This window comes from Aptenodytes patagonicus, chromosome 6 (assembly GCF_965638725.1).
Source record: "Aptenodytes patagonicus chromosome 6, bAptPat1.pri.cur, whole genome shotgun sequence".
Lineage (NCBI taxonomy): Eukaryota > Metazoa > Chordata > Aves > Sphenisciformes > Spheniscidae > Aptenodytes > Aptenodytes patagonicus.
In genome coordinates this window covers 41642208-41786386 of record NC_134954.1, presented here as the reverse complement: position 1 = coordinate 41786386, position 144179 = coordinate 41642208, and positions in this window count along the sequence as shown.

Below are 144179 nucleotides of genomic sequence, written 5' to 3'. Positions count from 1 at the left end.
CAGCCACGTTTGGTTACTACTTCGGATTTTATACTCTGGTCGTCTTAGTACTTTCTTTTCCCATATATCGGTTCAGTGCTGCCTTGGGTTTAGCAGTTAATAATAGTCTCCTGGACTTCCTGGCTTATTTACTATTTTGTTTTGGATGGTGGTGTTGTGCTAGAGCAAGAAATGCTGGATGACAAGTAAAAGGCAGCTGTTAACACCAGTTTCAAGAAGATTTAATGGATATGATGGAGGCAAAGATGCTAGGCTGATTTTTGTCTTGTCTCCAGTTGTAAATCAAGTAGAGAAAGGCAGATGTATGTACAAAGCCAGAGTGAGAAGTCAAAAATATTTTATACTTAATTAAGCATTTAATCAGTTATTATTTCTGTGTCTATGAATGACAGCATTGTTGGCAACAACTTATATATGTGGTATTGAAATTTGCCTTTCATTTATCACATTAATTTTTCATAAGACTATATCCTTCTGTTTTCAAAGTTGTTTATGGATATATTAAATATTTTTAAATGTAATGGAAAAATATTGACTATATTCCCTTTTACCACGGTTTCTTATATTGTTTTGGTCCATAACCTTCCATAATCACTTTAATTCTAAAATGTCTCAATTTCATATGTTACTCCCTCACCTTCTATGTCATGTTTGATGGTTTGGGGTTTGTTTGTTTTTTTTTTAAATTCATCCCCAACCACAGCCTAAACAGCTTCTGGCTTACTTTAAGGAATTGAGGAGAGAGAAGAACTGGAAAGAAGAAGGGAACTGATGGGAAATTAACTGAGCCTGAGAAATGCTTCAAAGTAGGAATTAGCAAGTAATTTATCCATCAGGGGCCACTGCAGAGCACCGTTCAACCAGAAACCTCTAGTCTTCCAAGAGAAATATCTGATTCTGAACATCTCAGGTAAGAAATGTATAAAACTAAGGTACTTTCCAAGTCACTTTTAAATAAAATGAGGTAGAAACCACATTTGAGTGTGATAAGGAGAATGCAGCAATGAACAGAATACTGTAATAAAACAGCTTTTCAAAAAGGAAGCAGAATGTAAACTTAACCTCTAAGTAAAAAAAATACCTAACAAAAGAGTTAACAAAGATTTCTACCTAAATTGAGGCAACAGTGTAGGGAAAATGAATTCACTTTATGATTTCATTTTGGTCTACCTACTGTTATTTTCCCTAAGTGAATACATGAAACAAGGAGGTAAATGGGAGCTGAGGGAATGGTAGGTGAGGAACCCTTAATTTGTGAAATTTTCTTGTAAGAGTTTTGTCATTAGTTATATTGGGAGAATACAAAGGCTTTAAAATCATGCTTTCTGGATGATGAATTTCTTTGTTTATTTTATTGGAACAATACTTGTGCTTTCCACATATTGTAAAACTTAAATGATTGTGTATATTGGTGTGAAATAATATAGTTACTCAGCTTCATTCTCCATGTTTGTAAAGCAGAAATCTCAAAACCTTTTGCTTTCTCTTTAATTTAAACAGCATGTTTCTAAGTATTCATTCTATTTCAGCTTTATCAAATGCATTTTTCTAGATCTTATTTATTCTCTCAATTCTCAGTAGCACAATTATAAAGGACACCATAACTTAAAAAATAAAAATAAGATAAAACAGATGTGCATGATTTTTTTTAAACGCCTATTAATTTACATTTTTGCAGAGGTAAATGAAACCTAAAACTATTTTTAGGGCAAAAGGACATAGATGATGACAACTTCAGAAAGAAATAAAGAAATGTGCTTCATGCCACAATGATCACATAAAAGTAATCTTAATACTAGAAGTTGAGTGGAGAGGTTAGGACTCTTCCGTCCAGCTTCTACTCTTGGCACTGCAGAATTGTTTTCTGAAACCCATAGTTTATTTTTCCAAACCCTAAGGGACAGACTTCCCCCTTTGTTTTGGAGAAACTCATTCCACAGTTCAATATGTGCTGTGAGGTATTCAGACCTCTAACTAACTATGATCCACTTTACATAGCTTTCCTTTTTGGTTTAAACTTTCTGTTGAGTATAATTACACTTCTCTGAGTTTCAGCTGCCTGGAAGACTTTTTACATTAAAAATAGAAGGGGAAAATAAAAGCCACACTTTCTTTTTAGATCTGTTCCCTAAAACAGAATCGCAGATACAGTTTCTATTCCCTGATATTAGTCTTTTCTCTGGGAGTATGTTGATAGTGTAGGAGACCAAAGCCCAAGAGAGTCCCTTGAGTGTAGAATTATTAAAAGGAAAGAAAAAAAAGAAAAGTAAGGAAGCTGTCACATCACAGCTTGAAGCCTGGGCCTGCTCGCAGTTCTCCATGGTAGTAGAGAATTTTACCAGCTGTTTTCACAAATACCTGCACAATTGAACCAGTGCTCTGTTCTGCTCTGTTTAGCTCACAGAGACACTGTCGTTGAAGTAGTAACCCAAGAACAGAGCATACTGCTGCTGCTCCATTGCCGTCGAACAATGTTAAATCACCTTGAGCCTCTCTGCAGAGATGTCCTTCTGCATGTCATAAATTTCTTTCTGTATCATGTAATGTTCAGAAATTATCCCTATGTTATTGAACGGTTTCTCCTGGTATTTCTGCCAGAAAGTGTTCAACGCATTATTAGTATAATTTCCTAACTAAATTTATTTCTGCATAATTGCAAGTTATAATATCCTCATTTATTTGTCAACTGTACAAACTATTACTAAATTTCCTAAAAAAATTAGACTTAAATGACATGACCAAGAAGAGGCCTTTGCCAGCAGAGGCTAAATCCCTCTGTCGTAATCCATCACTTACACTATTGGCAAAGGCAATATTCGCATTAGAGGGTGAACAGTGCCAATATGCTTGTCCAAAGAGTATATGCTTGCTGGTACTATAATTTAATAGGAAGAGTAAGAAGGCTCTTTCAGCCTTTTCCCACCACTTCCCATACAAAAACACAGAATTGGAGAGTACTAATATGATAACCACCCATTTTTTTCTGCAGCCATAATACGATGGTGCAACTTACGGAAATTTTTGGACCCTTTCTAGTCTCTTTAGTGTCTTCAGTCAGACCAGTAAGAAAAAGAGGTATTTAGAAGCGGCTGAAACTTTCTCATAATGACCATTTGAGAGCCCATGAAATAAAAATTTCCTACAAAACTACCAAGAGTTGAAACAAGCATTCTAATAGAATAGTTTTAAGAAATTCAGACATTTTTATTTACTAGCATCTCCAGAGCTAGAAAGGCAGGGGTGCAGTATGTTGAGTATATAGCTTTCTGCTGCTTTTTTGTCTTTTCAAATGTGGTAAGTTGATGTTGTCTTTTTTTTAAACTAAACAAGATTTTCAAAAGGCCTGGTTCAATTTACAGTGATATGAAATGGAAGTTAGACCAGGTCTTAATGAACTTGAGGCAGTATGAACAGCTCCTGCTTGAAAGGACTGAGCGTTGATGCAGTAAAAGCATCGCTTCCTTCCAAAGCAAAAGTGTTTTATAAGCGAGCTATTTAATAGAGTTTGGAAGCCTGATGACTTTTTAGGTTGCTGACCATGTAGTATTACAAAGAACAGAAAAAGCTAGATAAAACAAAAACTTGATAGATAAAACAATAAAGGCAAAGCAGTCAACAGATGGAGAAGGAAAGAGTTATATTATTTAGTATGGAATAAAAAAATCCCAAGGCTATTGCTGACCTAGCCTGGAAAGCTTGTGGTGCAGCTGCACTTAAACACAGCTATGTTGTCTGTGATCCTGTGGAAATTTGCAAAGAATAAGTGGTGGTTGCTTGCTATGAGGTACATGAACCAGGAGCTTCAATGAGCTGATGGAAAATGAGATTGTGTTTCTTGGAATTCATGGATAACTGATAGGAAATACCAGTTACCAAGTAAGAGCAATGAATTTCAAGGAGAATTCTCCAAAAATTCTTAAATAAGACAGTGATTTATCGCATGTGGGTTTTGTGTCCAGGGGATGACATGCCTAGACAACTCTCCCAACACCAATCAAATTAGTGTGCACTTTTAAGAAGTTCAGATTCACTTATTTTACGTATACGAACAAATTTTGTCACATACAAACTGTTAAAGAAACTTTGCTGTCTGCCAGGGTAGGAAAAAGAGATTGATGGCTAACATTCTGAAAGTACAATTCAAGTCCTCATTCATCAATAGCCACACATTAGCTTTCTTAATTATGGGCAAAGAGAATAGCTTGACTTATGTTGACCCATTACAGCAATGTGAGACTAACCCTGTCTTTGGGGGAGTCTCTTAGAGGTTTTCAGAAGCACCTTTTCCTCTGCCCTTTTCTTTATGATCCAGCAAAATTAGACCCTTTCTGATCTCATTCTCTCGTAATTATATCGCACACTTTCATGTTGCTGAACATGAAAAATATTGCCTCTTTTTTCTGGTTGCCTATATGTATATTTCTAGCCTTTTGGGGAGCTCAGCCAGTTTTCCCAGTTAAATGCTAAGAAATGTTTAAAATCTGGAGTATTTCCTTCATTTTTAAAGTAGGAAATTTATGGGGGAAAAAGGAAGACGTTTTCCCTATTTCTTTATCTCTGGAATTAGCTGTCTGTGGTTAATACAAGCTGGGTTTGTTCACATATATGCTTTTCTTCTCCTGTTACGCAAGAGTACTACCTCATATATTGACAAAAATACTATTAACTATATTTAGATGTATTTAAATGAAAAAACATCTGGAAAACCTTAAGACATCTATAATACTGAATTGTAGAAGCTTGCTTTTAAAAGTAAGATTATAGCATATAGGTATCACATGCAATCTCAAAAGTTTATAATTTCTCTTTAACCTGTTAAACCTTACGTAGATTTTCTGCTAATTGTCTTCTGGGTATTCCAAATATAGATACTTTCTATTTTATGACAACATTAACAGAATTTGGAAAGATGTCTTAAAGTAATTAGAGGTACATCTGGCCTTTACTTGATCACATTTAAAACTATTATTTCAAACTCCCAAATACAGTAAGGATTCTTCCAGCAGACTCATAATAGATTAATACTCATCTTCCTCCCCCCAACCCCCCAGTGCACAAGTAGCATCAAATTCCAAAGAAAGTTAATGTGCAAAATTTCTTGCTCAGGTCGATGTCTATAAATCCCTAAGCATTGGTTTTAAAATTATTGTATGAATCTCTCAGCTTGTAATTATGAACACTGGGCTAGTATATTTTTTAACTTTTTAAAATGAGATAAACTTATTTTCCTTTGCTTCCCCTTCCCATATCTGAAGTAAAAACATGCTGTAGGCAAATTTGTGGTCAGAAGTTAGAAGGTGAAAAAAAGGTGGTCGGAGTAGCCATATAGGTATGGTCCCTCTGATAAGCTCAATTTTGTCAGTGTCAAACCTCAAGAACCCTGGTTCTTTCATGTCCTCTATACGAAAGTGATTTACTTTGTGAATTGAGACTTGTAAGTTTCCACAGCCCTAAAATAGTTTTTACCTTATAGATCATTGTTTTTCAGTAGTATCTGAAAAAAAACCCACTAGATCACTAACGCTTTACAAGGTTGTAAGAATATGAACCTTCCCACACCCCCCCAACTCTCCCTCTGTAAAGACTTGTGATATTCTTAGAGTGTGACAGGAATTTGAAATGTTCATTTGAGATGTCAGCCCGATCCGTACATCTGAATTGGATTTCACCCTTGATTCAACTCCCAAAGTTTAATGATATTTTAAGGCCATCTTAGTTTGGATGATTTATAATTGTTTGTCTGTTTATTTGTATACTTATAGGTGTGTGGCATGATTTCAGTTACTAAAATGCTCTAAACAGCTTCCCACAGCTGAAATTTTTCAGATGAGTTTTATGCTGCAGATGAATCTGTGGTAAGAGTTTTCTTGCAGTGGCTGACCTAGGGAATACTGCAGGAGTTTCCCCCAGCGCCGCCCTAGCTACCTTCTCGTTTTCACATTTTGAACCGTTTTGTATTTGATTCTTTCCTATGATTTATTAGATTTCCTTTAACACTAAAATAGATTTTGTGGCTAATAAAATGATGTTATGCTGATTGAGGAAAATTTTCACTCGTGTCTGCAAAATATCAACCATATGCATAGCTCCTGAATACCAGCTCTACCATTTGCTATTGAATTACAAGTTTACCATAGGAGAAGCATTAGTATTCTTTGAAAATAATCTGAATCTTATTCTTTATTGTGATAGGAACTGTGTGTGTCGGGAAGTGAATTGGTAACCATTATTTCTGGAGAAAAATAGTATCACTTACATGTTCAGGTACTCTGAATACTCTAGTTCCTCTTTATGAAAGGATTTACAGAGATGAGAGATATCAGGGCACCTGTGTTTTGGGGGGGAAGCAGCACCCTGTGGATTACTTTATATTATAGTTTGACAACATATTGAGGTGGAGTCTGCCTTTCTAACTTATGTCCTGCGTATCCCAGATCATGTCAGTTCATTGATTTATTCTTTGTGCAACATCATCAATCAAAAAAAAAAAAAGTGTTAAGTATTGGCTCTTTTTAAAAACATCAAATCACCCTTCTGAGTTATTTCATTTTTGACATTCAAAAACTCAATAACTGACTTTTGCTATTAAAAATTTTTTTATTGTGAAATTAAGTTATTTAAACTAGTGCAAGAAAAACACATACCTTATGAACCAACAAAAATCCACAATGATAGAAGTTTGCTGAATTAGTATTTCTGCTCATTTTCTGAATGAGATGTCAAAATAGAAATAAATATATGTAGATTGTTAAACATAAATTGCATTTATGTTTTTGCTTTATCTAGTTACACTAAGAATGTCAGAGAATTTAAAATTTTCTAAGCTTTGATATTGTTCCACAAAATGCAGCAAGCTGATAACTAATCTATGTCATTGTTCATTCTGGGTTAATCAAAAATGTAATTATGACTTTTAATTAGAGCAGAAAAAATGTCTGCTACTAGCTCACGAAAAATTGCTTTTTTCTGCCTTGTCACCACAGGTTATGAAAGACAAAGAAAGCTTTTAAAATAATAACAAGGAGACAATCTAGCCTCAAATTACTCATAATTGAACTTAATATTTGAAACTACATCTAAGTATATTGGAAGCTGAAAGCTGTGAATTTATATTCTAATTTAATTTTAAAGCATGAAATTTAGTGGTACCTAGAAAAACACATTTTTTCCCATAATCTTTTCAAGCTGTTTCATAGTTCTGGTTCTAAATTCCATGCTACTTTTAAAAAACTTGTTGAAGACAAGTCAAGAAGGCTTATGCCTATCTAACAAACCAAGTTTAGCAGTAGGGAACTCTATAAGCTTAAGAAAAATACAAACATTATTTTATAATACCCAGGGTTTGGGTAGATGGGTATGATAAATATATACCTACACACACACACACGCGCATGCACATAAAATAAATATAGAGAACGTGTTGTTAATTTTAAGAAACAAAATTCCTATTTAAATTTGTTTATTATATCTATTTTAAAATAGCACATAAGGTAAAAAGAGGGAATGTAAGCCAGAAGTGGGTGATTATAATAAATTGACAGGGGAAACCAAATGGTACAGAGAGAAATCTATGGCTGTCATAGTGTAATAAGAGCCTGAGATTTATTTTGAAAAAAATTCTGACAGTGTATTTTATCCATTCTGAGAACAACAATTGCCAGTTCTCTATAATTATTTCTATTCTGTATCTTGGAAGTATTTCTATGAATATAACATACTTTTCATTCCTGTAGTGCTTCAAGAAGATGCTAAAGAAACCCGCATATTAGGAGTGTTAAGAACAGTAGTTTTGATTGCGATATATTGAAGTTTTGGAAGAGCTGAATTAGGATCTCTCCAGGCAACTAGTGATGATTTTTAGTAAATCTGGAGGCATCAGCAATGTCAGGTTTTTGGTATTGTGTAAGCAGAATGACCCAGGTAATTTTAAGGTTGTCGGCCTTGCATTGCTCATTGAGGGAAAGGGTGAAATTGCAAATATGGAACTAGAAACATATGAATATAAGATTTTGTTGTTGTTGTTGTATGTTCAAACAAACAAATACGTTCTCATTCTTTCTCCCGCAATAATATACTTTGAGTCAAATTAATAATTAAATATGGTGCATTGAGTTGAAATGGTATATTTCTAAAATGCCACTGAGCTTTGGTTTGAGTATTATTAAACTTGAAAAAGTCAGAATATGCAAAATGACCATCCAATCACTAAAAGAAATAAAGCCTGATTAATTCATTAGTGTTCATTAGATAAGAGAGATGTTTCCAGTAAGGTCCCTATAATGTGATTTCAAGAATGAATTTTTATAATTTTGCTCAGTGACCTGGAAATATCAAAGAATTATTACTGTAATTGTGCAGCTGACTTGAGTGAAAAATAATGAAGGGAACACTTTTGATTTAGAGCTCTTGATAATCTGGGCATAAGCAAACAATATGTAGTTCAGCATGGTCAGGCCGTAACACAAAGTGGTGGGAGAGGGATACCAGAAAGAGGCGACCCCCAACTTTTTAAACTAAAAGATGCTGTCACTCTGAAAAATCCTCTCATAAATCTTGTAGTCTCCTTAATTTCATATATTGAGGCTTTTAATTTTCAAAGTAATGTGATTCCATCATTTGGAAAGCACTGTCCAAAAGCAGTTTATTTGTAATATCTTTCTGCTGTTATGTTTGATTACTTTCCCTTTTGGTATATCAGGGAACTTCTATAGGTAAGCTTTTGTATACTTGGTTGAGATACAGTATCTTGTGGATTTAAAATGTACCAGTATGGCATTACTTCGAAACTAGAGTAACTGCCCCACTTTCACAGATGACTCAAAACTAACTTCCAAAAAAGCAAAGCCATTGATAGCGGTCATTCCAAGGACACGTCAACCATTTCAGTTGTTATTAAGTGGTGTTGATTCAGATTTTATCCTCAATGTATAAGTCATGTCCATGCTTGCTGTATCTTGATACCTGGTCTAATTATTTCTGTAAGTGTTTAAAAAAATCCATTATAACACTAATTAGCACGTTAGTCCTTAATTAGCCTTTAGATAGTCAAATATTTGTCTCTGTCTCAAACTATAGAGATTCCACTGGGAACTAGCCAAATTTCATACTTTATGAATAGACTTCTATCTTGTCCTCTGAGGAGATGACTGTAAAACTGTCAGGGATTTTGGGGAGCATTCCAATAATGTCCAGGTGCAGCACAGCTTCTGAGGACTTATATTCCCAATTCATAGAAAAGGAAGCAAACTACATGAGTCCTCTGGAAAAAAAAAATGTGGTTTTCAAGGCCTTGGAACATACAGGCCACTGCTGTTTTGGTGCTTGAATAGAGTGAGTTTCTACATCTGAAGTTTCACATGTGATGTGAGTTTCACATCTACCTATGTGAAGTGCCTAGCATTTAATTTTAGTTGTATTTACTATATTTGATAATGATGAGAGTTACAGTATGGAGACTTTATATCTCTTTGAGAAGCTGCTTTTTATTTATGCTGGTGTTTACCTGAAGGAGAGGCATGCCCAGTAAATCAGTAACATAGCTGTGATGATTACCTAGAATATCAGTGACTTTAAGAGTATGAGTGGTGGCAGTTCTTGTTGTTATTTTATCAATCCTGGTCTATTTAGAAAGCCACTATGTTAAAAGTGAAATACCCCAAAAGAGCTGGCAGGAGCTGTGCTCAGCTATCAGAGAGGTGCCTTAGCCATACCCTGCCTAGGGGGTGGATGGCCAAACTCTCCCGCAGTTAAGCTACCAGCCAGATGAAGACACAGATGAAAGGTATAGTCATTCATGACTGTAAACTAGCTGCAACTGTAAATGTTTTAGTTGCTTTTTGTGTCAGTTCCACTGGGAGATACCATTTAAAAATTCCCAGGTTGTGGACTGAGTGCCCCTCTGCTGTATAACTTTAAACTTTGGTGTGGGAGAAAGATAAGCCCCCAATCTCATTCATGCGTTGTCTCAAAGGGAGCTCTTACAGCCAGGTGAAACAAATTTGCTTGCAGTGTTTAGTGTCAAGTTTCCCAGATGAAGAGGAGATCAAAGCTGAGAGATTAGGACATGCTGGTTAGAGGGGAAAATTGCAGTTTAGCTGTGCTGCTATTTTTAAAACTTGTCATATTTCCCTTCTGTCAGGTGAGCTGAACTCTGATTTGTTGTGAAACCTGGATGCGTTAGAGGGATCGGGCAGCATAATGCAACAAAAGGAACTTGCAAAAAGGTTGTTAAAGAAATGCTTTAGCCTCATTTCCTACTGGGTCCTGATTAAAAATCTAAGATTTTTTTGCAAATGTATCCATGATACATTCCATGGGAGAAATGCCACAGACGGAAAGTGGTGTTGTCTTTATCTTTCTTTAAATTATTATTATTATTATTATTATTATTATCATCATTATCATTATTATTATTATTTTGACTGCACACACTTGTAGTTCTGTCATAAATACCACTAAGGTCATTTTGACTTTTCAGAAACACCCTTACGTACAAAATTTTTTTTTCTTCCCTGCCTTCCTATACATTCTTTCCTTCTGTCAGTGAGTTTCCACTCCATGCGTGCCTTCACCAACTTGTTCTTCAAGCAGTAGACCTGTCCCATAGCATCTCTAACCCTCAGTCTGTATTTTACCTCTGTACCTGCTCTCCTTTCTTTCCAAAATGCTTCTAAAATTTGTCTTCAAACCTTCCTCTCATCACTGTAAAAGCTGAATTTTCTTTGCTTCTTCAAAAGCAATTAGGAAGTTGCTTTAAAAAAAAAAATTGTCCATAGATATCGTAAATATTTTAGAAATTTAAATGTTGATTAATTTATTTAACACTTTTATTTGTATACCCTGTAGTTAAGGTTTTCTTGTTTGGCTGTGATTAGAAATTGGTCTGTCAAAAGCAATAAAACCTAAAGGTGTCTCTTAGTTGTCAAAATCCCATTGCACAAGTAATTTTGCGAAACAAAGAGGCAGTCCTGTCCTGAAGAATTTACAAAATAAAGTATAATTTTTATATACAGGATCTGATTGTATGTATAAATTTATTTAGATTGAATTTCAAGACTATTTCTTCATGTATGACCGGAATATTAATTTTCCACTATATGTTATGTATTCACTCTCTCCAAACATTCACTTAAATGTGTAAATAGAAATAGAAAAAAAAAGAGATACAAACATTAAAACATATCTGTCATTCCCTTGCTTTTATTTTTACATATGTCTGCATGTGCTTTTCTTTATTGATTTAAAGAAAATATCTATTCCATAAAACGGTAAGAACAGTGGATTTGTTTGATCAGATTTTTGTGTTTTCCCTTAAAACCTTGGGGGAAGAAAAGGGAGGTTGTATTTCCGAAAATGGGAATAAGCTTCGTTTGAGATGGATCAAACTTTACATGACTAACTTTGGTTTCATTAGAGTTGAATCTGCTATAAACTTTGAGGTAAGAATCATAATGTCTGTAAAGATAGCTAATAAGCGCGCACATATTATGTATACTGTAGAACCAGATCTATGGCTCTCTTTCCTTTTCACATTTTTGTCTACCTGTAGCAAAGGCTGGCATGTGGTTCACAAAAAGTTCTCATATTTAAAGCCAGAAGTATTGCTGCTTAGGAAACTAACATATACTTCCCTGATGTAAAATATGAGCCCTATTCTTTAAATATCACCATGTAGACCTGAAATTGCTAGCAGAAAACTGTACTTGGTATTGATGTATTATTCTTACTCAGTCCCAAATAACAAAAATGACCCGTGAAAAAGGAAACTCTTGAGAAATTATTTCATTCTGTAAATTAGCTTAAATTAGCATGGTTCTGATTAAAGTCAGAAACTCCTAACGTTAAAGGCTCAGACGAAGAATATATCTCGCAATGTAACCAATAAACCTTTGGTTTTGGAGTTCAAGTGCCTGAAAGCTTAGGTTCAAAATGGAAAAACAATAGAAGTTATGAATATATACTCTTGAGGTCTAATTAGGCTTAGTATTTCACATGCACGTGTATATTATCAAGCCGGATATTGTAATGTTTATGGAAATTGACACTTAACTTTGAATTGCTTCTATTTGCATATGCAGATTAGCAAAGCAATTCAATGCGAATGGATTTTAGAGACCTGCCAACAGTTGTTTATGGAGAAAGGCAAGGAAACCTGGAAACCAATCTTTGAGAATTAATGGCTTTGTTTGTCTAAGAACATTTTAAATGTTCATGACCTGGGAACGTGAAATGTTCCCACCATGTAACAGCTGTAAATGCAGGCCAAGACCAAGATTTAATTGTGCCCTGTGAACTGCTTTACGGACAACAGGCATCTGGAAAATCAAGCTGGTTTGTAGCGGCCACGCGTCCTTCCTAAAACTAGCCACCAACCCTGTGCTGGCAGTATTGTTGGTGCCATACACAAAGCACACAAGCACAGAACAGAGGTGTCCCTGCAACAAATTAGTGCCGAAGAGGAAAAGGGGGAGGCAGGGTTTAGAGGGGCACAATGTGTGGTAATGAGACATTAAATGTTTTTAGGGTCCTAGTACAAGATGGAGAACGAGTGGCTTTCATCCAGCCAATTGATTTGTGTTTACTTTTGTGCAAGCAATCTCACATTCACGTTTTTCATGAACTGCGATCCCGCAACATAAATCAATGTTCGACAGAGCTGTTGTGGATACTGTTCAGTCTCTGTTCTCTTTGTTAGAGAAGTCAATGAGAATAAGCTGTTCTAATTTGTGTCAGTATATTCCACTGTTATTGTTCTCTTCATAACAAAAGAAGAACAAAAGGCATAGAAGTCAGGAATGATAAAGTGCATAAATTTGAGGGATGCTACAAAGAGATCATTCCATAACAGAACCATCAAAATCTTCTAATTGAGATTGTTATATCAAGATCAGATGCTGAAGACAAAATAGTGCGTATTTTCTTGTCAGTATCTCAGTGTGTGCAAAACATACAATTTCAGGAGTAAGAGCAGAGATATATTAACACTGAGAACTTTCAGTTACCTTCAGAGATGCTAGAGTGGATTCTGAAATCTGCTTTGGGGAGGCAGGACTCTCCATGCACTGAGAAACCTGGCTATCGCATCTTTGTATGCAGAAAACCCTGCATTTGTATGTCATGGTCCTGTTACTCCTTCCTGCAAGAATGCTGTCTAAAATATCTTTCTGTATCAGTTAACAGTTAGTGGGTCAGTTTTCAAGGTTACAAGGAATGGGTCCACGGTTCTGTGGGACCCCCACAGGTTTGTTGTTATGCATTATAAAGTGTGTCTGGTGCATGCCTCTTAGCGCTTGACACTATTTTTTAGGACACAGATCTCTAGCACGAGCCCTTTTGTGACCTGTGGAAAATCAACTGGGGAAAAATGGGAATTTACACCCCATTTTTCATGTGTCTGGCACATCCACGTGAGGGTCAGAAAGTATTTGGCACTTTATATTTGAAACAAATGACTTTGTGATTCCCCCACCCCTCCCCACCCCAGGTTTCAGTTTGTCATGGTACAAGGTCAACTGTACTAATATTTTCTCTGGCCAATGCTACTTAGAGTGTAAATAGGACAATACCAATTGGAAAACTAAAGCCTCACACTAATAGCCAGAAGTGCTGCTCCATTGAATAGCCTTGCTTTTTGAAATTTGAAAACCATACGGTTGCATGTTTTATGCTGCTGCAAACTGTGGTGATTAGTGTTACAGAGAACTCAGTAAAAAGACAGAAGATGCACGACTACCTAATGCTTTCTATCTGGGATTCAGGCTAGTTTTATATAGCATGTGGTAAGTTACTTTTATTTATAATGAGGACTGCTGAAGTTAAACGAAACAGTAAGCAACTGTTCTGTCTAAATTAATCTAAACCAGATTCCTGAGAGCTCAGTATACCTTAATCATTAATTCTGTTATCCACTGCTCTGGAATACTTAAAGAGGTGTTTTATTTAATTTTTTAAAGGAATTTGGCTTTTGCTGTTTTGTGTTTGTTGCCAGAGTAGACACACACATATCTGAATGAGTAAGCATGCCAGATATACGCACACAGAACCACAGATATGTACATGTTTATAGATATGTGTATGCTTCTGTACATGTGCAGCATCACTTGAATACACGAATATTCAGGATAATGTGTATTAACATCCAGATCAACACTCAAGATTTAGTCAGACTGTTAGTGGACAGTTGCGAGAGAAGCCACTTACCTCAGTTTAACATTAGTGATCAGTTTTAAGACCACCTCTCTTGCTTTTAAGTATTTGCCAAAAGAAAATTTTGACTTCAGTAAATATATCTGCATTTATGAAAATATGCTGGGTGGTTTTGGGAAATGGGTACTGATCAGAGATCAAAGTGCATCATTGATAGTAGAGCAGTTATCTGATTAGGAGATACAAGTGACTGCACAACTGCTAGCAAGCTTGGTCTGCAAACAAGATTAGCGGCATATCCAATACTTTAGGACCTTATCTCTGAATGAACAAGTAATGATAGTACTGACAGTAAGGAAAATTAACAACTTCATTTTTTGTGTCAAAAATAATTTCTGCCATATTTATGGAGGCTTAGTATTTTGCACAAAAGGTACTACGAAGCTGTTCAGATCTCGAAAATGTCTGTGTGAAGGCAGGATGGGCAATAATCTCAGCTAAATCTTCTTTGAGATCTTATATCCGTTAAAGCGGAGTGCAGCCTTTCCCCATCCTATCAAATTCAGTGGTAAGCATATTATTGCCATGACAGTTTCTAGATTATGTTTGCACAATATTTTTTTCTAACATCAGTTTTGTCCAAATTTATCTCCTCCCCCCCCCCCCCCCCCCCCCGAAGTGAGGAGAAGGGTGGATAGGAAGCAATAAAAGAGGTTGTCTTAGATGTGCTGGACTTACTGTAGATAACTGCTCAGAAAAGAAAGAAGAACATATATCCTCCTTATTTTCTCCTTGCAACCTGAGAATTGACATGAGTTCATTATGAGTCCTGCCCTTTTCTCTGCACCTGCTCCTTCCCCATAGGCACCTGGAACATGATGGGGATCTTTTTAGAGCTCCATGGGCTTTCCTTCAGCCCACTCTCCCACCGCTGCATCTGTTAAATGGGTTGGGGTTTGTTGCTAAATGCGAGATAACCTAAAAATTGAATGTTCTGCTGTGTATGAAACTCTTCTTTTTTTTCTTTTTTCTTTTTTTTTTTTTTTTTTTTTTTTTTTTCAGGACTTGACAGTGGTCATCAGGGTTCAGAAGGGTAACTCGTATCTTATTTGCCTGGTCTTGATATTAGCCTCATGAGTCAACTTGCCATATCTAAACTAGGACCTTTTTACAGTGTGTAGGTGAAGATATCACTTCTCATGTGGAAAGCAGTTGCAAGGCTAAATTCATTCAGCTGAACATAGGCAGCATTGAAGAGGTATGTCTGGGGTTTTAAGGTGTGAGTTTGAGTTGGCAGCTTTTTTATTCCTCCAGATGCTCTTTCCCTTCTCCAGGAGGTGCTGTGTAATTTGAAATAGGTCTCTTGCCTTAAAAGCAGCACAGAGTGAAGTGAAGAAAAAAAAAAAATCATTAGTGCTATGTAGGAGGAGGGGCAATCTAGTAGTTCTTTCATTTTGATTTTTTTTCTTCCCTGAATAAAGAAGAACTGTTATGTTGATCTGCATGAAAAGAAATGTAAATGGGGTCCAGATGTGTTTTCTTCTCTAATAGTTTCATTCACTATGCTTTAGATATGAGAAAATGAAATTTATTCCATAATAGGTTGGAGGAGAATAGACCAAAATTATAATTTTATAATATTCCCTAGGAATTCATAGAGGCCTAACAAATTAACTAGGAAACTCTGATGTCTAATGAACTCTGCACAGGGAAATATTTAATTTTGTACTGACTGCCATAAGGCAACTGCATGGTGGGTTATTTAATCATCAGCTGTAGATATAAAACAGCAGTAGAAAATGGACCTGTCCCCAGCATTGCAGAGAAAGGTTTAACTGAGCTCCCCCTTCAGTCTTTGTTGGAGAGGTTGTAAGGTCGTCTTCTAGAGAGGCACAAAACAGTTGGCAAACACCTAATTGGACACTCTTAACAGAAGAGCATACCTTCAGGTAACCCGGGGGGGGAGGGGAGGGGGGGAAGCGAAACATCTAATGATGCAGCCTTACTGTCTTTTGAAGTCATTGACTGTAGCTCTTAAGTTACTTTTGCATAACATAGTGATGCAACTAATTGTGTTAAAAGAGCACTGTGAAATTTTTGTTTGCGTGTTCTATTTACTTGTTGTAACTATAATTTGCAGTCAATGTAAACCAAGGTCATGGCCTGTCTTGCAGCTGTAGTGAAATATATAAATGTACTGTGCACTTTGTTTCTTATATGCAAACAGTGTTAAATGTTTCTTCTGTTCAGGATGGGACTCTTACTCTCTTCAACTTGCTCTTATCCCTTTACACTGCTCCTCAAATGATCTGTACTGTAAAGGAGAGTGCACTCTGAAGTGAACCAGTCTGACCTAGTCCCCATTGTACGGCAGAGACTTACTATATTAGTCTATGGCATCAACCTTCCTCTCATTAAGACCATATTTATGCCTTTAGTTGCATGCATTCCTGAATGGTGTTCCCTAATAGTAGAACATTTTCTAGGCTTCTTTAAAGCAAATTTTGTTAGGAGATAAAATGAATGGTCAAAGGTTGTGACTTAGAAGGCAAAATCCAAGTGGCAATGCAGTGCTTATGCGTGAAGGCTTGGAGAAATGCAGGATTTCGTTGTGACAATCACATAAGCAAATGGCTTAATACACCATAATGCCTCTTTCATTTATGGCAATTTTCTCATAACTGTCAATCTCCTCGAGAGCACTGTAACAGATATCCTCTCCTGCCCAGGCACTGCCCTGCCGCGGCAGCCCTGGAGCAGCTAGTGTCTTCTTACAGGCAGAAGATTACCCTTTCATAAGTGCAAATGTCTTCTGGACACTGTATGATAGAAGAGGATGTCAAAATATAACCTGTGATCCCTCTTTCTTCTCCCAGGCTTCATCAGCCAAAATGTGGGGTTTCAGCTCCCAATACTTCTCTTTGTTCCAGCACTTTTCTTTATATGTTCGTTTAGTTTGTACTGCACAAGTTTGTTTCATTAGTAGTGAAACTAGAAACCAGATTTAAACCCTATTATTTACTAGACCTAGAGCCAGTCTTGCAAAATTTCTGTTCTGCTTAATAAAATTGATTAAATAGTGATTGGGCCAAGAAAAGGTTGATTCTGTAGCTCCAAACTCTGAAGCCTACTGCAAGATAGATATATGAAACCAGGTTCAGTCTCTTGCTTTATGCAGGGCGAGTTTATGATTGTGTCTCCTACCTTGCAGGTGAGCACACAAGTCACTGGTGTCACTATACAAAAAGAGGGGTTTGGGTTTTTTTTAAACTCTTCTTCCCCAAGCTCCATCTTTCCTGAGATAAATACAATGAAAAAAAGTCTGAAAAAATCTCTTCATTATTGCAGAGTAGGAGGGGAAAATGCTGAAACATCAACATATTTTGAAAAATAGGATTCTTACTTTTCAGGTACTCTGTCCATTAAAATATCATGTCTAGTAGTAAATGCTGTACAACATAGAGTTATACTTTCATTTGGAGCAGTCTTCCAGTACATTGGATTTTTGGTAATGTGTTTATTCACTCTATCCTCATTATAGAAATAATCAACAAAATAGATCTGTGCTTTTTCAAATCCCTCCAGAAGTCAGTCATCTCTCCAAACATATGGTCTGTTTACCTTCCCAAAAGCAAAATGTCTTCATAATATCAAAAACCAAAGACCCCTCTCTGTTCCAGTGCAACAGACCTGGAAATTCATTGAGCTTTTGCTGCGCATTTTGATCCCCAACTGGCATTTGAGAGCAGAAGGCCAGAGCACTAACCAGGATACATTAGGCTGTCCAGCCACCATGCTACAGTGGTTCTGACATTGTTTTTTAATGAGAGAAAAAATAACTGACCTTGTAGGGACTTGCACCCAGAAACCTCTGGCTACTGTCCAGCCAGAAGAGCACTTTAGGAGCAAGTGCCATGTTTAGGACTAGTGAACAAGACTGATTTTTCTTCGCCACTGTGACTACTTGTTCCCCAGAGATTTCTGTTTTCACTGTGTGAAGTTCTGTCCTTGGTTGAAACATTCTGTGCCTATGGTAGGAGAACTGATGCTGAAGTACTTGAAAACAATCCCTCTTCTCCCCCAGAAAACATATTTTATAAATGTTATTAATCACAGAAGGGTGTGTTGCTGTCAGCATACTTTCTGATGTTGCAGATGCAGCACTAGCAGTCTTGCACAACATGAAGGAAAGGGGTAATATGTCATAACTTTGCTCAGCAAATCCCCCGTTGTAGTTAGAACTATAATAAGGGGAGTGAAACAACAACATCTATTAAAAAAAAAAATACTGGGGAGGTTATAATAAGGGAAATGCATTTAGATTGCACACAAAAATCTGTTTTTCGATGCAGACTTTTACCACAGCTTACTTAAAAACCTGTAAGAAAGTACGCTTCTCCATACAAATGAATCTCTGCAATATTATCAGAACCCTGATAAAATTCTGTTTTATTAGGTGTGTGATAATTAAAGCGATGTTCTTTCTTTCCTTCCTCTTTTTATATTCCTCACTACCGTAGTTGCAGAAATAGCTCTATCTGATGTGGCTGATTCTTTCTTTACCTGAGAGGGCGGGCAGCAGTCATAGAAAATCCATAGTGCACATGGTTAACTGTAAGAAGGTGTTCATCTCTCAAGCAGCTATTTGTTTTTTGTTTACCACGTTCTTTCAATCTAAATAGTGTGGGCTGCAGGTAAAATTGCACATATTCCCAGTGCCCAAATAATCAAGCACGTAGAGATTCTGACACTGGAAAGTCACAAAATGAGGTTGTTATGCTTCCATATTTTGTGTAAGGCAATGACAAATGAAAGCAATGAGCACTGCTGCTATTTGAAAATAAATTCAGTACTTTATAAACTCTGCAAGATTTTAATAAGTTATTGTGTTACTAACCTTTCAATACAGTTTGCTTTTCTAAAAATACCCCTCTTTCCTGCTTGAAGGCCTATTCTCTTTTTCTTTCTTTGGCTAAATTATCCTCAAAATGTAATTCAGTTCCTAATAAACTTCTTAAAAGTGTAATTTCTCCCAGTTTGCATACACTTTTTTTTCCGTAATACAACTAAAAAGAACTAACATTGTCAAGTATTTATTTTAATTTTTTTTGCATCCCACATGCACATATACCCCATGAAACTCTACCCACAGTAGTGACAATCAACTTGACAACATAATCAGTCAAATTTTACCCAGTGACTGTTTCTTAGGTAACCACAGTCACAGAAATGAATTGCACAATACAGAAATAAACCCCAAACTGATGTGTGGCACTTCCATTATTTTTCAGTAAAGTCTGAAAATGTTATGAAGGCTCAGTGCAAAGGTAAAGCATGTCTGGTGCACAGATTGTGAATGTACTGCTTCTGGTGGGAGTGAAATTCAACCTAGTACCAACAGAAGGTCTGATGCGAGTCCCTAAAATAGGACTCCATCATTTGAGATGTAAGTAATGCATAAGCCCTGTGTCAAAGCTTTGTAGTACAACCGATTTGACTGTTGAGGAGGTAAGGCCAGAAGGAACACATCCCTTCTGAAGCTTTGCTTTTTTTCTTGTTGGTTTTATTACTCCTTCCTACTCACATTCTAAAATGTTTTCCTAAGTAATAAATCTGCCTGAAGTAAATTTTTAGGAGACAAGGAAAAATAAGTGAGGCATTGCTTGAGACAGTAAACAGACTCTCTTTAAAGGGTCTAGTCAGAAAAACCTCTAGACCAAATGGCATCTTTGATTTCTCTGTTCTTTTTTTTTTCCTTGTAAGATGTTGTTGCTGATATAATAAACTTTCCTCAGGGGAAGACCTTCCTCTGCTAGAACTCTACACACTCATGGTCACCACTGAAAGCAGGGGTAGAAGATAAATTGTTATATTCATGCTAAAGTCAGCATGAGTGAGAATATGTCATCAGTGCTGTGTTTTATTGCCGTAGTTAGTTAAAGTGTACCTAATTCTTTTGTAACTGTCTTAATAGAGTAGACGACTTCCTTTATAATTTGAGGTTTTAACTTGATAACACTGCTTCAGGGTTAATATACTGCCTACAAACAAAATACAGACTGTGTTTGTCGGGATACTGTTCTGGGGGTCAACCAGCATAAGCTAGCTTTTGCTGCTGGCCACAAATGCAACTGCCTTTTTGCTAAATTACAGACAAGCAAATAAATCAATGTTTTAAACCAATTAGTTATTTGCCTAAGGGAATATGCAAATTAATGACTGGTGAAGGACAGTGGTAACTGTTCTAATGGACAGGAGCATTTTTGGCAGTAGATACCTACTAGAAAGGTGAACTGGGTGGCCACTTATGGAGAGTCAATAAAATTGGGTGGATGGAGCTGTAGGAGTGTGAGAAGGTGTGTTTGGACAGCAAGCGATAAAATTGACAGCATCTGAGAGTGTCAGGGTGTCCAAGATGTTATTAAGTGTCTATGGATATTGAAGAACAGGGTAATTCAGATGGATGTAGGTGGTGGGAAGTGGGCAGGGAGGGTAACTGGGTTAAAGGCTTGGATGCGGCAGCTTGGATTACCCTCCTTTTTCTGCCTGGCTTGGTATATACTCTAGCTGCTGCACTGACTTGGGCCCTGCTGACTGCAGAAGAAAGGTGACTTGGAGGAGGTGCGACACACACCTCCTTTCTCCTCAGCAATCCAGAAAAATATAGTAGCCCCCGTCAAAAAGTTTGGCCAATGCTGTGTTGCCATATGAAAAAAAATAAATATGTGTATGCAGACACCTGCACATGAGAAATCATTCTGGAAAGAGAATGTTACCAACTGGAATGAAATACCCAGCTATTGCTGAGATTTTATAGCTTCATTTCTTTCTGTTTATTTTCATGGTGAGAGACTCTCACTTTTCTTTCTCTCATCTCAGCTCAATGTCCGTAGCTGACCACAAGGAATTCTGATTGCTGCTTTTTATTCAGTCAAAACTGATTTTTTTTTTTTTATGTTTGGGGTGTTATTCTTCCCCAGCTGGCCTTTCTGACCTATCTTTTTATTTTCCTTTTTGATGATTATATTTGTAAATAAGTTCAGTTTGTCCTGAAATGTGCTGTGAACGTTCAGCTTGACTGATACCAAAATTGGAGCACTCACAGCAAAAATATAAAGGTGCTATAAACATTTTAAATTGCTTTTGACTATGAAAAGTATTTTGAAATTATTCCACTGCCTCAAACTTTTGTACTTTTTTTCTGAACCTTCTTAGAGAGGGCATTGGACTGTAACGTACATATTTCCATAAGGCTTCTTCTGTGACACTGTAAACTCTTTAGGTAGTTTTAGCTTCCAAATAGTAATGAAAATCATATAGAAAGTTAATATATAAAAAATAGCTCAAAGAGTTTCAGAGCAAGGAAAAAGGGTAGCTTCTATGATATTATCAATGTAATATCCTGACAGGAGATCAACATCTTGGTCCAGAAGCACTGCAAAATCATTCCTTGAAAGAAATCCAGTGATATTAGTGAAAGAACACACCATTCTGTTCCTGAACCCCAGAGGACTCAGCATTGACACTTACTTTTCTTCTCCAAGAAGATTTTTTTGTGTTAATAGAGTGCCAAAAATTATGTGAAGGCACAAACAATGTTGCTGCTGGTTTGATTTTAATTAATTAATTATCAGTCAGGCATAAATCTTTTAAATACGTTTGTCCATAACTTCCTGAGGTCTATAGCATTGCTCTGTTACCTGAAAAAGCTCTTGTGGACCAGGTGGCCAAAAAAATTCTAACTGTGAAGCATAAATACTCTTGTAGGACAACCAATGGATCCAAAGGCTGTAATGAGGAATAAATAAAGAAAAGGAGAACAAAGAAATGTGTGCATGTAATTCTTCATCACAGACAACTTTCAATAAATCTTCAGTTTACCATTGCTTCTGCTGTGAATAAGATTGACAGCAGAAGAGCTTTGTGCAAGTGAGAGACTCAACCTGAAGTGAGTGCAAGAGAGAGGCAAATCTGAATTTAAACTGAAACACATTTGGGACATTTTTGACAGATGATTTACTTCTCTAACTGGTAAGGAAATAAGCAGGATAAATACCATGTAGAGGCTAATTAAGCTGTGTTCTCCCTGGGAAAACAATTTCATACCACATACCAGGTGGTTAGGACAGTTATAAACTTAAAAGATCAAAACAACAAAGTGTAATGTTAGGAAGAAAAGACAGTGGAAAATGTGTTGCATTTTTATACAGTAAGTCCAGGGATCTGTACAAGAATGTGCTGTGCCATTTTAGAATGATTTGGTCCTTGCATGTTTTGTTGCTATGGTGTACCTTGGCTGCTAGCTTAACTTAAATAGACTCTCTACTACATCTCTCATGTGAAAAGAACGTGTGCTCTTCATTCTGGACCTTATTTCCTAACCTTATTTAGTTTTCTCCTCTATTTTATGAGTGCTAAGGTAGAGACTTGGGGTAGGAAGGAGAAGAAGTGATGAGAGCACTGGAAAAAAGCCCATTGTTGCAGTGTGAGGAGTAGGAGCCTGCCAAAAGTATGTGGCTACAACAAAAATACAACACGTTAACTCATCAGATGTGCTATGTATTTTGGATATGTACATGTTTTGTCAGTGCCCTGAGAAATACTTCATTGTAGGAGTCCATCCCCAAGGAATCTTGGAGAGAGGTCTGGGTTTATTCTTAACTAGTCCTGAAGAACTATAAAGAAAAATCCGTTTTCCTGACAGAGATGACAACAGCGTGAGATAGGAAAACATGTGAGTATATGTCTGAAATAATGTTTTTTTACAACTTAGAACAAAGGAACAAGTATTGCACCAAACATATTGCCATCTCAGAAATGCACAAAGCAGATCCTGAGTGAAAATGCATGGTTCTGTGGTGCTGTGTTCACCTTTACAAGGGGGTGAAAAAAAGCCTTGATCTGCTGAGTGAGTGAATATATTTATTATTCAAACCAGAAGCTGCATGCAGATTTGGAGATCTGCTGCTATTTCTGCCATTATAAAGCAAGGATCTACCTGCTGTAAGCACACAAGTAAATAGCACTTTACTGTAAAAGCAGATGTTTGCCTCAAAGTTATAGACAAGATTTCCCTTTTTGTGGTACTTTATAAAATCTAATAAGATAATTAATGGTCTAACTCAAGTTCATAAAAAGCTTGAATTCAAAGTGCTTGGAATTGCAGTGGGAACAAACCTACCACATTCTGGTTGCGGTCTTCTGGTATAGCATATGTAGGTTAAAATGCTGTCTTTGCTCAAAAACTCTGTGCTATCCTAGCATGAGGTTCCAAGTAAATCAGGGCAGATTTCCCATAGCTCCCATTTAAAACAAAAATAAAATATGTTGTGCAATTCTTTGACATAAAAATAAAATGTAACACTTTGGAAAAATTATAAGGCAAAAATGTGCTATGTCAGAATGAAGCAGTTAATTTGGGCAGAAACAGCACTTAAAAAATATAGCCTTCCTTTTTGTTGTCCTAATTGGATGGTTTTATAATGACAGATTAAAACCACTGCAAAAGTAAAACACAAATGATGTTTTATAACCTGCTTAGTATTTCAGCAAAAGATTTTCTCTGTGCCAACCAATGAATCATAGACTGCTGCACATAGAAAGTAGCAATAACTTTTTTTTAAGATGCACTGACATTCTCATTGTTATTACTTTTGAATTAATATGGGGTACTGGAAGACATTTCAGGTGTTACTGAACATTACTGCTTGGGCTAATTGTTTATGTTCTCTTTATGAATTGAACAAGGGGTTGTAAGAAAGAAATGTGTGAGAAATGAATGGCAAATGAATGTACAACACAGCAGTGCGTCTGCAGAAAACCAGGTCAGAATAATTAGAGATATGTGGAAAAAGTCTGTAATTTGTATTGGTGTTTGAATACTTAAAAATAGTTAATATGAAAAAGTGGCCTGATCCGGAATAAAATGTTCGTTGCTTAGATCTTTTTTCTAAAATTCATGTAGCTAAATGTAGTCTCAAAACACTGTGTCAAAACAAGAAAACAGAAATTCTCCATTTTAAAAAAAGTTAAATATTTTGAGTTCCCTTATCCTGTTTTTTTCTTCCCCAGTAAAAAATCTGGCAAATTTAAGCTGCCTTCACAGAGTGTTAGACATCCTTTATTTTTTCAGCAAATGAATTATTCATCTTAAAGGTTTTCATCCAGCTAATAATACAAATGTTAATGCATTAGAGCTTGTAGCTATAGGAGTTATATTTCTGATTATGCTTCTAACTATAGAGCAAGGAGCTTCGGACCTTGGATTTTGTGAAATTCTACCCCCACATATCCTATCCCATCCCTTGAATTCGGAGGAATGAGGAATTGATTCTTTTTGTGACAGACTACAAATTTTTGTTGTAGTTTCAGATTTCTCCAAAGCTTACCTGAATTCAGATTGTAGTGGGTTACTGTGAGATATCACACACAAGTCCCTCTCTAGCTATGTACCTCTGTATTAGTGACCTTGGCTTTGCCTCATTTCTCTCAGGACAAGCAACTGTGGAAAAATTTCAAAGTCCCACATTGTATCATTGCGATGTAAAATATTACACTCTTGTCTGGTTAGCAAGTGGAAGGGTGAGGGTTTCTCTGGATTGTATTTGTTACCAATGTGCTGCTCTGAAGCTAAGGATGGGACAAGCAGACATCACTTAAACCTGTATCTTTCACACGTATTCCTTTCAACTGTTTTAGAGGTTTTATTCTAGCCATATAAGAGAAAAATCCTGCATTGATCCTGTCAGGCATCACCAGTTTCAGGCCTGCTTTCCACCAGTCTAGCATGAGAAAGTGGCTGGAAGACATCCAAAGATCTGAACGTTTGTTTCCATGGAAGGCTTGTAATATCCAGCTGCTTTTGATGCTGAATTTAATGGCATATTTGTATTTGAAAAAAATCAATAAAGTTTGTGAACTGAAAAGAGAGATCCAGTTCTGTCACTTTTAAGGACACCTGATGCAATTCTTCGTGACACAGAAATCAGACTATAGAAACCATCCTACGCATTCCTGCAAAACAAGATTTAGCATTGTAAACCTCACCAGAGCAGCTCAAGGAGAGGTACAATGATAGAGAACAAAGGCGAGCTGTGAGAAACAACCTACCGCTAATCAGCCTAGAAGGCCAATAAGATCTGATAGGTTTCTGCAGTAAAACTACCCTAAACCTCCCAGTGGATTTTCATACAATAGAAATCAAAAGGGCACATTAGTCATACAGCAAGAGAGACACCAAGGGAAAACGTCCTGCTCTCATACTTCAAAAAGCTTTCTTCTTCAGATAAAATAGCCATCATGCAAGGTTCATAAAGAATAAAACTTTTCACTCTTCATTGAGGGCCAGTCCAAGGTCTATGCAGCATTGAAGTCATACTATTATGAGGCCATAAACAGGGCACTAGTTGTAAATTATTTCTTATTACTATTATTACCTTTGAGACACCATAATACATAATGATCTATCCTCCACATTCGTAAAATGCTTCTACTGGAATAGGCAGACCTTAGTTCCTTTTCGGAATAGTCTTGCTGACTTCAGTCATGTCTATAGTTATATCAAAGATTCAATTTGCTTTTCACTCCACGTTTCTGCACTTTGTTAGATTATCTGGAACTTCTGATCATAGAGGGGGAAAGATACAGTGGGAAGCAGAAGGAATCATTCCCTTTTTCCCCACGGCTATTTGCGTTGTGTTCTAAAAAGTGTACATTGGTTAAGGCAGTGTCACCGGCAGAGTCCTCCCAGTGTAGTGCCTTTATGCTGGAGCATGCAGTCACTTGAGGATGTTCATTAGAAATCTTTATGAAACTCAGGCTGCGCAGCCACTTAGGCTCAACATGAGCTGATGGATTATTCCATTCCAAAAAGCAAAGCTGGTAACTCCTCTTCCACGTGAGCATCTCCCCCTCGTGCCTCTGTAAAGGCTCTTCTCCTGAATACAGTGGGCTACAGGTGACCTGTCGTTAAGGCTCTTCCTATCCTGCTTCCTGGGAAGTGGCAGGGCAGGATTCTGCAGAGATGCACGTTCCTAGTTCTTTGGCCTGAGACTGATGCTTTTCCTTTGAATTAGTTTGTTGCTTGTCTCTCCAACTGTTCCTATACTGCAATATTGTGTATAACTAGTTGTATATAATGTAATAATATAACCATATACAAAATACAATGGTGTAGCTGTATGAAATTATATCAAGGGTACTTAAGCTTTTGTTAGGTGCATGTAGAATATTATTTGTTCCTCAAAGAAAGACTTTCATATTGTGTTAATCATTCTGAGCAAGTCCTGTGATTACTTGAATCCTGTTTTAATCTGAAATTCAAAACTTCTCAAATATATGCTAGGATTATTAACATGAAACTGCCCAAAATATTTTCTTTCGTTTCATATGAGAAGCATCAAAACTTTTGTAAGGACTGTTCTTCTGTTGAGCAAAATTTTAATTTTGTAGAACTAAGTACAATGTGACACATTTAAGATTGTAATTACTGTCCTCAAAATTTCCAAAAAAGAACAGTCTATTTTTACATTTAGTTCCATTAAAAAAAAAAAAAAATCTATATCCTGCTGAAATTAGCGATTTTTTTTCAGTGCCTTTTATGAAGCTAAAACATATAGATTATCTGTTTGGTTCAGATGATAATAAACTGGCACTAAATCTCTGAAAAAATTGGATTGTATCTCTATGTCCATTAATGGTAAATTATAGTTAATATTTTTTAATTGGATATGGGACTGTAAATACTAAAGATAGTGCTGAATTACAGTACTTATTTAGAAATGTTGCCTTTTTTTCCTAAATAAAAGCAATTAAAGTCTCTGCCTCCACCAAGTAACCTTGACTTCCGAGACAATGTAGGCATACTTTCTGTATATATGTTTAATCGCATATTTCTATATTCTATTTAAGGAGTGTCATGACATTTATAAAGAAGAATTTCTAGCAACTGCTAAACATAACTCAGCAGCCAATTAATGATTAACAATGAGTGGCCCTTACCTAGTAACTTCCCAACAACAAAAATTTCATTTACCATCTGCAACATTACCAAATCTATGCCTCACGATAACAGTTTCTTCAGTGAGCAGTGAAGAGTGGACAGCAAAAACGTCTCCAGACTCTTTGCAGCTGTTTTCTCTACTGGAGTCTGGGATGCCTGGAAAAAAGTGGTTGAGCTTTCAGGTGCACCAGACTCATCTGAAACAGGAGCAGAAAACTTCAAAGCTAAATAGAAGTTGAGAACAAATTGCATGTTTAAGTGGATGTTAGTCAGTCAGAGCTTCTGAGAGAAAAAAGGTGCTGCTAACTGAATAATTAAGTAAAGGGGAGGAGGGTGAGGTTAGGGGGAAAGCAATTATTTGTACACGAGAGGGAAACAGGTAAATTATCTCCTATGGAACATTGAAGGGATTGTGGGGAAAGGACCAAGATAGGGGAGATTAAAAATTTCCATAAGAACAGTATCTCTCCTGAGTCCGTGATTTTGGTATCCAACAGAAGCTGAAAAATTCTTGTGTATCTGATAGCTTGTCTATTCTTCAGTTGCATTAGTTGATCTAAGAAAAGATATTCCCTCCCCTGCAAGCTTTGACTCAATCCTGTCCTGAGGCTGTGGTGGCTGCAAGAGCATTACCAATAAGAACAGACATATCATTCTGCCCAGCTAGAAAGCTGGCACGTTCTTCTTGTGCCTCTCCCACGACACTGACCGTGCAGCACAAACTCGTGCTGTATTAGCCTTAATGCTTTACATTTTCCCATTGGAGCCAGCTGGACTGATGAGCAGTCAGAGGATTGCACATCCCAAGGAGGGTGTGCGTGCCCCATCAGACCGCAGTGTCCAGTGTCAGTGTAATGCTGAGGGTGTGTGTGTTCCCCAGGACTGGGCACAGAGAGACAGACAGACCTACAGACAGGGTCTCCTGCAGGCCTGTTTACAAGCTATTAGCCATTTAAAAAAAAAAAAACAACAAAAAAACGACCACAAAAAAAACCCAACACATTGACTGTGATACATATTTTCCTCCTAGGGAAGAACTTAGACTGTTTTATAAATACTTTTCCATCTTATTCCATATTGCATATAAAATTGGAAACGTATATTTTTCAGTCAGTCCTTCACAACATGTCATTAATTGTTTGAAGTAAAGTAGCATTTTCTTTTGTAGTGTGAAGATGGCAAATGTCACTTAGCCCCAGGATGCTTGTGCTAAGTGCAAGATGTAGAGCAAAAACATGATCACTGCTGCCAGGAGCTCACAGCGAAGTGTTACATTTTCAGAAATTGTATCTTGCTGGTGTAGACATTATGTGAATATCATTGCATATGTGTGAGACTAGATAGAATAAGAGATAAGGCTGTCCTAGCTGTACCCATGTCTTAGCTTAAAAATAAAATTATTGTATTGATCTGCTCCCACAGGAAAAATGTATATCATTTTTGAAGTGTTCCTAGTGAATACTCTATAAATCTCGTTCTTTTGTTCTTTCTGTCTGCCCTTAGGCAGACACAGAAATCAATGGTTTTCATCATTCCAATGTTGTATAATTTCATAATTCATGATGTATGATTTATTCAAATACACATGTAACTTTTGTTTATCAACTGGAATGCAAACAAAAATAATCACTTCTGTCACTTTTATCTTCATTGTAAACTGGTCGAGCCGTACATAGAAAGCCATTTAGAAATACTGCAGGTGTTCTTAGTTTGTTGAATTCTATGTTAGATGTACCAAGTTATAAATATATAAACTGTCCTGTGCTGTACAGGCCTGTTCTGCCAATCCCTCTTGACCAAAAATCCCAGTACATACTGAGCGTTCCCTTCGGTTCACTAACGAGTTTTGACTAAGTGAAGGTAACATATACTTGTTTGAGCAAAACCTTTTATTACTCTATGGCAACATGCTAAATAGCCTTGTGTTTCAATGCTATTTAGTGCTCTGCAGCCTACCACATGATTTATAACTAATATTTTAAATGTAATTAATCTTACCTAACACTTATTTGCATGTTCTGGGCAATATCCAGCTAGTATGTAATTAATTCTTGGTGTGTAACTAATTGTCGCTACCTCTGTAGGAATTATTTGGGGACAACTGAGGTAAAAGGCAGGGAGGACCCACACAAGAAGGTGTCACCAAAAGAACCTTAGGATTCAGCGGCGGGTCTCTGGGATCTTGGTGTGCATGTGCTACATGTGGAGTTAGGTCAGCAAAAGGGGAAGGAAGGCTTTTTGGTTTTGGGGGGTTTGGGGTGTTTTTTTTTAGGACACAGTTTCTGGTTGGATGAGTTCAGGGCATTTTTGCACCTCAGAATAACTAAGGCACTTGAACCCTGAACATTTTAAAACTGGTCTCTCCATGGATCTCTCAACTGGTGTATGTGTATTTGGTCCCATGCAACAACCTCAGTGTGGGTAATACAGTACTGTAGCCAGCAAGTTTGGGTTTGGGCGTTTGTTCACCCTGCCTCTGAAATGTGGAGGACTCTACCGTCTAGCCAAATCATCCTGGGTCATTATTTTATTTGTCTATTTTTTAGTTGGAAAGTTGAAAGGTCTCATTTTCATTTGTAAGTGGAACAAAAGCAAATTTTGATGTGCCTAGTCTTCACTCTCTCAGACCCTCCTTTGTAGAACCTGTTTTCCTTCCAGCATTAACAATATCTTACTATATACCATGTACACATGCTTCAAATTCTGTGACTATAATTGATAAAGCAACTTTTACCTAATAATCAGAATATCCATTACTGGTTTACTGTGGTATATTTACTTTAAATATCTGTCGTAGACACAGGTAAGCAACTATCTTTGTTAAGATAATCACAGTTCTTAAGTATTTTTTTATAAGGTATTTTACTTAGTCTGTTAATTGCCCGTAGTTCTTGTCCAATTTTTTATTTTGTTTGCATCCAAAGTTGTTTTAGGTAATTGTCATCAAAATGTTAATAAAAAAGGCTTAGATGACTGTTTAATACTGCCAAAGTTGAGGCAACTTGTATTCCTCAAATAAGAAATAAGATCAGTGCTATTCATTTATATATAACATTATTAATGCAAAAAAAAGTCATTCATATATCTACATCCCACTTGTATTTTATTTGCCGTGTTCCACTGTCGCTTCTACTGCCACTGAATTCTGCTCCCGAGGATGGTTATGGTAAATGATACAGGATTACAAGAGAGAGTACCCTGTAACACCCCAAAACTGTCAGAAGTGCAGTGAATGGAAGATGTTTAGGATGTCCCAGAGCCGGTCAGCATACGGTTCAGTTATTGCACAGCCCCGGACTTGTGTAATAACGGCGCTGTGACCTGACTGCCTCAGGAGGCCCATCGCATGCCAAAGGCACGGAGCTGGGCATCAAGTACCTCCCTGGGAGCCTCTCTTCTCACGGGCTGCACCCGCAAACCCCGGGCATAGGGGAGGGCAAGGGATGGGGAGGGGAGGAGGAGAAACCAGAGTCTTTATTTGTCAGCCCTCTCTCTCCCCAGCTTCCTGCTCAGATTTGCCCATCACAGCACATCTGCAATTCTGCCGGATGCTTCAGTTCCTGTCACAGCATCATTTTCTTGAAATGCGATAGTGTTTCAGGTCATTGAATGAACTGCAACAAAAAAACGTTGCCTTGTATAATACAGTTTTTGACTGGCGACAGTTTCCTCCAGGCTTAAAATTTAACTAAACACTTGGTAAAATTAAATCAATTTATTAGAGAAAATAACATTATATCTAATGCAAACATTGTACCATTTTTTTCCACAAACAGAATAGAAATATTTTATTACTGTGGCTAGAGAAAATATCATATTTGCTCCATTTGCTTTTGAATCCTTGGCAAAATGGAAACAGGAACAGGAGATAAAACTGGGAATGAACTGGTGCTGTATGCTCCCCTTAATCAGCTTAAAATCAATTTCATGATGTCTTTCAGTTTGTAACAACCACTGCTGCTATTGAAATGAATGAGAGTCACATTTGTGTCCGTGGTACCAAGGCCATGACAAGAACAGTAGACGAAGGCTGATTTTGAGACTTGACTGTAATACCCAAATGATAATACTCTGACCATGTAGATGTAATAATAGTTTTAGTTTTAAAGATATTTCAGATTAGGGGCAAAATTTGTAGCCAGTGGGATCCCATCAAATACTTTTACAGGTCTTTGTGTCTGAGCTTGGCTACACAGCACGTGGAGCAGTGGAATAGTAGATGTACTAATAAGTAGTACCATGCTGCTTTTGTTCATTGCAACTTTCTTTTCATCTCTCCTTTCATACTTATTTGTAGCTGTCGTGGTTTAACCCCAGCCAGCAACTAAGCACCACACAGCCGCTCGCTCAATCCCCCCCTGGGTGGGATGGGGGAGAGAATCAGAACAGTAAAAAACTGGGTTGAGATAAAGACAGTTTAATAGGGAAAGCAAAAGCTGCGCACGCAGGCAAAGCAAAACAAGGAATTCATTCACTGCTTCCCCTCGGCAGGCAGGTGTTCAGCCATCTCCAGGAAAGCAGGGCTCCATCACGCGTAACGGTTACTTGGGAAGACAAACGCCATCACTCCAAACGTCCCCCCCTTCCTTCTGCTTCCCCCAGCTTTATATGCTGAGCATGACGCCATATGGTATGGAATATCCCTTTGGCCAGTTTGGGTCAGCTGTCCCGGCCGTGTCCCCTCCCAACTTCTTGTGCACCCCCAGCCTACTTGCTGGTGGGGTGGGGTGAGAAGCAGAAAAGGCCTTGACTCTGTGTCAGCACTGCTCAGTAGTAGCTAAAACACCTCTGTGTTATCAACAGTGTTTCTAGCACAAATCCAAAACATAGCCCCATACTAGCTACTATGAAGAAAATTAACTCTATCCCAGCCAAAACCAGCACAGTAGCAAAGGTGGTCTGCAGGGCTTCCTTCTGTGTGTTGCTGAATATTGAGTAATCAAATGTGCGATCATTGTGCATGTGTTGACTGTGGTAGTTTCACCTGTTCATAGATTGACAGGAAACTTTCTCTGTGCTGTGCAGCTATTCATTTTCTAACACTCTGGGGAGGACTTCACCTTGAACCAGACTCTAAGTTTTGGTAAACAAATATAACTACCTGACTCCTGTAATATGACATTGAAGTTTAGAGAGAAACTGCTTATTTTCATACTCTTTGTTTAAAATCAGTGTGCTTTTTAAAATTTTGCATCGTTCTAGTTATAAACTTCAAAAAGTAAGTAGTTTTATAGTAATAGATTTTTCTTTATCTATTTTCAGTTTCAGGATATAGAAAGGTATACTAAGAAACATTTGAAGCCCTTGAACAAGCTGAAAGGAAAATTTGAGTTTCCTGTTTGAAAATGTTGTGGCATAGTAGAATATTTGAGATTTTTTTTTTAATAGCACAGGCTAAAATTAATATTTATATAGCCTTTCATTTCTGCTGTACCAAATATATTGCTTGTTATATACGCTGTAGGTTTTGTGTGTGTGTGGTTTGTGTGTGTGTATGTTTATATAAATGTGCATATATCACATAGTTAACAGCATTTCTAGAGAGATTTAGGAAGATATTTGGAAGGAATAAAATCATATCCTCAACATTTTTCTGGAGAAGGCAGAAGTGGTTTGAGTGGGCTGTCACTGGGTAGAAGGTTAGGAGAGAGAATAAACTACTAATTTGGTATTGTGGTAATAAAGTTGTTGTATGGGTGGCTCAGGATAAGGGAGAGGTAGCGAATGGAGCAGTAGGCAACACAATTGAGGTGGGAATGAGGAGCACTTTGTTGTTCGCAGTGTGGGTGTGCCCAGGCCTGGGAGCACCCTCCTGCGTCCTTTCTTCACCCTGAGCAACCCTGCCACGTGCCCCAGCTTCTCCCAGGGCCACCTCACCACTGGGGTTTATCACGTTCTGTGGGTACAGGAGAGACCTGTCCATTCCTAACTACTGCCCCTATACTATTAAGTCAGTCTGAGTTTTGTTATTCGATTAAGTGGAAGAAGAATCATGGCTGTTCAGAAGATGGGTTAATGCACAGGAACTGAAACCAGAGCTTTTGAATTACCGTAAGACGTAAGTCTGGGCTTCAGAAGATTTGGTTTCAGCACATGTATCTTCACGTGTTGCCTTAGGCAATTTATTTCAGCGCTCAGCATCCTGTCTCCCACTTTTGTCAAATGGAAATAACACATCTTTTCATGTTTGCGTCTCATCCTTTGCTTTGTCATAATAGTCTTGGGGACTTTCTCATCCTATGTTAAAGAATAATCTCTACAGCATAATGTGATTGTCATCTTTGTGTTCGGACTGTGATAATTGTTGCGGTACTTTGGTAATAATTTCTGTCTCTGCAATTTTGGTATTTGCGTATGACTCCTGTAACTTAACCTTCCTTATAAAACTTCAAAAATAAATTTTATAACAGGATTAACTTTGAAAGGCAAATGCGTAATGGATTTTTGGAAGTCTAAACAAATTAAATGTTGTGACTCTGAATTGTAACACTAACAACTTCTTTTTTTTTTGCCTATTTCATTTTATTTTTCTTCTGTTGACTAGTTCAGTGGACATTTGTTCTTTAGTACTGTTTTCCAAAGTTAAAACGTAGTGGTTTCTAATGCTACCTTCAAATTGTTTAGTAAGAGTGCGACACATACCTCCCCTTGGAAAACAGCTCAATTATCATTTTGCTTGCTAGTGTTCTTGGGGGTATATAGCAAAGATTTAACTGTTTTAATCAAATGCTGCATTTATCCAATCCATAATACAAGCTCTATTTTTTTAAAATGCATTATACCATGACTTCACTATAAATATTGTAAATATAAGTATAAATTTGAAACAGTACGTTATAAATATAAGTACAGTAGATCTATAAAAGTAAAAATAAAAAATTCACTGTAGCATTTTTTTAGCACGTAGGACATGACTACCATTGGGAGTGCTGTGTCCTGTTTTGGGCTGCCCAGTACAAGGAGGACTTTGATATAACTGAGTGAGTCCAGCGGTGGGTAACCAAGGTAGTCAGGGATCTGAAGGATGTGATGATCAAGGAGAACCTTGTTCAGCCTTAAGAACATAAGTTAAGGGAGGATATGTTGCTGTCTTCAACTACCTAACAGGACACTGTAGAGACGACAGAGCCAGGCTCTTCCCAGAAATGCTCAATGGTAGGGAAAAAGGCAATGGACATGAGAAATTCTGATTAGATATAAGGAAAAGTATTTTTAGTATGAGGGTGACCATGTACTGGAAGAGGTTTCCTAGAGAGGTGGTGGTATTTCCATCCTTCAGGGGTTTCAAGACTTGAATGCCTGGACGCATCCCTGAGCAACCTGATCTAAGTGGCCCTGCTTTGAGCATGGATTAGATGACCTCTGGAGGCCCTTCCAGATTCTGTGATACATATATAAAATGGAAAATATACAATGAAATTATTTGAGTTCAGTGATGTAATAAAACAATAATTTTATAAAACTTGACTGAAACCAGAATAAAAGGAATAAAACCAACAGGGAAGGTGTTTGTTATATACGTTGTTTTAAGTAGGTCATAGAATCAGAGTTAATTGTAAATCAAACGAGAGTTTATCCATGGATGCCAACATTTACTGACAAGAGTAGCAGAAACATCTGGAATTCTCCCTGGGACTCCAAACATCTTATCTTACCCATCATGTGCAGAACGACTGGTTAATAAAGAATGATGTCAATCTGGGCACTTAAAACCTGTATTTAAGCATACAGTTTTGAAAACCTTGGTCAAAGATTGCTGTTCATTTTTCAAATGAGTTTCCTGGCACTCTCATCTTTCTTCTGCAGAAAGCTGTTTCTTGAATGTAAAATGTTGTCTTTGATACAGTGTGATGGTATAGGACTGTCGACTGAAAAATGTCAGAGCTCTTTATGTATTCTTCAGAATTTCATAGCCATTATATGTTCAAAATATTATTTTATCAACTACCCATGTAATGATATTAGTTATCTGTACAGTGATAGATGGATGTGCAAATCTGTATTGTAAGTATCCTTGTGAAATTTCATTTTGAGAAAAGTATTTGTAAAATACTCAACATAGAAATAATGTTATTTAAAAAAGATAAATGCACAAAAGTAGCAATCTTTGATATGAGTAAAACTGCATCCTAAATGTGCTTTACAATAACCCAGTTTTAACTCTTTCAATATTTTTGCATTTTGTTTGAAATACAAAATATAAACTGGAAACTAAACAGATTTTATAGCCCAATTCCATTATTTAAATCACTCTGGGCTCTGATGTTGAAAGCTACAATTCTGTCTGGAATCAAATTGTAAGGATGAGTTATAATTCCCTAATGGAAACACTGGCTAATCTCAGAGTACGTAGATGCTAATGGTGCCATGTAATGCATTAGCAAACATGTTACCGATAAACAGGAATGAAATATTTTGGGCAGTCTCAAAGATCAGCTCAGAAAAGTTCTCAATTATAAAGTGTCACAGAAGGAGCTAATTAGGTTTTTCTATTGCAAAAGGCTGAGCCATGTGCAAGCCTGTCATACCAGGAAAGAGAGAAAGGACTGTGAGCATTTTACTTTTGAAGAAACAGCCAAACAAGGTCTCTGCATGAAAGTTCAGAAATCCGTACGAAGCCAATGGCATAGGAGGAATCTTCAGCCTCTGTTATTTCCAGTGTTTTGTGGGCTGAAGGCATCGTTTATCTCACACCTCTGAATCTCAGCCAGTCAGCAGCAAGGATTAGATGGGCTTGCTGGTCTCCCTGCGGACTGTGGCAGGCTAAAGAGTGTTTCAGGTTGCATCGGCAGACTCCCACCATTCTGCAGGGATGTTCATAAAAGATAAGTCTGTCCTCACTTCTGCTCTCCCACTGCCGGGGAGAATCAGACTCTCCCTCCGTGCACCTTCCAAGGACAAACTTCCCTAACTGTATAATCTTGCAAGCAAAAATGCAAATATCATTGTGCCTCTCTGAAAAATGCAATTACGATGACAGCTCTCGTACTACCTACACATACAAATGGCATAAACATGGTTGCTGATGCACAGCAAACAGATGACAGAGCTGGAAAAAAGTGCTTCCTCACATAACATAGCTCTTCACAGGACATGTAATATTATGGGCAAAGCACGGTGGCTTGCCATGGATTTAGACTTGATTATGTTTAACATTCCACTTAAAATACAGATTTTTAAAAAACTTAATGTTTTTTAAGATTATGAAATAGGAACACATTTTATACCTACATGAGTGGCTTTTGGGAAATAATCTGCTTAGAAGTGAAATGTTATTACAATAATAATTGTGTGATCATATATCAGTTTTTCAATTATTTCTGATTTAAACGCAACCATTGTTAAGTTTAGAATAATTATTTAACTAAGATGCTACATGCTCTGGCTGATTATTATTTGAGATATAATTCTTTCATTTTCAGATTGACTTTTTGATACCTGCGTCCTGAAAAATAAGAACACTTCTGTTTTCTTGGCAGTGTCAGTCACTTGGTTTTACAAAAGCAGCATTTTGCCCTAGTCTTTTCCAAATTCCTCAAACTTTTTTAAGCTTGTATTCGAGGGGGAGTTTTGCAAGTGAGTAAATGTTTGCATTGAGAGCTAACTGTTGCAGATTCTGTTTAAAATTGCTATTCTACAGCAGAACTGACCTAGAATTGACTTACTGAAGTTAATGCCAAGCAGATTCCTTGTTCCCGTTACAATCCTGTATATGTTATGTCGCTGCTGACATTTATGAGAAATTTTTGTGTCTTTCTGTGAACAAGCCAGTTTCAGATCTAGCAAAAGAATTTCAATTTGGCTTGAAGTTAAAATATTGAGTCTGAAAATTTTGTTGGAGTAGGTATCTTATTGTGGTAGGTCAAAGACCGGTATTTGATGAATCCTCATAAGAGTTCCTGTAAGCATCCAGATTTCCAATTGCTCTTCCAGCATGGAGCTGGAGAATTAGCATGAACAGGAGAGAAGAAGGAGAATTGTGGGCTTCTTTTTACTTTTTTAAATCTTTGTGTATAAGACTATTGTATAAGTGCTTCCCTGGAATTCTGACTGTTGGCTGCCTTCCAGCAAATATATAATTAATATATACCTGTGTTAGATATAAATAGTGACAAATATTCTCATGTAGCATTAATCTGCATGTTGCTACCACCCACGTGCCAGTTGTTTTACTTCCAGCTGGTTGGGATGGATTTCTATTAAATAAATCAACTTTGCAGTTTTATTTTTCCATATAAAAACAATCTGCGATGTCCGATAGCTTAAGTGTAATCTTTCTACCATTGAACCTGTCTGTTTGCATCTTCCTCTTTAAGGCATGATAATGGAGAAGGAAAATGGCAGAGGGGCATTTGGGAGAAGCTGTCCCCAGAACCCGCTCATAGGTAAAGCCGTGAGGGCATGTTGTAACCTCGAGAAAAAGACTGGAAGACTGACAGTGCAGGCAGGAGGAGGATGAGTTCCTTAGCTCTAAAGCCACCCTTAATCTTGATGCAACCTACAATTTGGCTTGCATTTCCCTCTTTCCTTGCTTACTTTCTCCTTATTCCTTTTTCTGCTCTTTGCTATTTCCAGCAATAGGAGTGTAAATCTGTAGTAACATCTAAATCTTATTTTTAATAACAGTAGTAGTTCTAGTTTTGACTTTCCTTCACTTTCCTGAGCACTGCTCAGCTGAGAAGAAGAAAAATACAAATCGCGCTCCTCAGATGCTGAAGATATTGAAAATAAGAAGACAAACTAAATCAAGGACTGGCAAAAAAGAGCTATACCTATTAACCTGCATCAGTTCTGATGAGCAGATATACAAAGAATGTGGAAGTTAAAGACGGAGAAATCTATGCAAGTAAATCATAAATTTGAGGTTTTTTTCAGATCAGAGTTGGTAAGGTTTTAAAGGTCAGTTCTAGACCCGCAAGTGATTGCACTGATCAAGAAAGATGTATAGAGAAGAATGTTAGTTTTTCAGATTAAATGTTAATAAGAGTTTGAACAGAGGAGCGCGTGCATGGTGGCAGCTAAGAGGGAGACGTAGTTGTAATGAGGGCTGACAGCAGAAGGATCAATCTGGGGTGTTCCAAAAGAAAAAGGACAAAGATGAGAAAAGGGAGAATCGATGCAAAGTGCAGGAAGCCAGCAAAATCAGAGCGCTTTCTCACGCACGCTTCAGCAGCATGAAAGGAGGAGCAGGAGGAGAATCAGACCTCAGGATGCGACGGTGCCACGATGTCAATAACAGAAAGGACGGGTTGTCAGAGGTGATAGGAGAAACTGTATCATTTTAAAAAAGGAGGGAGGATTGTGAAAGATGGATGTGAAAAGTGTCTGACAGGGTGGAAAGAGAAAGCTGGAGAAGCTGAATTAAAATAGGTGATGAGTAAAGGGAAATAATTCAAAGAGTGAAAGGGATTTGGAGGTGTCCATAGCAAGAGAGTAATGGTACATTGAACGGATGGAAATTTTGAAGAAGTTTTAAAGAAGATGTAGAAGTGAGGTCAGAATCACTGACCTTCCAGGGTGACTATAGAAAATGAAGGATGCCAGTAAGACTGGAAGTGCAGAGGTCTGCAAAGGGCGAGAGGAGCCAGAAGCCATCAAGTAGTAAGGGAAGAAGGCACCCCTATGGAGGGAAGCCAAGAGGAAAGAATGGGCACTGAACTGGCCTAAAGCTGCCAAAATGCAAAGTTCCTGCAATAGGTGGAGGCAGCCAGCTGGGTGCAAGTGGCAGGAGGGGAAATGTGCCTGTGGCTTTGGAGGTTGTCTGCTTTGACCCCGCATTGTCTACAAACTTGAATAAGGTTCTAGGGATATATTTCTGGAAAAATGTTCCTTAGGGTATATTTATAGAGCAGAAATGGAGTATAACTGGTGTTAATTAGACCTGCTGAAGATGGTAATATTCCTCTAAGCTGTGTTATGTGTTTTCTGGTTATTTCCATAGAAGTTTCCTTCTCCTCTCTGATACTGGTTTTGCATTGTGTTCCTGACTCCTGACGCCTAATCATTATCCCAGATAGGCAGAAATTAGTTTAAAAATGTGAATTGCTCTATGCATAGAATATCCTCAGCTAATAAACACTGCCTTAAATTTCTTCCATTTTGCTTTTTTCTTCAGTTCATTTTAAGTGCCACTTCTTTACTACATCTTGACATTTAATATGAAGCATTTCATCTACCAGAAATACATCTGAGTTTTCAGCTCAAGAGTCCAATTAAGAAAATGCTCCCATGTGCATGCATTTTCCTTTATTGAACTTCAAGTTCCCTGCAATTTCATGTACAATACAAGTTTAAAATCAAGGCTTTTGTGGAAAAAATAGTTCTAATCTAAAATATCACCTTGCCTCCTCACTGTGCTTCCCCACCTTCAAAAAAACGAGATGCAACAAGCTGTCTTTCAGTTACTATATTGTCCAATTTTTGCTTAGTGCCTTTTTTTTTGTACAGGTATTTGCATATGCATCATAAATGCCTTTATGTTGATAAAGGTGTTGATATCCTCCTGCTTTAATGTTTAAGAGATTAAATAGGGTAATGGCAATTAAAAATGTAATACTGCTTAATGTAATTGTAAAAAATCTTTTTTTTTTTTTACTGTTTTAAATTAATTTGATACTGGTGTAAATGACTGATGCTGAGCAGTAATGAACAAAGATCAGGCTTTCTCCTCTGGATGCTGTAATACAAATTAAAGATACACAGCAAGAAAGAAATCTATGTTGTGCAAACACCCATGTCACAAACTGTTGGTTTCTCTAAAGCTGCTCAGGTCTTTTTGCAGGAGCTGGCGGGTCCCATTCATAGGGCTCTACTTGTGATAATGTGGCTTTGTGCTGCTGTGGCTTTTCAGTGCAAGGTCATGAGGACCGAGAATGAAAATGCTCAGCTCTTTTAATCTGAGGATGTCTCATTGTAGAGAAATTGCTTATTGTATTTGATTGCAGCAAGCGGGTGAAGCAGCTATATTGTTAACAGGAGGTGAGCTGGTTTCAGTTCCCTTGCCACGTCGTGTCCTTCCAGCAGGGCAACTCTGTGCTGACATAGAGGGGAACCTGTCGGTTGTTTCACAGTGAACACGACAGCGCTGCCTGTGACAGAAGACACATAACACTGATTATTCCCATTGAACAATACGGTATAAAACAGTGAGGGTCTCCATCTTTTGTAAAAGGTTTTTGTTAAAAGTTTTCACATAGGGAAGACTTTTGCTTAGTCTAGTATCTTAACAACTACTTCGTGTTATTTCATAGACTGTTCTTCTATTGGGATTATTATGCCTTATATTGATCAAAAGTAAGTGTGTGTGACTTTTATGGATAGATGAATGCAAAACTTTTTCAGTAGAGGAATCTCGGTTTTCAGATGCATAAGCCAGCAAGAATACTGCATTCTCATTGACATTCCCTTGATCCTATGACCAGTGTAAACAGGAGACAATTTATGGAAGTATGGCTTTACACTTAAGAAGGAAGGAAAGTGAAATAACAGTAATTAGAGTTCATGTGTAGTGCAAAATTTTATGAACCTTTGATTTTGAAAAACATTCTTCAAAATTTAGTTTTCTTCTCTACCCTGTTTCACTGGGTGACAAGTTTTCTACAGAAACCTGCATCTCCAACAGTTCCACAGGTGGAAAAATCACATTCATGGTACATAAGGTTTGGGATTAAAAGTCTTCATCCTGAGGTAATTTAAGGATCTTAATACCAGGATTTGGGATGTAACAGTTAGAGAGGACATGAACAGAAGACCAGGGAGAGGCCATCTCCGAAGCCCTTCTTTAGAAAGGAAGAGTGTATTTACTGTAAATGTCTCAACTATATTTAGTTGAATTCAAACATTCGTGTTTAAATCCATATTGACCGCTGTTCATAAAGGTAGGATGTTTCAAGCCCACTGCTGGTTGAATCTCTGGGCATGTACTAGGACCAGCGAGTAACAGAGCTGTTTTCTGGCTCTTCATTTCACTGAAGAACTGCGGCTTACTGATGTGGATGGATTGTCGGGAGAGGGTCACTCTCCGAGGCTTTGACGTTGCTGAGGCACTTGATATTGTACTGTTCAGTCCTATGCTGCCAGGCTTGAGCGTGGAGCTCTCTTACAAACGATCAGATAAATGGCATGACTGTGAACAGCACCCATTTTGTCAGGGTGCAGCCCTTGCTTCACACACCGCTCCGGCCTCACCAGCAATTTATTGCAGCCAATTTCATGGGGACTACAGTCATCTTTCAACAGATGACTGTAATTTCCCCCATGTGATTAACTCCTTTTTACCTATGTAGCTTCTTAAATCTGTTCATTTTTCACCCATTTTATTAACAACTGAAAGTTAAGCATCACATACTAGATAGCTATAATATAAAACTATTGAATTTACAGGAAAGATTTAAATTGACTTCATTGAACTTTTACTAGTCCCTGCCTATTTATTTATACATTGATGTGGAATTCACCATACCTTATGGACCCGCCTATTAATATCTGAACCTTTCACTGTATACTCACTGATTTACATGTCGAAAAACAAGAGTATTCAATGTGATATAAATCTATGATAGTATATTAAAAAAAATCAAAAGCGATTTATATCCAGTAAAACGTTCTGAACGCATACTTCTTCAGAGCGCAGTTTGGTGACCAACACTTCAGATTTGTATGTATTCTTTCTATTAATTAAAATTATAATCATTCCTAACACTGTACTCAACATTCAGGTGAGGTATATAAAATGGAAACAGTAACCAGCAAGCCTACCTTTCCAAAGAGAGGCCGTGGTGATTTTATAATTTCTTGGGCTTTCTAAACCCTTTTTAGTGGTTGCCAGTCGTTTAGGGCTTTTAGCAATTTGGCTTAAGGTAGACAACTTCACACCACCAAAAGTTCGGAGCTTGTTTGAACAGTCTGAAATTGCAGTGATGGAGATAACAGAACAACACAGAGACCACTTAGGGTATTCAAACCCAGACAGGAATGAATGCCAAGTGAATCAGAATGGGATTTGATTTTACTTATTACTCTGTGAGTGATCATGTAGCTGAATAAAAACCAATTTTCTTTCCATAGGCCAACTCCAATTAGCATACCTGTGTTGGTTATATTTTCACGTACACAACTCAGTGGCCACTCTGTTGCAAGTATCTAATTGGAAGGACACGCTTTGACTTTCCTCTGCAGTTTGCTGCGATCGAGGTGTGTGCTTTGCTACCTGCTGGGCCACTTCATGTAAAGCTTCTGTTCAGGAACGGTGTTAACAGTTGTTCTAGCCGTAATGATTAATCTGACTTGCAGGAACCCTGCTTACAGCACTCTCCGTGTTATATTTTGCAATGAGGAAAATGTCTGATCTGGCATATTGGATGCTTCATATGGCTGTGCTCAGTTGCTTTCCCACCAGCTCTTGCCCTTATTCGGTGCACAGTGCAGCTCTTGGGAGACGCGGGGGTTCCGCTCTCCCAGGTGAGCTGGAACATTTCCATCCAAGTTCAGTATCTTGAATTTTCATTAGAGTGGGAGATCGCTTTAGTTTCCGAGTATCTGTTTGCTTACAAGTCTGTCTGCTCAGACCGTAGACAAAAATGTCTTTTACTGCCATTTGTATAGAGCTTGTATAGAGTGTGAAAACTCTGTATTTGAAGGGGAGGGGGAAAGAAAAGTGAAATAAGTGTAGGGAAAGTGTATTGTACATTTGGGAGCCTTAGCTGATGCCTGTGAAAATATAAGGAAGGGAAGCAGGTGAACTTGCCTTCCTGAGACCAAGCCTTCTCTCCCCCTCCGACAGGCATCGGGGACAGAGATAGGAGGTGGGATTTCTCTGGGAGGTGGCTGGGTAAGAGCTAGAGCAAGCAGACACAGATTGATTTTTTCCAGTGAGCCTACAGGGATCATTGTCTTTTTAAACACTGTGAATAAGGCTGCAGAGCTGTTGTAGGGTTTGAGGTCTTTCCCTGCTCCTACATGCATGCAACTACGTCAAACAAATTTTCCTCTGATCCCACACAGCTATGTTAGTATTTATTTGCAATATTGTAGTTGTACTAAACCATTCTTAATTAAATGAATGTAAGCTGGAAATATTGCGGCATTATGGTTAATTTGTACCCTGAACTACCTGTCTTGCTGGTGTTAGTGGCGTCACCTAAGATGTGAGTCAAGCAGAACTTCATAACATTAGATGCGTGGCCACAATATTTGTATTGGTACCAACACAGTGTTTTCAGGTATGTGCACTACCCTGTATCTTGATTTAATGCTTACAGATTAAAAAAATATAGGAACACTGAGACATGATTTCTTATATTTTTTCTAGCATGCAATGCAAGATGGCTGTACATTGTAATGCAATTAGTAATTAGCTATTGTTAATGTACAATATAACTCCTTAAATACCTAAATGAAAAAAACATAGATGAAAAAGGTCTATAAGAAAAAATACATGAACGATTCTAACTTGGCAACAATGCAGGGGTTGATAAAGTGTCTTGAGTCTCATCCCTGCAGCTGTTTCTATCTCTTCCTTCAGCAATACATTGAGTAGTGGGCATCAATTGACAAAATGGAAGATGCTCGCTTGTGATTAATTTGAATCAGATTTACATTTGAAAGACACCAAAATCTTGCTGAAAACTGGATGAAAGCCCCAAGATCTAGACAGGCTTAAACTTAAAATAGAAGAAAAAAGTAAATCCGTAAGTTCTGGAATTTGACACTATAAAAAGCCATCAATAAACTCCCATTGTATGTAAGAAGAAAGATTCAAATATTCAGCAGAACTGCTTAAATTAATTTTCCTGTGAGTTTCATAATACCTACCCTTTTCATTCTTTTTAACTGACTTTCAGTGAATTATCCAAACTGAAGTCCTGGTGTGTTAAATTTCTTGGGAATTCTGCTGTCGGTTTCTGTGGCTCAGGATTGCAGTGCATGATTTGTGATTTTGGTTTAAAGATAAAACAATCAGAGAAAACTCACTGTTTTCATTTTTATCTCTTTAAAGTTCCTCATTGGTTTTAATAGCCCCAATCCATCTATAAGCTTATAGAAATTGTTTCTAAAGTAGACTTATTTGCCTTGGAGCTTCTCTCAGTTCTTTCCACTTTCATTTGAACAATTTATTTACCTTGACCTAAGGTACCTGTCATTTCTGCAAGATTCTGCTCTTGATGCTTCAAAGAAAGGACTCTGTAGTAAATCTGTAAGAAAATAATTGTTTTTTTGAGTTTCATTTTCGGCTAAATACATGAAGTTGACATATATTTCTGCCCAGGCATTCCCTTTTCACTAGCATAGTGCAATGCAGTGATTTCTCTCTGACTAGAACATACTTGCCTTCACATAAATTTAATTCACATTGTGATGTTGAAGCTTCTAATATGAAAACTTAGATTTTCTGTAGCTACAAATATATTATATTAAACAGAAAAGGCCAAATTATGTACTCATTCACATTGGGGAGATCTGTCTGACGTCAGATGACTTAGAGTACGTAACTTGTGAAAGAATTGGCTCATAGTGAAAGACAAAATATAAATACAATATTGCTTTTCATTTCTTAGTGGAGCTACCAGACATAGCAGAAACTGTGTTACAGTAAATTTATGCTGCTAGAGCCATCCTGCAATACCATTAACATTTAAGTTCAGGATCCCCCTTTCCAAGGAAGATTAAAAAAAAAAAAAGTAAAAGGCCTGTCATGATCAGGTTGGTGTGCAAGACTCACCTCTTCTGCATAGCTTTCCCCAGTAACTGGAGCAGAAGAATAACCCTGCAGGGCACTCAGGGCTGCAGGCAGATGACTAAACCACAGAATAACACAGAGATTTGATTGTCCCTCTTGGACGGATTTCACAATTGTGCGTATCGGGCTGTAACAGCAACTGCGTTCAACAGCCGTAGGAGATAAGAGGATTGATAATGAAATGGTAAAAGAGATTGCAAAAGTGTGCAGACATTTAACATCACTGTCATTACGTGCAAAAATATCAAATGACTTACATAAAGAACAGGTTTAACAACCAAGGAATTATTGCTGTGATTTTTTTGAACAGTGATTCAAGAGATATTTTCCATCTCTAAGCTCCAGATCTCACAATGTTTACAATATAAAATAACTTCTGTGACAAATCTAGGTAAATAAGCTCTTTGGTGTTGTCTGTAATATTTGAAAATCCTAATGTACTGAGTTCAAAATGGGCTGTCATTTTGATGTAAACAGGCTAATTAATCCACATTTCTCATATAGAGCGCTCTATAAGATTTACTTTTCAGACTAAAATTTTCAAGCACTGGCTGCATACCTTTATGTTATTTTGTAGTTGCTGTATGTTGTGTAGCTTGAAATCCACATAGTTCTTGGAGGGTTTTTTTTTGTTTTCTAAGCAAAGTCGATAACTAAGAGACCAATAAAGGACATTAATACGGTTAAGGAAAATGGGCTGTTATTTCTAAGTATGGAACTGTAGTTGCAAATAACTAGAGCGTGTATGTCCTCAGTGTTATCTTCTTTTCAATTGCTGTTGTGAAGTCACATCAAAGAGCGACCTTTTTCCTTTTATCTGATGCACATTTGGGGAAAAAAGCCATCTCTCATGCTGGGAAGCTCATGATCCTGAGAGATACACAAAGGGAAATGTGCGAGTTTCCTCTTAAGCCCTATCCATACCCCACTGCTTTCCAGTGGATGTCATTGCAAGACAAAATGAATCATCTGGGTCAAAAATAAAGCAGCGAGAAGCCAGCAGTGCTGGAGCACAGCTTCTGATGTGTTCATTTTTACTGAATCTGTTCAGTAAACTGACAGGCTGAATCAATTGCCTCGCAGATCACCGGCACAGCTCCAGCAGGACTGACAGTACTCCGACTCCACAGAAACTTCTGCCGTACCAAAAATAGTAGTGAAAATAATGTTAGTAATATACCTACAGAGGATCACCCCATGGAAAATAACATTAACGAACAGCAAGCCCGAGCATGATGCCAGCGCGTTCAGAGCTTTCAGCAGCGGTGGCGATTCCTGCCCCTTTGCTCTTTGCCAGGAGCATTCTGAGCAGTTCAAGGAGGTTTGCTAAAAACGCACTTCGGTACAGAGCTGCAGCACAGCACTTTGAGTCATTGCAAGGCAGCAGGTCCTGTGCAGTCTGACTTCGCTCATGATAGACGTTACAAGGCCTACTCGCTTTTTATATCTCATATCTAAGATGAAAAGAGATACAGACCTTTTACTGGCCATCTGGCATGGAGAATAATTTCCTTCCTTCGTGTCTGCATAAACTGTGGTCTATTTTAGTTTTGCCTCTGAAGTTCTGAGCGTGGTACTGTCTTTCCTTTATTTATTTTTTTCTGATTTTGAACAAAAGTTCATCTTTTTGTCTTCAGAAATTTATTTTCATTTTAAAATTTCACCTTAGTTCCTACTGTTCCTTCCTTTGAAGTCATTATGCTCTTGAGTAACTCAGACCTCTCTCATCTAGCCTTTTTCCATCTGGTAGCTTTTTAGAATTCACTGAAGATTTTTATAGCTGTGACGAATTTTGTGCATTCTTGGACTTATGTGGCAGAACACATTCCTCAGAGTGTACCTTCTGAAGTCTTCTGTATGATCCAGCTTAGCATCTCCTTTTTCCTTCAATTACATCTTTTCCTGTAAGGTAGCCATGGATTTTATTATCCGCATACTTTTATAAAGGTCTCTCGCTCCAGCACTGGGTTCTTTCTCCCCTCTATGGAAGTCCTGAGACAGGCTAAAATGAGAGTTCTTTGTTGAATTAACACGTTCACACCTAGTTTAGCAAAAATAATTGTCAAGTCAGTTAAAAACTCATGTAGGAAATGTCTTTTTAGAGCGAAACATAATCAAAAGGCCATACTGCATGCAAGGAGCTGCTCCTGCAGTTCCTACCCTGGATGTATTTGTGGACTTGAAGATGATGAAAATGGCAACCTTCTAACTAAGCAGCAGACAGTTTCCTTTCTGTTTGGGTATGGTTTTGCTGAACAATGAGAAGCGCCTTTGAAACACATTGTAACAGGAGTTTCCCTCTGTCCTTGAAGCAATAAAGCTTCTAATAAAGTGAAACATGCATCCATGGACGGTAAATTTTTCTTCCCATTAAAGTATTTAGGACCTTGTATTAATAACACTATCCATTTCTCACGCTATTTCATGCACTGACACCCAGGTGCACTCTATTTCCTTCCCTGAAAGCTATCTCAAAGGTGTAGTCATAGCTGTCATTTTGGATATAAATTTTCTCTGTAGAGAGACACAGAACTTTTACGCCTGGCTTCAAAATTTCCCAGCAGGGAGGGGCTTTCTTGTGGCAGCCATGCATTATTATTCAACAGCAAGAGGAATTTCCGAGTGTGGCATCCTACTGAATAAAGGTGTTTCTGCGCTCAACACACTTGTCATCAACCATTTCCACAATCCACAGATTATTTTTTTTCATACCCTGCTTCCTTTTTGTTACTTGAGCAAAGCTGAGTATTTAGCAAAAAGAAAATGACTGGATTTTGCTCTTTGTGCCTTGCCAGAAACAAGTTTTACTGTACCTTGATTCATAAGAATAAAACCAAACAGAAGGTTGCAAAATCTACCCACAGAATGCTCAGAAATCATTTTCCCTGGAGGAGCCACACCTAAGGATATAAATGGCTTTTTTCTTCCTTTCCTAGACATTTTTGAATAGTAATTTGACAGCTATCGTCTCTGTTTAAACTTGAATAGTTATTAAAATTATGGAATATATCATAGACTGTGAAATAAAGTGAAAAGCATAGCTCAGAGGCACAACAGCTCTAGAAAAAAATGAACCAAATGCAGTTCTTTGTTTCGGCAGAATATAGGTACAGAAATGTTGAAACCCTGAAGTTTGAGACTGGTTCAGTTTCACTGAGTTTTCTCTGTTAATGATACAGTTGGTTTTTGCACACCTTTAACTGTCTATTTTTGTTTTCTTTTAAACACTTCATAACTCATTTCACCCAAATCTGCTGCACTTTTTTTCCAGTGAGTGCCAGAACATATTTAGCTCCATTTCCATGAGTCCTTTCATTTAAATCTTAAAAATTATATTTATTTCCTGCAGCCATCAATGGCGTATTCAGGGATGGCATTCTGCCCTGTGTGCAGCTGATAGTGCCACAGACAGTGCTGTTGTTTATAATGCTCAAAACAGCCTAAATTCATTTGACTTTTTATTGACGTGCTGTGTTAAATCAGCTGCAGATCCTTACCTTGCAGCTTTCTACTAAGAAAAAAACCCTGCGTACCTTTCATATCTATTATTCTTGTTTGAATGCACAGTCTGTTTTCAGATAAACCACCCTATTGGAGTATTTTTTATTTCTTTTATTTATTTTTATATTAGCCTTAAGAAAACTGGAGATGTTTTCAATATCAAAGAAGCACTTCTTTCTATATCTCTTTCCTTGGATGTGGACTTCACTTGTGATGCTGTAAAACAAGCAGGTACAGCCCACAAGTGTCATTTCTGTCAGGCTCCAGCCAAATGAGACACAGCAACGGCTCCCAGATGATCAGGCAGTTAGCCCGCACATTGCAGGCTTTACTCGTTATTTAACAATTAAACAAATTGTTCATGTGACCTGTTCATGGTAACTTCAGAAGCATATCTGATCAAAATGTTCTTTTGTGTTAAATATGTATTCATTGAAAATAGCCCAGGTCAATATGACAAGTTTTTACTACTTAGATCTTGTACTTTTAGAGTATTATTGACTTGATTCATTGAAGGTAGTTAATTAAATGTGCTGCTGAACTGATATAAAGTCTGTTTATTCCTGTGCACCATCAACAGAACCAGTGAGTAACTTCAAGTTGTTAGCAAAGGGTTGGACAGGAGAGATTTATTTAAAAATCTTTGTTTGGTCATCTTCCTGTGAAAGAAGGAAGTAATGTAAAATATGAAAAAGTAGTATTTTCTAGTAAATATTTAGGAATCATTTCACGTTTATTTCAGTCAGAGTTTGCCTGCACAAAGGCAGGAGGAGAACATTTCAGCAATTTCAGGGGTTGGCCATAGTTGTGGCTATAGCAGCCTACAGCTTAGAGAAACAACAGTGCTTCTGTATGACACAAGTCATCTACTTCTAGCATATCTATACCTAATATATATGTTTCTATATGATAAGCATTCCTTAAAAAGGAAATAACTGTGGATTTAATTGCAGAAATTATAAGCCTAATTAAAACCACAAATCCCAAAAGAGTATGTAGTTGCTCTAGTCTTTGACTTTCCCTTGAAAATGAATTATAATGCGGGTTTTTTTATTACTAGTATATAAAAAGCATCAGTCAAAAAAATAAAAAACCAAGAACCCAAAGTTAGGTTAAGAATTTCATAATTCTAGCAATAGGTTTGTTGACCCAGACAGAGAGTTTTATTATGATATGATTAATTTTGCCCCAAGAAGTCTTGTTAGTAATATCTCAGTGTTAGGAGTTAGAATAAAAGTTTTTTCCTTCTGGAAGGTATGAATGTTGAATATATTTTCTTGTGTGTGTGTTTTCATTTGGAGATAATTTCTACAGTTTTAAGCCTGTCAGGGACCCAGCTACTGTGGTGATCACAATGTTAATGTATGTAAGTCAGTGACACACTAACACGGAACATGAAGTCACCAGACATGGAACTCATACATCTGAAAGGACTTGCAATAGTGGATATATAGGTGAAAAGCAAAAGTCAGAGCAGCAGTCAGTCAATGGATCTGGTATGCTGTCTGCTATTAGAAGCTATGAAAGTAATTAATAGCAATAACAACAGGAACGTGTCAGCATGAAGAACAAATATGTAGGACTGGTTTTGATGATCCTAAATGGCCAGAAAAGTTGGTCCACAGGAGGAGGCCGAGACACTAAAACTGACCAAGCTCTTTTTTTGGTAGAGCTGTTCTTAGAGATCAATCTGTCTTATGTTATTATAATATGTCATTTGTCCACAAAACCATAAACAAGGAATAGGAAAGTAGTGAAGCACTTTCCCCTACTTCACAAAAGGATTGGTTTTGTTAAGGGTATTTTTACTCTCATGCAAATACCAGGAGCTCTGTGCAATTATTTGCCTAGCCTCAAAACTCTTTGATGAGGCTTCTTTCCTGCTATTTGAAAGGAGAAAGTTCTTGGTTCTTTCTCCTTTCCTTCCTCATAAAATCTATCCATCTTGTAAATAGTGACCATCTCAGTCAATTCAAATTTAGAGTTGATAGGAGCTATGAAGTACACCTTCTGTTTCTGTGGCTTCAGCAGTTTTAAGCACTTTCCTTTAGAAATTGTATCAAATCAGCAAAATCATTTGTAATACCTGGTTTTGGAGGGAGGGCTTAAAGTAATTGTAGTACTTGCTGCTGCTACTCATGATACCATCAGAGCAAACTAAATTTTGGAACCCTTGAAGTAATACATTAACTTAATATGTGTTACTTCTTTCTAAGATGAGAGGAAAAAATTACAAGTTTAGTGAGTACCTGACCTATGTCAACTTTATCTGTTTGAAATTATCTACATATAAATAGAATCCCTTTGGTTGCCTTTCCACAAAGAAGCATTATGTGGCTCAGTTGGGTGAAATCTAATGAAAAAGTAGACCTGCTTAGAGGAGTTCTTGTGTTATGACAGCTGGGGAAAAGAGAAAACCAACCACTGATGAAGAAAATGAATGTATTTATTATTCAGTAGTGCAACAGCGAGAATATTTTTAAAATCAGGTGACAGCAAGCAGTACAGACTGCTAAATCAGACATATTTTTATATTGCTCATTCAAAGGCCTAGAGAGATGCATTCAATGTTTACTCTCCTGATTTTATTTAAATCCTGAAGCATTCTCCTAATCATTTATTGATGGGGTTTTCCCACGTTTTCACGTCTTCTCATAAACTGCCAGTAGTATCTTAATTATAAACACCTTGGTTTTAATACTCAATAAAAAGAGGTGTAATGGATGCACGAGTACTACTATTATTGGAGAGAGAGGCAAGATCACTAAACTGGACCCCTCTGCTGTACTTTACAAACCCATAAAAGAAAAAAGGTTCTTCCTGTTCAAGAAAAGCTTGATGTCTAATGCTAATAGCAATAAGACTGTCTTCCCATTGGACATATTGTGTATGTGTTGTTTTTTTCAGTGAGAAGGGGACAGCTATTTTCAAGTCTGTAACTCCTTTGGAAATAGGTCAATACATAATTTATTTGGAACACTTCCTCTGTATTCTGTTTATATTTCCTTGTATTGTGGAAAATTGTAGCTGAATAAGACAACTCAAAGCATCGGTTCCATTTGAATTGGCTGTAAAGTCCAACTACCTGTCGTTTAAGGGGTTGGTATTTAGAAGCTGAGTATTCTCATTTTGACTCCAGGCAAGACTATAGATCAATCATTTTTTCAACTATTTATAATGAGGAAATGGGCAAAGTGACATTTTTTGTGCCAGAAGGCCAACGTTTGTCCTTTCTACCAGCTGAGAATCCTATTCCTATTGCCTTGATAAGCTGCAGGAAAATTTTTTTAAAGAATTGGTGGTCAAAGTGCATTAAGTATTTTAATAATCTGGGGAGATAATTTAATAGTGTACTAAATGCAAAGTTGCATAGCTTGTCCCATAGATCTAAACACATTTCAAAGGCAGCAAATACATTAATTGATGCAATAAATGAATATGCTTCTAGAAATATGGAGAGCACAGCATGCTGGTGTTGAAGGATATTCATTGTGTTGTTCTATCTTTGACAATTATTTTAAGAACTGACAGTTTCTTTAGTACCAGATTTCATATACTTGGACTCCAAGAGATGAAATCTCTTACTGGAATTCTCACCACCAATGCTGCTCTCCATGGATTATTTGTCCTTTGTGTGTCTTCGAAGTAGTATGTTAATTATGGCAGCAAAAGAATATAGAGGCTTAACATTGACTTATCTGGAGATGTAACATTCAGAAATTATATCTCCTCTTCAATAACTTATTTTTGAATAAAATTCATCACGGGGGGTGTTACAGGAAGCCTTCAAGTCTTGCATTTGAGAAACGAGAATTACTTGTGGCACAGGTAAAAAAAAAATATGAAAAAGAGAGAAACCTTCAACCACAGCTAAATTTTAGTAGAGCTGGAAACAGATCAGACAAGAGGGAGGAAATGAAAGCACAAAGTTAATGAATGAGCCGCTAAACTTAAAAAATTAAAACTAAAAGAAGCTGTGTAAATCTAAAGCATGAGAAAATCTATGAAAGCAAAATACTGCCTTAGACCAAAGGAAAAATACAATGCATAAGCAGACAGACCAGAGAGGTGACAGTTTCAAACTGTTTCTTTTGGAGGGGGAAGAAGTAATATTTCTAATCACTCTGTATGCTCAAAGTGAGATTTAGCTTATGGAGCAGGTGGAAGCTGTGTCTGTAAAATATAAAAAGGAGAAAGTATGGAGGGTCTGGAGCAGAAACAATTATCCCACTGGGAGAAAGATAAGTGTGTGCATAGTCATTATATGTCACTTCCGTAGAGATCTCTCATCCATCACCTCTGGGTAGAATGAGCGTCCATGTAGACAACTGATAATATTTATTTCACTTTCCATGTCAACAAATAGGGGAGAGAGTAACGGGTTTTTTCTGCCCAAAGTATTGCATTGGTTTCTTAACATTTGCTTTCTTTGTTGATTTTGATGCGTTTCAAATTGTGAGGGGCTGCAAATGTTTCTGTTTGAGACCCTGCTTATCAAAATGATCAGTCAGAGGAGTTGTTTATTGAGAGAAAAGTGGTTAAACAGGCCTCTGTGACCATACTTCTAAGACCACACAATAATGCATAAAAAGTTTTCCTTGTGAGCTCCTCATTGCATTTCATTTTCATTGGGAGTTAAGTGGCATGCTGTCCTTGCAACTTGTATGAGACTATGTGCTGGAAATGGCTGTTTCATCCTGGATGTTCCTGGGATGCTATCAAATTACAAGAGTGCTTTGTTCAAAAGAAAATATACATATTTCTTTTGATGATTCAGGTAATTGGCAATAAGTACTTGTACTTATCAATATTCATTTTATTAAACAATTGAATTACATATGCAAACTTGTCATATTGTTAATTCAGTATTGTTTTGGCACTTCCTGTAGATTATTCCCTTCTGTACTAATATTAGCATAGCCTTTGGGTATATTCTGCTCATCTGTTGTCATTAAAATTAAAATAACAAAGTCACCTTTTCAAAAAGTATAACCTTTTTGCAGTGTGGTAAATAAGGGGTTAAGAATTTTGCTTGGGTTGGGTGAAATATTCTGATTGACAGGTGAGGTGAGCTACCTAAAGGGATATATTAATCCACGTGAAACATGCTGCTTGGCTGAAACTGCAGTTTGGAATTTAAAACTCCAGAACAAAATACACTTTTCCTTTCAACAATAATGAACCCTGAGCCTTGCGATGTCCCAGGGGTGTGATTATCTCAGAAAAACTGTTTCCCCAGTTACATCTTGTTGCATAAATAATCATCTCTTTGATACAAAGGATAACTGTGGGAATGATGTAAGTTAAATATGTTCGCCAGCAGCCTGACTTGCAAGGGAATAAACAATTTGTTGATACTTAGAGTGCTTAAACCACTTCCTCTGGTTTCCAGGAAGCTTTAACTATTCTAGCCATACAAAAATAATCTAAATTTCATCAATAAGAAATAAGCTCTCTTTCTTCGTTTTATTGTTTCTCATATATTTTTTCGCTAAATGTATGCAGCCAAAGCACTACTTAATACTGCTGCCATATAGCTTCATAACTTTACTTCAGCTATCACAGTACCGGAGAAAAGTAATGCCCTGAATATGTTCAAGCCAAACATGACAAGAACATTAGTGCTGTCAGTATCGTTCTGAAATAAAGTATATTCCTTGGTTGGAATTCATCTCGGTATGGAGAGAGGATAGAAGGCGAGTCCATCCGTCAGAATAATGCTTCAAGGAACCATTACGCAGCAGCTCACTGACGCATGTCCGAGTTGTGTACGAACTAGCTGCCTTGGTTACTCAGAACGCTGCTGCCGCAGTAGTACAAGCTGCAAAATGCAAGGGGCCTGGGGACTGCACACAACCCGCTTGTTTCAAGCTCTTTTACTGCCGTGGCTCATTTTTGCTATGTTTCCAAGCCAACTAGTTTAAGGCAGGATTGAGTCTGCATTGACTGCAGTACCCTGTTTACTGTGGTGGAGACATGCCCTTAATGAAATGCAAGAGGTGCCCAAGCCTCTTGCTGCCCCACCTCAGAGAGATAAATTTCAGCTGCTAGGAACTTGGAGAGAAATAACTCCAGTAGGTCAGTTTTAAGCCTAGACATCAGAAGTTAATGGTGGTGAGAAGAAATTTAGGAGTGAAAGGATGTAGCCTTTAAATAATTAATAATTTTATAAATTAATATTAATCCTCAAATCAATTACAAAGATGTTTGAGCTCATAATGAAATCATGTCCCTGCTACTGAGTATCTCCTCACCTCTTTGACTCCTTTAGTTGCAATCATTGTTTACAGTTTCAAATTTCTCTGCTCTGGGTTTCCAGGACAGTTTAAATACCAAATTAAAAGTTACAACAAATATCATGGCTTCTCATTGTCTCTGAGCTGTAGGGATTTTGATTCTGTAAAAACGGAAGGCACCGTGGGCTGCCTTGCCCAGCTGTACTTATATCCAGGAGAACTTTCACAGGAGCTGCCCTGTTGTCTTCAAGCTAATTCCGTCCCTAAATCGCCAACATTAATTGGCGATTTAAGAGAAGCCAACCTTTGCTATTTCTCACCTGCTGTATTCTCTAAGTGCACTTTCTTCTTAGACCCCCTTAACCAAGATATTCTTTCTAGAATTTTATTGTAAAATCAAAGCTACTTGCATCCCAGTAACAAAAACAGTGCTTAAGGAGACTTTGAAATAAGCTATTCACAGAAATGTAAATCAGCAGCTTATTCTTAGGAAAATGAGGCATTTTTGGGGAGAAAAATAAAAGGCTTAAAGATAAATGGTTGGCAGAGACAGCTTTCTGTATAAGTGTGTATTATGTCCAACGAAAGGCTTGTGAACAATATACTGATATCAGTAGAGTAAAAATTTTATATAAATTGTAATTTAATATCTATCCTTGTGATATTATAGATTCCCATTTGCACTTGTGATGCTGCAGCTTCTATGGTTTTGCAAGTAACAGAAAATACTAGTAGTATTATAATGTTATCAAGCATGTTTTCCAAGTGATAGCATACATAAGGTATTTGTAGTATCCCTGTTTGTTTAAAAATTAATATTCAAACTTGGTTACAAAATGGAAGAAAAAAATAAGTCTGTGGAAAGAAAAGGTGTGGCTTCACCTGAATTGAAAAATTGAAGTAAAAGCAGTGTCTTACAGTGTTGTCTATGTCTTACTGAATAGGCAACCCTGTTATAGCTAGCAGGTGATAAGGGGCAGGGAGCTGTGGAGGAGAAATGAGAATCTCAAGGCTGAAAATTAAAGGGAGGGTTAGAAACAGCCAAAAGGCCCAGAAGGTCTGTAGATAAGAAATAGCCCAACAGGAGGCTAGAAAATTACTCAGGAAGAATAATGATGGCAGGTATGTGGAGAGTTTACAGAACACGGGAAGTTCTAGGTTAAGGAAGACCTGAGTGGTTGTGGTAGGACAGCTGGAGCTCCAGTGTTCCCGGGAACGGTGGAAGGAGTTTGGAAGGATGGTGGTGCTTTGGAGAAGTCCAGTTCAGCAGCTTCAAAAGCCAAATCCATTGGGAAGAGCCTTGGCAAATTTTACACGGTGGAGAGGTGGGAGAAGCATACAGGAGGGACGCTAAGTGTATGCAGAAAGTCAAGAGAGTATTTAGCAGTGGCAGGAGAGGCAGATGGGGAGGCTGGAAGAGCAGATGGTGGCAGCGAGGGAGAGCAGAGCGAGTTCCAAGTCTGAAACTGCAGCCTCGTACAACACATTATCGGTTGTTCTGACTTATTCTTCTTCCTTTTTTTCCTTCATATTCAAAAAATGAAAAATTCGACTCCTACACTCCTCCCAGAATGGAAGGCATCACCCTATGCTGTAAGAATGCAGTGTGTGAAGAGCTGGGCCTGTCTGGCTGGTTGGGAATCACATGTGCCCTTCCAATGCACTGCTCGCTAGTGAGCTGGAAGAGAGGGGTATGGTCATGAGAGCTGTGCTGAGGTGTACAAAACAGAAAACACATTTCCAATGCCCTCTCCAAAACGTCCAAGTGACCAAATCCAGGCCTGGAAGTCTAAAGGGGGAATGAAGCTGACCGGGCCTTTCTACATACCAGCTTATATATTTTCAGTCCCAGTGTTTGGTTCTTTATACCTTCCAGATGTATTTTTCATTCAACTGTATAAATCGTCAGTGGTATTTCAAAGACACATTGAAAGATCTTAGAGTAATAATGTTCCCTACCTAAATGAATTCTTCTCATAAGTAGAGGTAACCATGATGTATTTGGGGGGAAGTACTTGGACATCCACATTAAACCAAACCAACAGCTACCGTGTGTGCAAAGTGTTCTCCATTTCTTGTGATGCTGGCAGAACTCATTGTTTCTGTTGCTTTTTCCCCTCCCCACAACTCCCTGGTTCCCATATGCCTCATTGTAATGACTAAAAAATACATGCATAATTCCTTCATTATTTTGGAATAATTCAAAGGTATGTTTAAAGGATCATCAATCATACTGGTAAATAGCAATAGGCTTATAGCATTTCTTGGGGGAGTTCCTTTTTCCAGCATAAAGTCACTGAAAATTCTAGCATCACTTTCCGCATTACAGCATAGATGTCAAACCATTTTGTAATTAGGGGCCACTTGGGGGCTAGTGACTGCTAAAGGTACATAAATATGTTGCAGTTCTGATACGGAGACTGAAAGCATTTACATGCACAACATTGTCAAACTATTCAGTGGATATGAGTGTGTTTATTTTCTGAATTATGTGTCAATTAACATACGGTTTTATGTTTTTAATATAAGACCTCTGTACTCTTGGAGCTTCTTCCAGTATAAATTTGGTCCAGATTAGACGTGAGAAGCAATATGCTTTTTTATGCCAGTTTCACTCTTCATATTTGCTTTTTGCACACTTAGAGATACGCGATCCAGTGTTAAGCTTGCAGAAACGTGCCAAAATAAATGTGTTGGAGCCAGTTTGGTCTCTTATACTGAATTTGCACTTTTTAGAATTTTACTGCAGTATGTCCAAACGTTTTTGATCCATTGTGAGGCATCTTTACTAATTCACTATTTCACAGTCACAACCGTTGTGTATCAACAGAGCTTCAGAAATTCCGTGTTCATAGACTTAGAAAGAATTCCCAGGCAGGATCATGGTTTCCTACAGTATGCATTTTCTTATATCCAGCATTAAAAGTATAGTGTCTGTTTATGTCTGCACCTGGTAAACTCATGTTCTTAATGCTTCTGTTCAGTGAACAAAAATTTCAGATAAATCCACCTTTTAGCCTTTGGGATATAGGATTTAAACTACTCAGTCTTCTTTTACCAATATGTTGCCGATATTTGCGAAAGGCTGTAGGACATCCATTGTCCAAGATGAAAGATACTGTCTTGTATTTGAAGTAGTTATTTTTCTCTTTGTCCAATAAAAATATATATGTTTCTAAGCAAGCTGAATTTGTAAAAGGGAGACAGTATCTATTGTGTTCTTCATAAATCTATTGTGACCAAGCGCAATCTGCTCTAGAAGAAAACATTTCTTCTCCTTCTCCCAAATAAAAACATTTGATTTCAAGCTATCTGTCTTTAAATATTTGCTTCATGGATCACGCACAAAGTAATACCACAAGAGGAGTCCCTCTTTTGGCAAATATACCGGCTCTTTATTTCAGAGAACTATTCCGAAGTTGTATATCTTTTTGCAGCCTTTTGCATACAGTTGTCTTCATGGTGCCTCCTTTGAAATCTCTGTTCCTGCAATCTGTGTTTCTGCCTCTATGGTCCATACAGATCTTGTTTATCATGAGTAGTTGCTATTGGTGTTCACAAAGGCAGTGTTTTTCAAGTGTTAGTGGTAGAGTTACTATTTCAGATGTACGTAGCTTATTCTGTATAATAACATGGTTGCTGAAATTAAAACCTTTTACATGGAAGGCGCTGGGGTATGAAGTGAAAGGGTTTGGAAAAGGGAGTAAAATCAACAACAAGTGAGGAAAGTTATTCTGACAGCGAGACATTTCATATGTCAGCAAACCAGAAGGAGAGGAAGGTGTAACTGTGAGAAGCCAAGGGACCAGCAGGGTACCACATTTGGTGTGTGAGATGACAGGGTTTAGCAGTAGGGGTGGTGAGGAAGACGGTTGGACTTGGAGATGCTGTATAGGAAGAATTGTCTGAATTTGCTAACAGCTTGTATGCTATGACAGAAATAAACTGTTGTAATCTTTTTTTTTCTTTTTTTTTTTTTTTTACTATTGGAGTGGGCACATGTACATTTCATATGGTGTTTGCTGTCAACTTCATCTTCTCAGCTAGCACCTTAGGATGTAAGCAATGACTTCTTCACCATTTAAAATCCTCTTATCTTAAATATCCTGCTTTTATTCTTGCCTTAGAAAGAAGGGTGAAAGAAAGCAAGATAAACCTTACTTCTTTGTTTCAAATTCTCCATGTAAGTATGTGGAAATCTGTAGAAAGTGGGAGGCAATGGAAGATCATCGTTTACGGTGAAGAAATGAGACAGTGTGAGCACACCTTGATAACTTTCAGGCCAGTAGGCAACCTGACAAACAGATACATCACACAAGCTGTACAAACATTAAAAATGCAGCTCTTTCTACTTATAAATAAGTCTGGCCTGTGGGGTTTTGTTGTTGTTGTTGCTTTTAAGATTATCTGTCCTTTTAGAAAGAGTAAACAAAAATTCAGACTTTTTATATTAATTTCTTTCTTTTAGTTTGCATTTCCCTCTTAGAAATATATTTGACTGAATTGTTTAGGAGACTGGTTCAGAAATAAATAACTCTTTCAAAAAAGCCATTTATCTCTTATGATTAGAATTACTCAAGTATATGACAGGGGTTTCTATCAGAAGGTGCCTAACAACCAGCGTTTTCCAAAAACTTCAAGGAAGGATTATGAGTATCAATTCTCATTCCTTGAAAAGCTAATAAAGCGTTTATTGATTTGTTTAAAAAAACCCACACCAACCCTCCCTTGTATGTAATGTAAAATGATGAGCTAATTTGCAAATGGCCAGTGATATAAGCAAGCTCTGAGGCAATTACTAAATATTACCACATGCCTCTTCTGCAGTTTTGAAGATCTGGTTACTGCAGTTGCCTCTAGTAATTTTTCTCCTTAACTCTGTTTCTTAACTGTTTGGCATGATTTTTAGAAGTATGGCTACTAGAATTTAAACCATTCTAGTAATTTGACATTATATAATTGTATAATTATATAGTAAGATATAATAATAATATATAATTCTATAATAAGACTTTATTCTAGTAATGTCAAAGGCAGATAAATAATATCTCCTTATCTGTTAAATAATCACTTGATTGCTGGAGTTGCTACTCTCTGTGTGAAGAGTTGATATTAAACTGATAACAGACAGGCTGTCGTAGATGAAAATTGGCATGTACACACCAGCAGTTCCTTAGCAAGTCTTCACTGGTGCTGAACTGTGGTAGTGGTGAATTAGGATAAATTGACATACTTGCAGAATAATTAGCTGCTCTAGCTGAGACAATGGCATAAAAAAAAGTTAAACCAGTTCCTTCTCTGTTGTTAAAGGCTATCATATTAATCCATAAAATTTTTCAACATATGCCATTTGAATTTGACCTTGCATAAATATTATAACAATTAAAATTTTCCACACAAGAAAAAAAAAAGAATCTCCATTTATAGTAAGTACATTTGATAGAGGAGAAAATTAGGCTTCATTTGCTGGCTGCTAGTGAAATAATTATCAGAGCACACAACAGTCTTTACAGATAGGGAAATAAGCTTCCAATTGTCAAAAAAGGGGGAAAAAATTATACAAAGCTGAAGTTTCCATCTAGTGTCAGTACAATATATTTGGAGGTTTAAAAAAAATTGTTTCTTTCCTTCTGATTAAGATGATTTGTGTATAAGTTTGCAGTTATTTTCACAGAAAGAAACTTTAAGGAAAAGGTAAGAGGTGTTTCACATGTAAGAATAACTCCCGGAGAACTTGGTTTCTTTCCTGTGGGAAATAGCTAGTCACCCCCTGAAGTGGTATGAACTTCCACAAGCCCTCTCCTGGCAGCTCCAGGCTCACATGATACTTAGCACAACCTACAGTGAAAAAACTGAGGGGGGAAATCCATTTTCCAGCCTTGTTTAGCCCAAAGGCGAGCAGTGTTCCCTGCTGCTTGGAAAGTTTGAGCTTCGCTACGCCTCCAAGGTCTCTGAGAACAGGCCTCTCTGAAGTTCTGCTCCTTCCCTGCTGTGACCTGGTTGCTGTCTGGCACAACATGGCATAGTGTCACAACAGTAGCATATGCTAGAAAATATCCATAATTCATCCCATGCCTCTGCAGTCAAGCATTTTGTGCTTGCTCATTTGGTTTTTCTTTTAACAGCATATGCCATTTAGAAACATCATGGGCTGTGAAATTCAGGATCCCTGTTTGGACAAGTTTAATTCACTGTTTCAAAGATCTGTAATCTGGTAGAAGTTGACTTTTTTTAAGCATATCCTTTGGGTGACAGAAATGGGAAATTAATTTTTCAACCACAGTCTCAAGACAGCAGACTTGAGACTCGGTTCACCTCTGTTCCCAAATCCACGGAGCTCCGCACCACGAGCGCCGTCACCTGCGTAAGAATGATGACCTTCCCTTTGCAGCTGTGCAGCCCATCCTGCGCCTGCCACCTCGCGCCTCTCACCCCAGCTGCCATGGCCGTGTGTCTCCTGTGGTGAGTCCCCTTTAATGTCCCCACATTGCTGGTGGTCAAAGACACTCTTGTGGCAGGGCACCCACAAGCCCAGGCACCAACGGCTTCTTGAGGAGGTGACTGCCACCAGCATGAGGGTCAGACCATCCCTCCACCACTTTCCCCTACCTCCTCGTTTGTTGCTTAGTTTTTTCTCTAGGGAAAACAATAATGTGCATGCACAGAGGTTAACAACCAGCCAGGGTGCGACCCTTGGTCGAAGCCTGCTCTGGTCACACTGAGAGCTTCATAAGCAAAATCAACCAGAAAGGGGTTTGAGCAGGTCCCATGAAACCTGTGTAGTTACTGTGGCCATTTGCAATTAACCCATCATTTTACATGCCTGATGAAGGTTTTCTGGTGTTTGTTTTAAATCAGTAAGCTGTTTTTCATCTTTTTAAGGAGTGAGAATCGGGAAAGATTTAAGCTGAAGTATTCGTTCACTCAGGATAAGTAGTAATGCATACTGTGGTTGGCTGAGACTAGCTGCCTTGGTCTTCACAAGGAAGGTAGGCTGGTCCTGTCACTGTTTTCCTATGGGCACTGAGCTCTTGAGATACTGTCAGCAAACTCTGTGGCACACAGTACTCATAATTCAATGTACATAAAACGTTACATGATTTTTTATCGTTAGACTTATTTTCATTCTTCTCATTTATTTTGTAGCTCCAGACACAGTGGAAAGGCAGGATTTAGGCAGAAGGTTATGTCTTGGGAGACCTTGGACATGTCACTTGGGAGAAGGCACTGAACTGCAGCTCTGAAAACTCCCACTCAGCTGCTGCCTGACAAGGGAAGTGTCAGGGCTTTTATAGGTACTGGATATTGATACAACTTCTCAGATTTGGGAATTTAATATATTTTGTACTGTATATATCTGCTTGAGCTCAGTTCTTCCCCTGCCTGAAAACCTTGGCAAATATTTCATGTATAAGTCAGTCAGGTCCCGAGGGGTTTGATCTGATGACTTTCAAAGCAGTGTTATAGTGGCCTGGTTCGAGCAGTGTTGAACAGCTGGGACAAAGCTGGAAGCACAGACACACAGCTTCTGCCTTTGCTTTTCATATGAAAGTGTCACCAAATGACATTGAATAAAAAACGAGATTGTCCCAGACGTGAGACTAAACCTTGGATTACAGATTTATATTTGCCCTTGTGCTCTCTTTCACTGGTCAAAAAGTTTTCTGCACAATGAAATCACTTCAGCGGGTCGATGAAAATCAGTCCCCTCCTTTTCCCAGCTGCAGTCTATGATTTGTGAGTTAGATTAGTTGCTTGTGCAAGAAACCTGTACTTGAATCCCTTTTGGAAGAAGAGGGGAGGGTTTGGCTCCCAGGCACCATATTCTGAGAGGGGACTGTAATCAGTCAGCTCTTGCTTAAAAAAGGGAGTGGGGCTGTGAGTAACCACTTCCTCCAGGTGTTTGTAAGTTTTAGTTTCTCCCAAGAAAGTCCATCAGGCTCACAGGAGCAGCCACAGCATCAGCCAGTGACTGGCCAAGGAAAGTGCTGGCTTTCAATTTGTCCCTCTACAGGGAGCTCCCGGCCACCAATGCCGAACTGTAATACTAGAAGTCCCATACTCTGACATACCCAAGTGTCCTGGGATGCTCTCTGGGGGGACAGCTGAACCAGAGCTGGGGTGACACAGTCGGGCTAAAAAGCAAATTACTCTATTGTTGGGCAGTGCGGCTTCCTCTGTGCTCCAGCCCTTCATTTCTCCCATCTGCAACATGGTATTATCTGTCTTCTTACGGTGTTTATATTAGACTGTGAGTTTTTCAGGGTCAGGGCTTTATTATGGGTATGTACAGTTTCTATGTTCTAGTGAGGGCCCCTGGGTGTTTCTATATTATGCATGAGAATGTATATGAGAAAGCTAAAAGCTTAGTCTTCTCAGACTTGTGAATATCTGTATACTAAGAAATTGTAAAGTTACCATAGTATTATTCACTTATTGTGCATTCAAGGTCAAAAGTGATCTGCAGTCTTGCGCTTTTCCATACCAAGTAGGTTACACAAAAATATTGTGTCAAAAGGGATGTTTTAAATAATTCCCTTATGAGAGAGCTCCATAGAGGAAAAAGAACCTTCCAGTTTGAAGTTTCCAGTTTCAGAGGTCTCTTTATGATCCTTGATTTTGCAGTAATAAAACCTGAGAGCTGTTTTCCATCCTTTCATTTACACGTTTTTATCATGCACAGCATGACGCTTATAAACTGGACCATAGCCACAGTTAGAACTCCTGTGGGGAGCATAAGTGCCCATTTTCCTAATAATAATAATGCCTTTTCTGGCTTCCAGAAAATTCATCTCCCAGCAACTACAGCATTTCCTATTAGCTGGGTAACAGCTTATGTTTTTTCAGCTAAATATGTAGGGTTTCTGAAGAAATGGGAAGACCCACACTAATTCAGCAGTGTTCATATGCTAACATTCTCTGTGGCTTTTTAGCCGAATCTTCCTTGTAAATAGGCCCGTGAAGTAGCTAACAAATTATGAGGTATCAGTATTTGATTTCTTTCAGCCATGAATGGGATTTGAGATGTGTAGCTTAGGAAGTGTGGGGTTTTTGGAAATAGTATGAAGACATGTTACATCTGCTAACTGAATGGAGCAGAACACAGCCCTGCAGCATCAGGGGTGGGAGTGGATCTGCCTCAGAGCTCTGGAAAGCACCCAGAGACAGATCTAAAAAAGCTACCCTCTTTTCCTGGAGGCTATAACATCTCCTCGTTGAAGAGGCTTCTAAATATTGAACTGAAAGTCGTGTAAAGAGACTAGCTTGTTAAAAGACAGAGTAAGATCAGGCATAGCCCAGGAAGAGATAAGAGGTTGTGATAGAAGATACTGTGCAGAACTAATACGGGGGTTTTTACAGCTACTGGGATCCCATGAGGTGGACAGTTAATGTCCGATGTTCAGTCTAATGCTTTAAACAAAAATAAGTGGTATTATGCTTTGGGAAGGTCAGAATCCTTTGGTCACAATAATTCAAATGTTATCTCTGACAGAGCAGAGTCTCAGGTATTGAATAAATAAGATGTCCTAATGCATCCTAGTATTCAGAAACTAAGGACTGCCCTGTAAATCCCAAGCAAACTACAAGCAAGTATCTTTGCCGCCAGACTGCTGCTTACCAGCTGCTCTTATTTTACATGTAAGGTGAAATACGTAGAATCTGGTCTAGACTCAGCTATCACATTTATCTTTTTTCCTAAGGTGCTCTTACTTCTGCTTTTACTCTTAAATCTTTTGGCATGCAGAAGACAGTAAGTGAACCAAAATGTACGTCCGGTCTGGTCTTCGCATTAGGGTCTGTATCCCACATTATGACTGGATTCTACCAGATGTAACTGAGATGAGTTGTATTATGCAGTTTAGGGTACATCTCTCTTGTAACATTAAGGCAATAGTCAGCCTAAACATCTTGTTGCAAAACAAAACAAAAAAAACCTCAAATGAAACAAAAAAAAAAAAAAAAAATCCTAGTTAAGGTATAGCACTTAAATATAAAAATGAGGACATATAGATGAAAAAGTGATGGAAGTATGACCTAGTCATAACTGGGTACTTTTAAAATAAATCTGTTTTTACCATTTCTACTAGAAGCAAGAAATGTGGGTAATTACTTTGTCCTATGCATTTTCAGTTCCATAGTAAGTTGACAAATGTGTTTAAGATACAGTAATAATTGTTGATTCTTTCACGTCTGGCGTCTTTCCAGGGACGTAAACTCCCTTCATTGCAAATGTTTCTTCACTGCAAATTCATCCATTCCTATACATAGGCTTTTTTTTTTTTTTTAACCCAAGTGAGTGTGTTAGCTGTTCTAATTTTTTTTTTTATATTCTTCATCGTGTACAGGAGTCTGAATACGCTCAAGTAATCAGGCAAAAAGTATTATTTTATTTCTGCATATGTATGCAGAACAGAATGAGTGAAATCTGGCTTAATTGGCCCTTTTGCTGTGTTTGTGAAACACAAATATGTACATTCTCAAATACTGTACTGTGAGTCTAATCTCTTGTTTAAAAACCAGTATAAAAAGAAACCAGAGAAAGTAGTCTAAAGCCACAGGAATACTTCAGCCAAGTATTTCCATATCTGTTGGTTTAGTTGTCATTTGAGAGGCGTGCATGTGGACTTCACAGGAAAGGAGAATAGTCCAGATACCTGTGTGGACTACCATCAAAATGAAAGTTCAGCACCACTTTGTACCCAGCCAGTTTGATCTTTTCCATTGTAACGGCTGACCACGGTATGTTTTCCAAAACCTGCTGTACAGATCAGAACCGGCACACATCAGGTTGACTTCTGGTTTTGTCATTCCCAAGAACTTTTAGCTATGCTTATTAAAATTCCTGGCATTCCTCAGATGTTGGGCATGGACCGACAAGGTGTCACTGGAGAAAGCTCCATGAAAGGCTTCTAACAACAGGTACCATGGAGGGCCATGAATCTTGCTGCCACTTGCTGTGCTGTGAGTGGCAGTTGCCCTATTTCTTGGTCATGTTATCTTCTATTCCACAGTTTATTTTTAATGGAACCTACTTATCCTTTCCTAATCAGCTAGGCATCAAACCTTGCCCTTCTTACACACTTACCTGGGGGTAGAATTGCAGTACAGAAAAGCAGCGTTTAGAGGAAAGCTGTTCTTGTGCACCAGAATGCACTGAGTGAACACATAAAACACTGAGGCTTTCTATATATATATGTAGCACATATCAGCAATACATTTTTAATTTCTTGATTAAGTAAAAGATGAGATTTTAGTTTTTCATTTCTAAGTTCATAGGGTTATAAAGCAATTAAGCTTGCTTTCCTAATATTATTATTGGATGCATGTGATTTATCTGCTTTAATTTTTAAAGTGATGCTGACCCTAGCAGGCATAAAAATGATGCCTATAAATACTGGGAAACTGCTAAAACTCATCAGTATTTCAGTTTTCACTAAAAACTACACATTTCTGTCTTAGCACTTGCACATTAACTGTTCAAAGAGCCAATTCAAAATTTTATCCTGATAAATATTTTCAAGGGACAGAAACACGTTGGGAAAATAACAAACATATGTTAGCACGGAGAATAACCAGTTCAGCAATGTTTTCTTGTGTGCGTTTTGGTGCCTATGTAGGCTATTGCAATGTTAATTTTAGAAACTTTAGCCCAGCAACAGACACTTAGGAAGAGAATGATGTACTGCAAGCAGCAAGAATTTTAGCTGCAGACTATAGCTTTATTTTCTTATTTATAGCTCCATTCGCTTTGTTATGTTTTATGAAATGTATCTTCTTTGAGAGTGCCCTGGCTCTGTGTTTTCCTGACCAATGGACTTATCTTCAGATTACATCCTGTTAGTTGTCTTCAAATACTGAATTTATAAAAAGGCAAATCATAAAACCTTGAATTTAGATTTTAAATGCCATGCAAATATAATTAAGAGAGAATTATTATTTTATTTAACTTCTAGCTATGTTGACTTTGTTCTTACTTTTTAATAAATGTACAATTGTTTTAGGAGAAAGCTTGAGGTGAACACAAAGAAATACAAATATTTATGTTGTATCTTACAGGGAAATGACAAAGCCTAAGTTTAAAGATTTAATAGCAAAATCTGATGGTATTAGTTGTTCGCTGAGGTTAAGAATAGGTGGACAGATTCACAACTGGTATAAATTGCTGCAGCTTTATTGGTTTTGATTGATTTCCCCAAAATGGGAACCAAAACTATGCTTTTCATATTATTTGACTGCATAACAGTATTGTGTAGGGACAGGGTCAGCTCCAGTTACAGTTTTTTCTATATTCTTGTTGTTTTACAAACCAAACTATTCTTCATTGAAAATGAAAGATTTTTGTTAGTATTAACAAAATATAAAAAACAAAAAACTCCACATCCAAGACATTTTTTTGGGAAAATTATTACTATGCAAAACAGTAAAAAATGTCCAGTTTTGAGAGATTTTTAAACTCAACCCTGAATTTTCCAAAGTCTGAAAAGATTTAACCTTTGACATTTTAAAATAAAGATTAATTTTAGAAATGTGGTAGTCTGATGTTAAAAATAATTTTTTTTCCAATAGTTAGCTGTAGTAAAACAAAAAATCAACAACATAATGACTGAAATAAATTAAAAAAAGGCTATAATTATTAGCTGCCACCTGTTTCAATTGAGCTTTCTATTTCTATTTAAATTCAGTTCATTATATTCTCCCAAGATTCCATCTCTTTTATTTTTCCATCTTGTTTGGAGTGGAAAATGTCTTAATACGAAAAAAACATTTACAGGAGAGGAAAAGAATTTCCTGTTCACCTCTATTTTCTCTATTGACTTCAATATCGAAGTCCCGTAAGAAAGCCAAACTCACAGAAGAAATTACGGACACACGTGGAATTCAAACTTTAATGTATGTCTACTCCAGGATGCACTGTGTTTAGTGCAAAATGAGATTAGGGGATTGAAAACTATTTCTAGGTGACTTTTTTATTTCAGTATTGATTCTTTAGGCAGAAAGCCCTTCCATCTACATCTTTTTTATTTAGACTAATAATAAAGAGGCAAGAGTGAAGAGATATTTCTTTCCCTTCTACTCTGCTTTATACAAAGCCTCTTTTACCTTTCTGCTTCATTTCCTTCATAGTGTCCTTAACTCTTTATTGCTTTTAATGCCATTATTATGAATCACTCTTTTCATGTTCAGTGTGCTCAGTCATTTTAATACAGATATAATTGTAAGGTGCAAAATGTAAATCCTCATAATGTGTCGGAAGACAAATGTGTCAAAGTCCCTTTGTCATACTGACAGGTTATAAAACCAGACTGGCACAGTTTAATCAGGTTTAAATTTTAATGACATAAGCAAAACTGAGACTAAAGTAGCTATCTTTTTGTTATTATTTCAGATCACTGTCACAAACGAGAAACGTTTTATCATTTATTCATTGATTGTACCATTCAGAGCTATCTCGATCCTAACATCTGTTCTGGAGAATGTGTTTTAAATCATTAAATATTTTTCAGAGGCAATATGACTGTTTGGTGGCTAGTTGTCATCTTTTCTGATGGTACCTTTGCCTTTTCACCCTTACCTTTCCTCAGGCGAATTCCCATCCCTAGATTTGCCCGTTGTGTGGCCAGGTCCAGGGAAACACTTCATTTTTGTATTGGTCTTGCTTACCTGTCTAGCTTGGCAATTCAGAGTCTTCCCTTTCAGAACTTGCAACCAGTGGCTAATAAGGTTACCAGCTAATAAGGCTAATTTGGTCATGGCATCACTACTGGGGGGGAAGGGGGAGAGGGCAGGCAGGGAAAGGAATACAAGAAAGAAAAGAAAAAGAAAGTAAGATGCTAAGCCAATAGACCAATAAACCAATAGACAGGGTTATACCGGGTTCATCTTCTGGTGTTTGGGGTACGTGGAGTATGTTCCACGTTGGTCTGATCCTTGCAAGCAGCTCTGTCAAGCACAGCCCTCTTTCTCAGACATTGTTTTATCTGTGTGCCCAGTTTATTAGAAAAGCATTTTGTGAAACTATTGCTTCTCCTTCTTTTTAGTTTTCCTAGTAGCTGTGCTAAACAGCTCAACCAGTAAACATCTCCAAAGCCCACTAATCCTAAAACTATCCCAATAGGTGGACCACATGCTGTAACCGTAAATTCTTCTAAGTCATTTCCACAACCTGCACTTGGGGCTTCTCATCAGTAAAGTTAATTAAAACAAAGTATCCCGGAGATGTTACTTATAGTTAACTTGATGCTGACTGCCTTGAGGAGCAGAGATGTTCTCTGTCAACCCAACAAGCTCCGTGTAGCCAATGGCAAGGCCAGACCCGTTGCTGCAGTTTGCATAACATAAAGGATTTCTCCTCCTAATTCAAAAAACTCTAGCCTCTTCAGTACAAACCTGTCAACAGGGGAGAAAATTACGATTTTAACTTTAAGCACAGGTAAAAGGATTGAGATTTCTGACTTAATAAAATAAGAAAGGGATAGTAGTAGCTTTTGGTGGCTATCATTTTCATTTGACTTCGTAGCAGTATCCTAGAGGTTAGGCTTGTGTCATATTCTCAGTGTTCTGAATCACCACTGCATTAATAGCACCAGCTATTCAAATAATCAGAGTGATTGAAATGAAAAAAGAAAATAACTCTCCAATGTTGTGTGCAGACATTACTGTTAAGCAGCTTTGTATTGGGTTTGTGTGGCAAGGTTTTGGTAGCGGGAGGGCTACAGGGGTGGCTTCTGTGAGAAGCTGCTAGAAGCTTCCCCTATGTCTGATAGAGCCAATGCCAGCCGACTCCAAGACGGACCCGCCGCTGGCCAAGGCCGAGCCCATCAGCGATGGTGGTAGCAGCTCTGGGATAACACATTTATGAAGGGGGAAAAAGTTGCTGCACAACGGGAATTGCAGCCAGCGAGAGGAGTGAGACTATGTAAGAGAAACAATGCTGCAGACACCAAGGTCAGTGAAGAAGGAGGGGGAGGACGGTACTCCAGGCACTGGAGCAGAGATTCCCCTGCAGCCTGTAGTGAAGACCATGGTGAGGCAGGCTGTCCCCCTGCATCCCATGGAGGTCCACAGTGGAGCACATATCCACCTGCAGCCCATGGAGGACCCCACGCCAGGACAGGTGGATGCCTGAAGGAGACTGACCCCGTGGGAAGCCCATGCTGGAGCAGGCTCCTGGCAGGACCTGTTGCCCCGTGGAGAGAGGAGCCCATGCTGGAGCAGGTTTGCTGGCAGGACTTGTGACCCTGTGGGGGACCCACGCTGGAGCAGTCTGTTCCTGAAGGACTGCACCCCACAGAAGGGACCCACGCTGGAGCAGTTTGTGAAGGACTGCAGCCCATGGAAAGGACTCACGTTGGAGAAGTTCGTGGAGGACTGTCTCCCATGGGAGAGACCCCACGCTGGAGCAGGGGAAGAGTGTGAGGAGTCAATGAAATCAGGTGGAAAGCAAGCAGAAAACAAGACAATTTTATGCCCTGGTTATAAGCATCACTGACCTGGTGACCAAGAATTTATTGCTGCTTTTCTTTGGTTTTGAATGGATTATATACATAAATAAAAATTGTGTCTTCTGCAACAGTAAAGTATTCATAAAAAAGAATGCCACCCCTTAGACTTTTTGATTTCTAAATTGGAGCTCATTTCTAACATTAAATGGCAGCTTGGTCTTTGCCCAAAATTGAAAGTTTATGAATTTTTCTCTGATTTTGTGAGGGAACTGCAAATTTAACATGGAGGGAGGTGGGGAAAAGAAAGGATGAGCTGTCCTTTTCAACATATTGGAAGGGGGCTGAAATCTCTGTGGGGAGTGTGTATATAGCATATGCCTATCACAAATACTCACTGTGGTGCCTACTTATCAAGAGAGAATGAGTCAGATTTAGCATTAGGAAAACGTCTTTGCATGAAGTGACAGCACATTTGACATTAATTAAAAAGGTATTCTTAAAGATATTTTTAATTACTAAGATGTTCTAAGATGTGTTGTTAATATGTGAGATTCACAATATACTTGAATTTGCAGGATTTGATTCTGCAAAAGTGAAGGAAACTCTGAGAGAAAAAACAGCTGTATTAAGTTTCCATGTTTTTGCCATTTAGCAATTTCCCAGAAAACTAGGTTTAAAGCATAGGTGGGTGCAAGAGAGAACTGTATCTATGGGAGAGTGTAGCATCAAAGAGCCTGCGAGAAGTGGTCATGAGTAGAGCCACAGTTCTCATGCAGGCTACATCTTTCTACAACAGAGTATAGAGACATTGGCTTTGCCTTCCTGCTCCTCCTGCACATTCAGGTCAGGTTCATGCTGCTCCTCTTTGCAAAGAGAGATCACAGATCTCCTACACTGGAGGTGGAGCCAAATAAATAGAAGAGAATTAAAACGTTCGGTAGTGAGTGCAGTGCAATAAATCCTCATGTCCTAATATTGAGTCACCTTCTGTCATTTATGCAAATTAAATCCATCCTGGCCAAAGATGCAAATCTAGTTGCAGATCATTTGTGTAAACTTTGCAAATATTTGAACCTTAGCTTTATTAGAATTGGAAGTTATCTTTGGTTGCAGGACACACAATATTCTCTGCAAGGTTAGCAATGCTGCGAGAACAAGTACTGAACCCTGCTACATGAGGACTTCCCCAGATGCTTCTTGGGAAGGTTGTGAGGTTAAGAGTGCACACGTGAAAAATATTGTTTTGTAGAAAAGTCAATAAATCTTTTTCAGACTTTGAAAATTAATAGTTCAAGATTGATTTGGGTTTTAGATAATGGACACAAGGATCTCTTGATTCGTGTTAACTATTTCATGAATTTCTGTAGGTTACAGAACGTATTTCCCTTTACTTATATGGACCAGTGTTTCTATATCCAAAGCCATGAACTGCAAATGTAAAACTCTGTAGGTAATGTTATTTTCTTCTTGGGTTTTAAACTGGTATCAGCTTCACTGTAGCATATAGTATAGTTTAGAAAATGTGGATCGATGCTCTGTTTTCAATCAGACATGTTTTCGAGAATATGTTTGATCTTGACAAATGTAGGCAGTGTGAATCACTCTTATGTATGTAAATGTATATGTGTGTGTGTATTTTTACCATTTATCCCTTTCTTTCTTTTTCCCAAGGCATATTCTCTGCCAATTTTAAGAGGTCCAAAAACATAGCTCGACACAGAGAATTGCTTGCAGCACACAACAAAGACAAACTGTATTGATCCAATAAAATCCAAGATCAATGATGTAAATTTTTGACTGGCATCTACCAGCAACACATCTCTTTATGTGTATGACAGCAAATACATTTTCAGGGGTACGCTGGTAAAATACACTAATTAATTATAATAGCCAGCCACTCAGTTCCTTATAGGCTTTGTCATTTTATTGCACATTTCATTGTAATTCCAGCAATTTTTAAAGCAAGGCATTCTCAAAATTAGCAAGTTGAGATACCAGTGCCAGAGTCTGTGTTAATGTGCTGTAGTAGAGTGTCAGTCAGAGAACATTAGGCTGAAGGGAGTGCCAACCAAAAAAAACCCCACAAAACCACAGCCCGAGATCCAAGTCACCATTTCTGCCTTCAGGTAGCGGCTTTGAAAGAAGTTTGAATTTCATTTTTCATATCCATCAAGTCAAATCTTTTCCAGTTGGGAAGTGTCGGGTTAGAGCAATTGCTAAGTGTTGATTTGTACTCCACGCAGCGTGCTGGGCCTTGCAGGTTTTCCACAGCGGCTGTTATGATTTATGAACTACTCAAGAACCTTTTTCTATACTTAAATACTTTCCTCGGTCTCCTTTTTATTAATTATTAACACACATCTAATGTTATTCTCTGTGAGGTACTGTATCTACAGTTACAGTAAGAATCTTAACATATCACATTTTAAATAATTGGCAGTTTTCCAAATACTGCGATGACCGGAGAATCTTCACATAGAGTAATAAAGACGAACTAAGAGCAGATGTAGCACGTCACCTCTGGTGTCTTGGATTGAAAGCTTATTTCAGGAGCTTGTGCCATGTTACCATCCTCTCTAGCTGTTCTAGACCAATAATGCAGACAGCTACATTTCGCTTTACAAAATGGGGGAAATGACCACAGGAAAACTATGAACAATTACCGGTAGGGAGAGGGTGAATTAAAATTAGTCCTTGCTTTTGATTACAGTAGCATGCTTGCCAAATATGGCACATTTCCTATAAAAGTTGTGCATAAACATTTGTTTGGGTTTTTTTGGTGGGGTTTGTTTTTGTTTTTTTTTTTTAAATCTATATATCTGCTGTCCTTTTTCTGATACTCTTCATAAATGGTCAGCAATGATCTGGTCATTATGCTTATAAAGATGCCTCTGTAACAACTTTGTTCTTTCCGAATGCCTGAAATGCATCACATTAGAAATTCAAAGTTTTCTATCCATGTTCAAGGCCTGAGATCGTGTTCCCTGCTGTCCTCCTTGCAGATAGTGTTGCGAGCAAGAATTTGTCACAAGTAATGCATGAAATAGCATGACAGATTTGCTACGTGTTAGTGGGTATGGTGGGTATGTACAACCTGAAGTCTCAGCTCTTTATTAGAAAAAGAGCTTTATTATGAATTTGTCTCTAGCTGTGTTTATTCATCTTATCAGCATATGTTTATACATTCATCTTCAGAAGGATTTTATTCATTTTACCTAGCACAACAACCTCAATGCACTGAAAATATTCCTTTTCTCTTTTCATCTTGAAAATAAGTGAAAAATATTTGAAAATATATATTTTAATGAAATTAATAGAGCAGTTTCAATATTGCTGAATGGATTAAGCTGACGTTCTTAGTCTCCCATAGTCATCCAAAACCAAAGCATTTTCTCTTTCCTGAGTTTTTCTAAGCAATCAGTATTTAAATTAAATTTTCATTGTAAAAATAATATTTACATTACTAAAACAAAACGAAGTCTATGGAACAGTCATAGAGCATTTACACATTACTTCTTCTCATTTCCACCTAGCTGATGCATTTGTTACATATAAATATATATTTTGTTAGTTTGTTTAGTTTAATTGAGTGAAAAAAAATTGAAACAAATTGTGTGTTTACTGTACCAAAATTCAAAAAAGCAATAGCAATTATCTTGCACATATTTTATTTTTGAATTGATATTTAGTATGATTTTTTTCTCAAAACTGAATTTTCACATCAGTACTTGGAATAACAAAGGTAACTATAAAGCTAGTTTTCACCACTGCAAACCAGTGTGAATAATCACTGGCAGGATACTAGAAATTGTTAATTTATTGTTATTACAAAGGTAACAAAATTAAATACATTCTGCCATTTTTGCTGAATAACTTTCCACCGATGAGCTTAGCAGATGTTCCTGCAAATAGAAAGCCCCAAGTGGTTTGGTGTCCCAATACCTGGACTCAGATGATCATGAGTGCTGTGTTGGCAGACAGGGCTTTGCCTACGCGTGCTCAGAGTAAGTTTTCATCAAATGAACTAGCCATGAGTCCCAGAGCTGCAACTAAAAAGGCAGGGTTTTGCACCCTAGCCAGTGGCACTCCTACGACCCGGTGCCTCATCATCAATGTGATCCACAATGTCAGAGGAGACATCTATAGGGACTCTTACCCACAGCTGGACCACCCTGAGCCCTCTGCTGCTGGGCAGCCAAGAAGAAAAGTGTGTTAGCACGCAGTTCTCTTAAATTGAATTGTATTTCATACCGAGGACGAGGTAGGCCATGTATTTTCCATTTATTAAGAGAAAGTTTGTCTATGCAGCATATCTGATTTTATTATCAAAGGTGATCAGATCCTGCCTTGTCTCATTTAATTTCTTCTTATTTGTGACCAAGAATTTGGGCAATCAATTCCTGTCAAGTGAGATAGCATCTGAAACATGCCACCTGTGAGGCAATTACTTGGAAGTTACTCCTTTGGATTTGCTTTGCTTGTTTGAATCCCCATGGGAAGAACCATCACTCCAAAGTTCATGGAAAATGAGTGCAAGTACCTTTAAAAATTTACTCCCAGAATTTCAATTTAATCTCTCTGGCTTACAGTTCTAGCTCATAACAAGATCATGGTAATTTATTTAGTTTGCAAGACTGATTTGTAATTTTGAGGGCTCTTGAGGGAGAAAAAAGGTCTACAAAATACAAGTCATGTATGTTTTGAGCATTATATGTATCCAAAAGAACAAGGATTAGTTATCATTTAGCTACTTACTGGCTAGGAACGCTGTAACAGCCTCTATGGGAAGTGTTTATAGTCATGCTCCAGCGTGTGATCATTTACTCATTTGGCCATGCAATGCAGGGGAGGAGAATCACTCTTTCTTTGTGATTTTGCCAAGTGGCTGTTAATTTCTTTTGTGGGGAGCAAGGTTTGAAAATCTTTTACCAAGGCGTTATTTACATAATAAAACACAAGCAGTCTTCTGGAGGGGAGACGATGATATAAACTGAACATGATCTGTGTGCCACTGCTTATAGGAGTTTTGGGGGTTTTTTGATTAAAGGACCTAATTCTAGCAGTTTAAATTTTGCATATGTTGCAAAGACTTGGAAATTATTTGTGTATATGCTTTTTTATGAAAGGAGAGGGTAAATAAGTATGACATTATGCCATTCTAGGATAATTTTCATAGTGGCATTAATTAACAGTGAAACATCTGCTATAAAGTTGAATACTATCCCTTTTGCTGCATCACTGCCTTTAAGTTTTGAATCTTTGGAGAGGTTCCATTTGTAATTTTTTTTTTTTTTTAAAAGAAACAGTTATCTTGTTTCTTTGAGATGGATATATAGGGATTTTACTTTGTGAGCACAGAATATTAGATGCTATTTGAACACCTTCTTGGACTCTCTGGGTGAAATGTGTATATACCTACACATTATTTATGACAGCTGGCCAAATAGAAATTACAACTTCAGGCTCTCCTGACATGCCAGGTATTTGCGTAGCATTAGGAAGTAGAATCTTTCAGTACAGCATTTCTTTCACTCACTGGATATCTTCTGGTAGAACTGCCACAGCCCAAAGTAATGCACATGAAAATGATGCCGTTGTGCCTTTGCGAGTGACTGTCCGATTCGGACGTGTAATTTCCAGAGTTTCCTAACGACCAGATAGCCTCTGAATATTCAGCTATTCCAGTAGGTGTCAAACAAATTGAATTTTGGTGGCTTCCAGCAAGGGCAACTCCATTTTAAACAATATGAAGCTGCTCAACTTTTCTTTCTCTTTAAGTCCTGTAAGAAGAAACTAGTTCTTTATAAGTGCCTAGACCTAGTAATTTATGTTCTGTGGGGAAGCTTATGTATCAAGGCTGCATGGGAAAGAAATACCATCAGGGAGAATTTTCTTTACACGTTTTCAGACAAAGGTGAGAGTTGGATTTCCCCTGGTAGATCGATGCTCAAAGGCTGAAGCCCAATTCCCCAGTCAATGGTTTCATCAGAAGGCCCCAGATGTTGTCCCAAATTTCTGCTCTGAAGTGCTGGAACTATTATTATCTCATACACTTTGCTTTTAGCCCAAACCATCAGGACTTTCTCAGCTAAGGGCAGCCCTTGTAGATCCATCAATGGAGATACCCATCTGGAAAAGGACAAGGGAGAAGGAAAGGCACTTGGAAATGTAGTTTCTAACTTCATTAGTTTTGCTGACTGATGGAAGTGGAAGGCAAAAGGGTATCATGCTGTTTTTATCCAGATCTCTGTGTGCTTTGTTCATTTATGAAGATGTCCGGTGTGAAGGAAAAATCTTCCTTGAGGACTCTCAGAACAGAGATACTAATCTTCTTTTCTCATTATTCTTGTAAGAGATAATAATTTTCTTCCTCCCTCAGGGTGGAGTCAGGAAAAATTAGAGTACCAGCTTCCACGTTTTTACTATTTTGTATCATGCAGTCTTTTATTTAAGAATTCAGTGAAAATTCTTCCACTTCATTAGCAGCAGCATCTCAGGTACATCCAATCCCAATGTCTACCCCCTCCCTAGTCTAATAATTATCTTCAGATATACTGGGACTGTTACTGGGACTATTAGCAAATGGAAACAGTTTTGTTTGACTCAAAGTTTCACACAGAATGTGAAAATGTCTCAGTTCTTCATTATTCCAAAACAACAAGCTTTTTTTCTAAGTAGTTCACTGTTGTTTCTACAAATATGTGCAATGGTTAAGGGAGAATGTTTGTAACAAAACAACATAAAGTATTCAGCTTAAATTTATCTGCTTACAGAGATTTAAAAAAAAAAAACTGTTTATTTGTATTTCCCATACTTGCATTCCTTCAGGAAGCAATTTTCTTGAATTTGGTGAGACTGAGTGGAAAAGAAGGGCAGCAGTTAGGTAGGTAAATGTTTATGTGCTGATGATGCAAGTAAACACAAGTTCAGAATAGGTGCAAATGTTCATGAAGTATTAAGGAACTTTGAGGTAGCTGTTAACAGGGGCATTAGAATTTAATCTCAGCTCTACGAAGTCAACAATAGGCTCTTGTTTACCTGTAAAGGGATAGCACAGCCCCCCTGTACCTACCTGTAGCCCCATAACTAATTCAAACAAGTCTTGTAAATTTTGATCGATGGCACAACCTTGAAATAAGCCTGTGACAGATGACTTGTAAAAGAACAGCCTGCAAGTCATTCTCTGAAATGTTCACTTTTTTGTGCCTGCTGCTGTTTTTGCTATTCAAAGTCTATAAAAATTATGGATGTTTTAATGTTATTTAAACACTCTAGTCTTAATCTGCTGTCATTGCAAAAAAATAAATGTACTCATTAGCAAGAGCTAAAACCTTTTTACAACCCTAGTATTTAATTTTATCCTCAACAATACCTTTCCAATATGTGTCATGTGCTGATACAAGCAAGAATTGTGGGAACATTCCTCCTGGGACTAAAGTGCTCTAGACAGAATATTGGTCTTCTTTGTGAGTAATAAAGACAAAGGAACACAATGTCTAATCAAGCATTTACTTGGAATTTCTAATAGATTTCCAACTTAATTAGAATCCCTTTCATGAGCTTTTTGTTTTTGATGGGAGCTAAATATAGATAACCATGATAATATGGCCTTAATAGCACTGCAGACCAACTCTACTATCCCTCCAGTGCATTGGAAAGGGTTAAAAATGTTGGAGCACCGGAGAGGTTGATTCTCAAGTAATTCAGAGAGAAACCATAGTGCTTCTATATTGAAATCACTCAATCCTCAGCACTTCAAGGACCGTACTCATTGGAACACATAAACAGGCTTAGCTTATCTGCTTTAATTTTACAGTATATAGACATGGGTTCAGGGAAGGACCTGTTTCCTCCCACAGCCCTTTTCTCTGATGTGTAGCAGATAAGGGTTTGCCTGGTCGTTGTCTCTGAACTGGGTCAGGGAGGTGACCTGCCCAGTGCAAGGATCAGGAGATGCTGGGTTTAGGACACCGAAGCTCTGGTGCAATATGGAGGCATTTGCAGAGCTCTGTTGACCAGGCTTTAACAGAATTGCAGCCATTAGCAGCAGGGAAGGAGATGGCAAACAAACCAACCTTAAGCATCCTACTGTGGCTCCAGCTCCAACAAAAATCCCTGTGGCTTCACTGGGAATTTGAGGTGCAGAATGATTGCAAGAGTAGGTGTGTAAAAGAAGAAGAAAAAAAAGAATATTTAGAACTATGAAAAGATCAAATATGACATATACCCTTATAATTAATTGCTGATCTGGCTTTGACTATTGCTTTTAGTTAAGCAATCCTAAAATCAAGTAAAAAACGTTCTATGGCATTCATAGTATATTTGCATTGATTTAATTGGAGGGTACTACGTGGCATTTTCAAATTTCTGAGTTTCTTTTTTTCCCCCTATTTTACTTAAAATTGTGTTGGATTGGAACATAACTGTTTTGATTCAGATTGGGAAGAATATGCTTAGAAATATATATAAATATTTTTAAAAGTATAAATAATATAATAAAATTTTATTATATTTTTATAATAAGTTTATTTGCATTACTTAAAATCATATTATACATTCATAATTTTTATTACATTTTCAATGTTTATAATTTAGCAAGTAAATATAGTCAAAAATATGTAAGATATGAATCTTTACATACCGACAGATCCAGTTACCTGTGGATTGACAGACATTCAGAGGTAACGCTCAGGTCTAATGGACACAGCTATGTTTTCCCAAAAGACTAGCTGTTTCTTGATAAATAGCATTTGAGAAATGAATACAGAAAGAAAGAAGGAAAGAAAGGAAAGGGTTTTTTTCTTTCACACAGGCAAATACTATCTTGAAATAGAATTGTAACTTTAACATAAACTGTGACGTCAACAATGAAAGCAGAATAATGCTCTCTCCTGACTGCCTGCTGAACTCATTCTGCTCTTCTAGAGGTTTTCTTCTCATTCTTGAAATATAAGAAATCTGAATCTAGATTTTATACATATTTTTTAATTAAAGTAAATTACATTGGAGATTATTGGATGAGTAGATTACAAGGAATTTATCATTCTTAAACCTCTTGAACCTGTAGATGGATAGGTAGTTCATAGATGGGAAAATAAGGAAAATGAAATAATTTACCTCATAATGTACCTAATAATGCCAATTTTATACCAAGTGTGATTGTCCAGAACAGGTAATACATTAATGTTTTTATTCCTTTTATGGCAGTAATGCAATAAAGCCCATATTTCTCTAAGAAATATCTTAACATAATCAAAATAGTAAGAAAATAATTTAAAGTAGTTTTAATGTTGGAGGATGGAATAAAAAATGTAGGGTAAAGACAAAACCTTTGGTAAATCCAGGCAATCATAAGTAATATAAGATTTTCCATTTGAAGGATCCCATTCTCCGTTCTGTCTTTTCTTAAACAACAATATAGGATAGGCCTTAAGAAAAAAATAAAATTACCTACTTATTGGTAGCAATTAGAAGGCCAATATGGAGAGTGTTGAACTAAGTAGGCATGGTTATGATGCTCAGTGACCCTGTGGAGAGAGCGGGGAGGCCTCTGAGCTTACAGGCTGCATTCAAGGAGCGAGGATCAGGTTGGGGTTGACTGGAGGAAGGCAAATCCTTCACCCGTCTTCAGAAACAGTCGGAAGGATGATCCAGGAAATTAAAGGACGGTCCACCTCACTTTGGTCCCTGGGAAAATCATGGAGCGAGCACATCTCTGGGCACGTGAAGGCGAAGGTGACAGGGAACAGTTAGCAGGTGCCTGAGGAGAGCTGGGCTAAAGATGCTTCTAGCAGCAGCAGGGGGGCAGTTGTCTGGTGTCGGGTGTAAGTGCCTTGGTGGTGCCCGCGGGGCGGTTTGGAGGGAAAAGTGGGTAGCGGGAGGGTGGGAAAATGTACAACTAGTTGTGCAGGTGTTGTCTCAGTCTCATCTGCTCTGTGAGGAGAAATAGCTTGCAAGGTACAGCCTGTGAGTTACTTCTGATGTGATTTCTGATTTTTTTTTTTTTAATTGCTTCTAAAATGGGTATGCTTAATTCAGCTGTAATTTTCAAACAAAGACTTTCTCTGTGGGGAGTGAAGCCAGTGTATTAGTCACCTCAAAAGGTTTTTAAAAAGCCTGCAAAATTTGTAGAGTGGAGATTTTGTTTCTGTATTATTATTATAAGGACACACTTAAAAACAATTGGAGTGATTTTTAAGAAGGCCGGGGAGCTCCGAGTGAGGAGGGATGGCTACGGCAAGTGCGCTTCAAGGGGAAGGGAAGATAGTCCGTGTGGGAGGTGACCTGCCATGAGCAGCAGGGCTGTATTTCAGATGGGAATGGGAAAGTGATGCACAGATGCACTTCTCAGACTTTTCAAAAGGTGGGATGGTAGGAGATTGCTCAAGAGATGAGAATACCCCTTTGCTTTTGGGATAGCCGACATGGACTTTGTTACCATATGTTGAATATCTTTAATTGCATTTTTCACATGTTTTTCTTTAACAAAATGATTAGGGAAAAGAAAAAGCAGTAGGATTTGGGGTATCTCTGGCCCTCCGTGAGCAGAAGCCATGAGGCTGCAGATAGCATAGCAACAAATGGAGCTAGTAACTTCTGTCAAGAGAGAAAACATCCTGCAAGGGCAGACAAATTTACGGCTCCTAAGTAGTCTCATTGTATCCCCTTTTTCATTTCTTGGGGTAAAGTGCAATACATGGACACTTATATTTAATTGGATATACAATAGTGCAGGAAGTATATGGCTTTTCTCTATAGGTTCAAACTTATCTATCATGTCCTGCAGGGTTTGTTTGCTTGTTTGTTTTCTGCCCTTGGCATGGTGGCTGATCTATCTGGCCTTGTTTTAAGTGAGGAGCTGAGCTAGCTGTCCTCCAGGGGCCTCTTCCCACCTAAATTATTCTGTGATTCTTCACAGTATTTGGTGGTCACTCAGGTTTCAAAACCTGCAGAAGGAGACCTGTTTTATTGAATTCTTAGCTGGGTTGTGATAGGCTGGTACAACATGGAACAACTTTCTTTGGGGCGAGGAAGGTACGAACAAGTTGTAGAAGTATGCTGGGTTGTTGTCAAGCTCAAAAAGTAAGATTGCTGTGGGCAGTGTGTGTCCCGGTGGAAGAGACTAAGAAAGCTGTGAAAGCGTTGGGAAAATTATCCAAATCAAAACAGCTGACTCATAAGCAATGTATGAACACATCAGAGTTAATCAGGGTATAGCTCATTATTTAAATAAACTGATTTACAATACAACTGATGTTGTAAAGATAAATACATTTGGGTTTATGAACTGCTGAGGTCCTACATGTGTCAAATAATGAGATAGGTAGGAAATATGACCACAGTAAAAAACCGGTGATGGTAATTATGTTGAAAGAATAAGAATGTGTATACTCCTATTTCATCTACAAGAACAAAATTGTTTTTACAAGCCCCCAGCAACTGCATGGTCCTAACCAACTCTGAGTTTTTTTGCTGTCCTAATCTAGTATGCTTTTACAATATTTTAATACCTCTTTTGCCTTTCATGAAACTCTCTCTGCTCTGGAGTCTCTGTTCCAAAATAGTGAATCCCAAACTCTCATTCCTCTATTTTTGACCTGAGAGAAAAATCTCCTCAGGAAATACATAATCTATTCTTTACAGAGTGAAAGGGTGGAAGAAGTTATTTGCCTGATGGACAGCTACATTTTACTGACCATCAGTAAAAATGAACTTTGCAAGCTATTTCAACTGTTACTGCATATTTTATAAGGTTACCCTTTTTTTAATTATCAATATAATTTTATACAAGGTGCGTATGTCCGTGAGCACTGCTTAGGTTTTCTCCACATAATTTTTTTTACAATGTTCTTACAATTTGTCTGTTTTAATGTTAATAGCATACCTATTAAGTCAGTCCCCTGGCAAAGTGTTGATGATGATTGTTTGCCCTTACAAAATTAGGTTCCACTTAGAATACATACGGCCCATTTTAAGTCTCCTGTTGTAAGGTCACATTCATCTCTGATTTTTGCCTGCAATTTGCAGGTACAATTAGTGGGGAAGAAAATTTTACCTAATCAGTGAAAGATGCAAAGCACAGAATTTAGAAATCTACCTACAAATCTCAGGGAGTTACGCATGTAAATTTATCCTTTGTGTTCCTAAGTGGTTATGCCCATTAAATTGTGGATGCCAGTATAAAGATTATTAAAAGATGTGGTTCAAAGTAGCAGTGAATCTACCAGTGTTTCATCCTGGTGCTTGAAAAGTCCTGAATCCCATGATGTCAACTTGGAGTTTATATATATATATATTAAAAAAAAGAAGAAATATATAAATATAAAATAAAATAAAATATATTTTAAAATGTAGATAACAAGAAAGGCAATTTCCCGTATTTCCAGTCTTTTGTATGTGCCATGATTTGTGGTAAAAGAACCTGTAGAGTCTCCTGGGGTGCCTGTGCCTTGAAACATGTTAAACTTTGTTGACATATCTGCTACATATTCCCAGATCAGTGACAGCTAGATTTTTGTAACTCAGCATAGAAAAAGAGGGATAACAGGTTCCAAACTTAACAGCTTTGTTAAGAAACACCCTTTGTCCCCTATTAGTAAAAATATGTGCTGTGGTTCATTATGGTAGGAAGAAAAGAAAACTGAGAATGTCTAGAAAATAAATCTTTTTTTTTCCTTCAGTGCCTTCATGCGTCACTAAGAACAGAAATACTATTTATGTAAGGCTAACAGGTATTGCACACTTCTTTCTGATTTTTTTTAGGTAATTCAAGCAGCAGTCATTGCTAGCTTATAGAACAATGCATGTCAAATAAGAATTTATAATATACTTTCCAAAAAGGAGTGAGGATTTTTATTCTTTTTGATAAGAAAATTGTGTGTTTCAAAAGAAACATTGCATTGTGACACATAAAATATCTGAACATTATTTCAACACCATTTTCTGATGCAGTCATGGCACCTAGTTGAAAAGAAAAAAAGAAGACAGGCTGTTGAATGCAGGATGCACAAAGTTGAGTCCACACCCTACTGTTATTTCTGTGCTTTTGCAAAGCATTTCATGTCAGTCCAGTAATCTAACCTGTCTTATTTTTTGCTTTCTCCTCCCAAATATGTGGTGGCCCTTGGTTATCCCCAAATGTAATTTGTGATCATTAACATCCATAAACAGTTGAAGGAGGCTGTAGTTCCGCAGGGTAAGGTCTGCAATGGTTGTTGTTGTTAAGAACGCCATTAAAAGAGAGTGGCAGAAAAATGGGAATCCAAGAAATCTGGAGAGATGACAGGACTGACACATGGTGGGGTTTTCTCCCTCAAATTGTAATTAATGACTATACTAAAACCCCCGCTATTTTTATCTGTAGTATCATTACAGTCCGCAGCCCAGCCATAGAGAAAAGCAGTCTCTTCCCTGAGGAGCTTAGATGTTGTTTTTTAGTTTAAATGAAATGCTCATGATCGTATGGATGGTTGAAAGTTGGTTGCCTCTAGCAGAGGTTTATTTATTAGAGATCCAGCCCATCCTAATTTGTATATCTTCATGTGTGATAAAAGGAAGTCTTAAAGCACTCTCTCGTTACTGCTCTTCCTCTGGTATAGGAGATAATTCTGACAATAACTGTCTTGTGCACAAGGGCATTATGAAATTTATTCTCTTAAGACATATTTCTGATTTCACATCTGTGAAATTAGATTAGATATATCTCTGTGGAAACTGGAGTAGTTATGCCTTCCCAAAACTAACTTCATGACTTAGGAATCGATTCTGTAAGGTATCTGATGCACAAAAAATGTGCTAATTATTACTGTATTGATGTACGTACAAAAACTATTTTCCTTTTTTTTCCTAATTGAAAAAAACCTAGTGCAATTTTAATGTATTAGTGGTTTTTTGACATGTCTAAATTTTAATAGGTGGATAATGTCATCTTCTACTAAGTAAGTAAGCAAATCTAATATTTTACATGTAAATAAATCACACAAGCTTTAAGTCACACCTTTATGTCAGACCATTTCAGTTTACACATCCAAAATGCATGGATAAGTAATATACAGCCTAGAATATTGAATGAGAATGGAAGAAACCCAGTATATCTGATATCTGTCCCTGTTAAAGGCCGGTCTTCCGTCTTTCTTCACTTTCATGTGATTGTTTTTCCATTGGTAAACCACTTACATTCTTTGTCCAAAAAAAAAAAAATCAGACCTGTGGATGAAATCATCATAAGAGTAAGCTGTTAGTGTACTGGTGGTAGTATTATAGTTCATTTTCAATAAGATGAGGAATGAATCTAACAGTCTACTTCATTTCAGGTTTTGAGAGGATCAGTAGTCAGAAAAGCTATACTTTCCGATACTGTTCAGGTTCACCATGATGCTAGTTGGCCAAAAATGTAGAAATCTTTGATTACTGTGCTATTATTAACTGAAGTTTAAGGACTCGGAAGGTCCAGTGGAAAAAAAAATATATAATTATCTTGCTGGAAGACTGCTTTAATTAAATTCTCCCAACTGAGACCTGTCCCCATTTTTTAAGTGAAGCATATACTATAATCAGTTACATTAACATTCAATTTGCTTCTCTGCAGATGACCATGAAAGTGAGTGCATCTCAGTTAAGCTGTGCTTCATGTGGGACAGTTCTTCCTGAAACCAGTTAAGCCATCAATTCTCCACTTTCCCAGACCTGTTTAGATGTCAGCTGATACAGCAAATAGGAAGAAAAGATATTGTGCATTGTAGATGTTTGTCAATACCCACTTGGGTGCATACATAAAATTACATTTTTAGGCTCTTTTTAATTGCTTACCCGGTGGAGCGCTACAGTACCAGAATACCAGAGTGTACATACAGAGAGCAGCTTTAGTGAATCCTGCTTAATGATACACTATCTTTTTACCCATTTGATGAAAACCCATAGAGGAAAAGAGAGGGACTTGAGCCCCTCTGAAACTTTACAAACTCAAGATCTGTGTCAACAGCAAAGTATTTGTACTGAGGAATGAAGAACTGACAATCACCCTCTGTACTGCAAGGCCTGACAGTTGTACCTGGGCTGCTAGCTTTACTTTCATCTGTTTTCACATATGACTAAAATTTTTAAGGTAGAAAGGAAAATCAAGACAAGACAGTGAAGACTGAAACACATGCACCTCTGCAAGTATGCATTTTTGCTTTGAATTTTTTGCACATTTACAGTCTCCTAGAAGCATCTGTAAGTCACAGTACCTAGAAGTAATAGAGGATCAATGAAATAAGTGCAGAAATAATTCTGCATATTTCTTGGTGTCATTGCTGTCGGGTGGGTCTGCAGCTCTTGGGCTATTAGGTCGATGTTCCAGGATAGCTCCAAAAAGAGCATTTATATGCTAAACTGTTGTGAATACCATTCTGAGAGAAAAAGTTGCAAATTCTCAGCCACTTGTGACTTGGACTTCTCAACACTATTACCAGAGATTACATACAAAAAATGTCAAAACAGACAACAGATGCTCTCAAGAATAAGAAACAGTCCACTACTATGATCACTTTTATACACTACAGCCTAATTTTTCTTGTTCATGGATGAAAAGTTAGGTTCCTAATACCTCAGCCGATGAGTTAGAAATGAGCCAAAGCACTTCAGGTTGATGTTTACAAGACAGATCTTTGACAATCCATTTTACTGACTTCCTGAGCACAACATTGTATATACCCACTAAAGATAAATATTAGGGTTTTGGAGGAGGAACATCTTCATGCACATATCAATTATTCTGCCTACACAGTCTTTATGCGACTAAGCAAATTGTTTCATCTTTGTGGTTCATTGTCCCATTGGCAAACTGGACATAATGAGAATTACTTGCAATCCTTCACTTATAAGGACCAAAAATAAGAAAGGAAGCTCCACAGCCTTCCCATATACTCAACAGAGAGCAGATGAGGTGTTTTTACAAATAATTCACTCTGAATCACTCTCTGGATATTGAATTTTCAGAATAAATTAAGGATTGTTTAAGTATTTCAATGAGTCAGGCTCTGGAAATAACTAGATACTATGCAGAAACACCTTCTAGCGTTAATTATGATACATCTTTCAGGACATACGAATGATTACTTGTTGATAACTTTGCAGATCTAGCTAGAGGACAGGTGTTGGTAGACATGCCATTTTGTAAACATAGCAAAGAACTGTTGGAAACCCAGGAAAGGAATGGAAAATTGAATTCACATTTACTGTTGCTTAATTACTAGGAAATGGCCTTAGTTCCAAATTAAGTATGCAAAATAAACTCCTCCAAAACTGTCTACTCTGAACTTCCATCGGTATACTAGAAGCATATTTGCCCCAAATTACACTCATCTGAGAGAAGTGCATAGATTTTGCCATCCACTAAACTGAAGTTGGTAGATTTAAATCCACATTTTAAAATCCTGTGAAAGTCACAATTAAATTCAAGAAAACAAAGAATCGTGCTGCAGAACAGCCTGTGAATTATTTGGTTGTACATGAGGATATACAGTGTGTGGACTGCTTTCAGCCTCCAGTGTCAGTCTAACTCCACCCTTGCTGTGGTAGTCATGATTCAGTGTACCAGCTCATGCATCCGTACAGTGTTTGTGCTAAGGGAGTTTTAGATACACTTTGCCTAATTGAGATCAGAGCCTGGATTTGCCTAAACAAAAAGCTTGTAATGCAACGGCTATTAAAGTACAGTTCTTATTCAACCATCAGTCTTTATCCATTTTGAAGGACACCTTATGGATATAAATTATGAGGTCTGTCAGGGGAAGGTTCATAGATAAATGGGTACAGTCACCGCAATATTACTTCCTACAGGACTGACTGCTGAGTAACAGTAAATTGTGAGGACTAAGAAAGTTTATAGAAGCCAGATGAACTCAATTGCCTCACTCCTGAATTGACAGCAGCATATGCAAAAGTCAAGGTTATGGTGTCACACGGCAGGTTCAACAATGTCATTTTGACAATTACAATATACTTGCAGATTGACAATGTGATAAAATACAGCACTAGTATAAAACAGACGGGCTTTAGAACTTCAGATTTTTTTCAGGTGTTATGTAGCTGCATCAAACATAACACATCAAAAAAACCCACCCTTCAAATTAAATAAACATCTTTTCTACCTTGATATCATCCAATGTCTGTATGGTGAAAGCCCCCAGCTTTGACAGCTCCATCATTTGTGTGATCTCTTGCCTTAAATTCTCATGTTGTAAAGACTGTACTAGAACAATTCTGTATTTTTATTTTCTGAAATGTTTGATCAATCTGCTTTGAAATGCACAATATAAGAAATAAGCAACATCTCGATATTTTTTACATAGTTGTCACCTCTACTAATGACTATTATGTTGATTCTTCCCAGCCCCATTTTAAAAGCTTGAGAAACATATTTGTATTGTCTTTTAACTGTGAGCTAGGTGCTTGTGTGTATATCTGCTGTTATATGTGTAATAGTTATGAATGATGAAAGAAACAAGACCCTTAATGCATGAATCTTTTCCCTTACAGAAAGAACTTGATATAGTTTCCTTGGATACTATCCAACATGTATCTCAGTGTTTTTATTTTCAGGGTTTGTTTTTTGGTTTTGTTTTTTTTTCTTTTCTTTTCAGAAGCAGGTGATATATCCTATTATTTGTTAAGAATAATGGGGGGGAAGGTGTGTGTTTTCTGAATTTCTAGCATCTACTATTCAGAAAGATTGAGGTGCATCTTAAGTCTCACAAGGATGAAATACCTTCACATCACTAATTATCTCAGCATCTCATTAAAGGGCCATAGATTTGATTTTCCCTCAATATGGCTGGATTAAGTTAACTTGGACTGTAATGCCAAGGACAAAAATGAAATCTTTACAGAATCAATTCCATCATTACATGTTTATCTAAGACTTTTGCTGACACAAAATTTGTTTCTTTTTTTCTGCAGAAGCTTGGGCAAGTCGTCACCTACTAGATACATATAATTTACAAATGGAGGCTGGAGGAAGACGAATAGAAGGAGAGCAGAGCCAATTTAAAGGAAATTTCTGTTTGATAGAGATAGTTCAATTCAGATTTCATATATGATTCAAGTACAAGTTTGGCTCAATCTAATAGAGAAATAGCACTTTTTAGTTTTATTTTGCAACCATTTCTAGAAGGAAGGAAAGCAATCCATCTCTAAAGACTTAGCTTTCTGTTTTTGCTGATACTCAGTGTAGCTGAGTACTCCGAATGAGCGTCTTGGTTCTACTTTGGCTCTAGAAATCTCCATCGTCATTTTCTTCCTACTAGAAATTTTGTGCCTTAGGTAAGGATGATTACTGTGCCTATTCTTTTGCTTTTCCATCGTTTCTGTTGCTTCTGTTGTTTGTGTTTTTACATCAGACAGGCAGATGTATGTTATATATTTTTAAAGTGTAATATGAATTTGCTGATTTGCACACATCTGGATTTCACCCATCATTCCTGCCCCAAAAGGCAAGGCAAGGGTTTGTCCTTTAAAATTTGATGCATACAGGAAATGCTAACACAGAGGTAACATTCTGATCAAAGATACCAGATGCGTAGGGAAAGGAAATCAGAATATGCCCAAAAATATTTTACATGATCATTGTTTGTGTATTTGTATGGTTGATCCTTGATCTATTGATGTGGTTTGGGGACAAAAGAAGTGCAACCCAAACCCTGTCAGTGGAAAACTGCACAGGATTTCTGAATAAAGATAAAAATTCATTAGTATAATCACCTAAATCAGAAGTCCAGCCAAAATTCTTTGTATTTTTTCCTTACCTGCAGAAATTGGGTATTTTTGCAATTCAGTAGTTTCATACTGAAAACAATGTTGATGAAATATTTTCAATCAGATTTGTCTTTTTCCTTTAAATTCTGAAACATACTGATTATCTCTATAAAAAGTGCATAAGCACATGCATACAAGCACTGAGATGAATAGAAGACATAGAGATGTGTCTTCACTCCAGTTCAAGTTCCTGTTAAAAATTGCATCAGATTTAGGTAAATGAACAGGTACTGCTACTAGTTTTCCCATACCTCTCACAATCAGCTTTTGTAGTTTCTTCTTGTTCAGTGTGGGCAGGGGTATGGAATTATGTCTCATCCTTTTGTTTCAGGAAATACTGCTTCTTCCGTAATAGCTTGTAATAACCATTATTATGTTATTTTCTAAAGGGATACTTTATTTTGCAAATACCAATTGTTTCTCGTTACAAATCTTCCTTACAAGATTCATGAATTTCTCTTGCTTTCTTTTCTCTCTCCCACCCTAGATGAGACATTTTGTCCCTGAACTGTGTCCTAATTCCATAAAAACAGGAAAATAAAAAATGTTCATGGTGAGCCCACAACATAATACATGTTTTCAAAATTACATTGAATCGCCCACCTCGAATGACTCAGCCAGTGGGTAGCAGCAGAGTCATTTCAAGTGGCTGTTTTCCAAATCAATGATTACTTTACCACATTTCACTGTGGGCTGACTTTCTTCTCGTAAAAGGTGTATTTTAGAGCCCAGAGACAATAAGGTAACATCGGTCTCAGTCTTGATTCAGGAGTGCTATTGCATTCATATCGTGAAGTCCTGAATGGCAGTACAGACATAACAAACTTTACTTTCTCCCTGGAAAATCCACCTGTTTGACAGGTGGAAGACCTGGAAATGAAAATAAACATCCTTGTGCATGAATATACATTTTTTGATAATCAGCCTAAAACAACGTGAAAATGGTAGAAAAAGTCAGAAACTCATTGAATCTACTTCAATTGTATGTTTTGGGTATTAATATATATTCCTATACCCAAATATGCATTGTATTTTTTATCGTTTATTTTGGCTGGCAGAAATGGTCCCTTTAAGAAGAGAACGGGAAACCTGGTAATAGAGTTTGTTTGCAAAGGGCTTGTATTAGCAGATGGCAGGCTTTTGGAAGTGTTTCCCAGGCCTGTAAATGTATAAAGACACAGAGTTCTGTTTAATACACCCATCTTTCAGGGGAACTAGTCCATTTTAAGGTGTATCAATACAGTATGGAATAATCTCCCTGGAGCTGTAGAAGCTGCTCTACTTTGAAGCCATTAACCATTAGCCATGGAAGTAAGTACACCGCTGGTATGACTAATGACAGGTTTCTAATGGTTTATAATCGATGATGTATTTATGTAGGAATTACTTCAAATGCAGCACCTCGTCGTATGAACTCCCCAGGATGCTGCTCAAAGACTTTAGTCATTCTTACATCACAATAATTTCTTTTTGACAAAATATTTTTGGTGAGGAATATTAGCACAGCAGGGAAGGCAGCTGCCTGCTGCGTTTTCACCAGGGCTGAATTTTAGGCAGGCCACAATTTGGCTGTAAAATTACAGCTGCATATACCTATGGGTGCAATTATTATCTCTCAGATGATGAGATCTCTCATATGTGGGTGCAACTATATAACTACATAGTAAAGTAAACTTAATTACAGCTGTGCACATGTACAGAAGGAAAAGTGTTAATTCCAGACTGACCTTTTAAAAAAAATGCCTTCCTCTTTCTTTCCAATATTGAACTCGCCTCTGCTAGAGCCAAGTTCCACAAAAAGCTACCTGTGATGAACTTTGATTTAAGGGCATTATTGCATTTGTGGGACTAAGGATTTTTCAGGAAACATTTCAGTCTGTGATTCCATAGGTCCCTAAATTATCTGAAAAAGCAGGAGTCTTAGTGTACTTTCCATCCTGGTAACTGGGATGTTGTTTTCTTGGAGTCGCAAGGCATTAACAGACACTTTTTTCAGCCTCAGGAGAGAGGAGAGATGGAAAGAAGCACATTCATAAGATACAGTTTTAGGTATATCTGTGTGTGATACTGAAAGTGTGGAAAGAAATTTTGAGATATCTTAAAGTGTTATTTTAAACTAATCAGCTTAAACTGATATTATTTTTTTTTAATTGTGATCGAAATACTAGTCCTTTTGTGGCTATCACAAGCCACAGGGAGCGATTCTTTCCATATGTGATCTTTTCTTTTAACTGAATATTGAATTCCTGGAGTTGCTAGTACCTGGTTCTAGGATGACTGTAATGACTCTGTAATGTATCCTTCTCTGAATAACTTAAATATGATCTCATTTTTCACTTATTTTCTAATGTTGTTTTGTCAGGTCACTATTAAGGCTGCCTGACACACCTGATGATAAGATGATGATTCACTTGCTCATTATTTTGCCAAATATTAATCATTTGTACTGAAATTTTATATTCCAGATGTCTATTTGAGGACATTCTTTGTTGTATTTTTAGTTCGGTTGAAATGGTCTATTCATTTCTGACAATGAGGTAGAAAAGGTCTTCACTTTGGATGTTATGAAAATACAATGATTTTAAATCTTTAATGGGTTGGAACAACTTACATTTTCCAGGCGGTGTGCAGAAGTTTTTTGTCAGAGATGTTGCTCGTAGTCACATACTCCATTTTTCTTAAAGAATCTGAGATTTTATCAGGCCAAGGCTCCTGGCTTATGGAACCAGTGAGTTTAGGAAAATGTGAAGGTAGCCCAAAGCGCTCCATGGGTGAAGGACCCTGGAAGGGGATGATATTAGGTACAGCATTTCCACACAGAGGGGTTTCTGCTGAGACACTGGGGCCAGCACTGCCAGGAGTGGAAGGACGCTCAGCCTGTGCCGTGAGCTAGACTTTTGCCTTGTTTAGGCAGCATTAGTCTCCTCTCTTTGAAGCATATTAATTGTACTAATTTTTGCTTAATGCATGTTTACCGTATGGCTAGAGACTTACCTAATGCCCACAGATGTCAGTGGAAATGCTTAGATCAAGCAGGGCATGTACAGCAGGCATGTATCACTCATGTTTTTAAAGACATTAATAATATTATATTGATGATGTAATATGTGCTTTTGCAAACACAACTTTTAGCTGACTTTTTGCAAACAGCAAAAATCCCACATTAGAGAAGCTGTACATTTACTTTAGTTTGAAGGCAATGTATGAATTCAGTAATGTTAATTAAAGAATTAAGTATTAGCAGTTTTTAACATTCCTGGCATGCTTTGAGGATTGATTAATAAGGGTAATACTTAGCTGGCACAATGGAATCATTTTCAACATCATTACCTTGTCCCTTGAACAAGTCAAGCTTGAACCCTCGGGATTTGGTTACACTTTGTAAAACAAACATTACCAAACACATCTGACTTTCTGAAGGACAAAACTTTTATAATAATCAAAGCATTTGGATGTACGAAATTGGGAAGTGATGCAAACCAAAAGGAATGACTTGAGGAGATCAGGATTAGAACAACTGTTTGAAGGATTTAACAAAATGTTCTTCAGCCTAGGAAAATTACATAGAAACTAAAGTTAAGCCCAGATATATGATGGGAAGATTGGCATGGCAGCACTGGAGTCATAGCAACCAGCAAATTATATACTAGGTAGAGTCACTATAGCTATTGATGAAGTTACTTACTGTCATGGTTTAACCTCAGCCAGCAACTGAGCACCACACAGCCGCCCGCTCACTCCCTCCCCTCCCCCCCCAATGGGGTGGGGGAGAGAATCAGAAGAGTAAAAGTGAGAAAATTCATGGGTTGAGATAAGAACAGTTTAATAATTGAAATAAAGTAAAATAGTAATAATAATAATAGAAGAATATACAAAGCAAGCGATGCACAATGCAATTGCTCACCACCCGCCAACCGATGCCCAGCCAGTCCCCGAGTGGCAATCACTGCCCCCCCGCCAACTCCCCTCAGTTTATATACTGAGCATGATGCCATATGGTATGGAATGTCCCTTTGGCCAGTTTGGGTCAGCTGTCCTGGGTGTGGCCCCTCCCACCTTCTTGTGCACCTCTTTGCTGGCAGAATATAAAGCTGAAAAGTCCTTGACTTAATATAAACACTGCTTAACAACAACTAAAACATTATTCTCATGCTAAATCCAAAACGCAGCACTAAACCAGCTACTAGGATGAAAATGAACTCTATCCCAGCCAAAGCCAGGACACTTACTTATCGGATCTTTACATGGATTTAGGAGTAAGAAAATAAGAATATAACATATATAATATAAATAACACGTAATATATACAAGATAACATATAAAAATAGACATTCAGAGGGACTTACAAGACAACTAAGAGACAATCTATGTGGTTTGATGCCATAAAATCATTACATGTACATCCCACAGGCACCTTGCTAGATGCACTGCTAGAACAAAATGAGAGCCGCAATTTCTAGTTGTCTCCCCAAAGACATCAAAACCAAGCAAGTTTATGTTTTCTGTAAAATAGGCTTGGTAATCTTTCATACGGGAACTTTATACAAGAATATTCCCTGAGATCTGACCCCTAGGAGGGTTTAGCCTTGAAGACAAGCATCTTCAAATTGGCCAGGGTGAAACCTGAGAGGGAGCTGAGCTTCTTCATGGCCTTTCAGGACTGAGGTGCTTCTACACATACTCAGGTGCAGAATGATGTGCAGGTAAGTATCTTTAATACTGAAAACTGAAGATGAGGTGTGGTTCCCTTCACAGCCAGCCCATCAGGGCTTACAGTTTTGGACTTGACTCCCCAATGTTGTGTTCGATTTTGTGGTTTTGTTTGTTTGTTTTTTCTTTTAACTGAATCTTAATACGTAACGGTTGTAACATTTAGATATCTAACTCAGTTTCAACAGTGTCTGTCTACATACTTGTGAAGACATTACTTATAAAACACAGTCCTATGTCATCACTTCATTTGGTAGATGCTCTTACAATCATAGTATCCTCACAGCAGCAAAATAACTGCAAGAAAAGCACAGAGCTGCTTGGGCTCATGCAGATTAAAAGCATATGGACTGTCCGTGGGAAGGACATAACATCAAGTTTATTATAAACAGGCCTTTGACAGCTCTTCTGATATGAACATTTTGCCTGGTTACAGTATAGGAAGACAAGGACCAGCCAGGCCACTACTGAAGCAAGTGTTGTCTTTTTCAAGTGCAGGTGGTTAGTCTAGATAGATGGGATTACGAGCCCCAGCTGAAAATGAATCAAGTGTCTGCCTGATATGTACCTAATTGCTATAAAGGCTGAAAGAGCCTGATCCAAGAAAGTGAATTGCAGAAATTAAGTTGGCTCTTGTAATGTAGGTACTTCGGAAGAACCACTCTGAGTAGGAAAGAAGTCTTTGATTTAGGAAGGGTATCTTTTGACAGACTGTAAAATACATAGATCTGTTCCATTTGGGGGCTTAGGCGTAAGAAAGGGGAAATGAGGTTTTGAAAAAATTCTGGGCTTTTATTTTTCTCTTTTCCTTTTTCCCTCCTTCCCTCTTTTAATGTTTCCTAAGCTAAGATCAGCTTTCTAAGGTCAGGTTTCACTAGCCTATAGGGCAGAATTTTTTTGTTTTTTTTAAAAAGCTTCGAAGTGAATACGTTCAGCCTGGATAGGTTCATCTCACCTCTGCTGAATATGCTGCATTCTTCTGCTTTATTCTTATTTATGTGGCTTTTCTGAAGAGTGTAATTCAACATATTAAATAAAAACAAAAAATGTTAGTGTTTTACCACTGGTAGAAAGAGGGCGTTTGCAAAATAAGCTGGCAGGTGGGTAGAGAATACCAGAAAAAGGGATTCCCGAACTGACATCAGAAATAAAGGTTTATATAAAAGAGGAGAATAGAGTTATTCAAATAGTAGTCCAGTTTCAATTTCTTACACATAAGTTATGTTAAAGAAATGGCTTGAATCCTTTCCTACTTGCCCAAACTCCTGTCTTTCACATTTAAATAGTTGGTAAAATGACTTGCAAACAAGTTGTCGCCCATAATGAGACCTTGCTTGAAACTGAGGGAGAGAGGGAGCTTTTGAGAATGCAGAGAACTAGTAACTTCCTTCTTGAGGCTGCATCATCCTCAGTAGAGCGTATCATATCTCAAAAAATGTCAGCAGATTTAATTTTTCAGTGTGGTTATCTAACATTTTGAGAACTTGATTCTGGCAAATCAACATAGCTATGGCTATGTTCAAAATCAGCCGTCAGGCTGCATGAGTGAAAGATCAGTTGTCCTGCATGTGGCATTGCCCCAAGTATTACAATAATGAAACTTTACAAAGGATTTTTTCTTTTTTTAATCGTAGGAAAAGTTCTGCTATCTTAAACCTTACATGGTATGCTACCTGTCAACTGCTATATAAAATAATATCTAAAAATATTTTTGTTGTTCTTTAACATTTCTGTGATTGAGCTGTCTGCCGTTGGGTACTTAGAAGTCTTGTAAGTCCTGCTTCTTCTCTCTGTGTACCTACGTAAGCACTGATGTATCTGCATAGTGTCTTATTTAAGCCTACATATGGTTTGTGTAGGTTTAGTGGATTAGGCTTTTAAAACAGATTTCCTGCCACCTTAGCTGTATTAAAGCTGACCTGTCTGTGTATCATAAAGTTCTTGTTTTGGATAATCACAGTAGGCCTGTTACACCTCCTGTTGTAGAAACTGCACCTGGAACTTGGCCAGGTTATCCTAAAAATCACCAATCCTTGACAATTAAAAATGGTGGCACAGCAATGACAAAATGGAGTAAAATGAAATGGTCCTTGAGGCATCACCCAGCAGTCTGCTAACTGGGCAGTCTCAAGAGCAGGAACGCTGAAAAACAGCCTGGCATCTTTCCAAAGCTATTTTAATGTCACTGATTTATAGATCTGTTATTTTGTTTAGAGGATGAGAAAGAATAGCAAAGTAAACATGATGGAGAGGGCATCCACTTAAGGCTAAAGTCAATTACTCAAGGGAATAAATGTGCATAATTGTACACCTGATAACTAACAGCATAAATAGGCTGTTGATTTATATCATGAGTCTTAAACTGCAACCCTTTTATCCAAACAATTATAATAATAGGAAGTTGATTATTTGTATTTGTTCCAAGTACTTGTGATGATCATCTTTGCAAAGATACTGGAGAAAAATAGACTAGTGTTCTCTCTGGCAGATATCCTTTCTCATTAGATGACAACCAGCATTGTGGATAAACCTTTTATAGGGTAGGGCAGACAAACACTTTAATTAAGCTTGGGAAGATTTTAATTCCCAGATGCCTAGATCAGAGAATCTTCTGGCATCTCAAGTCATTGAATAAAAAGCATCTATCTGTCTTGCTAGTTCAATGACTTTTCATTAGCAATGATGTTTTGCCTCTCTTCCCTATTCTTAGCATAACTACAGTAATTAAGAGGCAATTTTTAAAATTCTGTGTTGGAACTCAGCTTGATTCAGAGTTAGCTGAGCTCGGGAAACTGATGTCTGTCAGCCAAATCACAGGCACAGTACCCATGTTCCAGGCCAAAATCATCACTACTAAATGGTATCGGCATCCCCAAGCAGCGCAAGTCCAATCCTGGAAATAGCTGCTTCAACAGACAGGGTTATTCTTTTATTGCATGTTTCAGTTGTTGTGGGGTGTTTGTGGGGGTGAGGGCTTGGCAAGGGGGTGTTGGCAGGGAATAGGGACTGCATGAAACTAAAGGAGTTTTCAAAAGTCGGTGCAGCCAGACATTTTTTATCTTCCAGAGAAGATGCATCTTTTTCTCCTCCACCCAGACTTTTTTATGTCTCTTGGCTGCTTCTAAGTCTAAATCAAGGCCCAAATCTGAAAACTCTCATGCATTTGAGTAACCTTATAGATATGCTACACAAAAACACTAAAAGATAACTTAAGATTGTTTGCAATCTTTGTTTATAGTTAAACCTTGTCTAAACTAATTTTCTATTTCTGTTTCATTGTAAGACTCTGTGATCTTTTGCAGATAAATACAGGCATACATTTCACTGTTCTCTAATTTTTCTGTTATGCCACTGACTAGTCTGCCTGAATTTTGTGTACTGTTTCCTGCATGCTCCTCTTTTCTGATTTTGGTTAATGTGAGCTGTAATTCTGAGTTGCGTACATGAAAGTCTCAGCCTGGCTTTTTCTATTCTTCTCCAGAACTGAGGAACTTTACAGTAGTTATTAGCTAAGCCCATAACACAATAACAAAACCTAGTTAAGCTTCATAATATGGTTCAGCATTATCAAAAAACTGCTGTGACCTCAATAAACTCACTGTATCCAGACTTTTCAAGAAACTATAAAGGAAATAAGTTTTTCTGTGTTCAGTATTTACTTTAGCAGCTAATCCTCTGAATTCTGAAAAAAATACCTACAAAAATCTGAATTTGAGGGTACTGTTTCAATGTGTAAAAAAATTATTCATGGATGTGGAAGTATTTATGGAGTTCAGTCCAAAAGTTTCTTGTTAATTAGCAAACCTTTCCTCATTTTCTTACCCTTAGCAATCACAGAAACGGTATTCCTGCTAGGTCAAATGATTAACGCTGTAAGAAGGTACAGCAAGGAATTGCAAAGTTCTTCCTTCTGCTTCTTTCAAAAGGTGCCACATGTTCAGCTCTCTTCTTTTTACACAGTGTCCCCTCTTTATGGAGCTGATGAGCAGTGGGGCACAAGCATTTTCTTTCCTTTGTGTTCCCCTTACTCTCTATCCTCCTGAAACACTGTAAATGGCTATGAAACTATTTCTTGGTCACTGAATACCTAGCTGGGATGCACCCTAACAGGATGCACCATTCAGTGGGAAATCATGCTAGAACATTGTTTGAGGACTTGTTTTCAGGACAGGAAAAAACAAGTTTTGCTTTTCTTCGAAGGAACTTTTCACTTCGGAAGAGAGGAAATATTCTGCCCTCCCAAATAGGGGTAGTGTTGTTATAGGAAAGTTATATTCTGACCTTTTAAAATGTGTCTCCAGTCTCATATGTAAAATCCTGCTCAAGACACAGGAACATTATTTATGCTTGATCTATTAAATGAGTTAGTGGTTTGAATGTGTATAGCTTTGTGAATTACTAAATTACTGTTAGTAAAATGTGGTTTTGGACCAGATTTTTCAAAGGGCTCTAATTTAATATTAACCATTGTACGATTTATAAGATTCAGCCATGTGTTTGTCTGTGAGAGCAAATTAGAGAAATAGGTGGCTAAGTAATGCCATTTTAACCTGCTATTAATTCCAGTACAAAATTATGCCTGTGAAAGTGTAAACCATGTTGCGTCCTCTTTATGCACTTTGAAAATCAAAAGCCTTTTATATCCCATTGTTAAACATACATTTTATATGTTCAGCAGATATGTATTCTAATACAAGCGAGAAGTCATAATTTCTGGAGACTGTGGATGTTATTTTAATAGCAGATTAGCACATTAATACATGTTAAAAGGCTATCCCTTGCTTCAGCAGATTGTGCTCAGCTATAAAGATAAAATACGTTTTTAGGGGTCTCCTTTAACTCAATTTGGCATGGACTGTGTCAACCTCTGCCTTACCTTCCTAGGTGTGAGAGCATCCCCTCGTGCATTAAAGCATTGGATTATGTCTAGTGATGAAGGACTGAGAATAGCTCCAGAATGGTGCTAGCCAGAGGGTGAACATAAACAGCTTTATTACAAATTCAGAAATAGCTGTTAATGACCTCCACCTCCTAAGGAAAGGGAATTACTTGCATACTTTGTACTTTTTTCCATACGATCCCTTAATACAAGAGTAAAAGATCTTGTCATTTCTCAGTTTCAGAAGCATTACTAAATGAAACTTCATACCCATTTCTTGTCTCGCAGCCACAACTGACGTGTGGCTTTGGCAAAGCCCAGCATATTTCTCCCTCACCCCATTCATTCTTCATGAAGAATGTGCCAGGAGCACAGCTCAAAGCCTGTGGCTGCAGGGTGGAGGCAGGTCAAAGAGTTAAAGTACAGTAATGCAAACTAACAGGCTGCTAGATCTGCCTGCTAAAATTCCTACCCAGAACACAAAGAGGTAAGGAAGGGTTGCAGTTTGCAGCCTGTGAATGGGAGAGTGTTAAACTAACACTTTGTAAGTCGCTGAAGATGGAAAACATCTGTCTCTCTCATTCCTTCTGAGGGTGTCTCCTGGGACGTGTGAGTCAGCCTCTCTCAGCTGAGTGATTCCTAAGCCCATGCTCACCCTGCTGAAGATGTATTTTGGGAAAAAAGTAAGGAACATGTTACTCAGTCTCCAGAGAGCAAAATCAAGGAAAGGATCTCTGCTATGTAATTCACTGACATGCTAGATTTGGTTTCAGGGAGGCTAAACATTGACAAAGAAGAATGAGAGAGAGAGAACTGGGACTGTTTTCCCTGTGTTTTATACCCAAGCAACATACTTTTAATGTTAAAATGGTGGTAGATGAATAGGATATGGGCCACAAAAGTGTTGCTTACCATTCTTGTGGATTACCTTAGAGGAAGAATTTTCGTTCTGTAATCAAAGTACTAGTGGTAATCAAAGTCAGCGTTGAATTGAAAATTCTCTTCAAATTTCTAGTTGTGCCACAGTTTTTTTCAACAAGAAGCAAAAACTTGTCTTTTGCAGAAGGCTTTGAGGTAAAGTCAACAGAGTCAATTTACTTCAGCTGAGTCAGAATCATGGAGTTAATCTCAGTATCTGATTTTAGGAGCTATTCTTTTCCACCTTCTCCATAGTGTTTTATATTATGAAATATTTGGATAGAAATTCTCAAGCTGACTGTGTACACAATATCTGGAGTAATATTATCAATTATTATTTCTTTCCTGAAACCACTAGGCAATGAATAAAACAGAGATGTGCCACGTTCTGCTTTGAATTCAGAAGTTTTCTCAGTAGTGAAAAAGATGGGTTTAAAGGCCCTCACTTAAAGGGCCCCACTTCTAAACCAGTGTTCCTGGTGAGATGAATAAAAATAGTTGGATGTTTATCTTAGAACAGCTATAATTCAGTTACAGCTTCAGAGCTGTTATTTCATGTTATTCTAGGCTGCCTGGAGTATCTCACTCTCAATTAATAATGCGTAAAATACTGTCAGCAGAGAAGAATGGATTTAGAGCAAAAAACGTGAGTTAAAATTTAGTTTTTCTCCAAAAAGTGATAATGCTATTGATGTTTTCTTTGGGAAGGAAAAAATTAATCAGAGTGTAATGTTCTTTCAAGGTAGCGTTGTTCGTTACTTCTCTCATAGCAGTACAGCACTTCTGGTTTTTCTGAGTACATAGGAATCTGGAGTATGGAAATGTAGATGTACTATGAAGGTCTGAGGATAATTTTGCCCTTAGCTTGACGCTACTGACCTATTTTTCAAATCTCTTATTTATGCAGTTAATACAGTTCAACATTATTATGTGATGCTGTTGACCTGAGTGCAGCCAACGGCTGTAACCAGGCTGAGAGAACTTGTATAAATATGCGGTGAGTAATGGGAAGCATGCCTTACGCCTGTGCCTTCACAAACTCTATGATTTTTCAATGTGCTAAGTGTGGTACAATTTATTTGTTCACAGACCAAGGCAAAGCATTGGAATCTGAAGCTGTTGATCTCCTTTGTTTGAAATAAGAAAGCACAGTCAAAACAGACAACTAGTGTTTTAACAGAAATGCACAGAAGAGCGTCACTTACAATCAAAGTCGCCAGGGTTTTTACTTCTCACACACTATTATATCACCCTCGCCTTACAGAGGCGTTTGCTACTTTCAGCATGTAAATGCAGTCGTTGCTCCAGCAGCACGCTCTGCCTTTCACACTGTAAAGCTCTTTTGCAAGATTGGGTCACGCAAAGAGAGGGTGTTGCTCACCTCTCTGCCTCGTTTTTTTAATATGTAAAGTGATGGTACTTTCCTCCTTTGGAGAATAATATTAAATCCTTGAATGGAAGTGGGTTTTTAGGAATATTCTTCCTATATTTTCATCACTATGTTTTTCCATTCTTGCCACGATGTGGAGTATGTTCTCAAATACCTTGAAATCTCAGCTTAATTTTAGAGTTCTGCCTCTCATGAGGGGATCTATGGGGTTCTTAGATATCTTCTCATATTTAAAAGGGTTTAACAGGAAGAAGCAACTGAACTCAGTCTGGAGACAGGATTCCAGAGCAAGAGCTCTGAATCTAAAATCAATCCTGATTTTACAGTTAAACTCTGCTTTTCCTTGATCAGTTTGTGACCTTTATTCCCCAAAGAAATAATTGTGGCTTTGGGACGTATTAGTAGCAGTAGTAGAAAACTGCACGAAGTTGGTGTTTCCAGTAGTTCTTCACGTGTGCCAAATCTCTGTGTAATTACATGAGCATTTTTCTGGAAATATAATCTTGTGCATCTATAGCTGTTCTGTTCATTTTTCTCTGTTCATTATTGTTAGTGAAGAGGGAAAAGAGATAAAATAGTTTATTTCTTAGTAAGGCCAAGACGTGTATAGCATGGCAAAACATTTCTACTGCAGGGACGAAAAAGTGCTTACAACCAGCAGAAAAGCAGACACATGGAGACAAACTTTGAAGAACACCAACAAGAACAGAAGGAAGAGAGGAGTAACTAGGCTCTTGACAACTGCAGAAATTTCTGCTGACAATAGGGAGATTAAAATACTTTAGAAAGAAATCTGACTATAATTCACAGGAGGTGGGGAAGAGGTGAAATAAGGAAAAACAAAGATAAGGGAGGACTCTTTGCCTAGAGGTTTTGCCTTTGCTAATGCTCACCAAAGTTCTGCCTGTATCTGCATATCTGCTTGTGCTCATTTACCTTTTTTCCATAACTCACAATCGACCAGGTGATGTTCTGGTGATAAAACGCTACGCTGCTTCACGTCTGCTGGGGATCTGTCTCTTAAACAGTGAAGTGATTCAGTAATGTTAAATGAAGATAATGTGTAATTTTTATGGTTGTAACTCTTTAGTTTCCTTCTAAACGTCCTTCCCTTTTACATTTCTTTCCTTCTCTTTGTTCTGTGTTAGTTCTCATTTGATTTCCCCAGTAAGGAATAGAGATCACATGCTATAAGCAAAAGCAACTTGTGACCATCTCTTTCTGTTGATGATTTTACTTTAACTCAGGCAGTAAATAGGGTACTACAGACTGTAAATCAGGTAAGAAAAGCTCTAGATGAGAGCTGTGACCAGCAACAGTGTGCTCACAGCTCTCATTTAAATCTCCCATCTGAGACATGTCTAGAACAACTGCTGTTAAAAAGCAACACCTCCAGTAACAAAAGGAAATGAGCTGGTAGGCATATGCCCAGCTAACTTCAACATCATAAAAGGAATAATTCTAAATCATTATTCACTAAATAGAAGGAAAGTTAAGCTTGCCATAATACCTTTCATCTATCTGAGTGTGTAGTATATAATGGATTCTGTGCTGAACGGAGCCTAAGAGATACCCCAGGAAGCAGAGCAATAGCTTACAAAACAACTAGGAAATCAATCTGTAACCTGGGGGAGTTTAGATTTTTTTTCCCAATATAATTGCATGTTACAGTAATATATACTATTCTAGAACAAGGCAGAAATTCAATTCACTTAATTTTAAATACTGTTTTTACAATTCTCCTCTGCTATTTGCTAATTATTTCAGGTGAGACTATTAAAAAATGAAAGAGAAACTTTTGGAAAAAGGTAAATAATTCAGTCTAGCCTAGCATGAATAACTAAGCTGCACATGGCTGTAAACTGAGAATAAAAAAAGATTTGGGAGAAATGTTTTTTTCTACTTGAAGTCAGGCAATAGAAACCATAGTGGATGTTTCTGTTGTATTGTTATGCAGACTTTACCTGGTATGAGGAATAGGATTTACCGTGTTTGAATAGAGGGAAATCCTGATGATACTGTGTTGTCTTCTGAATTATTGTCACATCTGACCACAAAAGACAAAAAGGGATAGGGCAACCAGGTTACAGTTCCCTCCAAGATTTCCTAGTCCAGGGACTGTGAAGGTCCCTGCTGCCTCTGGTACCTGTGTACCTGGAGAGCCCCCAGGCAGCAGGCTGAAATAGGGATTTAAGGCTGTGAAAAGTCGAAGGGATGCAAATTGCTTACAGTGACTTGGAGGCTCAGACATATGCACACCATTTGAAGCTTGTCTGCTTGGTATGCTCCAGGCAAGTCTTCCTGCCCTTCCCCTTCATAAAAATCCATTCTGAAATGCATCTGTCAGGAGCGGAGACCCTCCTCTTGCCACTGCCAAGGGAAAGCAGCAAAATTCCCCTGAAGAATTGTGTGACTTCTGTATTTGTGTACCTGTTCACATCATCTTTCAAACTGTCTGAAATATCTTTTTTAGGCTTTTCCTCAATCTGAAAAAAAAGATTAACTTTTACTTGTGTAATTCTGGAGCCTTGCAGGTTGCTGGGTTTTTTTAGAGTTTTAAATAACTTTTATCTCAAAGAAGTTTATTATTAATAATATATTCAGAAGTCCACACAAAACAAGCAAAGAATTAGTTGGGAAAAAGACATTTCCATTTTCATCTGATTCTTAGCAATGCCAGTGTCTCTTGGCCCATTTTGAAATTAGAGAGAAACAGACAGTAGAACAGAAAGGTCATGGTAGGTTTTCATAGTTACATTTGACCTAATTGTTTGTCTCAAGAGTGACTGTCTGTCTCTTGCTGCAGAAGGCTTTCTCCACGTGTTTGCCCACTGAAGGCCTCGCTCTGTGATCAGCCCCACAGCCAGGTCTGTCTCTTCCATCTCCCACCGGCATGGGTGTAAAACCTCTTATCCCCTCTTAATTTGTGTCCCAGGCCTATCTCTCTTTCTCATAACCCCTCTCCCTCTACTCCAGACCTCCCTTCAGGCAATACCATTACCATTCAGACACCTTCATTTTGTGCTCCTGAGCTCATCCTCATTAGCTCTGTTTAGTTGGTCACCTTTAGACTGCTCCACTCTCTCCTGTTGTATGGGATGATATCGCTGCTTGTTCTTAGCTTCGTTCCCCTGCAGCCACTTCATCAGCTGTGTTTGACTGGCCTGGGAATCAGGAAATTATATCTTCAGAACCTTTCTGTCCCAGACAGTCCCATCAGTTTTCAGTGAAAGCATTTTCTAGAGTAGTACAAAGTTCATAATACATAAATAAGGGATAATGAATAAGGGATAAATCCCAGGTCATTAAACAACTAGATGATCCAGTAAAACAATAAGAAATATCATCACTATTAAGGAATTCCTGTGATAAGGCAACTGTGTAAGTTTTTATTTAATATTTGCTGTTTGTCAACGACTGGTTGTCTGGGCTTACGAGGTTTTCTGCCTTCGGAAGGGTCAAATGGAAACAAAGAGTTTTCATACTGATGGAGTTAAGATAAGCAGAAATTAATCTAAGAAACATTCAATTATTCCAGACAGTAGTTAGTAAGGGATTAAGTTTTGAAAAATGTGATCAAACTAAAAAAAAAAATCTAAATTTATCATAAATGACAAAAAATTCTCTCACACAGAATCGCAAGAACCATAGAAAGTCTGAATTTATTATCAGAGAGTTAAACCCTTCAGGCAAAGATAGGTCACTTACTAGAACAATTGTTTTTCATTAGCCTAAACCTGCCTGACCTATTCATCTGTTTGTGTCCTATAAAATATCCTGTTAGTACCTGCAGATGCAGTATTAGCAGAGGAAATTATATTGCCTCTTTGAACTTAAGAATTTTTGGTACAAGTCAATGAAAATTCTTGTATTCCCCAGAATCCTACCCGGCAAGCCTGCCAGCTTCTGGAGCGTGCTTCCAGGAAATAAACTGCACAAGATAACACAGAATAGGGTTAAAATTGGAAAATTTTACTCCAAGGTAGCCAGGAGTGCTTTGAAAACAAGGAATTACTTGATTTTATGAGCAACAACTGATGAAACAGTTTAGAGAGATTATAAAAGAACCGAAGAGATCTCAAAGCAACAGCAGTAACTTTGACTTCCTTAAAAAATCTCCAAGTAGAGTTGGTCTGTCTGCATCTTAAGGCTCACACTATAGCAAGTTGCTGTAAACATCTGTTCAAGTGGGTAACACCAATCTGTTCTAATTTTGCTTGTCTAGGGAAGATCAGGATGGTGACTTTGCACTTTATGAGTATCCCTAACCCATATATACAGGTGTGGGTAGTGAAAAAAATGAAATCACTTTTCTTTCAAAATTAAACCGGTCCTTTTTAGGAGAAGTGTTTGCAGAGATGTTTCAGCTCTCCTAAAGCAAACTCACTTTCCCTTCAAGTTCTATATAAATAGCCAGGCAAATAACAGCCAGATTCTCAATCAGTAAATCTCAAATAAAATTGTTCTTTAAGTGTCCATCCCATTCCAAAGCTTCCTGTATATTTTGAGAGTCCTGCATATAGAAGATATTAAAAATTTAATGTAAAACTACTTACATTAGCTACACCTAAAATTTAGGCATAGATCTAAAATTCATTGTCTCATCTTAAGCTGTTGTAAATTATCATTACTCCATTTTTGTGGATGGGAGTACATCAGTTGTAACGGCTAAGGATTTGTCCATAATACATTAAACATTGGATACTAGTCAGGTAAGCAGTAGATATTTTTTATTAGAACACATAGCAAATATTCTGAAAATATATAACTGCAGAAAGTGCTGAAAGGATGCTCCAAAGCTGGTGAAATTTCTAGTATATTATGCAGACCTATTTATAGCACACAGTTTTAGTGTCAGTAAGAACTGCTAAACAGAAGACATACACTAAAACAGAAATGTTTTCATGGAAATTCCTAGTAATTCTAATGATGGGAAACACACATCTTTATCCTACTTGTTTAATAAGTATGTGTCTTGTTATAAATCTCAAAACATTTAGACTGTTTGTGAGACCAAGCAGCCAAGGGCATTACAGCAAAGTCCTCACTCCACTAACATTTGTCATAAGACTTTATAAATGCTATGGCAAACAACCTAATTTTCCCATCTTCCTCAGAGGCTGTCTGAGCAGCTCTCCAGGGCCGCTTGCCCTCTAGTGTCTCTCTAGATGTGGTTCTCTTCTTCCCCTTCCTCCCGAGGTCGAAGGTGAAAAGGTATTTCTTCTCTCTCCTTCAGAGCATTGATGATTTTGTCAAGAGCCCTTTCTCATTGCGGTTGTTTGGTTTGCTAGGGCCAGGGACCTGTTCCTTCCATATTCCTGAAGGCTCATGCCACCCTCTCCTCAGCACTTGCTCACTCACCTCCTGGGCTCACCATCACTCACAAGCTGAAGCAAGAAGCCTGAGGCCTGCTTTGCAAAAAGGAAGGGAGTTCCAGGAACATGCAGGGGAAAAAAAATCTCAGGAAAAAAGCAGATCCTGGTAAAATTTGGTCATAGAATCATTTAGGTTGGAAAAGACCTTTAAGATCATCAAGTCCAACCGTAAACCTAACACTGCCAAGTCCACCACTAAACCATGTCCCTAAGCGCCACGTCTACACATCTTTTAAATACCTCCAGGGATGGTGACTCAACCGCTTCCCTGGGCAGCCTGTTCCAATGCTTGACAACCCTTTCTGTGAAGAAATTTTTCCTAATATCCAATCTAAATCTCTCCTGGTGCAACTTGAGGCCATTTCCTCTCATCCTATCGCTTGTTACTTGATTTTATTTTTTTTTAAACATTAAGGTCTTTGTTAAAATAAAAAAAAAAGGGGGGGGGGGAGCATTTTCCTTTAGTATTTCTTCCATAAGACTGAAATGCTACAGCATGCAGGAAGACTATGAGTATAAGTGATGGGAACCTAAAAGACTAAGGGCAGGAAGATTTGTATTATCTCCAAAACAGTATTTCCTCTTAGGCAATATAAAACCAGAACTGGAAGTTAAAAGTTTAAAAGTCATCCATCAACACAGTGAGGTCCATTTTTTTTAGATGAAACTCTATTGCCAGCATTCTTCCCACCCATAATTCTGTGGGAATACTGGGAACTGAAAAACCCCAGGTGGTAAATATGATCCCGTAAACTTGAAACTGAGAAAGGGCTTTCCTCCCAAGCTTGAAGTGGCAGGTTAAAAGAGATTCCTTTCCCAAAAACAAATATGAAGTTGCCAGAGAGATATTGTGAACAGTTTTATTACCCATCTGCTTTGCAATAATGTACCCACTGACGACTTGATTGCTCTATGCAAAGGCAAGATAAAGGCTAATACTATATGGGCTAAAAAAAAAGGACAGATTTTGATTTTACCTCTGCACTCCAGCGTAACTCTACTGACACCATGGACTTATTTGTTATTATACTGGTGTGAAATGACATTCTTAACCCTGAATTTGAACAAAGAAATATATTACACTGTAAGGGGAAAGTGGGGGCATGGTGGGGGGTGAAGAGAAAAGAACACTCAGTGCATGCAGTTCACAGAGTAATCCCCCTTGTGCTTTCACATTAAAGTATGACTTGCCAGGTCACAGAGGAGGAAATCCACTTCTGAGGGTAAAGTAAACTTTTGTCTCCTAATTAACAGTTTCTGCTGTTAAGCATTTGAGATACTTGGAAAGCAGAAACGCTTTAGGTAGAATTTGCATATGTACTTGTGCAACACACTTCTGCTTATTTTGTTCCTTCAAATGTTTTCAAAAGCTTTAAGTTATGATTTTGAATTTCCAGACATTTCTGCCAATGCTAAAGAGCTATTCACCAACTTTACAAGAACTCCGCTGCAGTCTCTTTGTAAGAGAACAGTGTGCTACTTCATTCAAACTTAATGAGTTGAATAACTTGGCATCTAATTGGACTTTAGATCACTGCTTGTCTTGTTAATGCAGTGTTAAAACTGAAGGTGACCAGATATAATCGCAGTAAAGACTATTTTAGTACTCAGTATGCTACATGAGATCATATTTTAATTCCTATTAAATAGACTTCATTTAGCAATACGAAATGCCAAGTATCTCTCTGTGCAGGTACCTGTTGAGCACCCCCCCATGCTAATTTGTGATACAACGCTAAATAATAATTAACTTAAAGTGCCAAAAATACCCCTGGAAAGATAATTCCAGCAGATAAAACTACAAGCTTTTTATTTTCTCTAAATTTCCAATCTATTAACCTGTGGTACAAGTTGGGCCTCCTTCCATCTTACCATTCTGGGAATGAAATAGGATGGCTAGATGGTCTGTAGTTATTACAGGCAGCTTTGTATCACATTAATATGCTTTGGGGCTATCTAAGGATCTCAAAAAGATATCCCAAAGAAAATAAGAAAAGTAATGAGGATGAAAGACCAAACCATGACCCTGAATGGTAATGTGTGATACAGAGGAGTGAGAGGTGAATTCAAAAGCAGTGTCAAACTGTATGGAGAGAGCATAAATGTGGAACTGTTGAAGGCCTCTATTCTGCAGTACTTAAGCATGCGTTTGTTTTGAAGCATGTGACTCCCTCTTATCCAAAAACAAATACAAAACCACATATAGACATACTCTTGGGTCTTTCATCAGACTTAGGTCCCAGTTAACAATTTTGGCTATGCCATAAGGCCTAAAAAAATTCCTTTGCCTGTTCCCAGAGCACCTACCATGCCATTTTTTGAACGCTTGCCAAACTGCGTGCCCTTGTGTTGTGCAGTCCATGCAATGCAATTTAAGAGGGAATATAAGGGGAACAGACATGACTTGAACTATGTCTGAAAGACTGATCCAGATTTGATTGACACCTTATCTTTTAAAGCCTTATAATCTGCTGGACAGAATATTGTAGGTGCTCATCTGCCTTGAGAGTTAGATTTTGTACTATACCATCTTATAGCTACAGTCTAGTGATTTATTCATAGGAGGAAGCTATCAAATATTAACCATTTCAAGGAAAAAAAGTTTATGTAAGTAAGGCAAGCATTTGGAACAGCAAGCCTGATGAATGAACACTTAATTACATCCTCTGTCCTTAATTTTGGTTAAGTAGTACACCATATTTGTGTCATAGAAAAAATCTGAAATACTTAAGCACACTGCCAGTGATTTTTGTGCTTTATGAACTGTACCACAGGTAATATGTACAATCTGAAATGTTTGTGAAGCCTTAAGATTTAGACTACCTAGATCTAGTGGTACTAAAAGTGAAATGTGGTCAAGGCGGGACCATTCCTTTTGCCTTCAGACAGTAAGAATTCAGTCAGATACAGTCTGCTTGAAATAAAAGAAAAACTACTGGGGCATAGGAAGCAGGCTTGCATTTTTTGCACTTTTTCTTCATTCTTCTAATATTCCATACATATTTTAAGGTGCTTGTCGCTTCCAACATCACAGAAAGTTATTATGCAGATACTTGATCTGCCCCAAAAGGAATTCAGCGTTTCAAGAAAGCCATTAAATTATGCACAATGTTAGCCTATGACCATCTATTCTTATCTCAATTACAGTTGCTGCCTATCTTCTATTTCTGCTCCCATTTCACTGCTTTCTTCCCCCCACTGCTTAGTTATGTCCTAGTTAAAATTCAATAGCAAGACTTTCGGGAGAAGTGTCAGGTCCTCCATTGATACAATTCTGTGATCTATGAGAACAGCAGGGAAAATAAGTTTGAATAAGAAAAGTACTGATGGTTTTGTACATGCTGTATCATATTTTTGTTAAATATTTCCCTTAATCATAGATTCATAGAATCATTGAGGTTGGAAAAGACCTCTAAGATCATCGAGTCCAACCATCGACCCAACACCACCATGCCCACTAAACCATGTCCCTAAGTGCCTCATCTACTCATCTTTTAAATACCTCCAGGGATGGTGACTCAACCACTTCCCTGGGCAGCCTGTTCCAATGTTTAACCACTCTTTCAGTAAAGACATTTTTCCTCACATCCAATCTAAACCTCCCTAATGATTGGAGGTGGAAAAAATATTTTCTCTCTAAAACTATTTGGAACATGTAGAAGAAAAACATGTTTGATCTTAAGATTTTCAAGTTCATCTAGCAGGTTTTCAGCTGGAAGACACTTGTATCCTAAAAGATCCAATAGATTCAAAAAAGAGACTGCTTGTTTTACTTCCATAAATCATTTTTGCTCATCCCGATTTGAATGTAAGCTTTCCTCAACTGCCCAGACTTATGTATATGCTTTGTAGGTCTCCTTCTAATAATACTCCCACTCAGAAACTCCACTTTGGATCTGAAATATTTTTTGTCAAAGCTTTTGTTGATCCTGTCATTTCACTAATCAGCAATCAGCTATCAAAAAAAAAAAAAATTCTGAAAACTTTTCACACAGCTCATGTGGTGATAGTATTACTGTATTCCAGAATAAATGTGGTGTCGTTCATAATGGTGTATCTTACCAAGTATTTAACCTAGCTCCTCTTCAGTATGGGGATGATATAAAGGCAGGTATTTAATGGAAGCTTTTCCATTAGCCTAAATATTTTAAATTGGCAGGTAATGGACTTCTGTGATTACCAGGAACTTCAGTTTTTCGATCAGCTAGAAATACAACAGGAATGGAGTCTCTTTCTGAACTTGGATACTTCTATTCTCCATGAGAGACTCTGCAGAGATTCTTCACTTCAGTGAGGTTATGTGGGAGATGTATGCAGATATCTTTGTGATTTCTTTGGCAAGGATAGGTCCAAGTTACATTACGGGAGCATTTTTGAGCTTATTTGGAATCTTTGGAAATTAAGAAGCTCATTATTTTCAAATGATCCCACTCTGACATAATGCAGCACTTGTCTCTTAGATGGTGTTTTTAATTCAATTTTTGTCACCTTCCCAGGGAAACTAAAGCACGTGTACATTTCAAATTGTGAACTATGCATGCAACGTGTAACAGTGTTGGGGTTTAACCCAGCAGGCAGCTAAACACCACACAGCCATTCGCTTACTCCTCCCTACCCCCAGTGGGATGGGGAAGAGAATTGGGGAAAAAAAAAGTAAAATTCATGGGTTGACATAAAGACAGTTTAATAGGACAGAAAAGGAAGGGAAAATAATAATAATAATGATAAAAGAATATACAAAATAAGTGATGCACAGTGCAATTGCTCACCACCCACCGACCGATGCCCAGCCAGTCCCCGAGCAGTGGTCGCTGCCCCCTGGCCAACTCCCCCCAGTTTATACACTGAGCATGACGTCCTATGGTATGGAATATCCCTTTGGCCAGTTTGGGTCAGCTGTCCTGGCTGTGCCCCCTCCCAGCTTCTCCCTGGCAGGGCATGAGAAGCTGAAAAGTCCTCGACTAGTGTAAGCACTACTTAGCAACAACTAAAACATCAGTGTGTTATCAACATTATTCTCATCCTAAATCCGAAACACAGCACTATACCAACTGCTAGGAAGAAAATTAACTCTATCCCAGCCAAAACCAGGACAGTGTCCACCCCTTATTCTATACCATCTATGTCATGCCCTGGTCCCACACTTCCCAATACATCCCAATTAATCATCACCACTTTTCCTGTCTTTTGATATATACACACAGATATCATTCCCTTAGTCTATGGGCCATTCCTCTAAAATGTTCGTTGAGTTCATTTAGTCCACGACTTTGGGCTCCATCTGTCATAACAGTCCTTCAGGGCAGGAGAGATGGTGTGTGGTGTTGCATTGGTGCATGCTGAAGCCAGCTTTGGTTCCATCACCGCTGCACTTGTCCAGTTCTATCATCACTGCACTTTGCTCGGTTTCATTTAAGTTCATTCTTGATTAATCTAAGTGATTCTTACTGTAATCCTGTTGATATGGCATATAGCCACCACAGAAGTGATGATATACAGTATTATATAGCAATTAACATCATACAATTTAATTCATTGACTATTCTCACCCAAAATCAAATCCCCTTGAGGTACACATCGGTCTTCCCCATCCTCCCGCATCACCCACCAAGTGCACCCAGGTCCTTGAGCAAAAGCAATCCCACAGTTGAGTTTGCCTTTGCCCAAGGCAGGAATAACCCAAACTGTCTTCCCCAGCATATTTTTTATGTGCACTACAGGGACTTTATCCCTTCCTACAGAATGTAAATTTTTGATTGGGCAGGGCCAGCTTGATTGGCAGATCCCCTCGTGTTGACTAACCAGGTGGCTTTTGTTAAATGCATATCCCAATGTTTGAACGTCCCACCACCCATTGCTCTCAGTGTAGTCTTTAACAGTCCATTGTATAGTTCGATTTTCCCGGAGGCTGGTGCATGATAGGGGATGTGATACACCCACTCAATGCCGTGCTCTTTGGCCCAGGTGTCTATGAGGTTGTTTCGGAAATGAGTCCCGTTGTCTGACTCAATTCTTTCTAGGGTGCCACGTCGCCATAGGACTTGCTTTTCAAGGCCCAGGATAGTGTTGCGGGCAGTGGCATGGGGCACGGGATATGTTTCCAGCCATCCGGTGCTTACACTGGCGCTTGCCTTTGCAGGTTTGTGGGAGTGTGATATACTCGATCTGCCAGGCCTCCCCATATTTATATTTCAACCATCGTCCTCCATACCAGAGAGGCTTTAACCGCTTGGCTTGCTTGATTGCAGCGCATGTTTCACATTCATGGATAACCTGTGCAATAGCGTCCATGGTGAAGTCCACCCCTCGATCACGAGCCCATCTATATGTTGCATCTCTTCTTTGGTGACCTGAGGTGTCATGGGCCCACCGAGCTAGAAATAATTCACCCTTATGTTGCCAGTCCAGATCCACCTGAGCCACTTCAATCTTAGCGGCCTGACCCACCTGCTGGTTGTTTTGATGTTCTTCAGTGGCCCGACTCTTGGGTACGTGACCATCTACGTGATGGACTTTTACAACCAGGTTCTCCACCTGGGCAGCAATATCTTGCCACAATGCGGCAGCCCAGATGGGTTTGCCTCTGCGCTGCCAGTTGCTCTGCTTCCATTGCTGCAACCACCCCCACAAGGCATTTGCCACCATCCATGAGTCAGTACAGAGATAGAGCACAGGCCATGTTTCTCATTCAGCAATATCTAAAGCCAGCTGGATGGCCTTTACTTCTGCAAACTGACTTGATTCACCTTCTCCTTCAGCAGTTTCTACAATTTGTCGTATAGGACTCTACACAGCAGCTTTCCACCTCCGATGCTTTCCCACAATATGACAGGACCCATCAGTGAACAGGGCATATTGCTTCTCATTTTCTGGTAGTTTCTGGTAGTTCTGGAGCGGGGCCTCCTCATCTGGCCAGTCCATGATCACTTCCAAGATTCCTGGGTGACTGGGGTTTCCTCTTCGAGCCCGTTGTGTGATCAGTGCGACCCACTTACTCCACGTAGCATCAGCTGAATGATGTGTACAGTGGATCCTCCCTTTGAACATCCAGCCCAGCACCGGCAGTCGGGGTGCCAGGAGGAGCTGTGCTTCAGTACCAATGACTTCCGAAGCAGCTCGAACCCCTTCATAGGCTGCCAATATCTCTTTTTCAGTTGGAGTACAGTGGGCCACTTATCCTCTGTATCCCCGACTCCAAAACCCTAGGGGTCGACCTTGAGTCTCCCCTGGTGCTTTCTGCCAGAGGCTCCAGGTAGGGTCATTCTCCCCGGCTGTGGCATAGAGCATATTTTTTACATCTTGCCCTGCCCGGACTGGCCCAGGGGCTACTGCATGAACTCTCTCCTCTTTAATTTGTTCAAAAGCTTGTCGTTGCTCAGGGCCCCATTTGAAATCGTTCTTCTTTCGGGTCACTTGATAGAGAGGGTTTACAATCAGACTGTAATTTGGAATATGCATTCTCCAAAAACCCACAACACCTAAGAAAGCTTGTGTTTCCTTTTTGCTAGTTGGTGGAGACATGGCCGTTATTTTGTTGATCACATCCATTGGGATCTGACGACGTCCATCTTGCTATTTTATTCCTAAAAACTGGATCTCCTGTGCAGGTCCCTTGACCTTACTTTGTTTTATGGCAAAACCGGCCTTCAGCAGGATTTGGACTATTTTCTTCCCTTTCTCAAAAGCTGCTTCTGCTGTGTTGCCCCACATGATGATGTCATCAAGGTCATTGCAGGTGTTCTGGAGCTTCACCCTGTTACAGTGCAGTCTGGATCAGTCCATGGCAAATGGTGGGGCTGTGTTTCCACCCCTGGGGCAGTCGGTTCCAGGTGTACTGGACGCCCCTCCAAGTGAAAGCAAACTGTGGCCTGCACTCCGCTGCCAAAGGGATTGAGAAAAACACATTAGCAATATCAGCTGTGGCATACCACTTGGCTGCCTTTGACTCCAGTTCGTATTGAAGTTCTAGCATGTCTGGCACAGCAGCACTCAGCGGTGGCGTGACTTCATTTAGGCCACGATAGTCTACTGTTAGTCTCCACTCTCCATTAGACTTCTGCACTGGCCATATGGGGCTGTTAAAGGGTGAGCGAGTCTTGCTGATCACTTCTTGGCTCTCCAGTCGACGAATCAGCTCATGGATGGGAATCAGGGAGTCTCGGTTGGTGCGATATTGCTGCCGGTGCACCGTTGTGGTGGCAATTGGCACCTGTTGGTCTTCGACCCTCAGCAAGCCCACAATAGAAGGGTCCTTTGAGAGACCAGGCAAGGTAGACAGCTGTTTAATTTCCTCCATCTCCAAGGCAACTATACCAAAAGCCCACCGCTACCCTTTTGGGTCCTTGAAATACCCTCTCCTGAGGTAGTCTATGCCAAGGATGCACGGAGCATCTGGGCCAGTCATAATGGGGTGCTTCTGCCACCCATTCCCAGTTAGACTCACTTCGGCTTCCAATACAGTTAGCTGTTGGGATCCCCCCGTCACTCCAGAAATACAGACAGGTTCTGCCCCTGTACAGCTTGATGGCATTAGGGTACACTGTGCACCGGTGTCCACTAGAGCCTTATACTCCTGTGGGTCCTATGTGCCAGGCCACCGAATCCACACAGTCCAGTAAACCCAGTTGTCCCTTTCCTCCCCGTGGCTGGAAGCAGGGCCCCTCTAGTCCTGGTCATAGTATCCATTACTCATTTCCTGTAAATACGAGTCAGAAGTCTCTTCATTAAGATCAGAAGTAAGATTGGCCCTTCTACTTTGTCTGGGGAACTGCCTGCTGGAAACTGGAGCAGCAATTTTCCTGGAAGAACCCCCTTTTGTGATTGTTTTTCCTTGGAACTCACGTACCTGTGCCTCTAGGGCTGAGGTAGATTTTCCATCCTACTTCCTCGTGTCCTCTCCGTGGTCATGTAGGTAAAACCATAGGGTGGCCCATGGTGTGTATCCACTATATCCTCTCTCTTGAGCAGAGGGACGCTTACTCCTAATGGCTGAGATACTGGTCTGTACAGGTGCAGAGTAGGACATATCCTCTTTGAATCACTGGAACTCCCGGGACAGTTTCTCGGCTAACATGTCTGGCAGTTTCTCCACAGCCGAGATGCAGGCCTGTAGGGAGGAAGAGAGACTTTCTTTGTATTGCTGGAGTTGACCAGCCAATTCATCCACCGTTTGTTCCTCTCCGTCTTTCCAAGTCATTACTGCCAATGAGTTGGCATATGGTGATGGTGCGCTCCGTACAAACTTCTGCCACATGGGTCGTGTGCACTTGACTTCATCTGGATCTTTGGATAACTGCTCATTGTGCAGGTCATCATAAATCACCTCCAGCACGGCTAATTCCCTCAGGTACTGGATACTTTTTTCCATGGTGGTCCACTTGCCTGGGTGACATACAACATCTTCCTTGAAGGGATACCTTTCCTTCACACCTGACAGGAGTTGTCTCCAGAGGCTGAGGGCTTGTGCCCCCTTTCCAATCACTTGTCAAGTGATTGTGCCTCCTTCCCTGGAAAGGGATCCCAGCTGCTTGGCTTCCCTACCCTCTAATTCCAGGCTACTGGCCCCGTCATCCCAGCATCAGAGTGGCCAGGTGACAACGTACTCACGTGGATGACGACTGAAATCTTTTTGCATATCTCACAGCTCACTCAGGGATAAGGATTGGGTGGTTACCATCTCATTTATGGGTTCTGCCTCTTCCTCCTCCTGTTCTCATGATGGCCCTGGTTCATCTTCATCCCTTACTAAACGAGTTGATTTTCTTGTTTATTTCTTCTTGTGTATAGGGGCGACTGATACCAGCATGGGTTGGTTCTCCGGTTCAGCCGCAGTGCCTGTCGCCGGGATTTGAGTAGCTGCAGTGCCTGTCCATGGGTGCTGGAGTAGTTGCTGTGTCTGTTGCTGGGGTTTGAGTAGCCGCAGTGCCCATCACAGGGTTAGAGTAGCTGCAATGCCTGTCACCAATGTTTGAGTAGCCACAGTGCCTGTTATGAGGTTTGAGCAGCCGCAATGCCTGTTGCTGGGGTTTGAGTAGCTGCAATACCTGTTGCCAGGGTTTGAGTAGCCACAGTGCCTGTCGCCGGGGTTGATCTCTGGATGGTATTAAATAATTGTTTAACCTTAAACAAGACCTGAACCACATTCAGGAGACACAGCAGTAGGAATGTGCTGGTTTGAACATCCCAAGGATATTCAAAATTCTCAAGAGCTGTTGTAAGTAGCCTGAAGGAGAAAGGGAAGGTGAAGGAGCAGGGAAAAGTGTCCCCCTGTCTCCCCCATAGATTGGTTCCCCAAGGAGAAAAGGTAAAAGGTGTAATTATTAATAGTTTCCAAAAAGTGGCTCCCGAGCTATGGAGATGACGGCAATGCCGAGTACAAATACAGAAGTACAAATACAAAAATTAGTCTCATGACCAATAACTTTATCACATCATAAACCAGTAGTGGTACACAGTGCAGCAAAATGATATCCTTGATCCAGCTCCCAGAGGTGATAGACAGCACAACAAGGAACATGTGCAGCAAGTAAGGTGTTATATAACACAACTTCGAGAGCAGACACGACAACTGTGAGGGTAAATTAATCACCATTGTGACCAGCGACTGTTAAACCAATGTGATGGATGCTTATAATAAATTTGCCTTAACACACTCTGGTCAGATCTGTCGTTATCTCAACCCTTCGTGCCCCACGTTGGGTGCCAAAAGGACTGTTGTGGTTTAACCCAGCAGGCAGCTAAACACCACACAGCCGTTCGCTCACTCCTCCCCACCCCCAGTGGGATGGGGGAGAGAATTGGGAAGGGTTGTGGATTGAGATAAAGACAGTTTAATAGTACCGAAAAGGAAGGGATAATAATAATAATAATAATGATAAAAGAATATACAAGATAAGTGATGCACAATGCAATTGCTCACCACCCACCGACCGATGCCCAGCCAGTTCCCGAGCAGCGGCCACCCCTCCCTTGGCCAACTCCCCCCAGTTTATACACTGAGCATGACGTCACATGGTATGGAATATCCCTTTGGCCAGTTTGGGTCAGCTGTCCTGGCTGTGCCCCCTCACAGCTTCTCGCTGGCAGGGCATGAGAAACTGAAAAGTCCTTGACTAGTGTAAGCACTACTTAGCAACAACTAAAACATCAGTGTGTTATCAACATTATTCTCACACTAAATCCAAAACACAGCACTGTACCAGCTACTAGGAAGAAAATTAACTCTATCCCATTAAGAAGCTCATTATTTTCAAATGATCCCACTCTGACATAATGCAGCACTTGTCTCTTAGATGGTGTTTTTAATTCTATTTTTGTCACCTTCCCAGCGAAAATAAAGTACGTGTACGTTTCAAATTGTGAACTATGCATGCAATGTGTAACAGTGTGTCCTTTCATCACACAGGAGCTCTTTATCCATCTTTTGACCTGATAATCTATCTTTAGGGGCACCGCTGAGCCTAGTATATGACAGGGGAACCACAGTAGTGTGTTTATCAGTGGCTAATACTCTCCTATGTAGCTAACCTGAGGAATCAAGAATTTAAAAAGGCAAGCCTGGCATAGCCCAACCACAGAGCCTTTGTGTAAAGATGGAAATGTCTAAAAGGTCAGCTACAGAGTGAAGTGGTCCAAGAAGCCCTGTGGACAGGCAAGCTTTGTGGACAACAGCTACTCTCCGTAGACATCGCTTCGGTGCTGCTTGCAGAGTTATCTGTTTAGACAAATTAATAATACCTGTTACTGGGAGGTACTGAGAGCTCTCGAGTGATACTTGTGTTTGGATATGGTGCATTTCACAAGATCAGACCCAAGAGCAGGAAATTGTCTTCAGAGCTCTTTCATTTTAAAATAGAGCTGTATTTCTTTAATCTTTAAGACTCTATGAGGAACTGTACTCTATATTCTCTTTAGATTCAAAAATATGGTTTCTATTATTGAGTATATGAACTTTAACTCTATTAAACAGAATATGGTGGTGGGAAGGGGAATGTAGTTTATACGGTAAACATATGCCTGTGGGACTGTGAAGAAGTGAATTGTTAAAATGGTTCCAACATATAAAGGATGCATAAAAATCTCACAAAAGTCTGAGATGCAAAGTTAATGCTGACAGTGTATAGTGCAGTAAGCTAATAGTACCTTTATTGTAGACATCTGCAGTGAAGGATCCTCTTGGGATCACCATTTGCTTGCCCAGGGAATTTGTTGACATGTTAGATGTCAGCATCCACAAGTTTTATGGACTGGAACAGAAGGGTGTTCCCTGATCTAAGTTTTATAGGCAAACTCTTTAGTTAGTGATGTAGCATTTGATAGTACTGTTGGACTGGGGAGGGAGACAATTTGTCAGGTCATAGCTTGAGACTGGATTTGTCCATGTGTGCCGAGGAAGAGTATTCTGGTGCAGAATACTCTTGACATCGCATAAAGTGTTAAATATTAGCTTAAAATCATCTGTACTAGTCTCAGACTTCAGTAAATATTCTTAAGCAGTTGTTAAATTACAGAGAAATTCAAATAGTATTGCATTCTATATCAAATATCAAATGAAAGCAGCATCATTAATGACACACTAATGAATACCACATGAATTAATAATAATCAGCTACTTTTTGAAGTCTCCCTGGCTTCTATCTGTCTCTTACATCACTTCAAATAATTAATTGCTTAATGCTTTTCACCTTTGACAGACAGAAATAAATTGCAGATTAAAAACACCTGTGTTGGCAGTGGGCAGAGCAAAGTAGTACGGCTGCTTGCTGCCAGTCTAGAGGGACGATGTATTTTGCCCTGCTGAGCCTGCCTTGCCCAGGTAGTAATATACAGGTAAAGGAGGCTGATATTGTATTACTCATTTTAGTCAAAAATTCACCCTGACCCACAGACTTTTTGCAGTTTTTCCCCATCGACAGAGCTGAATCAGTACCTCTGAAGTCTCCAGTCCTCTTTGTAGCACTGCTGCAGGGCGATTGGCGGCAATAACTTTCCCCTCGAGCTTGTTTGTGTCAGTAGGTGACAAGGCAGTGCAACAGAGCCTCAGTCCCTCCTGCTGAGATGAGTCAGGGTGTCAGAGGTCTTTTTTAGGGTTACCTCTCTGTTGAGAATTGCTTTATCACCTTGGTCGATAAGTGACCAACCAGTTGGAAGAAATTCCAGTCCCAGGGACCTGGGATAAATATGAATGACAGCCTTATGTAAATGCAAACAAACACCTTAATGTAACATTGTTTATTCTGGAAACTCCCTGGCCCTGAGGATTTTATTATTATTTTTATTATTTTTCTTTATAGATACTAAGGAACTCAGTTGCTTGGAGACCTGCATCTTTTTATCTGTGCTAAAAAACAGGTAAGGTCAATTATTGAAATAAAGTTGCAGTGACCAGAGAATACATGAGAAGCACGTTAATTTTTAATCAGTTTGAAAATGGGGAATCAGTCATGATTCGTTCTTCTCAAAAGATTTGAAGTTGCAGATTGTGCAATCTTGCTATTTCAAAAAGTATGGGAAAGTGTCTGTGGCAGGAATTGTCCCCCGTTGTGTACTCTGCTTTATTCCACGAGTGGCAACCTCGTTACAGCGCTGGATGTTACAGTGCTGGATGCAAGAGTATTGCTTTTGTAAATGTTATAATTGGCAATACTGATATATATTGTACTGCCCAGGTGATGTATAGGTTTCATACCTCAATTTATTATTTTTTAGTCATTTTTTTAAATTTCTTTTATGGCTTTACGATAAAGTGTGCAAGAGAGAGAGAAGGCACGGGTGCTCTGTGATTCAAAGTGAAGGAAAACCCAAATGCCTGTCTCTCAACCTCTGATAAATGCAGCTCACAGCATTCAACTGCTAATGCAGAATTTAATCCTAGTTCCACATTTTCCCTTCCTCAACCTTTTAAATTTGATACCGAATGGCAACTTCCTACTTTATTCTAAATGCTTTTTAAATGCACGTTTTCAAGCTCTAAAGTTACTGGAGGGTTCTTTGCATAAAATGATGTTACCCTGTGTACATAGAGAAAAATGGAGGGTAACAGGAATTTGTTGTGCTAGACAGTGATAGCTAGACTTTCAGATATTTAAAACTCTGGGAAAGATACTACAGTAAAAAAAAAAAAAAAAAAAATGCTGCTTCTGCATACTTCTGTGCCAATAATCACCACAAATTCCTTGCAGAAAATTCCCCAGGCAAAATTGTTTCTCACAGGTATAATTATGCTAGACAGAAGGAGCTGCAGGGGCCAGTTCCCAACCTGGACAGCCTGTATTCTCCTAAGGTCAGGCCCGTAGCAGTAGCAACTCCAGCTCTAGGACTGCCAGGCTGTACCTGCCTGAAGGATTTCTGCCCTCTCTAATGCTTTAAGGTGTGTAAGCACAGCGTTTGGGGAGGGGACAGAACAGGGGAGAAACAAAGTCAGCTATTAATAGCAAAGAAACTTCAGGCAGAAAAAGGCAGTGGTGGAGGAGCAAAGGGGCTTGCTGTACCAGTGACCCAGGTGGCACTGGCGGTGCCTGGGGACTGCTGGCTGTTCAGCCCCATCCCTGTGCCACTGTGCTAGATGAGGTGTTGGCACAGGGACTGTGAGTAGGAAGCAGAGCTGATGGTAGTAAATCCTGCAGAGGAAGTAACATGAAAGTGAGGAAAGATTTGACTGCAAGGAAAAGTAAAGGACAAGTGTTGTGGTTTAACCTCAGTCGGCAACTGAGTACCACACAGCCGCTCGCTCACTCCCCTCCCCCCCCACCCCCGGTGGGATGGGGGAGAGAATTGGAAGAGTAAAAGTGAGAAAAAACTTGTGGGTTGAGATAAAAACAGTTTAATAATTGAAATAAAATAATAATAGCAATAATAATAATAATGTAATAATAATAATACACAAAGCAAGTGATGCACAGTGCAATTGCTCACCACCCGCCGACCGATGCCCAGCCAGTCCCCGAGCAGTGGCCCCCCCGGCCAGCTTTCCCTAGTTTATGTACTGCACGTGACGTCACATGGTATGGAATGTCCCTTTGGCCAGTTTGGCTGTGCCCCCTCCCAGCTTCGTGTGCACCTCCAGCCTTCTCAGTCGGTAGAGCATGGGAAACTAAAAAGTCCTTGGCTAGTGTAAGCACTACTTAGCAACAACTAAAACATTGGTGTGTTATCAACATTGTTCTCCTCCTAAATCCAAAACACAGCACCATACCAGCTACTAGGAAGGAAATTAACTCTATCCCTGCCGAAACCAGGACAAGAAGGCAGAAGTGATCTAGAAAAAACATATGAAGCAGAAACAGAAAAGAAAAGCAAGGGGAAAAATAAAAGAAAAAAAAATGGGGCAAGCAAACTAAAAGCAAAGCAATAACAACATAAGCTCAGAAGTGTTTTGCACTGGTATTACAAAACAAAAATTCCACTGGGAAAGGAGGGCAAGCACTGGGTTAAGACAAGAGAGACAAGAGGCAAGATTTCACGGCGCCTGAAAGCATCTTGTTGAGATGAATTTTCTTTATGCATCCGTACCCTTTACCTAAGTGCAGTAAGAATAGTTTGGGGCTTGTTGGATATGAAATATATTTATGATTTTCTGCTCTCAAATAAATGTTTGATTTTGTTCAAAAATTGTTTTCTTTATTTACCCAGGGCATGTACTTATGCTGCCAAAGCTAAATGTCACTCCTATCTGCTAGAAATATTCTGTTCTGGGTAATAGCCCAATGCCTTTAAAATTCAGTGTATTATGCTTTAGTTAAAAATAACGGCCAATATATCTGTATTTCACAATGAATAAGTGTATTAATTATGAGACAAATCACACTAGATACTGTTTGCTGCTCAATTCACTTTGAATTTCAATGAGTAATAACCTGCTTTAAAATAAAGGACATTTTTAATGCATCCAACAATGATGAAGTAGACTAATTACACGTAATAAATCTATTTTTATTGAAATCTGAATGACTACACTTGTCATTGGCTCTCAGAACTATGCTATACTCATTTGAATTATATACCTTGATATATATCAACTAATTATATATTTGTTCCACTCCTAATTAAAAAAAAACAAGTAGAATTTCATCAAACCCAATTTTCCTGAAGTCGCGGAGGTAAAGCTCCTCTTGACCTAAATGGAAGCTATGTTAATTCTGCATTTTAAGGCAGGAGCAGTCTGTTTACCTTAAGACTGTTGCAAAACAGAATATACAGCACTAGAAACTAAGTACTAGTTCAAAAGGCAGGGAGAAAGCAGGGAAAAGAAAAACGGTGCTAACCCAGGGCAGCACTAACCCACGCAAAGTTTGGCTTCTTGTGGTACGCTGGCTTACAAGCTTCCTCCCAGATGAGCTGGCAGGCTTCAGGCTGCTGTTAGCCCCAGAGTTAAAATCCAGACCCTCTTCAGAGCAATCCTTTTCCTCATCAGTAGAGAAAAACTGCAGGCTCCATGGATTTCTGTGGCACTTTGTTCTCCTGATTCAATAAAAGTCATATAAGCATCTTTAACCTCCTGGTGACGGAGGCACCAAGCAGTCCCCTTGCCCCACTGTCATGAACAAGAATTTCAGAAATGCTGAAAACTCCTTCGTCTGGCTGTCACAAACATATGCTCATTTAATGGCTACAGGAAAGAGTCCCTAGTTCAGCTTCAAGGAGACCGTTTATAGTCTGATACAGGTGGCCTCCTGAGTTGAAACATAGAGGCAAAGTTGTTCTGTGCCTTCTGAGACTCCCTGAGGCAATAGGAATTACAGCCACAGAGACTTCAAAATAAACTGAGCCGCCCCAGCCTTGGCAGCTGCCTAGTCTGACCTTGGGGTGAGATCTCACTTACTGGCAACCTGGGTGTCACCTGCAGGCAGAAAGGCTGTACCATGATGCTCCAGACCCATGACCGGGAAAAAAATTCACGGGCTGTCATCTTAAGTTTTAATTTTGCTTTGTGTAAGCCTCAGCAGCGTTCACTTAAACTTAGCTGTTTAAGCACTTACACCTGCTAGTATATTCATTTGCTGGAATATTAATAGAAAGGGAGCACAAAGGGTACAATCAGTCTAACTTAATTTCAAAATTTAAATAAATGATCATGCATAAGTTGTTTTTCTCCAGTATTCACCATTTCTTATTAGGATGCAGTATGACATGTCCTGTTTTCACATTTCATATGCTGCATATTTCAAGTAGCAAATCTAGGCCCTTAAGATGATGGCTGGCAACTCGAGAGAGAAAAACATAAACAACTTGGAGAAAAAATTGAATATAATAAAAATAATCTTGAAAATATTCCAAGGCTAAGTCAATTCAGAAATATGTTCAAAATATGGAGTGTGAACGCTGGTTTTCCATAATACAGATGGAATCAATGCAAGCAGAATATTGACCACAGATTAAGTTCACCTTATCGATAAAGACGAACTTTTGCAATCTCCACCATCTGAAGATCCATCATGTGCTTCCTATCAATCCTGAAAAAAAAAATCTTTCCATCGTTAGCAAGGTTCCATTTTTCACTTAAACAGCATCTGAAAACAGTTTCTCATCAACTCAGTCCCTAAAGAAACGTAGCTACTGTGTTTTTTCCATTTCTTCATCTATAATAATAGTCTTTTTTTTAGAGATTAATATCCGTTTCTTAAACACTGTTGAGGGAAAAAAATATTTAATAAATAATAGTGTTACCCTGAAGGTAAACTTTAAAGGGCACAGCGGACTCTGCAAGAAAATATTAAATTATATATCAAAACATAAATACCTAAAAAGAGTGAAACAAGTATCTTCTATTAAGAATATGCAGTACACATTCCAAAACACATATCTATAATTGGAATAAAGATAGTGAAGCTAATGTGACATTCAGATCTTATTCTGTTCCTACAATTAACTGGTTGATCTAACCCACATTTAAAAACCAATATTTTCATTTAGCAGCAAACAGCTGCCAGTGGAAGGAACATCGCCAAACAGTGAGTTTGTGGTTATTTAAAATGAACATTGGACTATTTTGGTCTTAGATGGGTCATAAGAGTTAGAACAAAGCACATGTTTTCCAGACTGGTGGAGATGGCATTTATAGCACAAAATGGCACAACTCCTCTAACCAGAGCTAAATAGGGCTGAGTAATCCTTGTCTCAGGTATGGCTCCTTTCATCAGAAGGTGCCGTACAGTTGTATCAGGCAAGAGTAGTGCTGACAACTGCCTGAAGGCTAGACTCAGCTCAAAAGCTCATTTGACATATAATCAAAACCCACGAATGGAAAAACTGAACAAATAAAAAACCTCCAACATCTTTTCCCTTACATATAAAGCAATAGATCAACTTGCTTTTCATAGTTCAAGTTCAAACTAAGTCTATGTCCCAAACAGGCATGAAAAATCATACCATTTAAATAACATATAAGCTCCAATTATGACTCTATAAGTGATATTCTTTAGTCCTGTAATCTGCAAGTACAGAAACTGTTTGTGTCTGATTTTTACCAAATATAATAACAGCATAGAGCTTGATCATTAGCACTTAAGAAAGCATCACGAGCTTCAGTATTAGTAAGTGTGTTATCAAGGCTAATTGCTCATTTCATTAGCTTGTTCTCAAAGTTGTGCAATTCTTATTCAATAGACTAATAATATTGCTTTTTTCAAGATAGTTTATTGATAATTTCACAAATTGACAGAGAAAATATGTTTTTCCCTGAAGAGAAAGAAAAAACAAAAGGTTGGAAAAAAATTTAAGAACGGAGAAATGAATAACAAATTATAATTAGTTGTGCAATAGTGAAGTATTACAGAGATTTCACTTTGCCAGTAGAAGGATTAGTTCCTGAAAACCATCCTGGAGAATAAGATCTTTGAAGAAAGCAAACATGCATTGTTGAGTTGTATGGACTAGGAAATCACAAGAGACTTTTTTCTCTGGCGTTCAATTTAAAAGGACTTTTGAGCCTTGTTTTGCTTTTATCTCAGTGGTAACTCAGAAGTGTTAGTTATCATCAGAAAGTGCTTCCACTAAGTCCAGAACTCTTTCTAGAAACTTTATTTGAGAATCTCTCTCCCTTTCAGACTTCCGTCACTAAGGATTCCTATGCATATGGTAAATATAAAGAGGTTCTAGTTCAGACTTTTCGTAGTATACTTTACAAAAATTCAGCTTTAAATCTCATCTGGTAATGGAATGCTATTAACATGACAAAAGCAAACTTCATGTATTATAAAATTATGCTTCATTGTGATTATTTAGAAATACAATATGCCTATAAGTGCATTTAAATTACAGTAAGCAAAACAGCACTTTATGAACAGTTGGGTGGTGTTGGGTTTTGGGTGATTTCTCTTTTTAATGGACTGAACCACCCACTAAAAGATTTCTGGTTTCTTGGATGATTCATTAATGCTTCCTTCATTTTCCAATTTCTATGGGACCATCTGGCCCATCTTTGTAGAAAGGCATTTAGCTGTAAATATATTTTACAGTCTTTCTCAATTTAAAAGTAGTTGCCCAGCTGCTTCACAGAAACTGTCAGCAATTGGTAAACTCCTCAGAATTGCCAGCCTTCATTAGTAATCCAATCAGGATGTAGTTTAAAATACTGCAAATCAGATTATGCTCCATTGGACAGGAATTGGAGTGACATGATGTGCTGGGTTATCTTATTTTGCATCTGTGATTCCCTTTAATCCAGGAGATAACACGCACTTTCTTTTGAAGGGAGGGCACTTAGACTGAGATTGGCTGTCCCCATGCATGTATGTGGTCATGTGTGTGTGTTCCCCCAAAAACAGTACTGTTCAGGTTTTATCTGTCTCATTGAATTGAATTCAATGTCAGGCATTGGTAGCATGAGTTATATGCAGTATTGGCTATGCTTTTCAGTTCCTGTTTTATCTGGTTTAGAGTAATTAGAACTGTAAATTTGTGTTTTTCTGATTTGAGTGGATTTTAGATCAGTTTCTTTCTCTCTCCTTATTAGCTTCTGTACTATCAAAACCATATTTCTTTAATAGCTGGCAGTGCTTGCTGGTAATAAGATAAAAAATGTGGAGGTAAGGCAATAAGGCTGGCACTTGGCTGCATTAAACAATTACATTAGTACATCATTTCTGTAGTTGCGAGACTCTCTGGTACAATATGCAGGTGGGAATATTTAGAAGAAGAACAGTCTGATTAAAATTAATTTCAACACATGGAGAATCTTATGTGTTAGAGATCAAGGTGTACAAGGACTTGGATGGATACAGAATTCCGCATTTATTTATAAGGCATCTATATTGCTCAAATAAATATGTGTATAGAAAACCTGCCATTTTACACTGGACTGTACACTCATTCAACTATTACTTTCAGTAGTATTAGATTTTCTGCTGGGACAACTCATATAAGTCATTAGTGAGGGAGTAAAGTTTACCCTGTCTAGCCAACTGGTGTTTCCTACAGTACATTTCACTATGTTACACTCAAAAGTAACTCTGAACTTTGTGCTTTATACTGGTATTCCGAGTTACTCATTGCTACAAGAAAAGAAAACAGGGTGCCCAATACCTGCTACTCAGCTGTAGAAATCTCATCATTTGTTAAAGGCTGAAAAGTCTGCTCATTTTTATCAGTTGGATGCAATCAGAGTTGTATTATAGAACTTTTATCAATTGTATTTTATATGCCTCTAATTAGATGAGCCTTCAGGAACAGCTTTGAAACTACGAAGAGGACATGAAAACTTTATTTAAAAAATTCTTTGAGATATTAATACACTACTTCCAGTTGAACTGAAGATTTTCTAGGTGTGAGATATAAAGGGAAATGTTAACAGAATAATGTGATGTCCGAGAAGTTTGTCTAGTCTTTATTTTCAAGAGAAATTTAGAAATAGGTAAGAGTGTGAAGATAGATTCTGACAGACAGGTCTATACAGAGTAGATAAAAGAAGATAAATTTCTAGACAATCATGTCTTTGGGATCTATTCAGTCAACAGGACAGAGGGAGAACATTTAAATGAGTGGAGGAGAAGAGAGACAGAAATTGTGCTAGAGGTTTGAAATCATTAAAATCGCATTTCGCTAGTTTTGTCGAATCTGTAATTGAATAGTAATAAAAAAAATACTAAAACTATATGTCTTAGTGGTATGAAAAGATTAAAGTTTAGCAAGTAACTTCTGCTCTTTAAAAATACTGTGATAATAAATCTACTTTCTGACACAAAAGAAAGTCATCTCACAGTTCATTGTGTAATGCATTCACGTCCTCCAAGCAATATTTTTGGTTAGCTTTAGGGAGGAAATTATGGATTGTTGGAAGTGACAAGTATCCATTATCAGATGTTTGGTAGGGGTGATTTTCCTTAATTAAATCCATTGTTTATGGAGTCATTGGCACTCAGCTAGCGGAAAGTTTCAAGATAACTACTTTTCTTATAGGCAGTTGCATGGAATTATTTGAGTGTGTTTGGTTACTTTATGAAATTCAGAGAGCTCTGCTGATTCTGAATTTCATGTATCTTTTCATTTTTGTCTACTATCAATGTGATCTGTGAAGACTTTGGCTTTTCAACTAAATCCCCCAGTTCAGTTCATTCCAGGCATAGTTTGAAGACTCATCCTAGTGGATAATTACACATTTCATGGCATTTTTATGAGCCTTTGCTTCATGGCTTGTGGATGTCTGTATTTCATAAGCTTTATAGTCCATGAAATAAAGGGGTTGTGTTGCAGTACTTTCAACAGCTTATACATATAACCTGAATGCTAATTTTTAGGAACTGAGATTTTAGACAAGTGGCATCGTTTTCCTCTTGCAGTTGGGAGTCATTTCTGACTCTATTGAAGTGAATGGAGCTAGGCTAATAAAAAGCCTTTGAAAATCCCGTTGGTTCCTAAATACCGTATGGTTTCCAGTGGAATTTCTTCTAATCTCCATGGAATTAGGAAGGAACTCGCTATATCTTCATACATTTTTGTTGACTATGAGACTGCTAAACACAGACTATTCAAGCAAAATAAACAGTAACGTACAACACTTTTTCCACAACTGAAAAACTAATATGTGAAGTAGTGATTGTATCAATACACACTCAGCTATCAGAAAAGTAAGCAAAAGGGAAATGAAAAATGGTACATGAAGGGAAGAATGAAAACAGGAGGAAAATGCAATCCAGCTGTCATCTCCAGAAAATGATCCAAAGGAACAGCTGCGGTCAATTCTCAAGTGTGAGAAAACAGCTTCCATGTTCGTGTGAAGACTGCTATCATTCTGTCCTTGTCATGTTTAAATATTAGGCTTACTTTTGTTTAACTATTCAGTAAAGAGCAGTTACGAAATTTCTTTCCTACAGGATTTGGTGATTGATCCTTTATTCAGATCTTCATAAAATATCCACCAAGATCTACCAGTGAGTTAGCTCTTTTGACTGGTAATACTGACGATTTTATTAACATAAGTGCAAAAGAGAATGGAATAGTTATATTCAGAAAGCCATAGTTTAAACCCCTTATTCTATATGCTATTAAATGATATTGCTGTGGATAAAGCAATGGATGCATTGGATACATAGGATATATTCCATAGCTCTGGCTTAGACTTCCTCTGTGATTTTGCTGTCATAAATGATTGCACAGTATACTAGGGTAAATCACAGAGATTTCATAATTTCTTCCCTTTTTCTCTTTTTGGTCTGTTCCTTGTTTCTCTTCTCTCTTTCGCTTCACCTATACTAGCAGTAGGAAAATGAGATAAAAAGATCAATGACATGATACTTATCCTTCCACACCACTTTCTATTCCAGTTGCCAATGTTTAACTCATGGATTAGGCATTATTTAGCCTTAAGAATTCTCTATACTATTTAAGAGCAAAATACACACATACATGCAAAACACACATGCACATATTTACATATATTTATAGATTTATATACAATTTGTATAGCAGTCAATTTTCATTATGTGGTTATACAAAAATGCAAGGACATTAATTTGACAAAATGAAAGAAAGGGAAAGCTGATAAAATATGAATAGTATAATTCTCTTAAAGAGGGCTAAGAAAATGAAATGCATATTTCTATTGCAATCCAGAACTTATTCTTAGAGAGAGATCTCACCAAGTAGAGAAATGTCTGTTCCAATATTACTTTTAAAAGATTAACAATAACTAATCAGATAGTTCTGATTTGATTCGTTTTGTGGGGTTTCAGCTCTATCATGTGAGAACCTCAATCGTTCTGGTACTTGATAAACACAATATTGAAATGCTTTGTCAAAATATTGTATAAAAACTTATAGACTTGTTAATATTTTCAGTGGACCTTATAAGAAAATGTGCAGTATTTTGGCATCTCTTTCCCTAGTCCCAGCCATGACCAAGAATCACAGAACATGAAAAGGAAAATAACCCGACAGTAAGTTATGCAAAACTTGCTTGAAATTGAAGTGGTTTGTTTGGTAAAGATTCAAATCAGCTATTGTTTTAAATGATTCTTCAGTGTTTTGCTGGTCAAATAGGATGGAACTGCTACAACAGGATTTGAGGTAGGCTGCATTTCAATGATGAAAATGATAAACTGGCGTATTCTGGAGGAGGATATGAGCTCTGTAACTTGACCATTAGTTCAGTTGAAGATCTGAAATATTATATTACATTTCAACATCACTATCCCTTTGATTATGGATCATTTAAAAAGGGGTTCTAATCCCAGGTGACTTCTAGTGATAAAAAATATATCAAAGAAAATGAAAAGGACATATGTATAACTTGCAGCTGCGAAGGTCTCAGGAACCATATGTGAGAAATAAAAGCATAGTTATTCAGTGACTGAAAGCATGTCACTGGACAGAACAGTGACTTTGATCCTGATGTATAAATGGGGAAAACAAAGTAGCTTTAGAATTTTGGACATGGGCTCTATAACTTTTTTTGGGGAGACTGAAATAATAAATTAAAAAACAACATCATAATGTATTTTTTTCCAGCCTAACCCTTTATTTGCTTTGGCTTTACTTTTGGATGGTTTACTTTGTATTTATTAATAGCATTTATGAGCCTATTTTACAAAACTACTTTTTTTTTCTGGTCTGTGTTTTTAAAACAATACATTAAAAGTTAATATAAAAAAATATCTACAGGAGAACTATAAATTATAAGTAAACCAAACATCTGAATTTAATTTAGTATTCAAGGTTTGGTTTGAACCTGTGACACGTTGAAAAAAATCTGAATCTAAACCATACACAACAGGACATGCATCGATTTTTGTGTTTTCCATTTTACATAGTGGACATTGATTTGCATTCCTAATAAGGCCATTAATAACAGACTGAAAGGAAGGGTAATAGTCATCCGGTATATCTGTAATAAGTAGGAATATCAGTCATTAACTACTATGCCTGTAGTCACTTTCTCAGTATAAAATTGTCTATAGGTGCCCTCTTACTATATACAGAGAGAGTATACCACAAAAGAGATTTTTCTGAAGTTTTTACTGGTCTCAATAAAAATCAATATTTACTTCAGATATTACTTCTTTGTGCCCAAAGAAAAATGAGAATCAAGAAACTTTAATTTAAAGGAGACATTTTTATTTAGAAGGTTCTTCATTGCCGGAAAGAGGAGGTGGTTTAAACATGGTGGAAATTCAATGGTGAAGGGCATTGCAATTTTATTGGCTAGAGTAAGCGAGCAAGAGAGTGAATGTGAATTACAAAAGGAGAAAATAGCAAATTGGAACCTCTATCAACTCAATGTACTTTCACATAAATAGTAATATGGCATTACCAGGCGGAAGGCAAGAAGAATCCACCTGAATGATATTTGAGCTTTGGGATTCTAGGAAGTTCCAGGGAAAATGGATTAGCAGATGGGGACAAATGGTATGAAAAGTTGTGCTGTCGCATGGTTACCATCACAGCATAGCTGGGAACATAATTTAGCTCTAGAAAACACAGCTACTAATGATGGAAATGTAGAGATCATCAAACTTAACACAATCAGATTCATAAAAAATCATGCATGTTACCAGTCTCCCTGTTGTCTGTCCACTCATATTTTTTCAAGACAGAAAGATAAGCCTGAAACACTAAAATGTAGCTTAAACTGTAAGTAGCGGTTTTATAAATGCAGAATAATGGAATCACATACCTATCTGTTTCACATAAATATTAAATAGATAAAATGTTACATAGATGAAATTATAAATCTCCCCAACATAATTATTAACTTGTATAGACTCCATAATTCCATTAATTTATCCAAGAACTTAGATCTTCTTTAGTCCTTCTCTCTCTGCAGAGGGTTAAGGGTAGAAGGTGGCAAAGAAACATTAGTCTAGAAAACCTCTTGTTCTCTTCCTAAGGATGAGGTCTATCAGTTAAAATCTTCTGTCTCATTTGTTATTTACTATTTTTATCTGTGTTGGAAATAGTACTGAAACTGGCTTGCTTACAGTGCCACAAACTCCCATCAATCTCTTGCTCACTTTCTTTCCAATTCATTCTTTGTGGTTCCTTAACTAATGCTATCATTCCACGTTGGACACATCATTTCATCTCTCCTGAAAAGCTGTGACAGGCTGCATTGCGAAATCAGCAACTCCCTTCCATGGTGAACGGTGCTGCCTTGTACTTCCTAATCCCCTCAGTTCCATCCTTTCCAGCTGGCTCAAGGGTTCCCTTTCACGTACTCTCATAAGTATTTCAAATTAAAGTAATGCCTGTTCTGATCAGTGCTTACTGATCCTTCCATATCCCTGTGAGTCGCAATTCTCATGGTTATACAAGTATACTCTCTGGTTTGTTTTGTCCATCCAGTCATTGCATACTTCCCAACAGTAAGTACAGAAGATCATATATTAAGCTGTTTTCATAAAATGATAACCACAGAATTTAGTCTGTGCTTTATCTACCTATTGAACTAGTTACCTACCTGTTTAAATGTTTGTCAAAAACAAATCCAGATATTAGCCAATGTATATGTAACCAAAAAGGGGGAAATTTTCTAGCATTCATAGACTTCCCCAGGACCTTTGTGATGAGATGGACAGTAGCAGACAATAAATCCCACTTCTTGCATAAGATCTCCCTGACACTATGGGAGGTCAATCTTTGCTTGAGATCTAACCAAGTTAATGCCATTTTGCTGTTGAAGCAAAAAAATATGTGGTTAGACAGTCGCCATGTGCCCACCTCCTGATTCTTGATAATGACAAAAAAATTTTAGACAGTTTTGTCAGCTACCTGAGTTTTCTCTTCATTCCTCCTAGGCCTTCTCACGGTTTGAACAACTTCAGAATAATTCAATGTCAAGGATATTGCTTCTTCTGAAAACTGCACATCTGCCATTTTCAGAGTATGTGTGGAGTTGTCTCCTGCCAGCTGCAGTACAAGTTCATTAATTTTGAAGGCATCAAAACGGCCGCCATAATTGATCATTTAAATAGAAGCACCTCTTTTCTACACCTGCAAACATTAGTGCAGACCCTCTTTGTCCTGTCAGATCTGACAGCCACCATCACCTTCCCTGAGTCTCTCGCCTACTACCTATCATTTCAAAAACCCTTTTAATAGGAATTATTTCTGAGAGTCATAGCTTAAAGACATTTTGCAACAAAACAAAATGCTAGGTTAGTAACAAAGCCGATAGGCAGTACCCAAAAGTGTCACTTGCTTCAGGGTTGGCATTTGTGCTAAGCTTCCTCTCAGGACTGAACTCTGTAAGCTTGACAAGACTAGTCCAATAAACATTGTGGAACATCCTGTGGCATTCTATCATTTTCTAGATAGCCACTGGTGAAGCTTCAAGATGCAAAGCAAGGGCAAGAGAGCTGATCTGTGTGATTAAAGAATTGTTTTACTCCAGGGGAAGTAGAGAGAGCAAAGTCTGGTATCTTGTTGGAGCCAACCACCCCCTCCTGCTGACCGAGGAATCTGAGGCATGGTTTTTTTTCCCTGTTTTCTCATGAGCACAATGATCCTTCCTCGCCTTCAACCCTAGCGCCCCCCACAGAAGTGATGAGAAAGGCATTTTCAGGCAAAGGTCGCTTTCTTTCCCCATGTCCGCTCCTAATTTCTCTTTTCAGGGAACATGTTCTGTCTCTAGTCTTTCTTAATTCTTCTCTCCTAAGATTGTTTTGACTTCTGATCAATAATTCCTCTCCATGTATCTCATGTCAATTAAGCGCAGTGAGTAAACCTATTTTTGTACAGGATTACTGCTGTACTTTAAGTAATGTTTGTCTCTATGTTAGCAGAGTTTGAATGAATTATTAGTTATGAATAACTGATGAAATTTGCTGAGATGTGATCAGCATATGCTCAAAAAAATAATTGGCTTTTGCATTTCTTCGGTACCCTCTCATCTTTGAGGAAATCAATGAAGGATGATGTATTTAGGGTGTATATAAGGATATGAAACTTATGTTGCTTACACCCTAGAAAAAATTCAGTCAAATTAATTTCATTTTTGCTTCCACATTTTAAAAGATTACATGCTATACTGGCATACATGCTTGGGAAAATAACTCACTCTTGAAGTAAGTGTCCAGGCATAAATCAATTTGACATATTCTGTCTCCATGGTTAGGAATGGCATTGAAAAGAAGGTAACATAATTTTGAAGTTAAAGCATAATATGGACCACAGCAACTGAGACAGTAATGAGTAAAAATTGCTTTTCATTGTGCAAACTTGAATATAAAAGAAGACATATCTGAGAAAAGAATCTGAGAAAAAAGGTAAAATCCAGCATCTGTTCATATTTGCTCTTTGAAGTCTGATTGTGTCCATGGAAAATGAATAAAAGAAACCGGGAGTGCTTTTTTCTGATGATCAGGTTTTTCAGCTGTTGACAATTCCAGGTTTTTGCCTGTTAATACACTGTGTCAAGTGTATATTTAAATATACATAATTGGAGATCACGAAGATTCCTTTTAATCTTTCTTAACTTCATTGCCAAGCGTAGTGCTTCAGCGTTGAAATGACATGCATACTGCTGCTGAAATCAGCAGGGTAGAAAGAATCAAACCAAGGAGACACCACTCTTCACATCCCGGGATGTTCTGCTTTATTAAAAGAGAGTCTTGGAGAAGCAGATTTATCTGAGAATTGACAGTGCTGTAGAAAAACTGGCAAAACTTTAGTTTTACACAACATTTAACATGACCTTTTTTAACTGTATGGTAGAGGAGTTGATATCTGATATTGAATACTTCCACAGCTCCCAAAGTAGGGTAGGAAAAATAAATTGAATGTATTTATTCCATTTTCAGGTTACCATGCTTTCATGGTAAAATCACCTTTCTTATCCCTCTGACCATGTTCTTTTACCTCCCCACAGGGAGGGTTTAATGTATAATACAAAGTATACTTATTTGTTCCTTGTTCAGTTTTCATATTCTTACACTGGGCTGAGCCACGTATACTTCCCCATACTGGACTGGCTAACTCAGGAAGACTTATATTTGCATTCCTTTGACTAACTCAGGGACAAAGTTACACAGCCAGTTGATTCTCTCAGCTGATGTAGCTGTTTATCAAGAAAAAAGACTGCCCTCTTGCTCCCTTGTTGTTGAGAGAAGTTCAGCTTCCTTTGTATCAGCTGTGGTTGGTCACCCTATATGTTTTTACCTAAAATTGATGAGGACATTGCCCTTGCCCATCACCTAAAAGCTGTTTTCCACTGTAGGGGTTTGCTGGTTCAGCATACTCTTTCTCAAATTCCTGGTGTGGCGGATACTGACCTCCTTCACTTTCAGGAAAGAGATTTCCATCTTCTTCCAGGTGTTGTCCCTACTATCAGGTCATGAACACCTGTTACAATGGCTTAGTTGAGTTACAAATAAGTCAATTCTCATTGTGACTGAAGTAAATAAGGAACCAGATCTGGGACTGAAGTTAGTAGAATTAGATATGTCTCTTTTCTCGGCTATCTATTGCACAGCATTTAGCACAATGCAGCTGATAATGATTGAAATCTTTGGGCTGTTCCTTAATCAAAAATAACAATGATGAGATTATCAAGTCTAAAAATAAAAAATGAAAGTATTTTTTCTTTTTCCTGATAAATACTGGCTGGATTAAGTGTTTGCAGGGCAGCAAAAGCTTTGCCAGTTGGGGCAAACGGTTTACTTCAGAAGCTGCAGCTGTGTTTGCCTGGAGTTCTAACTCTCACTGCTTCCTGCAAGCTTGTAGGGGGAGCTATGCAGGGAGAAAAGGCAGTGGTAAGTACCAGGTGAACCTATGACTGCTGTCCACGTATCCAGTGTGTCATAGGATGCAGTCACCGTCCACATCAGCTGCATTTGATATGTGCTTGGTGCAGGATCATGTACACGCGGGGGAATACATTTGCCTCTAGCCTCCCCTTATTCTCCTAGACGGACACAGAGGTTCAGGATTCGTGCTTTTGTGCGGTATAATGGCTAGGTGTCATGGAATATTATACTGGCTGCTGTTACCAAGGAAACTTGTGATACAGATTTTAGAAAGTGTCTGGGCAAGAATTAATGAGCAGTTAACTTGGTTTCAGACCTAGCTGAGCAAAACTATTTGTGTGAAAAATGAGGGTTCATCCACACCAAAAACCTTTAGTGAAACCTTGATTAGCGTTCTTTTATGTGGTTATCTAACTGATTATTTTGAAATCTGTTTCAAAAAATTAGAATATTTTATTTCATATTTTTCTAAAACATTGAACCTTACAAATGTTAAAATCAAAAATACTTTCATTTCAGGAAGACTGTAAAAGCGAGAATAAGGCTGAAAAGGACCTTATCTTGTCTTCTAGTGTATTTGTTTGCCTCAGGACAGGAGCAGTTATAGCTGAACAATTCTTGGCCGATGCTATTCTAACCAACCCTTGAAAATCTGGATTCCTCCACTTTCTTAGCCAACTTAATTCCTTCTTTATCCTCTCAATGATAAGTTTCTCATAACATGTAGCTTAAACCTCCATTGCTGCATTTTATGCACATCACTTGCACCTTATTCCCCAATGGATATAGAAGGCAATTTATTACCAGCTTTGCCAGAGTAACCTTTTATGTGTGTGTCTAGTACTCCTTTGTCTTCATTTTTCCTTTCAAGACTGAACAAACTAATTCTTTCCAAATTTCCTTTGATTTCAATTCAAACTATCATCACAGACAAAAATCTCTATAAACAAAAACCTGCTAACAAACAAAACATTCCTCCACTTCACTTTATTCTTGGAGCAAACCTTGCTGAGAGCTGAGGCAATGTTCCAGATTCCTTCTTGTGGAAAGGAAAAGCCAAGCATCCAGTCTAATAGCGTGCATTACAAACAAAATGAAAATTTCATTTTTTAAACATTAGGAGGAAAAGTAGTCTATAACATAATCACAGGCAAATATGAATCTTTCTGGTTCTTGTATCTACATTCACTGGATTATTTTCATTTGCTCTTCATTTTTAAAGCCAATTGCTTTCATTCTTATTGTTACCTGCTTGCGGTTAGAATCTTATTTTTAAAATTTATGTTTGTACATCAGAGAGTGTAGTTATGTGGACACAACCCTTCATCATTAGAGCTCACCTATAAGTAGGATGTTTGTTCTTGAACAAATCAGACTGAAGAAAATATTACTAGGAATTAAATCATGTAACCAAGCATATTTGTTCTTGAGGTACATGACTATATTTTTGCAGAACAAAAGATGGCCTACTTTTCCAAATGTTGCTATTAAAAATAATTTTCTGAAGCTGCCATTAAAAATATTTTGTGAACTTCTTTGCAGGAAGGAGTTTATAGAAAATTAAGGAAACCCCAAGAGAAGTCATTTATTTCATTCCAACAATACATGAAACAATGACAGTTTTGCAAGCCACGACTTCATTTTCCCAGGTAGTTTCCGAGGCATACATCGTGTTGCATGCATGGGTACAAGACTCTCGCCATGTAATTTATAGTTGGGGATGCCAAAAGCCCTCAGTCTAACCAGGAACTAAGCTCAGTAAGTAGATGACAGATGCAGGTCAACAGAGATTCTCCAAGTGTCTCTCCTTGTTCCCAAGACTTAAGGTCATCAGCATGCAACATGTTAATTACTACTTAGAACTAATCCCTTTCCATCATAGAACTTCACATGTAGGACCACCTGTTCTCCACTTGCTCCAGTTGATGAGGAAAAGAATTTGTTCAGCTATTGACAGGGAGACCTCATCAGAAGGAAGAAACTCTTTTTACTTATGCCAACTTTGGTACTCACAAAACAGCCTGTCTTAGTCCAGAGAGGCAAATGGCATTTCCTGTCCTTCTCATGCCCAGTATCAGTGCCATACAGTATCGCCTTCACCCAAAAGGAGTTTGGTCTGCTCATCTGGGATGCACGAGTGCATACAACTTCAACATACATACATACATACATACATACTTCAACATGCATACAACAACTGGTCCCTCAAATGGAGGGAACAGAGCCTAGAGCTGCAGTATAGCAGGAACGTTGTTCTTTCCTTGAATTGTCTCTGCTGTATGTTGTAGGTTATGGCTTACTAGGAGAAAATTGTAAGATGGGCACCTGGAAGTCTTGGAAGCACTTTGGAATATTCTGGTATCTGCTTGAGTTCTACTGATACTCAAAACCAGTTTAACGATCTAAAAGAAATTACATTTTTAATTACAATATTAAAAAGAGAAGTGGATAATTTTCTGAAAAATAGAAACAAAAGATTGGGAAAATATCTTTAAGCTCAAGAAACCTTTCCTTCTGTTTGGCAAAGCTTATGTGACTGGAGTTTATTACTCATGTTCTTGAATATCTGCACTGCCCAGGGATTTTTGGTTCACTTGCTGCTTCTTGAACTGGCACACATGACCTGCTTAAAGCAGCTATTATAAAGCAAACAAAACCTGTAACATTTAAAAACAATAAGAATTTATTCTCAGGGTGGGGGAAGTTGGCAAAAAATGCAATTTCTTTAGTCAGTCATATCGGACCCTCACCCTTTTCCACTGATAAGTTTGAGAGCATTTTTTGTTTCCAAAGATTTAATTTTAACTAAATTCCTTTTCAATATGATAGCAAGAAAAATTAAAAAGGGTTTGAAGTGAACGTGAGAAATGTAATTTTCACATGTTATTGGCACTGTGTGTTGTTGGCTATTAAGCATTATTTTAATTTTGATTGGTCAATGAAACTGTGAGACTATGTTGAATGAAATTAGCTGGCTGTATTCCAGTAGTGATATCCTTTTACTTTATATTTGTATACACTGAGACAGAATGCAAGTTTATATTGGGTAAATATTTATTTCACTCTTTTAATGGCCTAATCTATAAATTAGAGTGAATATATCTTTTCACCCCTGTATTATAGTCAACTTCTGTGTACTGTTCTGTATTGCAAATGTATCCCATTGGTCATTTTTCTAATTAATTTAGATTAAAATAATGGAAAAATTAATAATAGCTGACTGTCTATGATCAAAATGTGCAATCATGTATCCACGTATCCTGCTGCTCATACTGGACACATACACCTGATTCATTCAAAAGAAAAAGCATGCAGCGAGGCTTTCTCACCAAACCGGGAGCACTCCTGACAGGACCCTCTGCACCCTGCATGCATTTGGGTGCCACTTTTAAGCGTTGTAGTCTGGGAGTTCTATGACAGCATGTATTGCTGATTAAACTGTTCTTAGTATCAGCATAAATGAGGTTTTGCCCATTTTGTGAACTGCAGTTATATCTTATTCTTGGATATTTTTTCACATAATTCTCTTCCCTGTGAAGAAAGAATGAGCTGGTATCAATAGTATTCATACATGTGTACTTATGGTTTTGTGGACAGCCCTCTTTTCCCATTTCTTGTAGTTACCAGAATAAAGTAAATATCTCTGTACATTAGAGTGAAATGGAAGGAGCAAGAGTTGTGAAATATCCCCCCAAATAAAAGGGCCCAAGGATACATACGGTAATCTCCAAATAGAACTACAGTCTTTGCCTCTGAAATTGGGAGAGAACCTTTCCTCATCTTTGAAAGTTGAACAGTAATTTTCACCATAAACTTCTGAAATATATGCATGCATATTGTTAATATCGTGTGGCTGGATTGCATTCAAGAATAGTGCATTCTTCTTTACTGCTCAATGAATTTAAGGTAAACTAATCTCTTTAGAGCCTGCAGTGCAAAATTTATATAATTCTTTACATTCCTCATTTGCATTCATTGTTAGCAAAACCTCTGTCCTTTTAAGTACAAGATGATGCTAATGCTAACTAGTTAGGTATACAATTATGCATACCCTGTTACAGACACACTTTAGCAACATAGTGTAATATGAATATATATCATAGTTCTCCTTGTAAATTCTTAAATCATTATGAAAATATTACCCTGTAATGGTTTATCCATAGTCATTGTATTTATTATATTTTTATTTACATAGTTATTTTGTCTGTATCCAATATAGAAACACATAAATTCCAAGTAAAGGAGGAATGAAAGGAGGTAGTGCTTGAATGGCTCCTAAGTAGGGAACTCTTCCAAAAAAAAAAAAAAGGTAGTAAAAACATTTTCTCTTATGTAAGTAGCAAGAAAAGCAAACTCAAAACTCATATTCAATTCCTTATATCTGCACTGCAGTGTACACTATGGAGGACTCTAATGACTTTTATAAACATTGGTTAGCAGGTGAAAGCATTTAAAAGTCTTGAAAAACCAACAGAAATCTGACAACCAGTCACCCTGTCTCTTGACATGTGAGTGAAAAGATTACTATTTTCTTAACACAAAAGACAGTTTCAGTATTCACTTTCCATACCTAAAGTAAACCAATTTAAAATTTCATCATGACTATCAAGAATGACTACTAGCAGGAAGATACAAAAATCTTGAAGGGATAAAATTCACAGGAAAAAAAAAGCCAGGAAAGTGTAGAATATAATAGTGTAAGAGAGATTTGAGTCTCATTCCTGCTAGTAAATTTTTATCCTTGAGCAGATTTTCCCAATAGACAAAAAAGAAGCAGGTAATTTTTCTGGCTACAATAACCTTAAACTTGATGCAGAGGCAGAAGGAAAACAAAGGAATGAAGTGCCTAAGTGACCTCTGAAAAAGTAAGTCTTAAAAGCCAAGTTACAGTGCATAGCACTAGAGGCAATGGCAGCAAAAGCTCATTTTTATTTTTTTTTTAACAATTCCATTAAATGCTAGTCAAACACTTGCCTGTCCAATTGATCTGCCAGTGCTGCAGAAGAGACTGTACTTACGTATTTTTCCCATCTTTGTGCTTATCATACCAAGGTATCAGTTGTCAAAGCCAGCAAAAGTGTAAGGCTCTTAGTAGAAAACACTTGCTCCAGAACACGGAGGAAGGGAAGGAACAAAGCCAAATCAGGCTTCGGGGGTTTGTTGTGTCAGTGGACTGTGACATCATACGTGCTTAGTAAGAGCTTAACTGAACTCTTCTCGGGGAAAGGGAATTCTGGTGAAAGCCCAGGATTTTAAGAGGGTGTCAAGGGACACAGATTTAGTTGATGAAATGTCATGTCATGAACCTTGCTCATTGCTAACAACATAAAACAAAGAACGCGCTGCAGGACCACCCAAAGAAATATTCTGGGTACTGTTTCTATTCTGACTGAATGGCTTTGTATCTATCAGTTGCAAAGAGCTGATCCCTTCTAAATTAAAACTGCCATAGGTGTTGTGTGCTGTTCATAGGCTTCCACAAAAAGAGATGTTACTGTCCACGTAGAAGAACATTTGAAAAAGTATTATGCTCCCAGGCAGCCAGCAGGTTATCTTTACACTAAGAATACTTTTAACAGTAATGATATCCCTAGGACCAAGAGCCATTTATTGTCCTAAAAACCAGAGATTATCAGTACTTCTGCAATAAGAAAGCTCCTTCCTCAAACAGGCACGCAGATACAAGAAAGGCATAATAGCAGGGTGATAAAAATCTGGAGGTAATACAATGCAATGAGGAAGTAAGAACAGTTTGTCTTAGTTCTGTCATCCAACAATACTTCATAACCCAAAGGACATGGTTTTAATCAGTGGGTCTGAAATGTAAATGAAGCAAATTCTGACAGCCTTTGATCAAAGGCAAAGAGAAGGATGGAAAGCTTCTCAGATAAGTCTCTAAGGGAGCAGAGTTAGATAAACAGAACAAAAGTAAAATATATTCACATCCCAAATTTTGCTAAATTTAGCTTTGACAAAAGAACCCAGAGGTAGCCTTAAGCCAATGTAATTAACTGGTTAAGAAAGTAGCAGTGGGCTAACACTTTTTGGTGGCAGACTTTATGCCCACTGAAAACCTGTCTGATAAGATGTGGGCTACAGAGATGACACCATCAAAGCGATTTTGAACCCTTTGATGGGTGCCAAGAGACACAGTTTCTAAATGGGTATTCAGTTACTTACTGATTGGTAATTCAGAAGAATCAGGTTAATACTTCCAGCTCTAAAAACTCTGAATTAGAGATGGCTGACTTAGGATTCATTAAAAAAGCAATCAGCTGGAGTCAGACTTTAGAGCACTTTGGTTACTGTGGAGAGGAAGAAAAGGTGTGTTAGGGTGTAGTTTTCTTTCCAGCAATGGACATCAATTCATTTTTACCATTAAGTGCCAGACTAAATACGTGTCAGGATCTTGCACTCACAGAGGGTATCCCACATAAATATCCCATGTTTAAAAAAAAAAGCAAACAAATACAAGACCTCATGTTATTTCATTAATTTTGAATCATTTACTGTGGGAAATGGATTTGATTGAATTGGCTTCGTAATGATCAGTCATCGCCCCATTTTCAGACTGTAAGTTTGGACAAAGGGAAATAGGCTTCAGTCGGCATTTAATTGAAACACAGTTCTGAAATTTCAACAATTTTTAAATAATTTATTTAAGTAAGATTTTAAACAATACCTTATAAATAGAACATTTTAAACAATATATTTTTAAAAGTCACTATTAGAATCAAATGGTCTTGTTATGGAGTATATTCTGTATATTCTAGATCTGGTCAGGCATTTACTTATTTGTGAAACTCTCACTATTGCAGACACTCAGTTTGATTTCAAAATGTTCTGGTGAACTATGAGGAAGATTTTCACAAAATCGATCAGATTGCCTTCCAAAGCTCTCAACAGCCTGGAGAAATTAAGTATTTCTTAATAATTTCTTAATTAATACTTAATGTTAAGCCGGGAAATAGGCTGCTTAGGTGGGTGTCTGAGGATTTCCAGGTTCCTGTTGGGCCCACTGACCAAGCCACTGAAAATCTAGGGCTTCTTTCAGCTCCTTGACTTCATTAACGCCTGTTAGACACCCACCAGCATGAGAAACCTTAGGAGGTGAAAGCTGATAAATGTTTTTTTTCCTCATTTCCTTGCTGGCCATCAATGAGCAGTAGAAGTAAAAACTGACCATACTGTTCTGGTCAGATTAACAGAAACATGATCACATTTTTCCATCTCAGGTCTCTGGTGGGCAGCAGGGAAACCAAGCTGAATTATACGTCACTTTTAATCAGCAGTTGCCAGGACAGTGGTTTACCATCTGGCAGGCAAAGATTGCAGGTTGCATATATGATTTTGGTAACTTTAAATTTTATTATTTCTCAGTCAAAATACATTTTCATTAAGATTTTTATGAGTTTAGATTTTTGGTCTTAATCTGGGACAGGATTTATTTATTTCTATTATTCTTATGAGATTAGTTTATTATATGGAAAATTGGCTACTATTTATAAATTTAAACACAAATGCTTAACCTTCGTACCCATTTTTCATGTGTAATATCATTCCTAGGAATTTTCACAAACTAATTAAGAACATGTTCGTATACTGTTTAATAGCAAACTTCCTCATCAGCCTTAAACATGTAGAAATGAGGTCTATAATTCAATGAACAGATATTTTTTTACTACCCTATTGCTGCTGCATTCCCAGTGGGAATGTCCCATTCCCTGTGGGCTTTCCGGTGCCCATAAGTGAGGGGCTCATGAGTTATACTCATAAACCACCGCTGGACACTGGACAGATGCATCCCTGTAGCACAGTGCTCACAGCAGTCACACTGCCTTAATGCAGGTCTCAGTGTGCAAATGGACTCTTCGCCTCCCCATGTCTGGACATCCTAACGTTTGGTTTTATGAAAAGCCATGCAGGTTGTGGTTTTTTTCTAGAAACAGTACTGTTGTGCCGTTGAAAACACAGTAATTCTTAAATTATTTTGATAGCACTTGGGAGAATATATGGTGGATCACTTAACTAGTTAGAAAACATTTCCTTCAAGATAAAAGAGGTATGGAAAATACATTATTAACATTTCTCAATATTCATTAATGAATCTTCCAGTGTGCATTTAATAATAAATGGGCATTTACTAAGAAAAGTCCACTTCTGGTTTTTGAAAAAATGTTCATAAGAGAAAGTGTAAGAATAACACTGATTCAAAAAGTAATAATGTATCTATTAACATTATTTTATTTATGCTGGCAAAATGCTTTTGCATCATTCCTCAATGTCAGAACAGAACATATTTGAAAAGTGCGAGTATCTGTGAAGGAATCCAAGTAGTGTACTATTAACATTAAAATAGGTTATTGATCTGTAAACAAATCAAAAGAACTGTTCCTGAGTTCTGAATTCTGTGCCCCAGTCCTGAGGGCAGTGGAAAGACCCCCACTGATTTCAGTAATCATTAGATTTTGACTTTATGTCCACTTCAAGGATTTGAACAACTCAGAATTGTAAAAACAGTATAAAGCATATCTACCTGTACAATATAGTTTTATTGACTTTTAAAATGGTTTAAGATGGTTTAAGCCACCGAGGCGAAGGGCTCCGGAGCGGAGGATCGCGCCGGGGGACCCTTCCTGAAGCGGCCAAACCGCGGCCAAACCCGCAAAAAGCAAAAGCGCAGGGAGCGAGAGGGAGCCCCAGCCCCCCCGTTCCCCGAGCCGGAGGAGGGAGCTCCTGACGAGCGGCAGCTCTGACTTGGCGTGGGCGGGGACAGGAGGGGCGGCGGCCAAACGCCCTCACCTACAAGAGCAGCCCCCAGGGAGCGCAAGCGACCCGGAGCGCGGCGCGTCAGAAGGGCGTGGCGCGGCAGTTCG